The sequence below is a fragment of the Chionomys nivalis genome, chromosome 5 (assembly GCF_950005125.1).
Source record: "Chionomys nivalis chromosome 5, mChiNiv1.1, whole genome shotgun sequence".
In the NCBI taxonomy this organism is placed as follows: domain Eukaryota; kingdom Metazoa; phylum Chordata; class Mammalia; order Rodentia; family Cricetidae; genus Chionomys; species Chionomys nivalis.
Window position 1 is genome coordinate 30431403 of NC_080090.1, and position 137557 is coordinate 30568959.

General features: G+C 45.8%; 3 protein-coding genes across 6 annotated transcripts; 2 read left to right on the forward strand and 1 right to left on the reverse strand.

Annotated features, from left to right (window-relative positions):
- Positions 1 to 4634: 4634 nt before the first annotated feature.
- Tmem254 (transmembrane protein 254) lies at positions 4635 to 9310 on the forward strand. Of its 3 annotated transcripts, none has more exons than XM_057769906.1 (4): positions 4635 to 4913; positions 6626 to 6729; positions 6929 to 6988; positions 7759 to 8864. In XM_057769906.1, the coding sequence occupies exons 1-4, from the start codon at positions 4827 to 4829 to the stop codon at positions 7877 to 7879; spliced, it is 372 nt and encodes a 123-aa protein (XP_057625889.1). In that variant the 5' UTR covers positions 4635 to 4826; the 3' UTR covers positions 7880 to 8864. The 3 variants fall into 3 exon arrangements, with proteins under 3 accessions (XP_057625889.1, XP_057625890.1, XP_057625888.1); XM_057769905.1 differs by lacking the exon at positions 4635 to 4913 and adding an exon at positions 4990 to 5166 and having other exon boundaries at positions 7759 to 9310; XM_057769907.1 differs by lacking the exon at positions 7759 to 8864 and having other exon boundaries at positions 6929 to 6992.
- A 21781-nt stretch (positions 9311 to 31091) lies between these two features.
- Positions 31092 to 49633, forward strand: Plac9 (placenta associated 9). The gene is made up of 4 exons (XM_057770479.1): positions 31092 to 31252; positions 45821 to 45918; positions 48283 to 48406; positions 48764 to 49633. The coding sequence occupies exons 1-4, from the start codon at positions 31198 to 31200 to the stop codon at positions 48772 to 48774; spliced, it is 288 nt and encodes a 95-aa protein (XP_057626462.1). The 5' UTR covers positions 31092 to 31197; the 3' UTR covers positions 48775 to 49633.
- Positions 49634 to 50341: 708 nt separating this feature from the next.
- Positions 50342 to 94002, reverse strand: Anxa11 (annexin A11). 2 transcript variants are annotated; one of them, XM_057770315.1, is made up of 15 exons: positions 93856 to 94002; positions 66979 to 67041; positions 65871 to 65986; positions 63276 to 63662; positions 62115 to 62202; positions 61828 to 61922; positions 61235 to 61348; positions 59470 to 59560; positions 59017 to 59096; positions 58816 to 58872; positions 57103 to 57196; positions 53908 to 54003; positions 52944 to 53002; positions 52439 to 52561; positions 50342 to 51094 (listed from the first exon to the last, which is right to left on the reverse strand). In XM_057770315.1, the coding sequence occupies exons 2-15, from the start codon at positions 67031 to 67033 to the stop codon at positions 51035 to 51037; spliced, it is 1515 nt and encodes a 504-aa protein (XP_057626298.1). In that variant the 5' UTR covers positions 67034 to 67041; positions 93856 to 94002; the 3' UTR covers positions 50342 to 51034. The 2 variants fall into 2 exon arrangements, with proteins under 2 accessions (XP_057626298.1, XP_057626299.1); XM_057770316.1 differs by lacking the exon at positions 93856 to 94002 and adding an exon at positions 75857 to 75876.
- Between the last annotated feature and the right edge of the window lie 43555 nt (positions 94003 to 137557).

Here is a 137557-nt window from a genome sequence, read left to right on the forward strand (position 1 = left end):
AAAGAACCCACCAAATCTTCACTCAAAACAAGGCTCCACCCTTGACCCAGCCCTATTCTCCACCCAGGACCACCAGTCTGCCTTTTCAAACACACCTTGTGTTCCTTAGACACACACCGAAAGGAATCTTCATATTTAATCCCTGTGTTATCTTTATAATGTTGGCATTGTTTTATTCCCACCTAGACTCGAAGGCAGTGAGGGTAGATCTCCTAGACCAGAGTGAGCTGAGGACCTTAAAGCTCAAGCTTACCACATTCCACTGATGTAGTACACGCAAGTGAAAGCTACATGAGAACCAAAGTCTGTCTAGTTCACAGTGTCCATGACATTCAATAAATGAGGGACTAATGAATACTGAGAATATAGGCAATAGAAGGCCCATGGTGACATTGAAAAGGACATTATAAGACTCTTGTAGGGTTTTTTGTTTGGTTGGTTTGGTTTTGGTTTTTCAAGACAGGGTTTCTTTGTAGCTTTGGAGCCTGTCCTGGGTCGACCAGGGGGGGCCTCGAACTCACAGAGATCCTCCTGCCTCTGCTTCCCAAGTGCTGGGATTAAAGGCGTGCACCACCACCGCCCAGCTGACTCTTGTGTTCTATAAGCATTGAATTGTTTGGTTTCTGAGTATCTCTTGTAGCCCAGGTTAGCCTCAACTCCCGCCCCCCACCCCATCCCACGTAGCCGAAGATGACCTTAAATTCCTGATGCTCCTGCTGACTCCTCCCATCTTAACCTTTAGTTCTAATCAAGAATGGGGGAAATGGACACTTATAATTCCAAACTACTCAAAAAGCTGAGGCTCGAACTCTACCTCCAGAGCTCTGGAACTAAAGACATGTGCCACCACCACCGATCAGAAATAATGTTTTTAACTGAGCAAGTTAATGGCAAGAGTCGCAGAGGAGCAGGGTTAAGCTGGAGCTCCGAGTTTCCGGCTTGACTTCAGGGTGGACCATGTTCGGTAGCCCTAATGAAGCTGGGGTTAAAGGAACACACCAGTGGACAGATCATGACGTCCTGGGCAGCCCCGCTCAAGAGCTGTGGCTGTAGTGGTCCTGTACTGTCTGCTTAGGGACCTCAACCATTGCTCTGGGAGCGGTACCATGCTCACTGGGATAGATGGGGGTGGGATGATGCTAGAGATGCGCTGATGGAGACCAAAATGATGCTTCTCCAGAAAGCTGGCTCATCTTTATTCCCAGGTTGCTACCTGCTTCCGGCAGCCTCCTCCTGTGAGAGCGCACGCTGGACTCTCACGGCTTTTCCTCCAGTCTCCACAAACACTGTCGTTTAAAGCTCTGGCATGCCCCCACTGTGCCGGAGGAGGCCCGGGACACACTACCAATCTCCTAGATCATCTCCAAAAGCTTATAGGCAGAGAGAGAAGGGAAGACCCAAGCCAGACCTGGTGGAACACGCCTTTAATGCCAGCACGAAGGAAGCAAAGGCCAGGTAGATTTCTATGAGTTTAAGGTCAGCCTGGTCTACAGAGTGAGTTCCAGGACAGCCAGGGCTACACAGAGATATCAAGTCTCAAAAACATTATAAACGAGAAAGAGAGAGGTTCCAGCTGGCAGGCAGGCAAGGCAGTAAATGAAGAAGGAAAAAGAAGGGGAGAAAGAGGAAGCGGAGAAAGAAAGGCACCGTGAGGCTGAGGCAGTTGCTGACAAAGGCAGCTGAAGTCGAGGAGGGAGATGGTGCTGACAACAAGAAGTAGAACTCCACAAGAATACCTAGTCAGCCAGAGAGCAAAAGTCAACCGCACGCCTTTAATCCCAGCACTTGGGAGGCAGAGGCAGGCGGATCTCTGTGAGTTCGAGACCAGCCTGGTCTACAGAGATAGTTCCAGGACAGGAACCAAAACCACAGAGAAACCCTGTCTCGAAAAACCAAAAAAAAAAAAACCAAAAAAAAAAAAAAAAGTAGGGAGGGACTAGAGAAGTGGCTCAGGGGACAGAGTGCTCACCTACGTACACAGGGCCTAGGGCTCAAACCCAGCCCCAGCATAAACTGGCTGTGAGGGCACATACTGAGAATCCCAGCACTCAGGAAGCAGGAGCGGGAGGATCAGAAACTCAAGGTTATCTGAACTACTAGAGGATTGGGGGGCCAGACAGAAATAAATTATAAAGAAAAACAGATGGCTTGATCTAGCCGTCCCTACCCCCACCCAACTTCCCATCTTGGACGTGGGCCCCAGATGATTAATTCTCCCTTCTATCCAAAGCATGTTCCCACCCCAACCAACCAAAACACATTAGCTTGTAGTAAATGTGGAAAGCAATACGAGTAGCTTGCTTTTCTTTTTCTTTTGAACTGGAAAGTGTGTACATTATGCATGATTCAAACATCCAAACCTTGCATCAGGCAAGCCCTAGACACTGAGTCCCAGCCCCAGTCTTCTGGGCCTGTTTGATGAGTGTATGAAAAAATCTGGCCTACAACAAGGATCTTTTTTCTCTTTCTTTCTTTTTCTTTCTTTCTTTCTTTCTTTCTTTCTTTCTTTCTTTCTTTCTTTCTTTCTTTCTTTCTTTCTTTTGAAACAGTTTCACTGTATATCCCTGGCTATTCTGGAACTTTATGTAGGCCAGGTTGGCCTCAAACTCATAGAGACCCACCTGTCTCCTCCTCGCAAGTGCTGGGATTAAAGGTCTGTGCCATACGTGGCTAGCAAGGATTTTATCTGCTAAATTGTTCTACCCAAAAACAAGACGTAGGGCAAACCTATGCTTCTTCTAGCATTTGTTTTCTTCCCCAAAATTCAAAGTTCCAGACAGGTATGTTGCTGTTTGCTGTCATTTTCTCTCAGCATCCTGAGTTCCCACTTAGGGGTGACCTGTCCTGTCCCTTCTACCTCAAGCGGCTGCCAGGAAACCCCAGGAGCAGAAACTCTCTGTGCCTACTGTCTTATCATCTCTTCAGTTCCAGTCTGCCTCTCCTCTCTCTCACTCCATTATTTAGGTATCACTGGCAAAGACTGATGCTAAAAAAAAAAATCTGTTCCAAATTGCTCAATCTTTTTTAATGTTCCTAAGTCATCAAATGTGGTGACCAATGTCTCCATCCCTCTCCATTCCCTTCTTCTCCCCCACTCTCTGAGGCTAGGCTTTTGTGGATATCCACCAAGTTTTTCAACCTTTTGAAAAATACCCCACAGCCTGTGTTCAGTCCCACAACACAGCATTGTGTGATGCAAACTCTTCTGTTTTTGTTTTTGTTTCGAGACAGGGTTTCTCTGTAGCTTTGGAGCCTGTCCTAGAATTCACTTGGTAGACCAGGCTGGCCTCGAACTGGCAGAGATCCGCCTACCTCTGCCTCACGAGTGCTGGGATTAAAGGCGTGCACCAACACCTCCCGGCTTCTTTTTTTTTTTTTTAAAGAAGAATTATTTATTTCATGTGTATGAGTATTTTGCCTGCATGCATCTTTGTGTAACACATGGATGCCTGGTGGCCTGAGAAGCCAAATGAGGGTACCAGATCCTGTAAGACTGGAATTATATACAGTTGTGAGCTGTATTGTGGGTGCTAGGGTTTGAATCTGGGTCCTCTGAAAGAGCAGCCAATCTCTCAAGTCCCTTTAGGACTTTTCTTGATGTTACTTTCCTGCTCCCAGGACAGTCAGGGCTACACAGAGAAACCCTGTCTAGAAACAACAACAACAACAACAACAAAAAAAAACCCTCATTGCCCCTATTGTTTTATGTTATCATTATTTTTTTAACTAAAACAAAATTAAATGGGGCGGGCAAGATGGTTCATGAGTAAATGTATCTACTGCCAAACCTGGTTACATGGGTTCAAGCTCTGGAACCTTCATAGTGAAACGTAGAAAATCAACTCCTGCCGGGCGGTGGTGGTGCATGCCTTTAATCCCAGCACTTGGGAGGCAGAGGCAGGTGAATCTCTGTGAGTTCGAGACCAGCCTGGTCTACAAGAGCTAGTTCCAGGACAGGTTCCAAAGCCACAGAGAAACCCTGTCTCGAAAAACCGAAAAAAAAAAAAAGAAAGAAAGAAAAGAAAAGAAAATCAACTCCTACAAGTTGTCCTCTGACTTCCACATGTAAACTGACCTCCTACACACACACACACACACACACACAAGAGAAGAAAGAAAGAAAGAAAGAAACAAAGAAAGAAAGAAAGAAAGAAAGAAAGAAAGAAAGAAAGAAAGAAAGAAAGAAAGAAAGAAAGAAAACGGGTATACAATCAATGAGTTTAGCCGGGCGATGGTGACGCACGCCTTTAATCCCAGCACTTGGGAGGCAGAGGCAGGCGGATCTCTGTGAGTTCGAGACCAGCCTGGTCTAAAAAAAAAAAAAAAAAAAATCAATGAGTTTTATTGTCTTGTGATGGTAAAAGTTTACCTTAAATGGGTCTACACGTGGTGAAATATGCCCTTAATCCCAGCAACACACACAGCTGAAAAACTGGCAAAATTAGAGATTTGGCAGAATTACTTTTTTCTAAGATGTATTTTATTTGTATTGTGAACAGGCTAAGGAACCACTCTAAGCTTACTTGGTGTGTGTGTGGGGGGGATAGCCTGACACGGTCGGCCGCCCGCGGTGTATGGCCCCACCCATTAAACAAATGAGGAGGAGGCGCAATACTTCTAGTGGTGCACGCCTCACCCGACTGGATCGGAAACTAGACTCGCCATTCTGAGGGCGGCAAAACAGGAGCTACTCTAGCTGAAATAGGGAGGTGCCTCCTGCACCGGATTCCCGGGGTCACCCGCAACCGAAACCTTCTGGGTCTGGTGCACAGGAAGCCGTTCGCCTCGCCCGGTGTAAAAGACAGCCCAGCGGAGTCGCTACAGCGATGGGGACGGCGCCAGGTGCAGGCTACTTCCAAAGGGGCAGCCTGTTCTGGTTCACAGTCATCACCGTCTCCTTCACCTACTACACGGTAAAGCCGGCAAGCGGCACGCACGGGTGGCGCAGTCGCACTGGCGTGCCCGAGCTAAGCCTGGGAAACCGGCTCGCCCGGCTCTCCCTGCGTGGACGAGGGTGGGAAGCAAATCTTGCCCTACAACCCGGTGTTTAGGGTTCTCAAGATGGTGGTGGCGAAGTCGGAGGTCCGCAGGGACGCCGCTACATACTTTCGTGCAGCCAGACCCTGGCCCTCGTTGATCACCGTCCTGGGGCTGGGCTACTTCGCGGTGAGGTTTGGGACCTACGGGCGCCTCTCGCCCCCAGACCCCTGAGGGCGAAGTGCGCACGCGGTGGAGGGGGTGGTGGGGGGGGGGTTCTGCGCACGCGAACAGCGGTTGCCTAGGTTACTGGTGTACGCGGAAGTTCGGTGGGCACTGGGGATCTTGTAGTTGACGGTGTTCCGGTCCGGCGTCCTCTCCCTCCGTGTCATTGAGGTTTAACCAAGTTTTATCGTTTAGGGAAGGGTGAAGTGAAGTTAGTATATTTCTGTAGACCTAACAACTCAATATAAAATTCGAAGCAGAGTGTTTGAATAGTTTGAACTGCTTGGAAAATGATGATAAACTTAATGGATGGGTAGGGTTTAATTAGTAAGAAGGAAAGGAGAGAATATAACTGAATGTGGAAGACAGTTGCATAGATGAAGAATAACTTTTGTCCAGTTGAGAAAGATTTTTTTTAAAAAATAACGAGAAAGATGATGAAAAATTGGGCTCAAATGGTATAATTATGAAGAAATGCTATTTAAATATTCCAGGAGACCCTGTCGTGTCCACAGTGTTGTTGGTGTCTAGTGTGACCCCCCCCGTCCTAATTTCACCATATGCAGAGGCGTGAATTGAAAAATTTCAAAGATATATTTTTGTTCTGAGGTCCCCGTCTAGCGGATATAGAAGGGAGGAAGCCTTTGCTAGTTCAAACAGATATTGCAGTTACAATATAAGCTTCATCTGGACTTTGTGGAATAACACCCACAGAGAGGTAAAGGTGTTCTTGACAGAAATGTACAGGACTATAATATAATATATAATATATTGTAATCGTAATAGTCTTTGCAAATGTTGGCATGTAATAACAGAAACTACACGGCAGAGGCTGAGAAGATGGTAATTCAGCTACAGAACCCTTATGCAAATAAGCAGTTGCAGTTCAAACTTCAGTTTTAGGGGTCCAGAAGGTGAAAGAACAGTTTTAAATTAAAATGGGAGATAGAGCTGCTCCGGCTGTAACTTCTGCAGCCTAGCCAAGGCATGCGAATTCTTTAACAAATAGCTAATGACATCCATAAAATAACATTTTACTGTCGTCCATTAAGAAAAGCACATGCCTTTAATCCCAGCACTCTTGGGAGGCAGAGGCAGGCGGATCTCTGTGAGTTCGAGGCCAGCCTGGTCTACAAGAGCTAGTTCCAGGAAAGGCTCCAAAAACTACAGAGAAACCCTGGCTCGAAAAACAGACAAACAAAAAGAATAGCAGTCACCCTGGACACTGATTCTGATAAGCAATTTTCTTCAGCATAAATCTCACACTTAAGTTGTTATTCAGGAATAAAAGTTGGTGCTGGAGGACTGGATGATTTGTTCGTGTTCTTTGGTCTGTAGTTGTTTTTGTAGAATCATTGTTCCACAGCTGCTGTTAGATATAATCATTTACTGGACATGCTCTGTGTCTGTGGTTCTCTTTCAGTGGGTTGTCTTCTGGCCTCAGAGTGTCCCTTATCAGAGCCTTGGACCCCTGGGTCCCTTTACAAAGTACTTGGTGGACCACCATCACACCCTCCTAAGAAATGGGTAAGGAAACAGAGGTTAGGAACACTCACTGCGGCTCCAGGCTCTCTGAGTACCTGGAAGGCCTACAGTTACCTTTAGGTAGCTAACAGAGATGCTAGTTTGTGTTGAGATGCCTTTCTTTTTAAAGTTTCTGTGTTAGAGTTAATTAGTAAATTACTATAACCTTACACTAAAAGACGGCTTTTTGTTGTTGTTTCAGGTATTGGCTTACTTGTCTGATTCATGTGGGAGAGTCCATATATGCCATGGTGTTGTGCAAGTAAGTCTTTGTCATAGGGACTTCTCACTTTCATCTTGGTATTTGATGTAAGTCATGAGCAGCCATATCTAAATAATTTATACACTTTGAGGCTGAGAGCCTGCAGCCTGAATCCCTATACCTAATACTGAGCCTGGAACAGAAGTACTCAGTAAATGTTTGATGAATGGATGTAGTTTGCTTGCATTGACCAATTAATTATTTAGTTGGGTTCCCCCCCCCCTTTTTTTTTGTTTTTCAAGACGGAGTTTCTCTGTATAGCTTTGGAGCCTGTCCTGGAACTCACTCTATAGACCAGGCTGGCCTCGAACTCACAGAGATCCACCTGCCTCTGCCCCCTGCGTGCTGGAATTAAAGGCAGAGGCTACCATCACCTGGCAATTATTTAGTTATTTAACAAAAATTGTGTCTAACCAACTAGAGCAGTTAATACTCTGTTTTATAATTTGCAAAAGAACTGAGTTATTGATCTGGGCTGTTGGTTTTTAATCCAGTTTCAAAACAGAATCACATGAGGAGCTGTTTTGAAATATGCACGCCTGGTTTCCAGATCCAGAGATGGTGTGCTCTGATAGACCTTGCTTCGACACAAGTATATGTAACTTTCCTAAAACTCCTCAGATAATTCTGTGTTTGATGTAAATTAAACGCCCCCCAAACCATATCCTCGTCTACTGCACTTCAGAATTGTAAACAGAACTAAAAGTAGAACACAATAATTTCCTGGCACCAACATTAAAATTCTCTTGTTTAAATTTCCTCCTTTCCAGGCATAAAGGAATCACAGACGGCCAGGCCCAGCTCCTCTGGTTCCTACAGACTTTCTTCTTTGGCATAGCTTCTCTTTCCATCCTGATCGCTTACCGACCAAAGCAAAAAAAACACAATTGAAGGAGCTAGCCGAGTTTCTTTTCCACTTCTTTAAGCCCTCCTTTCTGTGGGTCCTGCTTTCTGGGATGACCTCTTTGCCTTCTAGGCAGGGTCTGTCACAGAAACCTGTCTAAACTGTCAAAATTGCACTTATTTGGGGTGCTCTGACCAAACTTGGATAGACCATTTGTTGTTTAAGAAAGACCCTGCCATTCCAGCTCTGCAGATGACCTGCTTGGAGAAGGCCTTGGGCCTCTTTCCTGAGGTCCTTGGCCAAGGCACTTTCCTTTGGTGTCTTTTGGCTAAGACACAAACTGGATTATTTTTTTTATAGGTTCACCCTTGCCCTTCCTTCAGACTAATGCTCCCTCCCCTCCTCCCCACTGATACTATCCTCTTGTGTCTTTTGGCTAAGACACAAACTGGATTATTTTTTTTATAGGTTCACCCTTGCCCTTCCTTCAGACTAATGCTCCCTCCCCTCCCCACTGATAGCTTTCCACCCCCACCTTTCCCCCTGGTTTGGGACTAAGATAAAGTAAAACTTCCATATTACCAGTTCCACACGAAGCAGGATCTTATCCACACACACACACAGAGTCGCCACCCCACCCCGCACCCCGTTTCTATTTCTCCAGCTACAGAAAAAGATAAAAACAAAGCAAGTGCCTGGCATAGAAACTGGAGGGACCTGCTGAGCCCGAGTCGGGAACATTGGGGGTGTCCTCCCTGATGCTGTGTACCAGAGGAGGTGACTGTTAAGTTGGAAGCGTAGCCCCCAGCCCCCAGTCCTGAGAGCTGTATTGGTCTGGACTCCAAATCCCAGAGTATTTATGTGAGCTCCCAAAGGAGAAACACGTGGTCCTTTTTCTTTCCTCATTGACTCCCGGTTCCCCCTCAGGGCCACCTGAGAGTGCAGGAATCCCATTAAACCTGGATATTTCTTAATTTGGCTTGTTTTGATTTGGCTTGTGTTATGAGCTGGGGGACTTCAGTTCCAGGTTCTTTTCAAGTAATATCTATGAGGACTCTGTGCCCTTCTCCCCAGAGAGTGATGAGTGACCAGACCAAGCAAGAGAATTGTTTTTATAATTATTCTTTACTAGCAACTTCAATATCCAATGCATCAATGGGGTTTACAATCTTAATAGGCATGGGGGGTTGATAATGGGCAACACACAGGCAACTCAATATCACAATTATTAATCCTACTAAACCTAATACATAAAACCAATTCATAACCTTAATCTAACTTATCACTTATTCATAAAACACTTCTTAACCTTAATACAGATTATCCATTACTTATCTATAAAACACTTCTTAACCTTAATACAGATTATCCATTACTTATCTATAAAACACTTCTTAATCTTAATACAGATTATCCATTACTTATCTATAAAACACTTCTTAACCTTAACTTATCCATTAACATTTCCTAATCTTATCAATTATCCATAAAATATCTCTTAACATTTCACACACTAAACATATGTATTAACACGTCTATGCTCTTCTCTTAACATCTCATACACACATGAAATAACATCATACGACCTGGTATTCCCTGGCTTAAAAGGGGCTTTTTGAATTTCTTCAGGCTGGGCTCTTGTCCGCACTAGGGGCTGGGTAGCGTAGATCAACTCTTGACCCCGTAGTCTGCACTTGGGAGATAAGGTTCCGATGTCAGAATGTAGGGCCTTGGACTTGGCTTTTCTGGTGACCGAGTCTCGAGAGACAGGGCTTTTAGCTCTCTACTCTCGAAGACGAAGCTTTGATCTCGGAATGGCAAAGCGTTCTGAAAGGCAGAGTATCTTGTCTGTTCTTGGGAGACAGACCTTCAGTGTCCACTCTCAGGGAATGAGGCTTTGCATTCGGGATGAAAGGCGTTAAATGTGTTTTCGGGAGACGAAGCTCTGTACTCGGGAGACAGAGCATTAAATGTTTAGGCAAGGTGTTTAATATTTCTGCTTTACGGGAGGCAGGCTAGGAGGATCTCTCTTTCCACAGAGGCCTGATGCCAGAGCCATTGTGAGAAGTGAGATAACCGTCCTGCTTCAGCCTCCTCTTTTATTCCAATTCAAAACTGCCCCTCGTTTGATCCTTCCGATAACCAGGTGCCCTCGGTTATCAGTATCAACTGACCACAGAGGGTGGGGGTCCCTCTTGTGTGGCAAGATTACTTCGTTACCAAGGTTGCTGGGTGCAGCCTCCCCCATCTGGCAGGGCCAGATGGGTGTGGCAGCCTTCAAGCGGGCAAATGTTCTCTTAATATTTCACCTTAGTAATTTTCCACACCACACACAAGAAGAAATGCTTTTACATTACACCAAATTACATTCATTCTTTTTTTTTTTTTTTTTTTTTTTTTTTTTTGGTTTTTCGAGACAGGGTTTCTCTGTGGCTTTGGAGCCTGTCCTGGAACTAGCTCTGTAGACCAGGCTGGTCTCGAACTCACAGAGATCCGCCTGCCTCTGCCTCCCGAGTGCTGGGATTAAAGGCGTGCGCCACCATCGCCCCACCATCGCCCGGCTACATTCATTCTTATTCTATAAATTTCCTGTTCTATCTACACTACAGATTACCCTTTTTTTATTCATTCAGAGGAATCTGTTTCCATGCTCATTACAACTTGATTGGGAATTTGCATCGGCATAGAGCTCGCGTTAGGAAAAATTCCTAACAGTGACCCTACCCAGCTTATGGTTGGGTTACTGAAAGACCCCCAGAGTAGGGAGACTTTCACTCAAGTCTTGGGATAGCACGACCCCCCCAAGAATTCATGAGAGACTGTCCTTGCTGCAATCACACGAGGTTTATTGACAGGAACCGGCACACTGGGGCCGAGACTCATTTCCCACCAGGGGTAGAGGAGTTCAACCCCAAGTAGCCGGGAGAAGGGGTATTTAGGGGAAGAAAACACAACCCAAAGGGGGTAGGGAGGGCATCATTGGAAAATTCTGAAAATACCAGTGATAATCACAAGAGGGTAACTCCCTGTTTCTCAAGATTGTTCTCAAGATTATAATCTAACTTTATGGTCAGCTAGTTCCTGGAACAGAGTCACTGAACCGGCTAACCTAGATTTTTGGTTCTTCTCTCCCTGCTAGATTTTTGGCTCTACTCTTCCTGGTCCTTCAGTGCTTAGGGCATTGAATGCTAATGCTAATGACACTGCCGGGTTGCTCCTTCACTTCAAGCTACTTATCTTTCCTTTCCCCTTGGTACTCAGCTCCAGCCCTACTCCATCAATGGTAACCCTTCAGGGGGCAGACGGAAACTACAAACCCATCTCACTGTGCTCCATGCGTAACTTTCTCCATGTGAAACCTGTTGAGCCCGTTTAGTGCACTCGGCCACAGAAGAGCCTAAGACTGCTCCTATCAGCAGCACCCCTCTGTGTGGGTCCTCCCTGGGAAACCTGGTTCCTCTCATACATTCCTGCTCAGTCATCTGTCCAGCTCTGGCTTAGTCTCATCATCACTCCAGTCTGGTGATACTCACCTAGGGATTATCCAACCTGCTACTTCCGCTTCCCCATTCACTGTGTATGCCTGATTAGTGCTAACTGTGTGTAGCTGACTAGTGCTAACTATGCATAGCTGAATAGTGCTAACTGGTTGGGAAGAATCACTAACTATTCTGTCCCCTAACCCTGGCAGGATGACACTGTCAACTCTAGGAGTCTTTACAGCTCTTTCCCCAGAAGACTCAACTATTCTCAGAGCAATTCCTCCTTTCCCTTCAATGACATGGTGAGGCAATTTGTTTATGTTGGCAAACATTTACAAGAAACACCTCAGAACAGGAAAGCCCCCAAGTGAAGACTCACCCTGAAAGGTTGTAGACTCTTGCAAATGCATCTCAGCCTTATGTTTTGGAATCAAGTATTGCATTTAGGTAAAAGAGATTTGTAACCAAGTTGGTTTGGGTTGCATACTGTTATCAACACTTCATTTTGCTTCCTTTTCCTGAAGAGCACTTTTCCAGAACACTAGTCAGACTCTGGAATTAATTTGATTTCTAAAGTTTTGTGTTCAACTCTGTGCCTTCACCAAGAAAGGAATCCTCTCTCAGCAGAGCAGGGCTTGGTGTGTCCATGGCAGCTATATCTCAGCATCAGGAGGTCAGGATCCGATCTGGTGGATAGAGTCTACACAAAGCTTCCCCCACACACACCCCTTCACCATTCTGGGGTCAGGGATTTGATAGGGTCTTTATAGTTGGCCTGGTATTCATTATGTAGCCCAAACTCGATTTGAACTCACAACAGTCTTCCTACCTCATTCTCCAGAGTGCATGCCATATCCAGCTATATGTCTCAAGGAAACCATTATCCCTGAAGAAACTAAGTGAATTCCTACCAAGATGAAACCCACAGAAACAGGAACCATAGTGCCTTTTGTAATGGTCTGTCCTGTCCTTTTAAGAGATAAGCATGCCCACTCCTCCCCACCTTCCCCCAGGCAAGCGATCTTCCTTCTGCCTGTCTCTTAAAGGAACAGGACAGACCATTACACCTTTAATTAAAGGTAGTGCCACACCTTAAATCTCAGCACTTGGGATCTCAACACTTGCAGGTGGATCTCTGTGAGTTCCAGGACAACTAGAACTATGTAATAGACCCTATCTAAAAACAAAACAAAACAAAAAACCTCAAGACAAGAAGAAACAGTAGGAGCAAGAAAATGCACAGGTTTCCAAAACTAAGGCAGAGCAATTTGAATTCCTCTCCACCTCCCTACACTGAGGATTTCTAGAACTGGAGGCAGAATGCTAGTAACCAGTGTAGACTGACACATGAAAAACCCAAGCTGAGAACTTTACAAAATACTTTATAGTCACATCCCTCAAGTTGCTGTAGGACATAATAGTTGTCAGGGTGGCCCTTTTAGTAGTAGCAATAGCATCTAATAAGATGCTATTCACAGATCCATCTAACAAATGCTCCTGCTACCAACGCAAGAACCCTGGTTTCCACATCACCATGCTGACTCCACACAGTTTTGGAAGTACACTGCGCTCAGCCAGTATCGCTACAAACAGCCACTGCCTCTGCAGTCTTTACGCTTGCATCTGAGTTCTTTTTTGTTTCTTCTGAATGTGCTATTGGTGTTCAGAGAGTTTTAAGTTGGTTTAATAATTGCAACTGCCTTTTAGGTTTACTCTTCCCTGGCCTTCTTTTCTCTGTAGTGCATCCTTGATATACATGATGCTGATAATGCCTCAAAGGCAAAACTATACCATAAGTGTGCTTGGAGAAGTCTAGCTTCCCTCCTACCCATCTCAGTTTATTCCCACCCACCACTTAGTTAAGGAGTAAATAAAAATGTACATAGCAGACAATCCCTAATGTAATGGAAAAGGCAAAAAGGAATGCCACCTTTTATGGACAGAAGCTCTGTCATAAAATACCCCACGTGGTGTTATAGGTAACCATCCCTAGAATAAAGAGCCCCATACGATGTTTGTAGAAACAACTGGTCAAAGTACTGAGAATAAATGACAGCGGAATGCCTGACCTTGAATAGAACATGTCTGTGACCCCCTTCAAGGCTCAAGAAAAAATAAGGAAAAGGGTACAGATAGAATGGAAGGGCCATGGATATCAGGGCAACCTGGTTTTGACATCTGCTACCCCATTGGTTGTCAGGATTTAGTCAGCTGATCTGGCTGGCTAGGACAGTGTCATCTTCCTTGTAGCTCCCTGTGTGTTCGTCTCTAAGCTGTACTCTTGGTGGAGACCTTTTTGGAATAGAGGAGGATCAGTGTGGGATTTGAATGAGAATGGCTACCATAGGCTCATAAATTTGTTGGTATTTTTATTGTTTTTATTGAGCTATACATTTTCTCCACTTCCTCCTCTCTCCGTTTCTACCCTCTCTCATGACCCCCACACTCCCAATTTACTCAGGAGATTTTGTCTTTTTCACCTTCATATGTAGATTTGTGTATGTCTCTCTTAGAGTCTTTATTGTCTAGTTTCTCTGGGGTTGTGGCCTGTAGGCTGGTTTTTCTTTGCTTTATGTCTAAAAACCACTTATGAGTGGATATGTATTATATTTGTTTTTCTGGGTGTGGGTTACCCCACTCAGTGTTTTTTTCTAGATCCATCCATTTGCCTGTAAATTTCAAGATGTCATTATATTTTACCATTGTGTAAATGTACCACATTTTCTTTATCCATTCTTCGGTTGAGGGGCATCTAGGTTGTTTCCAGGTTCTTGCCATTACAAATAATGCTGCTATGAACATAGCTGAGCACATGTCCTTGTGGTATGATTGAGCATCTTTTGGGTATAGACCCTACAGCAGTATTGCTGGGTCTTGAGGTAAGGCTCATAAATGTGGATGCTTAGCTCCTAGTTGGTAGAACTATTAGGGAAGGATTAGGAAGTGTGGCCTTATTGGAGGAGGTGTGTTGGAAGGGGTTAGCTTTGAGGTTTAACAAATCCAGGCCATTATCTGTTTATGTTCTCCCCCCCCCTTACCTTCTATGCCTCTTTTTGTTTTCTCAGTATATACGCTCTCAGCTTCTACTCCATGCTCCCTACCTCATGATTTTGTATTCCAGCCTTCTGGAACAGTGAGTCCCCAAATTAAATACTTTCTTCTATAAGCTGCCTTGGTCATGGTGTCTCTTCACAGTAATAGGCAAGAAGCTAAGTAGCCATGGTCCCCTGCTAGAATCTCCAAACAAGCTGTCAAGGATGGAACAGCTGGAGGATGGGGAGGAGCGCTGTGAACCTTTATTCTTTATTGTCTAGTCTCTTCTGGATACAACATTGCAGCTGTGGATTTATTGCAGCTACAGTGACCTACTCAAGATTGGTATTCATTGCAGCTACAGTGACCTACTCAAGATTGGTCCCATCACCCATCACTATTTCATCATGCACATGGGGGGGCCAAATGATGCCCCTCTCCCCCAATGAAGGAACTGTGGGAAGTTAATGGATACTGGTAGAGGGAGCATCATGCTCTTCAGTGGGATAGTCACTGACAAGACACATATTCTGGTAATTAACCCCCATTGATGCTCATTCAAGCCATCATTATTACACTCAGTGGGTCTCCCACCCATCCACAAATACAAAGACTTGAAAACAGGAGATTTTAGAATGATGGTGGAAGATACAAAATAATCCCATACTAGTTCAGAATGATGTATAATAAAGGGTTGTTTATTTAGGGAAGACTCAGGTCACTGTCCTAGATCACAGTCCTCTGCACAAACAGGGAAGAGAGTCTAGTAGCTGGAAGCAAGAGAGAGAGAGCGTGCGCGTGTGCTCACACACACACACACACACGCTTTACAGCTACATTTATAATGTAAGAGACTATGCCCAAGTGGGATGGTATCTTAAAGGCTATTGGCTAAAGGAGCTGGAAGAGCTCCATAGCATTAGAAGACAGTTTTCAGTGAGAGGAGGAGGAGGAAGGCTAATGAAAGGTTGAACACAACCAAAATCCATTAGGTTCATGTATGAAATTGTCAATTATTTTACCAATATTTTTACTGATTCTTTGATAATTTTATACAATGTATCTTGAACTCTTTCCCTTCTCCCAATTCTTTCTATAACCACCACCTTCACCCTCCCATTCTTTTCTACTCAACTTTGAATTTTTTAATCCTCTAACTCCCATCAACCCCATTATTTTTGCCCAGCTTGTCTTGGCCTGCCCCAATGTGTGGTTGACCTGCCAGGGGTCACCCAGTAAAGGAAACTGCCTTTCCCTCTCCCCAAAACTATCAAATGCCAACAGCTCCCTCGGCCACTGGTAGGATTTTGTGCCCACATCCTGTGCTGAGATTCTGCCCGGCTTGAGTTTGTGCAGGTCTCGTGCATGCTGTGACAGTCACTGTGCGTTCACGTGTGCAAATGCCCTTCCATAACCAGGAAAGAGTCTCCTTGCTGCTTCCCACCACCTCTGCCTCTGGCAATCTCGTCCACCCCACCCCGCTCTAGAAGATCCCTGAGCCTGTGTGGAAGGGCATATGATATGAACATCCAGTTTAGAGCTCAGCACTCCATAGTCTCTTATTTGATCTATGGTGACCAGGGGTCTCGAAGAATATTTTTAGATAGTTTTGTTTTTGTTTTTGTTTTTGTTTTTGTTTTTGAGATATGGTTTCTCTGTGTAGCCTTGGCTATTCTGGAAATAACCTCTGAAGACCAGGCTGTAGACTGGCCTTGAACTCACAGAGATCCACCTGCCTCTGCCTCCCTGAGTGCTGAGATTTAAAGGCATGCACCACCACCATCCAGCTGTTTTTTGTTTTTTGAGACAGGGTTTCTCTGTGTAACCCTGACTGTCCTGGAACGTTCTCTATAGACCAGGTGGGCCTCGAATTACAGAAATCCACCTGCCTCTGCCTCCCAAGTGCTGGGACCAAAAGTGTGTGCCACCATTGCCCAGCTCTAAGATTATTTTAAAAGAACCATATCTTCAAGAACTGCTTCAACTCCTGAGACTTCGTTACCGGTTCATTGAGCTGGTATTATTTACCCCAGGACAATCATGGTTCATTTCCTTTCCCTTTGATGCTACTGGGAATGAAATGAGTCAATCAAGAAGAAGCAGAGCTCCCCAAAAGGGAAGACAAATGCATGAATCCGTTCTTTCCAAGGAAAAAGTGACAACGGTAACAGTAACCTTCTGAGAGTCAGGGATGAACAGAACACTGCTTTCTTTCATTTTTCACGTTAGCATGCAAAGCAATGGCTTTCGTACACAGGTGTCTATACAGCAAGGCCCTGCTCAGTCTTTTATTTATTTGTTTGTTTGTTTATTTATTTATTTATTTTTGAGACAGGGTTTCTCTGTAGCTTTGGAGCCTGTCTTGGAACCTGGTCTGCAGACCAGGCTGGCTTCGAACTCACAGAGATTCCCCCTGCCTCTGCCACACTTCCCGAGTGCTGGGATAAAGGTGTGCATGCACCGCCACCACCAGCACCCTGCTCAGTCTTTGATTGCTGCCTTTGTTTGCTCTTGAGAGCACAAGCCGTGAGCAGGGGTTTGCTCCTTTGAGTGACAGCTCTGTTCAGCTCATCTCCACTTAACAGCCGTGTCTCCCTAGGAAGCATTACATCATCTCTTTGAGTCTTCTCTTGCTTGTTTTTCCTTTTATCCCCATTCTTTGCTGTCCTCAGTCCTAGGCAACAATTCCTATGTGTTAGATATGCATGTCATATAAACATACATTATTATTGTGTGTTATTTTTTATTTAAATAAGGAGTAATGTATTTGTAATGGAAAGGCCCTATTGCATTGCCACATGTCAGCTGCCATTTAACACTGGCATCTCAGAAAGCACTCTAAGTACCTGTCTGGTTTTCATTTAATACTTGACAGTTTGCCAAGAAGACCTAAGCTGTTCACATCCCATGCTGCTCCCTTAGAGAGGGAACAATCTATCTTGAAGACAGTACAAGAGGCAACTGATAGCCACTTGTGAAGGGCAAGTAAGGAAAAAAAAAAGCCATTGCTGGGCATGGTAGTGCACTTGGAGACAGAGGCAGGTGGAATTCTGAGTTCAAGGCCAGCGTGGTCTACAAAGTGAGTTCCAGGACAGCTGGAGCTACATAGAGAAACCCTGTCTTGAAGAAAAAAAAAAAAAGGGAAGAAAGGAAGAAATGCTGAACTGAGCTGGCTAACAGAGTTCATTGTAGACACCTCCAAATTCTATTTTGATCAGTTTAGCTAGGATGGATTTAAAGTACACAGTATAGAGGTTGGTGAAATGGCTCAGCATGTAAAGGTGCTTACCACCAAGCCTAATGGCCTGAGTTTGATCCCAGCACACACACACACACACATACACACACACACACACACACACACCATGGCACATGCACCTCTCAACTTTTCCCCAAGCTGCCTGTCAGGAGTGTGGAATGAACCACTCAAAGTCATGTTCTCAGCAGTGTGCCTCATGCCCCAAATATTTTGCAAAAGTTTTCCAGGAATAATACATTCAGAGAGAATGGTCCCTGTCGTTAGCTGCCTTAAATCCTACATCCTGTCCATGTTACTGGCGCCTGCCTTTGTGCTGTATCCATAGCAATGCACAAATAATATAAGCCCTCTGCAGACCTGGGGTTTCTTAACCAGCCCAGGGTGATTGCAACAGCATTTAGGAAGCTTTAACGTCTGCACAGCCAGGGTTCCCAGGCTTATGGTCAGAGTATTAGCCTGTTTCCTAGGAAACTGAAATAAATACATCATGAAGTTTCAGTGATTGATGTGTCACAACTGTTACCCTGGCACCTTGTCAGTTTTGTAGTGAGACATCCCTCCCCAGAGGAGGTCCTTAGGCAGTATCATCACGTCCTTGGAATCAGCAGGATCCCACAGAGTGGCTTCCATGTTAATAAAATCAAACGATCACTCACTGCATCCAGGTATTGTGCTAATAGCCATGCTTGCCTCTTGTGCAACCCCCTGCACACCCAGATCCCCGATGTCCTTATATTTTCAACAAGCTACCTTGGCAGATGCTTTGCAAATATTAGCCAAGAAATATTGCTGCTAGCCCAGTTTTTGCAACTTAGAAAACTCCAGCATTAGTTACAAGAGGTTCATGAAATCATGTTACACGGTGAGTTCTGATGAGCCGGGTAATTTGACACCCTTTCTCAAGAAATCAGAAGCAAGGAAGACAGTGGGAGCTGAATGAATAAGTAGCTTTTTTACAATCAGGACTAGCAAATGAGGAAATGAAGGATCACACCTAGACGCCCATGGCTCCAAAGTCTGTAATGTGTTCAGGACTAATTGCCAGGCACAAAACTAAGTGTAGCACAGTTTTTCCCCAATAGCCGTACATTCACAGTGAAAAGCATTTCCTCTGAAATTCATATCTGAAATAGACTCCACTATTGAGTTCCTTTTATGGAAATGATTCCATTTCTTTGAACAAAGGACCACTTGAGATGCCTCTTTGAAGTGACATCCAGTAGGGAAGTACCAATTTGAGTATTGAGTGACCACTGCATGGTGTCCCTGTGACCTTGTAAATGAATGATTCCGATGTTGCTCCTGATTTTTTACCTTAGGAAGAAGGGCTAGGTCAGATATGCAGGGTGACTAGGCTGATGAGATTCCCAAGCACCAGTCCAAGTTCACTTTAGTAACTCTGAGGACTCCTGGGGTGAAAGGGAGATGGCCAGGCCTCTCCCCTGCATATCCATGTAATGTTCTGAACCTCCAGTCCTCACTGTGACGGGAATAACCCCTAGCAATTCAGCTGTAACTAGCCACCAGGTGCCTTCTGCTGTGAAAGTATCCATACTTGAAGGGACAGAAGAGTCACTGCACATTGGCCTCCAGGGACTGTCAACCAAAGATTGAGCCATCCTCAATCTGGGTCAAAGTGCACATCAAGAGTCCACTTGGCAGGCCAGGGGTAGCTGGCTGGCTGCGGGGAAATGACTCAGCGTGAAGATCATGTATGAGGACCCAAGTTTGGCTACCAGCACTCAAATCAGGTGTCTTGCAACCACCTTAACTCCAGCCCTGGGGAGATTCATTGCCTCAGGCTTCTGTGGACATTTACTATACATATTGCTCTCACATGTGTGCTCTCTCTCTCTCTCTCTCTCTCTCTCTCTCTCTCTCTCTCTCTCTCTCTCTCTCTGTGTGTGTGTGTGTGAAAGAGAGAGAGAGAGGTACACATAATTAAAAGTGATAAAAACCTTTTTTTTTTTTTTTTTAAAGAAAACTCACTGGGCCCCAAGTGAAACAATTGTTGAAGTATGGGCAGTGCACATGGGTCCTTGGCTATCTGGCTTCTTCTGTAGCCATGGGGCACAGCAACTATAACATAGACACATTTTTTTTTTGAGACAGGGTTTCTCTGTGTAACAGCCCTGGCTATACTGGAACTCACTTTGTAGACCAGATTGGCCTCACACTCACAGAAATTCACCTGCTTCTGCCTCCTAAGTGCTAGGATTAAAGGTGTGTGCCACCACCTCCCAGCATTTTACAGATCTCTTAAGCACAATAATTTAAACATAAAGCATAACTTTAGCCCTCACATGGTAACCCTAACTAGTACACACTCTAAACACTAAAAACAGGAAAAGACATTTTTGCAGATGACAATAATAGTTATTTACTACATTTGAAAGCAAAATGAAACTTTTGTGTTTGTTTTTGTTTTCAAGAAAGGGTTTCTCTGTGTAACAGCCCCAGCTGTCCTGGAACTTGCTCTGTAGACCAGGCTGCCCTCAAACTCACTGAGCTTCACCTGCCTCTGCCTCCCAAGTGCTAGATTAAAGGCGTGTGCCTCTATCACCTGGTGCAAAATGAAATTTTTAGGTGATTAATGATTTACTTGAAGGTAGCAACAGTCAATGAACTGAAACAAAAGCATCTCTGCAAGATTATGGGATTAATTCTGACCTCAAAGCCTTTGAAATCAGTATTATATATAAAAAAAAAGGTCAGTTTGTGCCAGGTGGTGGCAGTGGTGGCACAGGCCTTTAATCCCAGGACTTAGGAGGCAGAAGCAAGCAAACATCTAAGTTCCAGGCCGGTCTGATCTACAAAGCAAGTTCCAGGATAACCAGGAACGCATAGAAAAACCCTGTCTTAAAAAACCAAATAAATAAAGTTTTATTTGTTTTGGTTTATAGTATTTGAGCTTGGAATAGTTTAAATATTAAAATTTTAATTTTTACATTGTGCTATTCTTTTCATTTAGGAAGGCTTATGCAGTTTGTTTACAATGTAGAATATATAATGTACTTAAACTGTTCAAGCTCCCACTGACATCAGACCGAATATGGATCATCTATTGATATAAGCAACATTGTACATGAAAAGACAAGCAAGGAAACTTGGAAGAATAGCGTGTTGTTCAATTTCTATGAGATATAAAGTCAAAAAAAACTAGTTCATACTATCAAATGGGAATGGTGGGTGGTGAGAAAAATGGTGGCTTCTTGGATACTGTTGTTGGTCTGTCCTTTGGTCTGGGTACTGTTTACATGGGTGTCTTCATCTCCTAAAATGTATGCACACTGTAGTTCCAAACTTAAAAAAAAAAAAAAAAAATGACCTCCTGACTCCAAGCCTCTTGTCGTTTTAACTCAGCTGTAGCCAACACATCTTCATCAGAATAGAAAAAGTCTAGCCTCTAACTAAGCCACCTCTCTCCTCTAGAGCTACACATTGTAAACATTTGAGGCTACCCTTCCAGGTTTGTGACTCTTCACCCAACCCTAGGGAGGAAGAAGAAGAGAGGCTGGCCTGCTCAGGGCTCCACTGTCCACTAGGGAAGGTATTACAGAACTATTGAACGCTAACATCACCTAGTGACCATTCAGATGCTGCCTTACAGGGATTGCCAGCCACATAAGGCAGAGAATTAAATGTTCCTGATTGGAGGTCCTCTTGTTTGTAATGTATTAGCTCTCATCTCATGCATTGGTAAAAGATTTTTATTTTCTTTTTGAGAGTTTTGCCATACAGCCCAGGATGACCACAGATTTGTGGTCCTTTGGCTTCTGCTTCTGGGAGCTGGTGAGGCAGGCGAGCATAGGAAACAGTTCAGTACTCTTGGACACCAATCAAGATGACCCTCCAACGTATACCAAGAGCCAGGCTCTTAAAAACAGGTGTTTGTGTATAATCATCCTACTTCATAGTTTCAAGTCAGTAGAAAGCATGGACTTAAAATTAAGTAAAAGCTTTAAAAAATTCTTAGAAACCTGGAAAAGCCTGGTGTGGTATTGCCACGGACCGGCTCAGGGGAGCCACTCAGACCGTGGGAGAAGCAGGGTCTTGGTAACAGGAAGGCACAAGTTCGGCGAATGACAGACACAACACACAAGAGAGTGGTTGGAATCCGCTGCGATTTTACTGAATTCATGTTTTCATTATATAGTATTCAAACAAAGAACAAATCAGAAGGTCATGTGTCATTGGTTGGCACAGTATGAAAGCTTCTTTTAGTCACATCAGCAATATTTAAGAAAAGTATATTATCAGGGACAGGTGTTAGACATAAACCATCCTTAGAAGAGGAAATCTTGTCCTTGGGAATGTAAACCTCAGGCAAGTGGTTTCATCTTATAAATAGAAAGTTTCTGTCTCATTATCACTATCATGGCCCTTCCTCTTCCCAACCCTTAATTTCATCTAGTGACCAAATATACCTAATCAGTTCTCTGTAGCTGTTGAAATATACTTTTTTGTACCTTCTTATGCAGCAGACACTATGGGGATTGGGATCTAGAAAGCCTATCCATAAAGTTCAAAGTATAATATAACAGTCTTTGTCCACCAACGTTAACCCATCCATTCCCTTGCTCATCATACATCCCGTGTATGACAAGGGTTCTGCTGTAGTCTTATACATTCTCATACTGTGATTCCCGATCCCAGAGCTGTTCCTGAAGAGAATGATCCTTGTCTTATAGATATAAAGACTATCATTATTATAAAAGAGATTGTGCAAAGCTCATATCCCGTATAGCCAGCTACTTAAGAAACCTGTTTATGCCTCAGTGGTGGCTAATACCGGGCCATCTGCCATTGACCTCCAGGAAGCCTAGTCCCATAGGACACGTAGCTCCCATCCGGCATAATGATATATGTCATGTCACACAGACGACACTGGAGTTGGTGTGGCAGGTATGGTAACATCTATAGCCCCAGCTGTAAGGAAGGCTGAGACAGAGTGTTCTCTTGAGACCAAAAGCGTGTGTGTGTGTGTGTATGTGTGTGTGTGTGATTCTTGCAGACAAGAATCACTTTGAACTCTTCCAGTGTGCAGAGATTAGAGGCACATGCCACTGTCCCAGTGAGTCTAGTATTTTAAGGCCAGCTTGGATGGCACAGTAAGTCCTCATCTCAAACAAAACAATTTAGATGAGGGAGTTTGCACTGGCTATAAATGACAAATACCTACAGTCCCAGGACTGAGGCAGTGGAGGCCTGAGGATCAAGGTTATACTGGTTTCAGAGCAAGCCCAAGGCTAGCCTGGGCTGAAAGAGATCCTATTCTCAAAACAAAATCAAACAAAAAGCAAAGGTTGTGGAAGAGAAATGATAAATACTTGCTTAGGTCACCTTGATTTGAACGTTCCACAAAGTCTGTGCACATACTGATGCCTGTAAAATATGACAGTTATGTGTTGACTTTGTGTGCAGAGTACATAAAACTATGTACTCTTTTTGCCAGAAGAAAAAGAATGAGATTTTGTTGTGACTATGTTGCTGTCGCTGCTCAGTTAAACCCTGCCAGGCCTCCACTGTTATCAGTTTTCCTTGAATGTCCTGAAGATCTGACATTGCTCACACCTTTCTACCCTGAGGAAAGTTGGAATCAGCAAGGCCCTGACCGAAGAGCTTTAGGTTCAGAAAAACTTGGGAGAGCAATTCAGAGACGGGCAGAGGAATTCTACTGTGTTGCCCAGGCTGGCCTTGAACTGCCAACCCTCCCATCTCTTCCTCTAAAGGGCTGAGAATACAGGTAAGTGCCCACACCCTGCTTTACCTGAGATGTTTTTATGACTCCATTTTCTAGTGTAAGACTTTAAGACAATTCTGAAGCCATTTTGACAATTCTGAATCCTCTCAGCCTCTGTGCCATAGTGCTTCCCCTCCTCCCCTGGGAACCAAGGACCTAACAGCTACACTCGCACGTACTCAGTTCCTGAACAATTACCCATATACGTATGTTTTGGTTCGGTCCCCTGGGAAACGGGGTCAAAATGACCTCTTACCTCATCTGATCTGGCAACAGCTCTCCAGTCAATTATTGGTAATAGCCCTTTCGAATAAGCCAATCAGAATAGTCAAAGAACAACCCCCCTTGCTTCTGTGGCCCCTTTAAAAGTAGCCTGTGCCATCTATTCGGGGTACCTCGGCTTCCCGAATGCTGGGGGACCCTGTCATGACAGAATTCATAAAATCCTCATGCTTTTGCATCGGCTGTGGTGTATGAAGTGGTCTCTGGGGGCGACTCCTCCTCGGTGTTTGGACGCTAGAGTCCAACACTTTAGTGTGGGCTAAAGATGGGGGTGGGGGTGCTGCCTAAGGCTACAACACCAGTAAAGATAGTCAGGATTTGAACCAACTCCATAACCAGCAGAAACTAACTCAGATTCTTCAAAGGGTCATCCACACATTGTCTGCAGACAGCTAACATTTTTATGGTGACATAAATGAGATCATCTCTCCAGAGGGTGCTGCAGAGAACATTCCCTAAGGGTTAGGGGTGGGGGATGCCAGCTGCCACCAGTCTCTACAGGGGATCCTAGAACATCTGGGAAAAGCCATGTTTGTGATGTTAACTGAACTCAGCACTGTGAAGGCACTGTGTGGAGCACCCCGTGTGTGGAGCACCCCATGTGTGAACATCCCTTGAGAGCACCCCAGAGCTGAGCTGGCAGGTAACACACCACTGTTAGCATTCATCTCTTCCCTCACCTCTGCATTTCTGTCTCCCTGCACTAAGGAGATTGCCTCCTCTTCCTATACCTCCTCCCTCCCAGGAGTGTTTGGGACAGAGGAACACCTGGGCTGTAGCTCAATAAGTAGAGTGCTTGCTTAGCATTTACAAAGTCCTGGATTCAGTACCCAACACCTCATAGACCAGGCACGGTAGAGCACATCTGTAATTCCAGAACTGAAGGCAGAAGGATCAGAAGTTCAAGGTCATTCTCAGCTACATAGTGAGTTCAAGGCTAGCCGGGGCTACACGAGACCGTGTCTCAAAATAAAATAAATAACTATTTTTAAAAGCACTGAATGTCAACATTCCAAGTCTTCTACCTCCTTTTCTTACCCCAGTGGAGACGCCCGTACCAAACTAGTGACACATTTTCTGACTGTTGATTCTGTGAGCCTTGGACCATCAACTGCCCTCCTTTTGTGCACAGAAAAGCTGGCCTTTTTCAATGCTTCAAGGGGGGCTTTCCTAGTTCAGGCTTCCCTGTGGCTTTGGAAATCTTTGTTTGGTGCCAAAAACAGAGGACAAGAAGGCGTTGTGCATTCAACCCCCCCACACCCCAGCCACTGAGGCTTTTCCACTTGGACAGACCCTCTTGTCCAATCTCTATGCCCAGAAGTCTAGCCAACCTCTATTTCCTGCTTCCCTTGGCTCCGTGCCTTTGGCCACGAGCAAGAAGAACAAGTCCCTGCCAGATTCCCTGACATGTGTCCCCCAGCAGCCCCTAGGCTGAGGAATTCCTAAAATAGACTGTAGCATGCATGCATGGCCTGAAGCAACACTGGAGCAAACTGCTTGGGTCCCTAGAATGGCATACCTTGGCCACCTCCTATTCAACTGTATGTGGGTTTCTGTGCAACCTGGCAGGGAATAGGAACTTTCCGGGATGGCGTAGCTCTTCTGGAAAGAGCACTTCCCTCTGTGGGTGGCCTTGAGACCCAGACTGCACAGGGCCCACCACTGCCAGACACCAAATAACCCCACTTGCTTGTTGCCTCCTACACATCCCTGGCTGCTGCAGTCTTTCCTGGGGCCTGAGAGTTCAGAGGACGAAGCAGGCTGCACAAATATGCTCTGCCTCCAACATGCGATCACTTAATCCCTTTGTATCTAAAACATAATCGCTAATTGCCTCACTGGTGCTAAGAGCAGTGCAGCCTCAGCTGAGCTCCGTGCTCAAAGAAGACAGTGAGAAAATGACAGAGTAACAGCAAACAATGGCACTTACTGCCACCACCCAGCCTGCTTGCCCGTGTGCTCCGCTGCCTGGCAGCAGCCTGGCATATCCCACTAGCTCTATCCGTTGATGCCCACCTCCATTTTCAACGTCAGTGCTCATTTCTGGAGAATGCTGAAGGTGGACCTTGGAGAATAGGTGTGTACTGCCACCCTGTTAGTGTTCCTTCGTGTGTTTCGGCTGGCTTCTGTAGGTGAGCACATAAATTTCTTTCCAAACACTGCAGTTCTGCCAATGTATGGAGTGATTCATGTCCTTCTAGTTCTGGTGGATTTTTTAGGGAAACAAGCCAATCTTCTACCACTAGCAATATTTTGTCTCTTTCACCTCTTCTTGGGGAGCTGGGGAGGTGGCTCAGTGGTTAAGAGCACTGGGTGCTCTTCTAGAAGTCCTGAGTTCAATTCTTAGCAACCACATGGTGGCTCACAACCATCTGTAATGAGATCTGATGTCCTCTTCTGGCATGCAGGCATACATGCAGGCAGAACACTATACACATAAGTAAGTAAATATTTTAAAAAAGAAAAGAAAGGAAGGAAGGAAGGAAGGAAGGAAGGAAGGAAGGAAGGAAGGAAGGAAGGACTTGCTGCTCTTGCGAGGACCTAGGATCAGTTCCTAGCATCCATATCTAGTTCCAGGGCATCTGATACCCTCTTCTGTTCTGCATGGGCACTGCACGTACAAATCCCTGCACCACATCAGGCAACTGCAACCGCCTGTAACCCCAGCTCCAGCGGATCCGGCAGGTCTGCCCCTGGAGGAAACTGCAGTCATGTGCATATACCCACACACAGACACACAGCTAAAAATAACTTCAAAAGTTAAAAAACATTTTAGCTGGGCGGTAATGGTGCACGCCTTTAATCCCAGCACTTGGGAGGCAGAGGCCGGCAAGTCTCAGTGAGTTCCAGGTCGGCCTGGGCTATGTAGACAGATCCTGTCTCAAAAAAATCAAAAACAAACAACAAAAATCTTTCCTCTCCAACATAGCATGCCTATGGAATGTGTGCATAACACACATACACAAATACACACACACACTGCAGATGGGCTGGGAGTTCAAGGCTTCCCTAGATCTTTGGCGCCATTGCTGCCCCTATCTTGTGAGACTCCAACAGGAGAAGGAAGCAAGAAGGAAAATGTATCCTGCATTTCCTTGTATCCTGCATTTCCTTTTTTTTGTTTGTTTGTTTGTTTGTTTTTTAGGTTTTTTGTTTTTTTGTTTTTCGAGACAGGGTTTCTCTGTGGTTTTGGAGCCTGTCCTGGAACTAGCTCTTGTAGACCAGGCTGGTTTCGAACTCACAATCCGCCTGCCTCTGCCTCCCAAGTGCTGAGATTAAAGGCGTGTGCCACCACCACCCGGCTGCATTTCCAACTACAGAAAAGTACCCCGGAAGCAAATGAATATAAAACAACTGGAAAGAGTGCGCCCTCTAGTGGAGCATGGAAAAAACACTCTTCCTTGCTAGCTAGCCTGGACCGCTGGTAAATAAACATTAAAATATTGATTGGCAAATTCCCCTTCAGCATCTGCTACTGAAGTTGGATATTGATCAAGCATGTGTCATCGGCTGGAGAGGTGACTTGATGGACAAGAGCACCTGCTGCTCTCCCAGAGGGCTTGAGCTCTATTCTCAGCACCCACGTGAGGTGGCTCACAACTAACCCCAGCTTGGCGAGGCGAGGAATCCAATTCCCTCTTCTGACTTCTGCCATCAACCTCACACACGCAGCATACACTCACAACACACACACACTCATACATATACATTGTGTGTGTGTGTGTGTGTGTGTGTGTGTATTCTTTTCACTTTTGGGGGTGGGGGGGATTTAAGAAACAGGGTTTCTCCTGACTGTCCAGGTTGGCTTCAAATTCACAGAGATCCACCTGCCTTTGCTTCCCAAGTGCTGGGATTAAAGGCGTGCGTCATGACCGTTTGGCTATATTTTTAAAACTAGTATTTCATAATGTGGAAAACCCGTGACTACACGTCTATTAGTAAAGGAACTAGATAAACAGTGGCACCCACTGGGATCGCTTGCGATGCTTTCCTTTTCATTTTATTGGTTTATTTTTAATGAGTTCAGTTTTATTTTCTGCGTACAGGTGTTTTGCCTGCATGTATATGTGTGCACACTGTCCCTGGAAGCCAGAAGAAGGTACCCCCTAGGACTGGAGTTGCAGACTGTCGTAAGCTGCCATGTGTGCTGGGAATGCAGACCATCTGGAAGAGCAAACAACACATGTGCCTAATCACCGATCCATCTCTTTTTGCTGCTCTCAGAAGGAATTAAATGGCTGTTATTTTGTTCATTTCTATGAACTTTCTCAACCTTCCAAGATCTAATGATATGACAGAGGTAAATATAAATGTAAAAGCAAAATATCCCTTTCATCCCATGTCTAACTATATATTGAATAAGTACAGAATTTGTGGATGAAGAGGAAGAGGCCACCAAGTTGAGGGGACTGGGCAACAGGTAGGAGCAGCTAGTTACAGAGTGCTTTCAATGTTTTTACATTATATATTTCACTACTTTAGGGTTTTTTGTTTTCTTGTTTTTTTCTTTGTTCCTTCTTTTTTTCTTTTCTTTTCTTTCTTTCTTTCTTTTTTTCTTTTTTTAATTTCAAGACAGGCTTTCTCTGTGTATCTATGGTCTCTGGCTGTCCTGGAACTTGCTTTGTAGACCAAGTCGGCTTCAAATTCACAGAGAATTTGAAGATCCACCTGCCTCTGCCTCCCTAAGTCCTGGGATTAAAGGCATGTACTACCACTGCCCGGCATTACTTTGCTTTTTAATTAATTCTTTTGAGACTAGATTTTATTATGTAGCCCTAGCTGTCTTGGAACTTGCTATGTAGACTAGGCTCACATCAAACTCACAGAAATCCTCCTGCCTCTGCCTTCTGAGTGCCGGCATTAAGGGTGGTGCGTCATCACACTCACCAAATTAATTGATTTTTTAATTTAATTATTTTAATTTCTGTGTGTGTGAGTGTGTGTGTGAGTGAGTGTGTGTGTGTGAGTGAGTGTGTGTGTGTGAGTGTGTGTGAGTGTGTATGTGTACATACCACACACTGCTTATGAAGGTCAGGGTCTTCCCCAGTGTGGATACAAACCTAGGTGAGCAGGCATCTTTACCCACTGAGTTGTTACATGGGCCCATACTTTGTAATTTAACAATGATGAAGTACCTAATTCATGTTATTTATTTGTTTATTTAGAGTATGGATCTCACTATGTAATTCAGTTTAACCTTGACCAACTACCCTCCTGCCTAAGTCATCTAAGCTCTGGATTACAGACATGTGTCACCATGCCAGGCTTTGTGTTTTCTTATCTTAAATTCAAAAAATTAGGTGGCCCAGTGGCTCTAAGATGAAAAAAAAAAATCCTTATGGGTTTAGGTTTTTTTGTTTTACAATTTCATGCCCGTCTAAGCTAGCTCATCTGGGCATTCTAATCCTAGAGGGGGGCAAGTAAGGTAAGAATTAGATCCAAGTCTTGATGGCAGACCTGACAACTCCTAGTGTGTCCTGGAGTGGGGAGATGAGCAGGAAGAGCTCCTGATGAACACAGGGACTGTGATGTGTAGCAGCTACATGGCTGATTCAGCACGTGAGGGCGCAGTGACCGAGAGAGAGAGAGGGCTCAGCAGTTGAGAGCACTCACTGCGCTTGCAGAGTGCCCAGGTTTGGTCTCTAGCACCCATATCAGGGGGCTCACAACTGCCTGTAACTCCAGCTCTAGGGCATCTAACACCCTCGTTGGGCCTCTGTATTCATCTGTACACACCCACATGGAGACACAAACATACTTTGACAGCCATAACCCTCAGACGCTCTCTTGACTCTCAATGGGTGAAGTCATTCTCCTGCAAAGGTGCAACCTGCAGCTAGGAGCTCTGTGCTTGGACCCTGCAGATTTTTTTTTTTTTTTTTGGTTTTTTACAGAGATCCGCCTGCCTCTGCCTCCCGAGTGCTGGGATTAAAGGCGTGCGCCACCATCGCCTGGTTGATTTTTTTTTTTAATATTTATTTATTATTTATACAATATTCTGTCTGTGTGTATGCCTGCAGGCCAGAAGAGGGCGCCAGACCTCTTTACAGATGGTTGTGAGCCACCATGTGGTTGCTGGGAATTGAACTCAGGACCTTTGGAAGAGCAGGCAATGCTCTTAACCTCTGAGCCATCTCTCCAGCCCCCTGCAGATTTTTTAGAATCAGTGTTCTCGCTTTATGGTTTTGTTGTCGTTTGGTTTTGCACTTGTTGGATGGGTGTGTTCCACAAGTGAAGCATCAACCATTCATGTTCTAAACTGTAGGAGGTTTGAGATGGTTTCAAGCTCACTGAAAACAAACAAACAAAAAAAACCCACCCAGCTCTTGATTGAAGACACATACCCTCCCTTCCTCCATCCTACCCTTCCCACAGGGGCTTGTTCAGCATAGAAACAGAGCTAAGGGTAGTGGTAGTTATCTAAAACATTGGTTGCAGGAAGAGGCAGGAAAGCTAAATTTGAAGCCTGATTCCACACCGCCCAACCATGTGGCCATCAGCAAGTTTCTTGCCCTCTCTGAATGTCAGGGTTTTTTAATCTTCGGAATGGCTATATGGTAACAGGTCCCTAGTGAGGTTATACTGAAGATGAGTGATGGTGTGGCTGAAGAGGACACCAGGGTTTAGCTCCAGTTTATACCGTCTCTGACGTAGACAGTTTAGATGTCTCTGGCTCTGGCTGTGCTCTCCCTTATATCTACAATAAACTTTCTCCTCCACCTTACCTAGGAGCAGTCATGTCCTTCCTTTTTATTTCTTTTATTTTTTTCTCCATTCACCAAATACTACCTAGTGCACGGTTAACATATTTGCTAACTGCTGTGGCTTCAGTTCTATTTCATCTCTGGGACATCCCTTGCTTTTAAACTGCATTGCAAGTTGTAACTTGTAAGTGATAAAGGTGTGAAATAACTCTCTAGATTTGTAAATTCCCCCAGACGAGTTCACCTCCTGCTGGTTTCGTCGCTTACTGGGCAATAGGCCAGGCGCCCTCACCGGCACAGACAGGTCGATACCCCGGGTCTGAGCAGTTGTTTGGACACCTTGTAGCATCTCATTCCTTTACTCTTTAGTCTCTTTAGTAAGGAGTTAAATGGTCTTTATCAGTGAGTTTCTGTGGACGGCAGCGCTAGGTGTTCAGTTTCCTCTGTCGAATACCCTGAACCTTCATTTTCCGGTTCAGAGATAGTGCTTCAGATCTTGCGCGATCCTGGGAGGGACACAGAGGAAAATCCTCATCTCTGGCCTCAGTCTGGTTGTCTGTGGAACAGGCTTATAAAGAGTAGTGGCCCCAGAAGCAGCCTCCTCCCTCACTTCTCTGTGGGGGTCCAAGGCTGGAGGTGGGGTCAGGGGCTAGAAGGTCTGCCCCGGAGGAGAGGTGGCCTTGGGATGGGATCCAGGGCTGGGCCTTCTCCGCGGGGCTTCTGGAGGGGGCGGGTTCTTTGGAGCCAGAAACCCGGAGCCGCCCAGGAATTTTGGCTGGGACTGCATTTCCTTGGGCCGGGCGGGCGTGATCTCGGGGAGGCGGCTACAGACACACAAGCTGTGCTCCGTTGGCTCCTCATCATGCAGCCGCTACTCTGCGCCCTGGCTGGGCTCGCTCTGCTTGGCGTCGAGGCAGGTGAGTGGGATCAGGGACCCAGGGACACCCCAGGACGGCGAGGTAGGAATGAGAGAGGAACCGGAGACAGAGATACCGGGAGAAGGGGAGGGAAGGAAAGGTGATGGTGACAGAAAATAGAAACACTATACAGAAAAGGGAAGAGATTTAGTAGAAAGGTGAGTAAGAGAGGGGGAACTGAGAGCGGAAGAGGCTTTGAGAATAACGCGTCTGGACGAGGAGAGCTAGAGCAGGGAGTTTGAGAAAAACACAAACAAGAAGGAAAGAAATGGGAATGCAGGAAGAAACGGGGAAAGAAAGATTGGGGGAAATGTGACAACCGGATGCCTAGGAGAGCGCGGGCAGCCTGGGCGGAGGTCCGGTTGCAGGGTGTGGCTGCCCTCGGGTCAGAGCATCCAGGGAAAGACCTCAAAGGGCGTCGTGAAGGAAGAGGAGTCAAAAGGGTCAGTCATCCAAGTAGGGTCAGCACCACCATTGAGGAGACAAATGGAATAAAGGTACCGTCTCACCACCTTCCAGGAGGCTGGAGGGGTCTATAGTGAGGTGAGGGGGCCATCTTCCGGTTTCCCAGAATGATCCAAGGGCTATGGCTCATCTAGTCGTCTAGGCACGGAGTGAGCTCGGGCCTTATAGTGCCAAGGCAGACCCAGCACCAAACCTCAGGCCTCTGCCTCTCTTGGGTTCTTGTTCCAGTCAGGCAGAAATGCCTGGCACTAGGAGTGAAGCTCTGACTTTTTTCGACGCCCACGCAGAGAAGGGAGACTAACTCCCTTCCATAGGAAGTAATTCCTATGGGGCGAATCGCTTTACATGTCAGGGCATGGCTTCCGGGAGTGTAAGAAAGACCGTGCCCACCAGGGAACAAACACTAGTTCTCTCAGATCATCAACCCCTCTAGCCTCAGTTTCCCCATCTGTTAAGGAGTGACTGGCGTTCTGTGTAACTCAGAGTCTGCTCACAAGGCACAAGCTCCTTTCTCCTCCCCTCTCTTAGACTCTCCTGTCAGCTCTGCATGGGTGGCAAAGATGGGGAACAGGGCTTAGCTGGTGCCTCCCAGAGAAAGGAGCTTTCCCTGCTATGAATCGCTTCTCCTGCCCCTTTGAGCCACGACCGTTTTAAACATTGCCTTCCTTTCTGATATGCATGTTCATTGCAACAGATTAAGAAGAAAGGATAGATGTACCAATGGAGTTTCCCAAGTTTTCACTTCTAACCTCTCAATCTTCAGATACGATCCCAGCACTTAACTTTCTGAAGATATTTCCAATACTTTCCTTGTACATACTGTGGGGTACAGTTTTTCCATGACTTTTGACTATGAAAATGATTTGGATACAAAAAAAAAATAGAGTTTAAAATGACAGCACACATAAAAATGGATTACTAAAATGTAATTATACTATAAGTATTAATTAAGTAACCTCACCTCTGCTGTCATCCGTGGGTTATTTTAAAGGAAAGTCCAAGCACTGCGTTTATTTTTTAAGTTTATGTGTTTGACAATTTCATGCATGTGATGAATTTTGTCGTTCTACACCCCTCCCCCAGTCCGTTCCCTTCACTGAAACTTTCTTCTGGGCAAGTCCCTCCGCCACTGGTGTGTTTTCTTTTTTATGAGCTTAGTTAGTTCCTCTTTTTAAAATATTTACTTTTTATGTGTGCACGCCTAAGATTATGTACGTGCACCACATCTGTGTGGAACTCAGAGAGGGCACTGGATCCCCGGGAACTCGAGTTACAGATGATTGTGAGCCACCACATGGGTGCTGGGGAATAAACTCAGGTACTCTGCCAGAACAGTAAGCACTAGTTAGTTAGTTAGTTAGTTAGTTAGCTAGCTAGTTAGTTTTTCTTCAAGACAGGCTTTCTCTGTGAAACAGTCCCGGCTATCCTGGCACTTGTTCTGTAGACCAGACTGGCCTAGAACTCACAGAAATCCACCTGTTTCTGCCTCCCAAGGCATTGCTGGGATTGCGTGCACCACCACCACCACCAGGCCAACAGTAAGTACTCTTTTTTTGCTGTTTTGTTTATGTTTTCTTCCCCCTGTCTGCACGACCAGCCTTCCCCCTGCGCTGAACCAGAGCAAGGGTGGAACCTCCTGACAGGGTTGTTTTTTTTTTTTTTTTTTTTTTTGAGTTATACATTTTTCCCACTCCCCTTCCTTCCTCCTCTCTTCCCTTCCACTCTTTCCCCAACTCCCAATTTACTCAGAAGATCTTATCTTTTTCTCCTTCCTAGGTGGATTCATGTATATGTCTCTCTTAGGGTACTCTTTGTTGTCTAGATTTTCTGGAGTTGTGGACTATAGACTGGTTAGCTTTTCCTTTATGTCTAATATCTGCTTTATGAGTGAATACATACAGTATTTTTCTTTCTGGGTCTGGGTTAACTCACTCACTATGTTTTTTTTTCTCATTTTGTCTATTTACCTACAAGTTTCAAGATGTCATTATTTGTTACTACTGAGTAGTACTCCATTGTGCAAATGTACCACATTTTCCTTATCCATTCTTCGATTGAGGGGCATCTAGGTTATTTCCAGGTTCTGGCTATTACGAATAATGTTGCTATGAACATAGTTGAGTACATGTCCTTGTAGCATGATTGAGCATCCTTTAGGCATATACCCAAAAGTGATATTGCTGGGTCTTGAGGTAGATTGATTACTAGTTTTCTGAGAAACTGTCATACTGATTTCCAAAGTGGCTGTACAAGTTTACACTCCCACCAGCAATGGAGGCGTGTTCCCCTTACTCCACATCCTCTCCATCATAGACTGTCATCAGTGTTTTTGATATTACCTGTTCTGATAGGTATAAGATAGTATCTCAGAGTTGTTTTGATTTGCCTTTCTCTGATGTCTAAAGAAACTGAGCATTTCCTTAAGTGTCTTTCAGTCATTTGAGATTCCTCTGTTGAAAGTTCTCTGTTTAGGTCTATACCCCATTTTTTATTGGATTATTTGTTCTTTTGATGTCTAGTTTCTTGAGTTCTTTTTATATTTTGGAGACAAGTCCTCTGTCAGATGTGGGATTGGTGAAGATCTTTTCCCATTCTGTAGGCTGTTGTTTTGTTTTATGCTTTACAAAAGCTTCTCGGTTTCAGGAAGTCCCACTTATTAATTGTTTCTCTCAGTGTCTGTACTACTGGAGTTATATTTAGGAAGTAGTCTCCTGTGTCAATGCATTCAAGGCTACTTCTCACTTTCTCTTCTATAAGGTTCAATGTGGTTGGTTTTATGTTGAGGTGGTTGATCCATTTGAACTTAAATTTTCTGCATGGTGATAGATATGTATCTATTTGCATTCTTCTACATGTTGACATCCAGTTATTCCAGCACCATTTATCGAAGATGCTTTCTTTTTTTTTTCATTGTATAGTTTTAGCTTCTTTGTCAAAAATCAGGTATTCATAGGTGTGTGGATTAATTTCAGGGTCCTCAATTCGATTCCATTGGTCCAAAATGGGACTGGGTTGGCTCCTAGGACTGGATTTGCTCCTGGCTTCTGCTCCAGCTGGAGCTTGTCTCCTGAAGTGGAGTTTCTTTCCTCAGGGCAACTTTGGCCTAGGTTACCTGCTTTGACCTATATCTGTAAATCCTGGTCTGGATTCCATCCTGCAGAAGTCCCTGGGTTGGAGTTGGACTTGGAATGGTTTCTGGTTCTGGTCTACTGCCTCAGAGATCCCAGGCTTGGGAGTGCCCGGACCCGCAGAAGACCTACTTACTTCCTCAGAGGTCCCAGACTCACGCTCGGACCCACAGAGGTTCCAGGTTGCTGTCTATTCCCTTTGATGTCCCAGACCAATGCCCCAACCCAACACATCTTTATTATTTTAATTGGATGTCTTTAATTCCTGCTGAGGATAGACTTCTTTTCTTCAAAGACATTTATGATTCTTGTAAACTATTTAAGGCTTTCTCAATTGTCGTGTTGGGATTTTCTCATATTCTGTTTACATATTGAGGGAAGTAAAATGGTTTGTGTTATTATAACGATCTTTAATTAAGTAATTTGTTTATTATTGTACCTGTGGGGTTGCAAGCCACAGTGCAAGTGAGGAAGTCCAAGGACAACTTTGTGGAGTTGGTTCTCTCTTTCCACCTTTATGAGGGTTCTGAAGATAGAATTCAGGTCTCCAGGCTTGTGCTGTTATGTAAGTCATGTTACCAGCCCCCTTTATGGAGACCTTTTCAGAGGCCAACTTCGGCTCAGTTCCTGTTCGCACACTGTCCACTGTCACAAGAATTCTCAGTGTCTTTCTTCCATTTATTTACCTAATTTCTCTCTCTCTCTCTCTCTCTCTCTCTCTCTCTCTCTCTCTCTCTCTCTCTCTCTCTCTCTCTGAGACAGGGTTTTCTGTGTAGCCTTAACCTGTTCTGGAACTTGCTCTGTAGACCAGGCTGGTCTCGAATTCACAGAGATCCACCTGCTTATGACTTCCCAGTATGGAATTAAAGGCGTGTGACTCCACTGCCTGGATCTTTTATTTTTTTATAATTAAAAATATTATATATATATATATATATATGTACCTGTGTGAGTTTATGTGGACCATGTACAGGCAAGTGTCCTCAGATGCCACAGGACATAGTATCTCCTAGAACTGGAGTTTCAGGCTATTGCTGGGTCTTATCCTACAGAAGGGCAATAAATTGCTGAGCCTTCTATTCATCCTTGTGTGTTGTGGGAGCTGCGGGCTGCATTCCTGCCACCCAGCTCCCTGCCGCCTGGCTAGCTTATGCCCCAAAATAACAACACACAAACTGTATTCTTTTAAACACTGCCTGGCCCATTATATCTAGCCTCTTCTAGGCTAATTCTCACGTATTAATTTAGCCCATTTCTTTTTTTTTTTTTTGTTTTGTTTTGTTTTGTTTTTAATTTAGCCCATTTCTAATAATCTGCGTAGCATCAGTCTTACCGGGAAAGATTCAGCATGTCTGACCTGGCGGCTGGCTGCATCGCGTCTGCCCCAGAGAGGAGAAGAAATGGCATCTGAGCTCACTTCCTCTTCTTCCCAGCATTATGTTCTGTTTACTCCACCCACCTATGTTCTAACCTATGAGAGCCAAGCAGTTTCTTTATTAATTAACCAATGACCTTCCTCCATCACCTGTGTCTCTTCTTTTATTTTTTTTTTAAATTTTATTTGATGAATACAGGTGTTTTGCCTGAATGTATGTCTGTGCACACAAATGTCTGGCACCCACAGAGGCTAGAATCTGGAGTCACAGATAGTTGTGAGCCACCATGTAGGTGCTAGGTATTGAACCCAGGTCTTCTGGAAGAAAAGTCAGTGCTCTTAACTGTTGAGCCATCTCTTCAGTCCCCTGTATCTCCTCTTGTAAGCAAGTATAATGACCTACACCTTTGGATCATAGCATTTCTTACTACAAAAAAAAAAAGAAAAATACAGTGGGGACCAAGCAAACATGGGAGAACAGAGACAGAAAGCCACCCTGAGCCTCATACCTTTGTAGGTTCCCCCATTTTATAGATGGTATAAGAAAACATGACCATCACTTCATAATAAGAGTGCTGGGCAGAGGAGGCTGGAGTGTAGCTGAGTTGGTAGAGTGCTTGCCTAACATCCATGAAACCCCTGGTTCAATCCCCAGCACCCATGCAGCAGTTCCAGGGGATTTGATGCCTTCTTCTCACCTCCAAGGGCACCAGGAATGCATGTGATGCACAGACTAACACACAAGCAAGGCACCCATACACATTACAAAAAAATAATTAAAAAAAAAAAGAGCACTGGGGACTCAGAGTAGCAACATCAAGGTAGATTATTTTTTGACCTTGCAAAGTTAGGTGTCAACCTACAGAAAAGATGAAAATGGCTGGCCCACCAGTTTGGCACAAAATTGTGTATCTTATATTCCTAATCACATTTCCCTGCCCCATGAATTCCTCATCAGCTAAGTTCTTTAGGGAAGTACAATATTCCTGGTGTCTAGTATCACTACCTCTCCAGATTCCCCAATCTATTTGTTCAGGATTCAAAACCTTATCTGATGTTCAAAGATGAACCTGAAATTCAAGATGCTCTCCCTTCTGATATAGGGGCTCAGTCACATAGCCTATTCTGTAACTTTTCAACCCTAAGATAAACTAAAAAGCTCCCAAGAAGCAGGCACTAGCTGTGAGCTAAGGGAGACAAGGACCTGTGCATGTGTGCGTGCGTGGATGCCTGTGAGCATGGAGTCTAAGGGAGAGACAGACCGGGAGATAGAGAGAGACTCACTATGATGCCCTGGCTTGTCTGGAACCCACTATGTAGACTAGCATAGCCTTGAACTCATAGAGATCAGCATGCCTCTGCCTCTTGAGTGCTAGAATTGAAGGTGTATGCTACCATCACTGAATTCTAAATGCTGTGGAAATTAAACATAATTATTTATTTCTTACAAGGGGAGACAGTGGGGAGCCCCAGTGTAGAACTTCCTTTACACAGTCACACCACCAACAGGGACAGACAGTGTCAGATGATTGGATTTCAATCCCATCACCACCACCTTTCCACCATGGAATCTTTCGTATGTCACTTAAACTTTTGATTTTGTAAAGTAATAATAATAATAATTTGGGGTTTTGCTTTGTTTTTAAGACAAATACTTGCTGTGTAGCCCAGGCTGGTCTCACACTTGCAATTCTCTTGCCTCAGACTCTCAGGTGTTGGGATTATAGGAACACCCCAAACTCCATGTAGAAAAACAGAACAAAACAAAAAAGACTTATTTTTTTTAAGGTGGCGGAGTATATATAATTCAGCACACGGAAGGCTGAGGTGCCAGAGGATTAAGAAACAAAAAAAAAGAGTGACTTTATTTAATACCAAATGGTCAGCCCTGACAACATACATAAAAGTAACATTATATAGACTGAACAGGTTACATTTAGGGATATATAGTATATGCACATATGCATAGAATAAAAATTAATGGGGAAAGGCCATGAATTTAAAATAGAGCAAAGAGGGGTATATGAGAGGGTTTGGAGGAAGTAAAGGGGAGGGGAAATGTAATTATATTATACCCTGAAAACTAAAAGAGGAAAAAAACTAGAATTAAATGCCATATCCATATATACATTCAGCAAAAAGCTTGGCATGATAAAGGACCACCAAGCAATAGCAACTTAGAAGACAGAGTATAGTTATGTCCGTTCTAAGAATAGCAAAAGCCAGGATCCAACAAATGGAATTGGTACACAGCAGATGATCCAGTCAGGTCAGGGCTGCCCCAGCATCCTTGTTGGAGAAGCCCCTCTAGAACATGGTACCTTCTGACTTTCTGCATAGATTTAGCCCTAGAGAGATGTCCTTCTATCCTAGAACCTGATCCAAGTGATCTTGACTAAGTTCTAGACTCCACACGAGGCAGAGCAAGGGGCTCCCTGACAAACGTGCTCCACCATCCTGAGCCTATATTTGTTCGTCTGGTCAATGCTTTCTGCTATTGTGATAAACACTGTGGCCAAAAGGGGTTTGGAGAGGAGTTTATTTCATCTTACAGTTCATTAAGGGAAGCCAGAGCAGGAATTCAAGGCAGGAACCTAGAGGCAGGAGCTGAAGCAGAGGCTGTGAAGAAACACTGCTTACTGGTTTGTTCTCCGTGACTTGCTCAGCCTGCTTTCTTATAGAACCTGGGACCACCTGCACAGGGGTAGGTGGGATTTGGAGAGGGTTAGTTTATTATAATTAGTAGTTTAAAAACATATGGGGTAGCTAGACAGAATCTGGGCTCATGTCTAGCCTCAGGAATAGAGCTGCCTCAGAGCCTGCCCTTCAGCCAGTCTGGTTTTGAATGGACACAGGAGAGAGAGATAGTCAGGAGGTAGTGATTGATTGACAGGGGCTCTTCATAGGCTGCAGCTTTACTTGCATCCCAAGGAAAACACTAACTGAGCCCCAAAGAGAAAGCATGGGAAGAACACAGATACGTTTCCCAGTGTCCCAGGAGTCTCAAATCCATTTCTGGAAAAAGACTCCAAACAAAAGAGGGAGATAGAGCATGCCTCTCCCTAAACAAAAACAAAACAAAAAGTATCTTGAAATCTAGCCCTTTCTTAAAGGGCTTAGGGATCGTTGGCCCTTTTCAGCCAGAGCAGTTCCATGCAGACTTCTTCATACAATCCTTTTAAAATATCATCCACTTCTTTTTAATAATCATAATCTACCAATGGTTTTGAATGCATCACAAATATTTATACATGTACTGGATGTGGTAAAGTTTATTATCCTATTATACTGAATGTGGTCAAATATCATTAACCCCAAGTGGCCAGTGTTGCTGGTAAAAATAGAATATGGCTATGATGGTAAGTGTGGATACTTTCTCACTGCATGAGTCCTGGGTGCCATGGAAGGGCCATGACTAGGTGGGGCTATATAGAAGACCAAACTGGAGGCCAAGCCTCTTTAGTTAGTTCAGCCAGTCCAGCACCTCTCCTGGTCTCTGGGCTCCCCTCATCACAGGATGCTGCTTCACCCATGGTCACCATCCAGGGTACAAACAAGGCTTTAATCAGAGCCAGGCTAAAGAAAACAACCCTATACCCTATACCCTATACCCTAGGAAATCCATTTCCAACTAACAGAGTAGGGAGGGCAGAGGAAGGGGGCGCCCAAGGCCCAAGGAGGAAGGGACCTTGGCTCAAGGTCCAGTGAGTTAACAGCGCTCTGGCCTTTCTGTGGATGAACTTCCTGACAAGGAGAGAGAGACAGAGAGAGAGAGAGAGAGAGAGAGAGAGAGAGAGAGAGAGAGAGAGAGAGAGAGACCGAGTTTTGCCTTGCCTAAGTTTTTTTTTCACCAAAGAAGACTCCCCTCCCTCTGCTTACTCAACCTAAGTTGGTCCTCTGAGGCCTCAGGCAAATTCTGAAATTTGACAGGCTCCAGCCTATTTCTGGGACACAGAGCCTCAATCCAACCCCAGCCAGCATGGTAGAGGAGACTGCAGAGGCCAGAAAGTTAATGGCTGAGGGTGTAGGCTGAGAAGGATCTTCATGGTGCTTCCAAGCAGAGCTATATTGAGGCTCTCTTCAGTGAGGGAGCTCTTTGTGCAGGACAGTTTTTAGGGTTGTGCTCCAAGTTTTCTGTCAGACTAGTCTCCAGGAGGCCTGGATGAGCTCAGATCACAGCTCCATCCAGATGTGAGGGATTAGAGCGGAGGGGAGCAACCTCACCCCAGCCTCTTCCCCTGAGGGATTCTGAAGCCAAGTTAGACTTCATCACAGCTCTGGAGAACAGTGTCTGAGGCCAGTAGAGAAGCAGATGCTTGCTGCTCAAGACACCGACAGGCACAGCCTTCACTGGGTAAAGGATCTCAGCAAGCGCAAGTAACCTGGCTGGAGGCCCCTAGCAGAGCATACAGAGACAGTGTCTATGCAGACTCCCACCAGAACAGGCTCATCTTCCCAGAACAGCCCACCCTCGAGTAAGAAGAGCCCTCCCTGCCTTTTCTAACTGACTCTCTCCAGGCTGAGCCCCTGGCTTCAGCTGAAACAAAACGTGGAGTCCCTTCACTAAGGCTAGTCTGGACCTCTTCTGTCTCTCAAAGGCCATCTCAGATCACGGAGCGCAGCCTTCCAGAAGGGAGGTCTGGACTGAGGATCTCTTCCTCGTCCCCGCCATTGTATATCTGTCCATTCAGCCCATCATGGCTTCTGTTTTTATCTAACAATCCCACCAGGCAACTGAGTTATAGTATAAAAACCTCAAGGGGCAGGGAACATGGCTCAGCAGCTAAGAGTGTGTATCACCTGTCTGGAAGACCTGAATTCAGTCCCCAGCACCCATGTTAGGTGGCTGACAACTGCCTGTCACTTCAGCTCCAGAGTATCTGATGCCCGCTTCTGGCTTCTGTGGGTATTTGAACTCACATGCACATACCCAGCACACAGACGCAGCCACATACATGTAATTTAAGTGTCTGGGTCAGAGGGATGGTTCAGCAGTTAAAAGCACTTTCTGCTCTTACAGATGACCTGAGTTCAATTTCTAGCTCCCACAAGGAGGCCCACAACTGTCTTGTCCGAAGCCCCAGGATCAGAGGATCTGATGCCCTGTTCTGACCTTCTCAGACACTGCATGCATATACTGCACTTATGAACATCACATAAACTAAAAATGAGCTAAATAAGCAAATAAAGCTATATACATAAAAGTAGAGGGATAGCCGAATGGACTCCCAGGACCTTTGCTGTGAATGCCCCTTCATGCTTCTTGCTGTCCCTCCACCAGGCCTGGGTGATTTTGAAGTAAGTCTAAGGCTAACATTTTAGCAGGGAATATTCTAATATGGATCTCTCAAAGACCCATTGCTTTTTTTAAAAAAAAAATTATTTGTTATGTATAATATGCTCTCAAAGATCCATTTCTTTTTTTAAAAAAATTATTTGTTATGTATAATATGCCAGAAGAGGGCACCGGATCTCATTATAGATAGCTGTTAGCCACTATGTGGGTGTTGAGAATTGAACTCCAATCCTCTGGAAGAACAGCCAGTGCTCTTAACCTCTGAGCCATCTCTCCAGCCCCCAAAGATCCATTTCTACAAACATAGCCAGCACACCACTTATCCTAGCTGCTTTCCTGTTTGGTGTAGGAGGTCCTTCTGTTTATGTGTTGCTTTTGAAGTCGACTTGGGTGCCTGCCCTATGGAACATCACTGAATACTATTGGCAGACAAAGAGGAAGGCTTGCCGCACGACTCAATTAACTGCACCATCTTTCCGCGAAGCCATTCAATGGACTTTATTTTGGTTGTTCAATTATTCCACTTAATACCCTCTGGCACATTTTCAGATCCAGAGCTCAAAGAAAATACTGACGAGATGATGGGACCCTCAAATGTGTTACCGGTCTTTTCAAATTCTTCAGCTGCTCAGGCTGATGGGCTGTTGGGACCTCAGTTTATCTTCCCCAGTAATGTTTACCTGTAAATACTCTTTTTTTTCTATGCAGAGGAAGCCTGGCCTGTATTTCCCACTGCCTTGTTTTCTACCTGTTTTTCTTCCAGCTTCCTGTCAGAGGGAGCCATTGTTTCAGGACAACTAGTCTGATTCCTGGCTTCTAAGTCACTTTCACCTATAGGCAGAATGCCCTTATCTCCAGAGAAGGTTGCTCTTGTACCAGCTGTTCTAAAGCCTGCAGCTTTTCTTCTGTTGGAGGCCACTGTTTAACCCATATTGGTTTCTCAGGTAACCATTTTAAAGGCAGGGCCTTTAGAACCTCTGAAGGTTTGTCAATTGTTTTGTGTTTTTGTACAGCCTGAATGGCTGGGGAAGATATCTTCTAATATCTTCCCCAGAAACATAAGTTTTGGGGGCTGCAGGAATGTTAATCTGGGTATTCTATTGCTGCAATAGGTCATGATCCCACAAATTCACTGTACTATTAGCTACATATGGCCTTAGCTTCCTCTCTGTCCTTTTGGCCCTCTGCATTAGATCCATCTCATGCTTTGTTTTACTTGAGATAGGGTTCCAATTTCTAGGAACTGAACATCTACCTCTTGAAGAGGCCAATTTGGATGCCAAGATTTGGGGGTAGTGATACTATATCCGCATCCATGTCTAGTAAGCCTTCAATAAAAATGCCATTTATATACACTCTTAGCTTTGGTCTTTGATCATTTATAGAAGTCTGCCAGAATATATGTTTCCTATGTTTTACAGGAGTGTTTGGTTTATCCTCCACATCTATTCCTTCATCTAGACCAGTATGAGATTTTACAATAGGCACTGGATTTTTAAATTTTTCTGGTAAGATACATTCTCCACAGTAATTGGGAATGATTGAACCACGTTCATCATGGGGGTCTGCAAGAGGCCCCTCAAGGAGTTTCCCGATGGTGTTGGGTTGTCTTGTCTGTCTTTTGTTGACCTAGATTCATTGGTCCAATGTTGACCTTGCCGTAACGCCTACATATACCTGAAGGCTGAGTCCTCCTATTTTTGCCATTTCCAGAGGAGACATTATTCCTAGGAATTCCTTGTCTACAATCCCTTTTCAGATGTCCTATTCTAACATAATTAAAACATTTGGTATTTTAATGTCTCCTTATACCATTGGAAGTTGCTTCTTCTACCCAAGCTTTAGTACTATAGTCAAGTGTCTCAACATACATTGTATGCAAGAGTCATTCATCCATTGGTGCTGATCTGACCTTTAAAGACCCAAGGATCTTTTTGCATTCTAAGTTGGCATTCTCAAAAAAAAAATTAATTAGTAAAGGTCTAGCTTCTGTGTCTGTTACCCCTATTTGTACAGCCTTAGTTAATCTTTGGAAAACATCACTAAAGGGTTCTCTCTGACCCTGATTAACCCTAATATATGATCTCTTTTCCGGTTTCTGAATCCTGTCCCAAGCATTTAAAGCTGCTGTGTTACATACAGACAAGGTGTGTTCATCGTAAAGGGCCTGATCCTGAGCATCAGAGTAAAGTCCTTTGTCCAGAATTTGATCTTGGGAAATCTCAAGTCCTTTTGCTTTTCTCTGTTGCTCTAAAATCGAATCAAGTCTTGTGGCATTGCTTTGTTGCTTGGAGCCCACATTTGACTATTTCCCTAATGAAGGATGAATGTATTTCATAAGATACAATTGCATGTTTAATTTCCTTTACATCAGTCATACATATGGGCCCCCATGTATATTCTTTGGCTACTGTAGGGTATTTGGTGTCAGATGCTCTTTCTGATGATATCACCAGAAAAGCAGGTAAAACTCTGGGGAAGCTATCCCGGAGTTTGGTACGTACTGATGAGGCTAAATTTTCTTTGTATATACCTTTTGTCCCTGGTCATTCCAAGGCAGAACACTGTATACACAATAAATAAATAAATCTTTTTTTTAAAAGAAATGATACAGTCTTTACAGACTGATAGTGTCCAACTAAAAGGGACATTCAGGACACTGGAGAAGGATACAACCGATTTGACAAATAAAACCCAGCCAATGACAGAGGGTACTGAGACATTGTCTGAGAGGATTTGTACTGTTGAGTGTATTAAGCAGACTCTCTTGAAGGGTTATGATAGATTGACTGATAGAATGTCTCTCCAGGAAGGTAATATGCATGCTATAAAAATTATGTCCAAGGATGAGACATTATCTTCACTGGACAGACTTCACACCTTGGAATCCTCATTGAGGGCATTAAAACAGAACACTGGACAGGAAATCCAAACTCTACAAAAGGTGCCAGTAAAAAGATTTGAAAAGATTGAGGAAGTTATTGAATTTAATGACCAGGGACAAAAGGTACATACAAAGACAAAATTTTGCCTCATCAGTACGTACCAAACTCCAGGATAGCTTACCCAGAGTTTTACCTGCTTTTCTGGTGATATAATCAGAAAGAGCATCTGACACCAATTGTAATCATTAGCTCGATTTGGGAAATAACCAGGCTAACTAAAAGATAAACAATTATATTTTTATTTATTATAAGGGGGAAAACTCAAGAAACAGGAACGAGAAGTCCAAGCTCAGCTGCGACGCGAGGGAACCACAGAAAGAACACCTGGGCCGTGCACACATTTTTCTCTGGGTCCCAGAAAGCCACACCCTAACTTGATCCCACCTCTTGAAGATAATTGGTTAACAAAGCTTCCCCATCAGAGGTACATAGGCAGCAGTGTGTCAGGATATATGTTTGCCCCCAACTTGATGAAGGCAGAATTGTAGGCTCTGCCTTTATAAACACTTAACATAATTTGGCACCATACTCAGGGAATACCTGGTAGGGACCTGGTCAGTGTCCATCATCCTGGTCAGTATTTAATAAAGCTTACTTCAAATTTGTCTCAAAAATTGTGGTAGTGGTTGCCAGGTGAGATTAACAGCCATCACAGTAGTTTAGACATCTGATCCTCTCTCACTAGCAGTGTGGCTTTGGGCATGACCTCTCACCCCTCTGTGCATTAGTTTCCTGGAGTACAAAATGAGGCTCATGTCAGGACCCCCTCAGCATGCCTCATGGTTTACAGCAGCTCAGACTGACTGGTTCCCAGTGCCGAGGCCACTCAGTCTCCTCCCTGAATTCTACCTGATACTGTCTGACTTATTCCTTCAAACATGGATTCCTGTCCTCACTACCTTCCTCTAAAGTTGCATCCCTCCACATTCTCTAGATCTGAAATTCAAAGCACTCCCTCCAAATATTCATGGAGACTCATGGAGGCCTTGGGTCCATGCACTACCCTTGGTTTTGATCCCAAGACCCTGTGCTGGTCGAATCTCCCACCCACCTGGTTCTTTGCAGGCATTCCAGTTCCCTGGATGGTTTGTCCAAGGAAGATTTACATCTCTCCATGTCTTTGCAAGCAGCCAAACCTTCCCTGTCTTGACTTTACCCAGCCTAAACACTGCCTACTTGATGGCGCCCTCCTGGTTCTGGAGACAGTAGTTAGGGTGGTGGGTCATCTTCGTCCTCCCTCTGCATGTCTTTGTGTCTGATTTCAGCACCGACGTCACTCAAGCCTGGTGTTGTACAGGACTCTCTAGTGCCACAAGGAAACCAATGGCCCCATAGTGACAAGGCTTGTTTTCTCTACAGCTGCTGAGTCCCCTGGTTCCTCCAGAGAAGATCTAGCCTGGAGCCCAGGCTGTGACAGACATGTGGCTATCCAAGGCCGTTTAGACATCATGGAAGAGGTAATGAGGGCATGGGAGGAAGGGATTGTGAACTTCATGGCCATCTGCCAGGCTTTGTGCAGTACGATTGTCAGGAAACGCAGGCCAGTGCCTGTTTCTCAGCCGCTCTAACTAGGATGTTCGGCTGAGCCATGTGTTATACACCCTACCTCTCAGGAAGGATCGCTTACACTCAGCCTGAGATTTTTTCCAAGTTGGAGAAGGTAAGTTCCACCATCAAATTTTGTGGAATAGCCATGAACCATAACTTGGGGTTCATAAATTTATGTGGGGGGATTCCTGGAAACTCTTTAAATTCTTTCCTGTAGTCAGAGGCATACTCATTTTTTTCCCTAGCCGCTCAGACTAGAAATAAACACACAGAAGCTATATTAATTGCAATACTGTTTGGCCAATACTTTTAGCATATTTATAGCTATTTCTTATATCCTAAACTAACCCATCTCCATTAATCTGTGCATCACCACGAGGTTGTAGCCTACCGGCAAAGTTTTGGCAGGCCTCAGCAGAAGCATCTGTCTCCTGTAGCAGCTACATGGCTTTTCACTGATTCCACCTACTTTCTCCTCTATCTCTGCTTGGAATTCCTGCCTTACTCTAGTCTGCTAAGCCACTGGCCGAAACAGCTTTATTCATTAACCAATAAAAGCAACACTTATACAGGACTTCCCATACTACTTTCCTTTTGTCATGTGTGTCCCAGGGATTTAACTTACATTGTTAGAGTTTGTGGCAGGTGCCTTGACCTGCTGAATCACATTGCCTCCCTTTTTGAAAATTATTATTATTAACTTTATTTGGTGACACAGGGTCTTACCACATAGCCATGGCTGGTTTAGAACTCACTATTAAACCAGTCGTCCTGCCTCTGCTGTTGAGGCACGGACCCACACACCCTGCTTCAGCGTGTCCCTATACGCCCTGGTCTTGTCAGGATGGCAGCAATCACTGGGCCTGATGGTAGACTGTTACTTAGTGAGTTAATAAGTACATATTACTAGGATATTGAAATTTTCTTTTTGGGGGGATAGCTCAGGCTGTACAGCACCTGCCATGTAAGTATGAGGACCCAGGTTTCATCCCCAGGACCCACAAAAAAAAAAGTGAGACATAGTGGCATGCCGGCACCGGAGGGAGAGGAAGAGACTGGAGGGTCTCTGGGGCTTGCTAGCCAGTCAACCTAATCATTGCCAGTAAGAGCTCCTGCCTCCAGGCCAAGGTGAGGCCTGTGCGGTGGCTCACCAGGTGCTGGCCATCAAGCCTGATGACCCAAGGCCTCTCCCCCCCCCCCTTTTTTTTTGTTTGGAGACAGGGTTTCTCTGTGTAGCTTTGGCTGTCCTGGGACTGGTACTAGCTCTTTAGACCAGGCTGGCTTCCAACTCAGAGATCTTCCTGTCACTATTGCCTCGCCTAATCCCCAGAATTTTCAAAATGGAGAGAGAACAGACCTCTACGCACTCCTATAGTGACACACACACACACTGCACCGCTCCTAAGACTGACATTTGGCATTTCTGCTCGCTCTCTCTCTCTCTCTCTCTCTCTCTCTCTCTCTCTCTCTCTCTCTCTCTCTCTCTCTCACACACACACACACACACTCACACTGCACCGCTAAGACTGACATTTGGCATTTCTGCTCCCTTACTCCCATAATGATAAAACAATTATTGGAGAGACAAACCATACTCTGTACCCCAAGCTGGCCTGGAACTTGTGGTGATCCTCCTGTTTCAGTCTACTGACTTTTGACCTTACAAACATCAACCACCAAAATAATATGTAGTTTTTAACCTTTGAATGCTATTGTAATGTACTTGATATTCTGTTCTGAAGTCGGGCAGTGATGGTGCAGGCCTTCAATCCAGCACTCGGGAGGCAGAGGCAAGTGGATCTCTATGAGTTCGAGACCAGCCTGGTCTACAGAGCCAAGGCTATACAGAGAAACTGTCTCCGGGGTGGAGGGAAAGAACTTTTATTAGGTTGCCAGCAGGACCTGCAGCAACATACATCCTTTTAAGCAATCCCTAGGAAAACTTGAAAATCCCAATCCTGTCTTGTAATGAGGGGCCACGAGGGGGCAGTGTGAGAAAAGGAATGTGCACTATTGCTGCCAAGTCCCAAACAAAGAAAAAGGTGTTCAGGAGTTCCCTTTGCATGCCAGGGCAGGGGATCCTTCAGAGGCTGAAGGGGGCAGCCTGTGTGGTGTTGACTGGGTGAGGGCCAGGATTCCCCAGTACCCAGTTCCCTCTCCACTGCATTACGCTGGGACCTGGGGCACCGTGGAATTTCTTCAGGATATCACTAAGCTAAGCTAAAGGAGGCCCAAACCCCTGTGCTTGACTTTGCCCTGTCCTCCCACTGCAGACAGTGGAGAAGACAGCGGAGCACCTGGAGGCAGAAGTGACGGGCCTGCTGGGCCTGCTGGAGGAACTGGCTTCGAATCTACCCCCAGGGCCCTTCAGCCCAGAACCGGACCTGCTAGGAGGTGGTGAGTGGCTCAGATGGCAGAGGGACACCTGCTGGGTCTGTCCTCCAGGGCCACTGGCAGCTCCATCACACTGGTGGAGCCAGAACTCAGGGGATGCTGTGCACCCCCAGGGACAGGATGGGTAGCACACCATCAGTCTTCACGTATTCTGGGTTGTGCTCCCCTGTCTATTGTCACCCTGGGCCCTGGCATCCTACTGATGCTCTGAGCAGCCCCCAGATTCTTTCTTGAGTCCTGTGTTTCGGTATTGTCATCCCAAGGAACTGGGAAGCTTGGAGGGAGGAAGTTGTTGGGCACGGCAAGGATACCCCTTCAGCATCCTCTGCTGCTCACTCAGGGCACCCCCTTTTCTTGCAGATCACTTCTGACCATCAGGGGTAGTGGAACCTGGCAGCTGAAGAACCAAGTCAGGCTTCTTGCCTTCCTGCCCCACCTCTGTGTGAAATAAATGCCTACTACTCGGGGCCCATGACTGCTAACAGTGACCTCTGTAACCAAAGTCCCAACTCCTGTCATACACCCTGAGCCCCACATGCTGTTCTGGCCCACGGACCTGGATAACCAACTGATTCACACCAAGTGAGGCAGCTGAGGCCCAGGATGGTAACAGGACACAGAAGGCCCTTTATGTAGCATTGCTATTCAAACTGTGGCCACAAAACATCAGTAGTGCCACCCAGAAATACACGATCATCTGGGTCCCATCCAGCCATCCCCCATATCAGAATCTGTTTTCATGTGATCCCCCACTCTGCCCTCCTGGTGGTGACAGGTTGTGTGCCCATTAAGAATCCTGTTCCCTGACTGGGAATCCAAACATACTTCCAGCCTCTTTTTTTAGAAAAAAAATTCTATGTCAGTAAACAAAGTTCACATTACATAGAATTCACCTTTTGCAGGGGGAAGAGGGGATGCACCATGCAAACTAAGCTGGGACCACAGGTGTGCACCCAGCAAAACTTACCCTTGTCACCTGCACCAATTCTGTGCTTCCGAGTGTGCTCACTGGGTGACAAAGTCATCACCAGTAATTCCAGGTCATTTTCAGCACCCCAGAACTCACTTCCCCTTCCACCTCTCCCCACTCCCAGCACACTAGAAACCTTTTACCTTCCTGGACTTGCCTCCTGTGGGCAGCTTCTGCGAGAGGAATCAGATTTTCACTGGATATTGCTGAATGTGTCAGTCCTTTGCGTGGCTAAATAATGCTCCATTGTATCACCCATCTGTTCATGGGTCTTTGGGGTGTGTGCACATTCGGGCAATTAATGCAGTACACAACCCTGGTGCTTAGCTCACTTTGTCATTCTTCCTCCCACTGTGGGGGAGAAGCGAGGATTGGTACCCCAGCAGCTGCCACTCAGCTGAGGCTTCTCTGGAGTTCTAGCCAGGGCCCAGGAGTCTTTCTGGAGCGTCATTATCCTAAGCTTTCTAACACAGGGAGTGAGGAGAGACCTCCAGTCAGCAAGCGAAAACTCCATGCTCCTGGATATGACAAAGAATCCCAGAAATGATCTCTGCTAGTTCCCTTCTCTGAACACCAACGAGCAGAGAACTTGCAGGGTTGGAGCCAAGTGCCCTTCTGACTGGCGTTTCCAAGGCAACATGAGGCTGGGGCACCTCCCTGGGTTGCTCCTGTCCTCATCACTAGACCACCCCAGGGCCTAGGTGACCAGCCATCCTTTCCACCTCACTTAGGGAACTCTACCACCTCCATCTGGCTTGGGCATCTGTGCCTTGTCACTACCTGGCCCGGTGTGGATCTGGAGAGCATCTTTTGCAAGTCCTACAAACACAATCCCTGCCAGTAGCTTATACTTGGGGTTTCCACAGTGTATGTTTCTAGTTCAACACATCCATTTTCACTAGCTAACAAGGCCGGAATCTCTGAGTCATAAAGCGGAAGAAAACAAGCTGGCACCAGAAGAGTTATTTCCAGAATGTTCCAGAGCTGGCTGACTTTAATTTGGAAACAGCTTTTGGCTACAGACATTCAGGTTTAAGGCACAGTACAAACTACAAGGGTCCCAGTCACCCGCAGGGGACTGGCTTTATTCTCGCACGGTTTTGCATGGAAGATGGAACAAATGATTTCTTGGCCTTTTTCTTAAAAAAAAAAAAAAAAGGAGTGAATTTGGCAAAAACAAAACTCATGACACATTCTTACCAAACACAGTAGTACCTTTACAAGACCTCCCTTTCCCAGCAAGGACGGGATGTCCACCCGCTGACCACTCCTCAGAAACATGTATATAGTAAACACACTCATATGCATCTGCCTGGCAAAGATGGTTTAAAAAAAGTTTACCAATAAAAATACAAAATCACATGTCTACAACAAAGCCACAGTGATGAGGAATGACTGCAGGAGCCAGGAGAGCAAAAACATCTATTCTGAACAGCAAAAAGCTGTGAGGGCCAGGGAGATGGCTGCCTGAGAACTCTGGCCCAGCTGGGCCCTTTCGGCACAGTATGTGGATGAGGTGGGACCAGAAGGAAAAGAACGTGGTTCTAGGGGAGAAATGGTGTGTCTGGGGATACTGGATAGAATATGAAAAACTGAAGGACACTCTGTGGGCCTTTCCCTGCCAATGCCAGCAGGAGGCAGAGGAGAGCCACTGTCACTGCTCAGTCATTTCCACCACAGATCTTCAGCAGAATCTTCCTATAGTCCCCAGAAGTGTCTCCCTGGTGGCAGAAACAAGAGTGAAAGTTAAGGAAGGCAAAACCACCAGAAAGGCCCCAAGTGTCCTCGCTTGCTCGAACAAGTTATATCCAGTGATCCCCACATTCTATGTAAAATGAAAGCCAAAAGCCAGGCATGATGGCTTATGTTTGTAGTCCCTGCACCGGGTAGGTGGAGACAGGCAGATCCCTCAGGTCCCAGTGAGACCCTCAAAACAAACAAACAAACACCCCCAGCATTTATGTAGCTCCCGAGAAATGATGCTCAGTGCTGACCCCACCTCCACATGTATGTATGTGTGCGCACACACGTGCATATCCACAGTATCACTCACCTATTACCGAAGCCAAATAAACACCCAGAGCATTTTCATCGGCCTAAGGACCACCACCCAGCTCCCCAGCACGCTCTTTCCCTAGAGCAGCCACACTGGGCTCTACTGGAAAGCAATGCCGTGTCCTTGGGGACACCATCTGTGTGAACACCCATGGTGACACCACTACTGTCACACGCAATCTCTGCCCAATACCACTGTGCCTTCTCCACCGGTGTTGTTGCTCAGGCTTAGCTAATTTCAGACCACTTTCTGCCACCCTAAGCTCTCTGAAGGCAAGGTCTGTGGCTTCTTTAGCTGTCACAGCCTACTAGTACCCTGGCCACAATCTGACAGTAATGACAAGTTCTCTCCTACCACAGCCTCAATCCCACAGCACAGGGATGGAGATCAGCAAGCCCAACGATATCAAATGCCAAGTCTGAAATCAGGCATTCAAGTGACTTAGTGTTTGTCACCCAGCTCAGGCACACGGTGTTTCCTCCAGCATTTGTGGAGACTGCCACCATCACACCTGTGGAGGAACTATTATCCTTAGAGATGCTGGTTCATTGCTTGGGTGGTGTGCAGACAATGTCCAGGTTCACGAGGTTAACCAAGTTAGAACAGCCAGGATCAGACACCCAGGCTGACCCAAGGGCTGAGCTACCTATGTGGTCTCCACTGTAAAGTGAATGGGGAAAAAGCTACATGCAGCAAACAAGAGCTGAGCTTCACAGATATGAGCTCTCCTTGGTGGACCAAACCTTCACAGAGTGGTAGGGATTCTGAAGGTTAGGGACAGGAAGAAGTAAGGCATGAGATTTCTCTATGCCACTGGCAGACACGCCTGTCTGGTTATTAAGAACTGAGGTCCTAGAGGGTGGGAACGTGGGGTCACAGGGTTGTGATATGCCCTTTCCTCAGGATCCTGTGATCTGTCTGGAGGTGACTGGATGAAGAAGCCCAGTAGGCCAAACATAGGGGGAAGGGAAGGAGACAGGGAGGGCCTTGTTGACCCCCGGGCCCGTACCGTGATATCGTGGTACAGTGACTTGCCATACATCCGTTTATACTCTGCTCGGATATCCAGGAGGTCAATCTCGCTTCGAGACACCATGATGCGAATCAGAGTCCGGTCTTTTGTCCCTGCTCCCTGAAGAGCCACGGAGATAAGAGTGCGCAGTGGGGCTTCCCACCTTCCCACCTCCCGAGAGCCACGGAGATAAGAGTGTGCAGTGGGGCTTCCCACCTTCCCACCTCCCGAGAGCCACGGAGATAAGAGTACGCAGTGGCGCTTCCCACCTTCCCACCTTCCGAGAGCCACGGAGATAAGAGTACGCAGTGGGGCTTCCCACCTTCCCACCTCCCGAGAGCCACGGAGGTAAGAGTACGCAGTGGGGCTTCCCACCTTCCCACCTTCCGAGGCCCCAGTCCCTCCCACGAATCTTCTACACTCAGCCCCCTGTGAACCCCTTAGACCCAGAATACGCTAAGATGTCTTTGATCAGGGCCCCCTAGACACAAGCGCTACATACCCGCATAGCCTTGTTGAGTCTTTCAGCAAAGAAGGCGGGGGTGTTCTTCAGGCATTTCACTACAAAAGGAACACAGCATGAGGTTTGCAGGACCCAGGAGGGCACACACTGGACATCAAACCTGGCACAACCTACCTACTTCTCTTTCCTGCCGGCTCTGATCCCGTGAATATGGCTCCATACGAACTAGGACCATCAACCTAACCCCTTTCTTGGCATCACTGGGCAAAAACCACCGGGACTGGGCAGAGGGTGGGGGCTTAATGATGAAAAGAGGCACCAACTTCATGGGTGCCTAGGCATGAGGGGTCAAACAGAAAGACCCTCATGGAAAAAAGGAAGGTTAAGGGGATGTGGTGTTTTTCTCAGACCATGCAGGGAAATGAGGATCTATTGCCTGTTCTAGTCAGAAAGAGCCAAGAAAAACATACTAAAAGAAATGGGCAAACTGATGTCTCCTGGCGAGTATAAAGAGAGGTGGCGAGGGCTGATGGGCAAGAACCCAACTCCACATTAGGGGGAGGCTCCCAGAGCCTCCAAGATCTGCTGTAGAGGGCACAGTGCTGTGAGAGGCACTCCCCATGCTGGAAGCTCGGCCAGCATTCCCTAGAACGGGCCCTGTTTTGCTGTTGCAAGTAAAAAAAAAATCTTTCCATGTGTTTCTATCACAGACAGCTGACAATTGCCTGCACGGACATATTTTTGGAGGAAACTTGGCAGGATATGAGTCACCTTCCTCCAGGAGAGCAGTTGGACACTAATGCCCACACTGTAGCTCCGTGCTGCAGCACTGAAAACCAGAGGCCTCTGTCCCAGAGGCCGGGGACTCATGGATTCCCACCAGACAGATGGTTCGGATTAGCGAGCTCAGATTCTGTGGTTCTCTCACTACACCACCTTCCACCACAGGACACTGAGCACCCAGTGGGTGGGCGGGCAGGCAAACGAAGCTCCAGACACCTACCCACAGCCAGCATGCCCTGCTCCAGGTCCCCAGACATCTCCCGGCAGATGCTCTTCTCAATGTCTCGGCCCGTCATCCTCTGATACTCGTTGAAAACTAGGAGGAAAGTAGAAGGAACGTGTCATATTCTGAATCATGTTCTCTCAAATTTCCATGTTGCAGTCCTGACCCTCAGCACCCCTGGATAAACGCCACGATGGCAGGACCTGAGCCTAGCTAATCGGTGGCATCCACAAACAGGTCAGGTGTGTGTGTGGACCAACAAATCTCGGTCTGAGACGGCTTGACTTAGGGCCTCTGCCTTTTATTTTTCACACACAACCACGGTTCTCTCCAAGTCCCACTAAGTACTACGGACTTTGTAACCAACAAGGATCTGTGGTAGAGGACTCCACTCTCTTGTATGTCAATGTGTTTTGAGTCTATTTAAGTCACACAGGGCCGACCCACGCCTTTCACTACACTGCCATAATAAATGCATTTCTGTTTTTTGTGTGTGATGGGGTCACATCATATAAACCCTCTGGCTTTAAGGGACCCCCGTCTCAGCCTCTCAGGTAGCTAGGACTACACATGTCACTACCTAGTGTATTTCTTGACTGATGATATTTACACATGGACAGCATGTCATCACAAACTATGAACATCTATGTAGGAGGAGACCATGTGGGGACACAGGAACAAGAGACTCACCCAGAGAGAGAAGGCTCAGAAGAAAACAATTCTGACAAGCTTACTGGCATCCAAAACTCTAAGAAAACACATTCTCGTTGCTTAGGCCCAGCCCAGTACTGTCGCACGAGAAGTCCTGCCTCTTTCACCTCTGCCCTGGGTCTGCTCTAGTGCAGCTCACAGGAAGCCACACCCTCTGCCTTAAGTTTTATGTTATCAGGGCAGTCAGTCTGCTTACCCATCTTGACACCCTCTGTTCTCTTCCGCAAATCTCCACATTCCCAGCCTGCTCTACCCCACTGTGAGCCATGACCCACTCAGACACAACCAACCCACATTGTTCTGTCATGTTGAAAACCCTTCATTATAAACCCAAGAGCTGTTGAGTGCCACAGAACAAGCTGCTGACTCCTACAAGAAGAAGCAAGGCTAGGGCCCACTGACGGATACTAGAGAGTCAGGTTTAAGAATGTAGCCTCTGAGAAGCTACCCGTGCTCCAGTAGAGGGCACTACATCAATGGACAGAACAATGTACTGGTGACACTAAGTGGTATAGATGAGAGAGAGAGAGAGAAAGACAGAGAGAGAGACAGAGAGAGAGACAGAGAGAGACAGAGACAGAGAGAGACAGACAGAGACAGGGAGACAGAGAATAACATAGCTGGGTGTGGTGGCACATGCCTTTAATTCCAATTCTCAGAAAGTAGAGCAAGCAGATCAGAGTTTGAGGCCAGCCTGGTCTACACAGCCAGTTTGAGGCCAGCCTGGTCTACATAGCCAGTTTCAGGCCAGCCTGGGCTACCTAGAGACGCTGTTTCAAAAACCAAAACAAACAAAAGAGAGCACATAAACTTGGGAAGAAAAGGTAGAGCATAGACAGGGGAGGGGATAGAGGTCAACTTGATCAAAGCATATTACATGCATATATGAAATTCTCAAACAATAAAAAAGACAACGAATACATGTTGATTGAGTACATCTGTGTTCATCCACACTCCATTACAGCATGCCCTGAACTGGGCAACACCTTTAATTCCAGCACCCGGGAGGCAGAAGCAGGCAGATGGATCTCTATAGATGTGAGGAGAGCCTGGTCTACAGAGCGAGTTCCAGGATAGGCTCCAAAGCTATACAGAGAAACCCTGTCTTTAAAAAAAGCATGCCCTGGGACAGGGTTCAAGCCCAAACTTAACAAACTCACTCACTGGCCTCATGCCAACCCTGAGACTGAGGGAATACCTCTCCTGTCCTGTGTGTCCGGGTAAGAGGCCCTAGGACACAAGCTGCAGTGCTACGATCCTTACCTCACCCCTCCCCTGCAGCTCCTACAACCTTCACAAGCTGTCCTATACTCTGATGATCCTTTACCTGTCTGCCGGCAGGGCCTCTCTCTAGTCTTCCTCCCAAGAAGATCTTGTCATAATCCCAAGGCCTCAAATACTTAAGCCCTCACAACCCCCAACCTTCCAAGCCCAAGACCTCTTCTGACATCTGGGCTCATCAGCTCATCAGACCTTTCTGATGTCCTTTGTTCTGGACGTCTATTCCGCCCACAGCTCCTAATCTCAGCTGAGGGCCACTGCCTTCCCACTTGTTCAGCTGATGGAATCCCTGTCCTCCTAGGTCACCTGACTCCAACACACCATGTCCAGCTTGCCCACAAGCAGGCTGGACTCTAGTCCCTTCGACCTCAACTCTCTATCCAGGCTACTACCATCTCCTGCTCAACTGTGAATCCTTCACCCTCTTTTCTTCACACCTGATGCCCAAGGTCACCTAGGGAATCTGGCAGCATGTTGTCATCTGCAAGCTGAGGGCCCCCCTGTGACTCCTGGCCTTCCCAGGATGAACCCCTAACTCCCTAAACTGTCAGCAGAGCTGTCCACCACCTGATCCCACCTCCTGCTACCATCATTCTATCTGCTACAGATACATGAAGCCCCTTGGGTCATGCTGGAAAATCTTTGCACCTATCTTGCTCAGGACTTTGAATCTCACAGTCTTATACCAGAGAGGACTGCTTCAGCCCCTCCCTGAACTCTATCCCTTCACCTTCTACCTGGTTCCAGTCCGTTCTTTTTCTGTTCCAGGCTGTACTGAATACTTGTCTCCTGACATGAAGCTGAACCCATGAAAACAGACTATACCTGATAGACAGAAACCCACTCTTACATATTCAATAAGTAAACGTCACCCAGCAGTGCTGGAATGTTTTTTCTCTTTGTTTTGTGTTTATTTGTTGCTATTGGGGGGAAAGGCACATGCCCTGTGTGTGAAGGCCAGAGGACAACTGTCCTTCTGCCTGCTGGACCACTGCTTTCCCCACGCTGACATTCCTCATTTCAGTGCATGGCAACCCACTTCCTCATCTTTTCCTTTGTCCTACAAGCAAAGTTTGCAGGAAATGTTCTCAGTGTCTTTTAGTGAAAGTCCATGCAGAGACACTAGCCAAATATTCTGTAGGCTTTTTCTCCATGTACTGTCCTGTCTGCTCTCCCCTGGCTGACCCAGCGCTGTCCTACCTGCCACCAGGTGCGCCCGGCTCCGCGAGCACAGAATCGCGTTGAACTTGGACTCGTCTGTTCCTAGGCGGTTCTCCCCAGCGGCATACAACTCCTGGATAGGGAGGAAGATGCATGTATACAGCAAGTAGGTTCCAGGCTCAGATCACCTAGGCAGCATTTAGCTCTGCAGAGCCCATGGCAGGGCAGGGCCCTGGAGTGGGAGCACAGGTCTTCTGAACCTGCAAGCTGCGCTTGCTACAGACCCAGACTCGGCCATCCACATCCTCTCAGCTGCCCATGCAGAGCACAGAGGATTATGAGACCAGAGCCCAGTGCCACAAAGGAGGGAAGAGAAGCCTGGACTCAAGTCCTAGCTCGGAAGCAGCTTGCTAGACACGGTTCTGGCTCCTGAGCCTCGATCTTCTCATACAGAAAATATAAGGATTAGATCTGACTTGAGATCATGACTCTGAAGCCCAAGGGGTCTTATGGAGAAAAAGATGAGTAGGAAAACTAGAAGGGACCCTAGCCAGCTCCTCAGAGCAGCACTTCTTAGCAACAGGAAGGAGCGCAGGTCCTTGGCTGACAGACCGACGTCTCAGGAGAAGCCAGTTGCCAGATTTCTATGTGACATTCATTTCCCAATCACGAAAAGCCGCTTCCCCCTCTTTAAGAAATACACGGAATGATGATAACTATCACCCTTAAAAAACAATTACGAGCCATGCCTTTATTACCAGCACTCGAGAGCAGAGGCAGGCGGATCTCTGTGAGCTCGAGGCCAGCCTGGTCTACAGAGTGAGTTCTAGGATAGCCAGAGGTACACAGAGAACCCATCTCAGAAAAAAACAAAACCAAAAACAAACAAACAAACAAACAAAAAACTAAACAAAACCAGTCCCCGGAATGAAGATAGCTCAGCAGTGAACCCAACACCTTCTTCTGACCCCACACCCCAGGCACCAGGCATACATATGATTCACAGACATGCATGTAGGCAAGACATTCATCAACATAAAAATAAATCTTTAAAAAAAAAAAAAAAACAGATGTGGGGCTTCCCCAGCCCTTTCTCCATGGCTCATTACATGTATCATGTTTGTTGAATTGGGCATCAGAGCATTTTAAAACCTATGAAGGTTTGAACCACAAATATTTGCCAATCAGCAAGCAACCTTGCCCCAGACAGTCATGAAGTTAAGGGCACTGATGCCCCAGGACACTGTCAGGTTGAGATCTGAGCAGGTCAAGAGGGAGAAGAGAGGGCAGAAGCCAGCCTTTCCCAGAAGGCTGGGGGAGGTCCGGCCACCTGCTAAGAAGGCAGAACAGACTGAACTGCCCAGCAGGTAGGAGTTCAGATGTGCCTCTTCCGTCTTCAACTCATAAAGCAATAATGACGAAGTTTAAGGATTCAGGGCTAAGGTGACAGCTCATTTCTAAGTCCGCAAACTCAGAAGCTGGATAGACAGGCACCTTCACACACCTAACAGTACCTGCATGGGAAAGTACCCTAGTGCGCAAGTTCCACACCCCTGTGATCTCGGCAGCATTTATTACCCCTGGGAAACCCAGAGGGCTGGGGGCCTGTTCAAGCATCTGAGCCCCTCAGAAACACGGAACCGACCAGTGTCTACCGCTCTTCCCATCACGTGCACCTAACCACAAAGCAGGAAGTGTGGCCCAACTCTGGTTTAGAGCCCACAGTGGCACCTTGTTGGCCACCATACGTACCTGGACGTCTCTCTGCACAAGGGACATGTCCACGTTTGTGCTCTCATCACGGTTTCCCTGAAAGGAAGGAAGCTGTAACGTCAAGCCACTTTTTGGAAGCTCACACCCCTCCCTCTCATTCATCTGCCAGTGCTTTGATGCACCCCTCTTCCTCTCCCACCTTCCAATTTCCTCTCCAACATCCCGTTGTGAGGAAGGTACCTGAGAGAGAGAGATGAGGAGCCGCTGGAAGTGTCCTGATGTGTCACTTCGAATGGCCTCCTCCAGAGTCTTTTTAAATTCTGAAAGACACACACCAGGCCTGCTACCTCTAAAGATATAGTTAACATGGGGAGGGGGATTGGCATGACAAGGGTCCATGGGTCTCAATCAGACTGGAGGTGACAGGTGTCCCATCGAACCTTCTAGGATCATATAAGTTTATGACTCCAGGCTGTTCTGACCTCTGGTCAGGCCTGGCCCAAAGTCCACAAGATTTTCCCCGCCCTTCCCAACCACAGGCACCTGCCCTGTATGTAAACAGCATGCAGGGCTAGGCTTTGGATCAAAGCCCAGAGTTGGGCGTGACAGGAAATAGGGGATAAAGAGGCCAAGGACACTGAGGCCTCGGAAGCAAAACCATCTGTAAGGAGCAGAGGCCAGGGAGCTTCCAACCTGTTTTGTAGGCTCTGTTTAGTTCCTGGATGTGTTCATTACTTCGGGAAGCGAGGATTTCAATCAGGCAGGCCTCATCAGTACCAGCTCCCTATGGTAGCAAGAGAATAAAATAGACCTCTTGCTGGTGACTGGGCCCTCACTAGCTTCCAGAAAGACATCAGCAACACACATACCCCACTCATGCCTGAGAAGCCAGCTTCCCTTCCAGCCCTAGACAATGAGATAAGGACACAGTAAGCACCACATGTGGGGTCATCCCCATGCACCAGGAAACTGAATGAGAAAAGGGGAAGTATACAGTGACTATCCCACGCCACACCCAGCTGAGTCAGGCTGAGGTGCACATCAAAGTGTTTCTGCCAAGTTCTGGCCCTGAGTGAGATAGTGAACAGAAGCACAGTCCAAAAGTAAGATTATAACGGATACGAAAAAGCTAGAGTCCCGAGTGAACTGTCTGGAGACATCTAGGAAAATAAGCCAGAAGGGACAAAAGGAATGGCTGTGCCCAGGACAGCAGGAAGGTAGAAAACAGGATGGAGGCCTGGCTTTTGTATCAGCCTGAATCTTAGCTCTGCAGCTCACTGTGTAACCTCGAACAAGTTTCTTGTCTATAAAGGGAGTGTTTGTGTGCCTACCTCCCAAGGAGTCCTTAGTGGGACTGAGTGGGCTAATTTGTGGAGAACATCTAGCTGACGTGGTGTTTTATGATACCACGGCTGGCATGCTACTAACTTACAAAGGATGGGTACCTTATCCAAATCTTCCTGTATGTCCTGAAAGAATATCCACTGTCTCCTCTCACGATGCTCAGGGGCACAACAGCTATTCAGCACACCTGTGATGTTCTAGCATTCTGCCAACTTCTCCTAAAACTGGAGGTGGGTTCTGAACACTCTCAGGCCAAGGCCATTGTCACCCTGTCTGTCCTTAGCACCCTCTAGTCTACAACAGGCGTTGGATTTCAGGCGGTCTTCTCTCCCTTCCAGACCACATACAAAGCTCTCAACCTCTAGTGGAGGTGGAATCTGTTGTACTCAGCATGCCGGCATCTCAGTGAGTAGCTCCATCAGGGTGCTGAGTAGAGACCCACCTCTACTCACAGGACACACAGCCAGGTGGCTGTAGAGCCCACACAGGACCTGCCCCATGGTCAAAATCTACTAGACCTAGGAAGACAGACAGTCAAGTTAAGCTGCAGGAAAAGGCCCCGTGAGGAATTTGGGTTCTTCTAGAGTTGGATGTCTGGGAAGGGGCAGATGTGGGGACAGACATCTCTGATACAGCACAGGACAGACCCAGCAGCCAGGAGAGTGAGGTGGTGCTCAGAAAGCAGTGGAGACAAAGGCAAAAGTCTCTGTCTGTGTCCTAGTTCCAGCCCTACCTCTCCCACCCCTAACTGGAAGGTGTTCTTCTCTGTTGCTCTGGCTCCTCAGACACGCTGTGATTTGCCAGCAAGGGTTCTACTGAGTGAGAAGGATCAACAACAGCCTTAAGCCCCTCTGTCATCTGTGTCCTCCACAACCCCAGCCTGGTCCTCTCCTGAGATGGAGACAGATAGGCCCTGTGAGGAATAACATGTTACCTGCCTCTCTAAAAAGCTACTATGCGCTCCTTCTAAATCTCATGGGCTGTAGCCAGGAATGCCCAGAAGTCAGGGTAGGCAGCACCTAGTGAGTAGGTAACACATCACCCAGTCCTCTCACGCCCGAACCGTGGCTATGCACACACATGACAGCAGGCACCCACAAGCACAAGGACACACCTTGATGGCTTCCTTTATCTCACAGACATCAAACAGGACCGGGGTCTTCATCAGGGCCAGGATAGTCTTCTCAAAGTTTCCTGACAGCTCTGATTTTAGGTCTTTGATTAAATCCTGATTGGACAAACAAACAAAATACACAGATGCAAAACACTGCAGCAGACGATGGGGCTGACAGTATCAGTCCAGCCATGGGAAGAAGCCTGAGCAAGAGCACTGACATGTTCCATATTAATGTACCTTACCTAAGACTCAAAACCCAGGGAGCTCAAAATGCAACCCTCTTAAGCCTTTTCCATCAAAGCCCTTCCATTAACTAAACCTCCTGGGTCCCCTGCAAGCAGAGGAGGGAAAATGGAGGCTGGGTAGGGGGAAAAAATGACCTACCTACAGACTTGATTAGGCAAAGCCAAAGCTAGACCCCGAAACAATCTTAACTAAGCCTGTTCCATCCTGGAGATCTAGTCCTATGAGGTCCCAGTTCCGGAAAAGCGGAGTAAGTGGGCCTATAGCTATGCTGGTTGTAGGCCCTGGAGCTGGGCTTAGGAGAACCAGGCCTCAGTGGTCTTCCTGCATTCCCCTCTGCTCCTCACCTTGCCATAGGCTGTCTTGAAGGACAAGAGGATCTGCTGCCGCTGCCTGTTAGAACGGCTCCCTAAGCAATCGATGATGGCTTGTTCATCCGTTCCTAAGGCAGAGGAAGGAGCAGGCATGCTGTGGGTTAAGAGGATGCTCTACAGTGTGGCCATGGGCTCTCCAGTCATTCTCCTGGACATCTAAGACAGCTCTTCTTTCATCTCCATGGCCAGGCTTGCCTACCCCTCCCACACAGTGAACTGCCCAGGGATCTGCCTGCCTTTGCCTCAGTCTAGTCTCTTACCAAAGCCCTTCATGGCCTTCCGAAGGACCTCAGCATCTCGCAAGGGGTCAAATCCAGAAGCATCTGTGATGGTGCCTCGGTTTCCATACTACTCAAACAAATAACCACAGGTAAGATGACCCACCCATGCCACCCTAAGGTGCAAGACTCTTCCACCTCCTCCTATGCCCCAGATAATGCCCCGTTCTCTAAGAGCTGAGGTACCTAAAGGAAACTCAAAGTCAAAAAAAAGTACTAGACATAAATACCCCAAGGCTCATGTGTCGATGGTGCTGTTTAGAAACCAGTTACTGTTAGAAGTGGTTACTGGGAAGACAGTAGGTCACTAGGGGTAGAACAGGTCCTTGAAGGGGATATTGAGGCCCGTGCCCCTTTCATTCCTTGCTTCCCGTCTGCTAGGAGGTATAGACAGCTTTGATTCTTACAATGATGTTCTTCCCACCACAGGCCCTCAGTGACAAGGACCAAGCAGCCAAAGTCAACCTTCCTCCTTTTAAGGTGTGTTTCCTTCAGGTATTTATACACAGGCTTACTGTTGCCTAGTGAGTGATCTTTTTAGTGGCCAGTATGTGCTGGTCATCAAGGCAGTAAGGACGTATGCTCAGAGAAGAGATAAGGGAGCGAGAGTGGGTACCAGTGCAGAGGGAAAGAGTGGGCAGTAGTACGAGGGGAGGAACGGAAGGAAGGAGAGGTAATGGACCCTCTGTCTCAAAGTAGTAAGCCAGCACACACCACTAGCCCCGTGTTTGGCTGGTTTGGTTATGTAACCATGACAATGAATTCTAGGCATCGCAAACATGCACTGATCTCCAGAATGAGCCTAGATAAACCCTAGCAGAACTGCTAATCTTCCCTACTCAGAGAGGGTTCTGAGAATCCTTTACATTTGTCTAGGGGACCCCATAATGGGCCTGTTGGGCATGAGGCCATGAGACTGAAGGCCTTAGGAGTCATCTCACACGAGGAGCAACCGCCAGGGCAGTGCTTCCTGACCTTAAGGAGTATGCCCTGGGGTGGGAGCACAAGAGAAATCAGCATGCTTTTGCTAAAACAGTATGCTGTAACTAGAGGTCTGAGCTTCTCCCTTGTTACTTCAATCCCCCAAGGCCTTACTGGCTGGACCAGAGTCCATCCTTTGAACTCAGTTTGGACAGTACTCACCTGGACTGGAGGAACAGCAGGGGTAACAGTACCAGATCCTGAGTATCCTGGATAACTTGGCACTGGCTGCTGCCCAGGGGGTGGCATTGGTGACTGTCCAGGATAGGTCATTGGAGGCTGTCCAGGATAGGCCCCTGGGGTTTGCTGCCCAGGGGGTGGCATGGGTTGGCCTGGCACAGGGGCCCCTGGGTATGATGGATATGAGGGCATCCCAGCAGGTGGGTTTCCCCCTGGGGGTGGGTACATTCCATAAGGAGGGACAGGCTGCTGGGCAGGAGGGGGCTGCCCAAAGCCACCAGGGGGGACTGGAGGATAGCCACTTCCAGGAGCTCCAGGATACAGGTTTGGCATGTTGGCGCCTCCAAATGTCCCAGACATGTTGCTTGCCTGCCAAGTACACAAAGTAGAGCCTGAGACTCATAGGCCCAGAAAGGTCAGTACCCTGCCTCTCTACCCTTATGGAGTTTACCAACGGCTCTAGGTAAGGAGCCCCCTACCAGAACCGCCCCTCCCACAGCACTATGCAATGAATGCAGGCACCATTCTGCTGGCTCAGTCCTATCCCCACCCCAATGGGACAAGAAAGGCAGTCCCACCATGGATGATGGGTACACTTGCTCAGTGAGCAGAGCAACTGGACTCTGACATGGATCACTCTGTATGTAAATCAGACTCTCCAACCCTTCTGGAAATGGAAACATGGAAGATGAGGCTGCTTCTTTCAACTAAGACTAATTGGGCAGAGCCAACCACTCAAGGAATCAGAAAGTAGAGGGGCCCCTTCTGTAGGCATGGGGTGGCCCCATCACATGAGTCTGCTAATAGTCAATTGAGGTAGGTGGGGCTTGGGCAGGTTTGCATGTGCCCAGAACAAAAGACTGAATCTTCACCTCAGCCTCTGATGCCCAATGCAGAACGGGTCCCACCATCTTCATCCCTCACTTCCCTTTGTCAACCACAAAGACCTATTCTTCACTGTCCCCAAGCTCATCAGGCCCATGGCCATCTCAAGGACTGGCTGTTCCTAGACATTCACATAGCATATTTCTCTACCATGTCAGATCTTGGTTCAAAGTCCCTTTTCATCTCGCACTTTAAGGTCTTCAGTCTACACTGCCCCACCAGCACCTCTGACCATATCCTAACCCCTCCTCTCTGTACTAGGGATTAAATCTATGGTTTCATGCATTATAGGCAAATGCTCTACCACTAACCATTATATCCCTATCTCTTTTTACTTCTTATTTTGAGACAAAGACTCGCTATGTTGCCTAGGCTGGCCTTGAACTCACCCTGTAGCCCAAATGAGCCATGAACTTGAGATCCTCCTACTTTAGCCTTCCAAGAAGCTAAGATCATAGGTCCATGCCATCAGGGCCATGTTTCTATTTCCTATCTTCCTTCCTCTTTTCTCCCCTTCTCTTACCCACCCTCTCTGTTCTCCCTTTTGATTCTTCTCTTTTGAGGCAGGGTTTTTCTATGTTGCCCAGGCTGGGCTGGAACTTTTAGTCCTCATGAATTTACTTACAGAATGCTAAGTGCATGCCACAATGCTCAGGAATACCTGTCACTTTCCAATATCGCCATCTGGTTACGTAAGTTATTTTCTGTCTCCTTTCCAGAGATGCTAAGCATGTGTACAGATACACATGGAGGTCAAGGTTATATGCTGTTTACCTTGTTAGAGACAGAATCTATCACTGGCCCTGGGATCACCATGTAGGCTAGTCTGGCTAGTCAGCAAGTCCAGTGGCTCTGCCTGTCTCCACCTCCCTAGCACTAGGATTACAAGGACTACCACACCTGGCTTTTTTCAGGAATTGAACTCTGGGCCTAAGGCTGATAAAAAAAGCACTTGACTGCCTGGGCTATCTCCCAGCCCAGAGATTTTGTTTGCTGTATTTGGGTGTCTACTAGTTGCACTGTTCCCATTAAGGGCACATTTGTTTTCTGATTATAAGATGCACTCTTCTAGGACTAGAGAGATGGTGCAGAGATTAAGAGTGCTGGCTGCTCTCCCAGAGGTCCTGAGTTCAATTCCCAGCAACTACATGGAGGCTTATAACCATCTATAGCAAGAACCGGTACCCTCTTGTGGCATGCAAACATACAGGCAGACAGAATATTGTATTTACAATAAATAAATCTTTAAAAAACATACACTCTTCTAAAAGCAAAACAACAAATAAAAACAAGTACAGCCTGACCTACCTGCGACATGACCGCCAAGTCCCAACCGAAACAGAATCTGTAAGTTTAACACCCCCATACCTCTCCACAACCACCCTCTCTTCCCTCCAGGATTTGTGCTCAGCTCATGAGACATTCTCAAGAAATTTCCCTGCAGGTACCAGCCTTACCCAACCTCCCAGAACCAAAGAGACCTGAGAAGATCATCAGCTTAAAGAATCTCTACCCCACATATAGATGGAAAATTGACGCCTGGAGAGGGGCGGTAAGTAGATGACCCTCATATTCTAAGTTTCTGCACAGCACTCTGTGCTCACATAGACAGGCATGAGGTATCTCTGGAGCCTTGATCTCTACAGCCCTGCAGCCACCAGCCCAGGGTACCTTGGCAGGGGCCTGACTCACCATGCCTGAGAGGTAGTCCTGGTTGAACTGCCCTGCATAGTTGGCCACGTTATCCAGTCCGATGGGGGGCATGCTGGGAGGAGGAGGATAGGCAGCACCTCCCCAGGGACCGCCACCTGAAAGCAGCACGAGACTCATCAGCTCACATGCCTGGCCCAAAGAAAGGGCAGAAAGGGCTGCAGAGGAACATGCTGCGGTAGTCAAGCAGGGATTCATGCCAATGTTATAAATACCCAGAAAGACTGGAGCAAGAGGGTCAGGGGAAGGAGAGGAACTTTCCCTTATTCCAGGGAAAAAGGCAGGTTCAGCTCTCTGTGGGGATCCAGATAAGCTTTGTCCTCTCAAACCCAGCACCACGGGGTGAGAGAACAGATACAGCCTTGGGCTCTGTGCTGAGCATGTGACAGCAGGGAGCTCCACGAATGCTAAGGATTCTCAGACTGTCAGAGGACACGGACACCATAAAAGACAGTAGCAAGGAGCTGGCTGGCTGTGCCTCCTGGGCAAGGCGCTCAACCACTCTCATTCATATTCGCAGACAACTGGAGAGGATGACAAGCGGGGATGTCAGGCTGCTGAGGTAAGGGCTGAGCCAGAAATGTGGTCTCACCCAGGGCAGCCCAAGTCTCACCCAGGGCTTTCTAACCCTGGGAGCATGCCATCACAACAGCAGAATTTCTGCTGGAGAAGGGACGGTTTCAGAAGGAGATAAGCCCCTGCGGCCGCCCTACATGGGTAGTCTCACCTATCACCAAGGCTCTCGGTAGCTACAGGGAGGGACAGTGAAGCAACCCTTGGTATTGGCCTCAGCAGAAGAGAATCCAAAACCATACTCCTTGAAACAGGATAGGTGGCTAGAAGCAGTACTTTGGTGGGCACTCCTACAGGCTGTCAGTACAGCCAGGGGAGGAAAAGAACCTTGAAGCTACTTTGCAAAGGAAAAAGAATCTCAGAGTGTGGCAGACCTTTCTCAGCTATTAAAGCCCTCCCAGAACCAGCCAAATCCAGACCTCTTCAGCCCCTGTCCTAATGAATGGGTGAGCCCTCTGGGGCCTAAGAGAACCAGACTCCATCTTTTTGCACAAAGGATCCACCCAGGTCCTCTTACCTGGAGCAGCTGGAGGATAACCACCTGCAGGTGGAGGGTAGCCTGGGTAGCTCATGGTTAAACCTGGAAAAGAAGGGAAAGTGTATTCAGATTACAATGAGCATGCTCCTCACCAGGCCTGCTGGGATCTGCTTCTTGGAACACAACCCCCTGCCAGGCCCCTACAGGAGGGATTAACTCCCCCATACACCAGTGCAATCCAGTCCACACTTCTCTGCTGGACCTCCAGTTAGGTCAGGCCCACCACAAGGATACAGGGGGGTACAATCTCACAAGCCAGCTAGGTTCCTTGACAGCTGCTCCCCAAGGCCTGGTCTGCTCTTATAATCATATTCTAGATAGAGCATTGCCTCAGGCTCCATGTCTTCCTGTCTCATCTTTCTTGTCCTTATCACTGTCCTTCTCAAAGCAGGGGAGGACCCCATTTTTCTGCACCCCATCTACAACTCTCAAGCTTGCCACAGCAAACACCCCACTTCCCAGCCCCAGGATCAGACCCAAACCACAAGTATAAAGCAGCTGCTGCACAGTCTGCAAATGGCTAATCGATGCCTCTCCTGGGCATTCCATTCTTTAACAAAAACAACACGGTTATATAGGAGTCATCATTCAGAACCAAGAGATATGCTCAGGAAGGCCTGTCTGCTACAGAGCAGTGAATCAGGGCAAGTATCGAAGCCCAAAGAGAGTTACATGGAGATGAGGCAGTAAGAGAAGCAGATGGGACACCTGCTCCCACAGTCCTCTGTACACAGGTCTTCAGCATCGCCCCATGTCAATTAAAATGCCCAGGAGGAACAGAGATCAGTACAGACCCATAACCTGCCTGCTCTTGCCACACAACAGCTGCTGCTGCAATAAGCTCAAAGGTTCAGGGCAAGGTCACGTGAGGAAATTCACGGCCTCGACAGTCATGTCCACAGGTTCTAGGAGAGCCACTGTTCTCATACATTGGCATCTGAATTATGCCAAGGGATTGTAACATACCATAGGTTCCGCCATCAGTTTCTATTCTAAGTTCCCAGGTGATGGTATTGGATCTGAGATCCCCACCTTAATAACTGTCTAGAGACTGTTCACTTAAAATAGTCTAGTTACCCATCATGTCTACCTTGAAGAACTGAGTATGTTGTCCCCAGGACGTTACAGAATTTCTCTAGGGTACCACTAGCCCCCACAAAGTGGACCTGGCTTTCAGGCCACTTACTTTGGTCACTGAGTCCAGAGGGGACAGTAGACAATACAATAGGAAATGAGGTGATACCTTCATGGCCATGGATGGAACTAGAACTGGTAGCCTGTCCTTTACACAGCTTTGTCTTTCTAAACTCCTATGCATGTGTGGTTCCTAGCATGTATGTGGGGCCACTCGCAACTGCCTCCAGCTGCACCTTTTGACCTCCATGGACACCTGTACAGAAATATGCACACATGTGCATGTACACACGTACACACACAGAAATCTTTTCCATTTTTTAAAATTATCTTTATTGTTTTTATTGTATGAATGTTTTGATGTCTGTTTTGCCATGTGTGTGCCTAGTCCCTGTGGAGATCAGAGAAGGGTATTAGATCCTCTAGAATAGGGTTATATAGGCAGCTATGAGTCACTGTGTGGGTATTGGAAATGGAACTCAGGTCCTCTACAAGAGCAGCTAGTGCTCCTAACCACTGAGCGATCTCTCCAGCATACAATCTTTTTCATTTTTAAAGTAGAAACATGCAAACCAAGAGGTGTGGGTACACATATGCACAGACCTCCCTTGGCACTGTACACAAGGCACCGAGGAATGCTAGTTGCCTCTGAAAGAAAAACAGGCTGGAGGTGAAGCTCACTTTCCATGGGCAGACCCTATACATTCATGGTTGCCTAATAAAAGCAACTTGAAGAAAAGGTTCAATTCAGACAGGCATTTATGTCTAACCACACACGAAGCTACCCCCTGGTGGCTCTTTCAAAATAAAAATAACGCACACAGGGTTCATTCAGCTCAGACATCCAGGACATGGGAGGACAGCCCTCCCCTCCTGGAAGAGCTGTTGGGGAGTTTCCTGGGAGGAGTGGCAAGTGTCGCCTGGAAAGAAGCCTCCCCTCAAGGCCCATTCTATCTACGGTTAATTCCACTGCAGAACTCAGTCCTGCCATGACCCTGGCCCCTTCCCTCCCACAAAACCCTGCTTCCAGTGTTTCCTTCTCCAAAGATTCATTTTTCACCTGGAACTGTTAGAGCATGCTCCTTCTTCTCTTTCCCTCTGAGGCTTGTCAGGACTTAAAACCACGGACTAGTTCAGAGATCACAGGACAGGATTGCTCTCTGCAATTGGAGTTTCCTGCTCACTGGATGGGAACATGTGGGTGTTCTGGATGATCGAGCCATCAGGGATTCCTACGAAATTTCTCTTGTGAGTCTGCCCGTCACAATCTCTGGCTGTGGTGACTCACAGTGACCATCTTAATTCTCTCTCTCAGCTGTTTCATAACCACTGATCTGCTGTACATGGCATCATGTTCCTCTAAGTAAGTGATAAAAATGGGCCAACGGCAGAGACAATCTTGAACTATCATACTGAATTTTCTGCTGATATCTGTTGCTACCACTAGGCCCACATCCCCACCATGTTCAAATGCCAGCTACTATGCTGTTATGACTTGAATCTGAAATGTCCCCTCCATGCTCAGAATTTGAATACCTGTTCTCAAGATAATGTGATATTTCAGAAGGCTGTAGAAACCAGGAGGTAGAGCTGCTGAAGGAAGTAGGCCAATAGGGACAGTCTTTGGGTTAACTAGCTCCATGCAATTTCCTGTCCTGCTTTCTTGACTTCCTAGTCTACAGTGATGTGAAGAACCCCTGCATCCCACATCAATATCGCCATGCCTTCTCCACCATGACAGCCTAAACATTCTCTCTCCTAAATTTTCTCTCAGATATTGTACTCACTCCAGTGAGTAATTAACACACGTGTGTAACACCCTGCAGCTCACCCACCTACTAATTCCCAGGCAGGAGTCACCTGCTCGGAGGCGAGACCCTCGGGCTCTAGTGAGCTCCCAAGGGAACTCAGCATCTAGGGACCGTACCACCCTTCTCAGCTCTAGCTCTCCATGATAAACCGGAACGCGGTGAGCTACCTGCTACCTTCCATCTGACCAAGGTCTTTCTTCTACTGTATCCTTCAACAGAGAAGAAGACTGCATGGGTGAGAGATACTTCCCATGGCTGAAGTGATTTGGACAGCCAGACATGTCCCGTCCCACATGCCTACATCTGACCATGGCACTCAAACATGGGACACCTCCTGCCTTCTGCGAAAGACAGACACCTGGCTCTGATTCTAATAACCCTGCCTACAGAGAACGTGTAGCCTCTGGTTCTGACTCTCTTAGGGACATTACAGCAAAAACATCACCCTTCTTTCCTCACTGGGACTATGTAAATACGGCTGGGTAGATTCATCCAGCTGCAGCCCTCTCCAGCTTAAACACATGTGTCTTAGCTAGAGTTTCTACTGCTGTGATAAACACCATGATGAGTAACTCAGGAGGTTTATTTTGGCTTACACTTCCCTATCACTATTCATCATCAAAGGAAATCAGGATAGGAACGCATACAGGACAGGAACCTAGAGGCAAGGGTTGATGCAGAGGCCATGGATGGGTGCTGCTTACTGGCTTGCTATCCATGGCTTGCTCAGCCTGCTTTCTTGCAGAACCCAGGACCACCAGTGCAGGGATGGCCCCACCCACAATGGGCTAGGCCCTCACCCATCAGTCACTAATCAAGAAAACGCCCCTCAGGCTTGCCTACAACCCAACCTTATTGAGGCATTTTCTCAACTGAGGCTCCTCTCTGGTGACTCCAGCTTGTGTCAAGTAGACATAAAACTAACCAGCACAATGTGTTTCCAAAACAGATCTTTGTGGAACACATTAAAACTTAGACTGCTGGGCCCCCACTGAGTGCAGGACTGCTCCTTCACACATGAGCACCCCAGGGGGAACCTGGATCCTGGGAAGCAGCAACCCTTAGAACCAAGTCAATAAAGAAACTGGGGGAGCCGGGCGGTGGTGGCGCACGCCTTTAATCCCAGAACTTGGAAGGCAGAGGCAGGCGGATCTCTGTGAGTTCAAGACCAGCCTGGTATACAAGAGCAAGTTCCAGGACAGGCTCCAAAACCACAGAGAAACCCTGTCTCGAAAAAGCAAAAAAAAAGAAAAAGAAAAAACTGGGGGGAGGGCTTCTTTGGGACTGTGAAAGGGCTTATTCCCTAAAGTCATGAATACTCACACCAGTGGACCCTTAAATTTCAAGGGTCCCCACCACATAGGCAGAAATCTAGAGACAGGACAAAAGGGAAAGTCTTCCAGAACAGAGCTCCTCTCCCCAGACTCAGTCTCTGCCCCACCACAATGCAGAGCCTGTGCTTTCCACGCTAACAGGAAGAGGTGGATACAGGCCTCCAGCCTGCAGTGAAGCTATTCCCACCCTCCAGTGTCCAGCCTGGTTTCTAGGGACACTGAAAAGGAGTGGTAGTGGTTAAAGCGCCGGTCCAGAAGTAGCCTCTCCTCATGTAGAACAGAAACCACCCCTGGCTGATGCTCACAGGCAGAGTCTGGAGAAGTACTCCAGGACCTGACAGCCCTTGGCACTCAGAAGCAGACAAGTCAGGCCTGATGTTTCCAGGCGAAGGTCTGCCACTGTACTTTCTCAGGCTGTTGGCTGAAGGGTCGCTTGCTCTCACACAACACAAATACACAGTTTAAACCACACAGCTCTGACCATCTTTGCTGACTTTTTTTTCCTACATAAAAGGAAGAAAGCCAGACATGGTGATACACCCTGTAATCTCAACTGCTCAGGAGGTTGAGGCAGGAGGATGAATCCCTTATGGACAAGGATTTAAGGCCAGCCTGGGCAAGCAAACTAACACGAGCCTGTTTCAGATAAAGAAGGAAAAAAAAACACCCTACAGAATGACTGAATGAATTCCTAAAAGATACATCTGATCAAGGGACTTACAAAAATATAGCAAAAGACCTCAGAAGGCAGCTCACCAAAGGGTATGCAGAGATGACAGTACATGGGAAGGCCCTCAATGTGCACCTGTACATGGAAACAGCAAACTGCACAGCTATTAGAATGGCCAGGTCAGAACAGTGACCCACCAAACACGGGGGTATGGACAACAGCTTCCACATTGCTGTGGGGAATGCTAAATGGTACAACAACTTCGAAAGAGATCTTAGCAGTTTCTTACAAAACTAAACATTTTATGAAACCAGCAACCGCCATGATCTTGGTATTGGTCCATGTGAGATGAAAAATTACAGTCTTTTGTCACTGTAACACAATGTCTGAGTTAAACAACTCAGAAGGAAGAAAGGTTCACTTGACATGCTGTTTCAGGAGATCCAGTGAGAAAGAGCGATGGGGACAGGAGAAAAAGAGAAAGGGGTTAGATTTCCTATACACCTTTCAAGGGTGCCCCACCAATGTATATCCCACCTACCTCCTGTGCACTGGGGGAGGTTGTGTCTCAGAGCTAAATGCAGCAGTGTTACTCCCGACTACCCACCCTCACAGGAACCAAAATGTGGTTCAGCAGATGAATGGATAAACGCCAGTCGCACATCTAGAGAACTGAGTATTACTGACATCAAAACAGCAATGAGCCGGGCTGGGACTGCAGCTCAGCTGGCAGAGTGCTTGCTTCTGTGACACTAGCACTGTATAAACTGGGTGTGCCGGTGCCTGCTTGTAATCCTACACCGGGAGAAGTGGGGATGCTGCAGGAGGACGATCATGAGTTTACGGCCAGCCTAGGCTAAACAGGAAGAAACGGTTTCAAAAAAACCAAAATTGCATAAATTTTATTTCAATATACTGGCGGTGGTGGCGCACACCTTTAATCCCAGTTCGAGGCCAGCCCAGTCTACAAGAACCAGTTCCAGGACAGACTCCAAAGCTACAGAGAAACCCTGTCTCGAAAAACCAAAAAAAAAAAAAAAAAAAAAAAAAAAGAATACAAACAGGTTCTATCCCCTCCCCTAACAGTAACCACCAAGCATTCTAACATACAACCTAAGACATACGCAATACATGTGTACATATATTTACAAAGCATCTGAATACATAGATGAAAATATATACACACATGTATTTGATTCACATATACAAATGATTTACAAATGTTTGAAAATAAGTAAACGTTCAGGTGGTATAGTGGCACATGTCCTAAATCCCAGCACACAGGAAGCAGAGGCAGGGGATCTCAGAGTTAGAGGCCACTCTGGTCTACAGAATGAGTTCCAGGACAGCCAGAGTTACAGAGACAAACCCTGTCTTGAACAAAACCACACACATACCAAAAGAAAACAGGTAAAATATTTTCTTTCTTTCATATTCTCTCTCTCTCTCTTTCACACACACACACACACACACACACACACACACACACACGATCTTGCTATGTAGCCCAGACTGACCTCAAAACACTTTTTTCCCTTTCTTTTTTAAATTTTATTACATATTTAATTTTTATTATTTATTCATGCATGTGTGTGTGCGCACGCATAAACCCTGGCGCTCATCTGTCCCAGATTACTAGACAGAGGTGGATACTTATCTAGCTCCCACTGCCCTTGGTTTTGTCACTAGGGCACGTCACATCACTAGGGAGCCAGGATATGGCTCCAGGTGGCTTTGTCATTGATAACCTGCGTTAAGAGCTTTCTTCCAACAGACAGGAGAGACAGCACAAGGAACAGGTTTTGAACTGGAGTCAGAGGTTCCTGGATCTTTCAATGTCTCAGAACTTCCTTCCCTCTGTTGAACCCAGTTTTCAGGTCAAGGCTGTTGGCTGTGAGGGAAGAGGGAACCCCACATGACTAATCCCTCCCATCACACACTCAGAGTCAGCAGAGCCGGCCTAGCACACCATGTAAACAACCCAAATCCAAGGAATGACTCATAAGATGGAGGCACTAATGATCAATGATTGACAGGGCGAGTTTATATAAGCAGAATAGGGCTGTAAACCTTCAACTATCGGCTTCATCAAAACACTGCTTCAAGGTCAATCTTAATTCATCTGGACCAGGGATTCTTAACCTGTGGGTCACAACCCTTTTGGATCAATTTGTAACAATGAAAATACATCCTGCATATCAGATATTAATATTACAATTCATAATAGCAGCAAAATTACAGTTATGAAGTAGCAAAGAAAATGATTTTATGGTTGAGGTCACCATACATGAGGAATCTGTATTAAAGGGCCACAGCATTAGGAAGGTTGACAACTGCTGATCTAGACCCTATCCACTCCATTTGTTTCTTTAAGAAAACTCCAGACATTGTAAACTATTTCCTGTGTAATTTTTAAGTGCTATCAACTTTAAATATATGATATCTCTCTCTCTCTCTCCACTCGCTCACTATAAAACTACCTGTTAACCCTGGGTTCCTACGCCAAACACAGAACTTGGGTGCTGGATCATCTTATGGAAAGTGGGATCACGTGAAGGCACCTGTCTAGGAAGGGGACCAGAGACCCAGACCAAGCAGCCCAAGTAAAACTTAAGAAACAGATACACAGGGCTGGAAGGATGGCTCAAGTAGTGAAGAACACTGGGACAGAATTCAGATTCCAACATCACAACTATCTATAATTCCCACTCCAGGGGCAGATCCAACACCTGCCTTACCCAAACACATACCCTTAGGGACTCTGGGCACTTGAACATACATGTGTACACACACACACACACATGCACACACACAGGGTGGGGGAGTCATACATATTCTCCCACACTAAAATGGAGTTGTGTTTGTGAGTACAGTGTACAGGTCTTTGCTTCTTTGCCACCACCTCCCATGATCAGTTACACCCCGGGTCTGAAACGGGGTCTACCAGGACTCTCTAGGGAGCATGGTCAAAGGTGTTTGGTGGGAAGCATCACCTCAGCTCCCTAACACCCCTTTATTAAAAAAGTCTAGATTGTTTGCCTGGGGGCTTCACCCCAGCTCCTGGCATAAGCTCCCTCGCCTTGTAGTTGCCTCAGTCCAAACTCCACTTCTGAGAAAGCCTGACAAACGGTGACCCCTCCCCAGGGAAGGTCAAGACCACTCCCACAGGCTATTTAAACTGCCCCCCAGAGAATGAACACGTGGCCTCCGGGTTTCATGTGGTCTCCCCTTCTCCCTCTCTTTCCCTCTCCATGTTTTCCCAGGGCCACCCGGGAGCACTCCATTAAACATGGGCATCTTTTAATTTGGTCTGATTCTGTCTGACTGGGATTATTTGCATCAGCGGAGAGGCTTGTCTAAGAGAAAATCCCTAACCAAAGGGACTAGCTGGTCATCATGGACCGATGACAATATTTGAGCCCCCCAAGGTCTCTCTAGCCCAGGGAAAGCCCCTTGAGCTTGAGATGCTTCTGCATACCAAACCTTGCAGTGCCCAGTTACTGCCTCTGTGCCATGCAATCCTTCTAACAACTTAAGAGGGACGGGACCATGGGAATCTCTGCTTGACCCCACATTCAGCAGGAGCTAAGCTGAGCAGACTGAGATCAACTCCCTTAGTACTGGTGTCTCCAATGACCACAGAACACCAAACTTCTATATGCACCTATTTATCAGCTGACCCATAGGGAGGACTGACCAGCTTTCAGGGTCACAGAGCCTTAGGACACCACTGCTCAATCAAAGGAGTACAGGAAAGGGCATTCCAAAGCCTGAGACAAGGCCATCATCATCCTCCAAAAATGTCCCAGATACAGTACCCAGCCCCATGTCTCAGAACTGCCTATGGCAAGAGCTGGTCCAATGTGACTGAGATTACCAGCCATGAATGCAGTACTCTGATGGATTACCTGGTTGAGATCAATCCAACTGCAGGCACTTGAAATTAGACACTCCTTTCTATGACAGAGTAAAAACAGGAAGACAACACCAAGCAGACAACTGTTCCACCTGTAGAGGAATGGGCCACAAAGAACATGGACAGCCACCAGGGCCAGAGACAACAAGCAAACAGATCACCCCCAGTTAAGGCACAACTCTGTGTACACCTTGAGTGTCCCTCCATGACAGCTATAACACTAGACTAAGCCTCCGTTCACTCCTACTTCATACAGAAAGCCCCATTCCTCTCTGTCCAAACAGCCAAAAAGCCCCGTTCCGCATTCTTGGCAGCCATGGCAGCTCCTTGCCTGAGGGTGCCAGCAGCCCAAGATCCCACCTAAAGTGGTCAGCTTTTGATCATACTTGGCCACAAACCCAGCTTGGGGTGGACACATCATCACCACCTTGCCTACAGGCTATATAACCTCCCCGTTTTAGTTGGGCACATGACTTCTCCAGCCTGATCTCTGGGGCTGGAGAGCTCACCCAGGAGTGGCTTTGCTCACTGTTCTTTTATTTTTTTCAATTCTGTCTGATCTGGCTTACTGCATCAGTAGAGAAACCTATTATCATGTTATAGAAAACCTATTAGCTCCTAAAAAGAAAAGAAAAGAGGGGCTGGAGAGATGGCTCAGAGGTTAAGAGCACTGGCTGCTCTTCCAGAGGTCCTGAGTTCAATTCCCAGCAACCACATGGTGGCTCACAACCATCTGTACTGAGATCTGCCACCCTGCTCTGGCGTGTGGGCATACATCGAGGCAGAATGTTGTATACATAATAAATAAATAAATCTTTAAAAAAAGAAAAGAAAAACCCAAAAAACTAAACAAAGAACTACCATAGGACCCAACAAACACAAGCAAGACCTTGCACAGTTATTAAAGGACGCACTCTCATCTAGCTAGCACCGTTATCCACAAGTCTAGGTGCAAAGGTGGGGACCACTCAAGTGTCACAGATGAACAGATAAAGAAAATGTGCCACTCACTCTGAAAGGACATCCTGGCGCATGCTACAACACGGATAAACTTAAACCCAGCACGTTAAGTGAAATAAGTCAGTCACAGAAAGATAAATATTGCCTGATTCCACTCAAAAGACAGGATATTGTTGTCCACAGGTGCTGGGGCAAGAGGGAAATGGGATGCTCTGTTAAATGGGGAGTGTTATCTTGGGCAATGAGAAACTTGGGTAGTGGTTGCACACAAAGTGAATATTCCATGCTACTGAACTACACAGCTAACCTTAGTAAAAACAGTCAATTTCATGTCGGGTATAGTACCACAAATGCACGCTGGAGTCTGTGGTAATCTGCAAGAGCAGGAATAGCATAATCTATCCAGTAGCCACCTCTCCCTTCCCCTAGACCCCTTCCTGTCTGAGGTCTACGACCAGCCCATACAGTCTGGCCAGCGTCTTTGACAGAAGCATCAACCCCCTAAGACCACAACAAATCATTACAACAAACCACCAGGTGCTTACTGTTCCCTCCTGTCTGGAAGAAGGAGCCCAGATAAGGCTTGCTCACTTGTATTATAGGTCAACACAGTCACCATAGCCACAGTGAGTCACCATAATAAGAGCTGGGGTAGGTTCTCTGGGGCCAGGCAACACACCCAGTCAGCAATGCAAACTTTGGGGGAGGGGAATGCTAAGGACCTGATTTATGCATGTAGGTAACAGAGCACGCGATCCAGCTGGTAAGCCATTATGGCCCTAAGAGGTGACTCAGTTTACTCCTACCCACCACACCTCTTCTTTCCAGTTATGGATGGAGAAACTGACAACCAAGGAAGGGAAGTGGCATGCCACCATGACACAGCAAGGGACCCAACCCAGAACTTCTTGCTTCCATGACAAGTGCTATGATGCAAAGGGTGTGGCATGAGCACAGGTTCAGGGCTCCTGAGGGACCCACTTCACCTGGATGCTTCCTTTTACCAAAGACTCTGAAGGAGTACGAGTTCTAGCTGGGCTCCACACCTGAGGCAAGCGTAGATGAGGTGGAGAAGACAGATCAGCACTACCAAAGATGATTTCACACAAGGGCAAAGAGGTGGTCTAACAGAGCCCAAGGACTGCTTACGTAAGTAGACAACAAAAGATCACAGGACATCTGAACAATATCTCCAATAAGAGCAGGAGAGACCAAAACAAGAGGCAGCTCAGAGGGGAGCGAGCCATGGAGAAGTAAAGGGAGAGAGTACAATTAGTATGGTCAGAGACACAGAGAAACATCTACCCATAACACAAAACCAAAGAAAACTCTGTACACACGGAACAGTAAGAAAGCAATAAGGTGTGTTCAGAAACTGAACACAGAAGAGATTAAAGTCTCAAAATTCAATAGATCAGTAGCAAATACATGTGTGTATAAAGGGAATGAAAAACAAACAAACCACGACATTTAACAGAAAGGTTAGAAAAGCAAGTCTGGAGAAATTCAGAGATAAAGAGCATCAGAAAGCTGGCTGTAGTGAGCCACGCTTGTAATCCCAGCTCTCAGCATCAGAGGCAGGGGTTTCTGGAGGCCAAAGGCCTAGGTACATAGTGACTCTGAGGTGAGATCTTATCCTGAAAATAAGCAAGCAAGCAAACAACAGGAGCCAGGGAGAGGTTTTAGTCAATAAAGTGCTTTCTGCAAAAGCATTAAGACCAGAACTTAATGCCCAGAACTAACATTAACTGGCTAGGCACAGTGGCATATATATGCTTAGAATTCTAATGTTGGGGAGGTGGAGGCAAGTGGCTCCCTGGAGATTGCTAGTCAGCCAGCCAGCCAGGTGAGCCTAGATAGAGAACACCAGATTTCACCGAGAGATCCTGAGCAACACCTGAGGCTGACTTCTGGCCTCCACATACATGTGCATGTACTCACACACACACATGAAAGCATTAACAACCACAAACAGGTATAAAAAGATGTAGGAATATCAGGATCTGAACAGTGTTTCTCAATTTGTGAGCCATGACCCCTGGGTCACATATTAGACATCCTGCATGCCAGATATTTACATTACGACTCATAACAACAGCAAAAGTAGAGGTACGGAATAGCACTACGCTGGCCTGGCCTGTCATCTGGCAGGATGCACCCAGTCTGTACACAGGTACAAAAGGTCCTTTCAGAGACAAGTCCCACCTACTCCTGCTCACTTCCTTTCTGCCATTTCTTTGAGGAGGCAGTGTTCTGTCCCTCTCTGTCTTCTTTCTCTTCCCCTTTCTCTCTGTCTGTCTCTCTCCTGTTCTCTTGTTCCTCCCCCATTCCCGTTATCGCAACTCCACACTTAAACTCACCCACCAAGGCCCCAACTTGCAGCGTATTCATAAAAGCAACAAAAATAATTTTGTGGTTGGGGGTCATCACAACAAAGGAACTATATTAAAGAGTTGCAACATTGGAAATGTTGAAAAACAGTGATCTAAAATGAGTCCCAAGGGGGAGGGCAGGAAAAGCTGAGGCAAGAAAATTATCAGTTATAGCACAAGAACTCTGTGAGGGTTGGGGATGGCTCAGTGGGTAAGGATGCTGGCTGTACAAGCATGGACACCCAAGTTCAAATCCCCAACCTCCATGTAGAAAGCTGGCCATGGTACGTATATGCCTGTAAGCCCAGTGCTGGGAGGCAGGGTGGAGACAAGGGGATCCCTGGAACCCAGTGGCTACCAGTCTAGCTCCAAATTCAGTCAATGATGGAACAGAACACTCTAGAGTTCTCTTCTGGCTTCTGTGCGCGCACACACAGGCAAACACGTTTATACACCACACACACACACACACACACACACCGGCACACACACAAATAAAAATAACATCTATGATGATGATGATGATGATATAGGAACACTGACTAGCACCCGAAGAGCTACTTTAAGTCGGAAGGACCATCTAGTGGCAATCCAATGTCTGAAAAGAAACCATCAGCAAAGCTTATCAACCTGACATAAGAACTCAGAGGCAGAGAAATAATACTATAAGCTTTCAGAAAAAGAAAGGAGCTGAGGTTCTTCGGGGGAAAATGGAATAACATTGGGCTCCTCAACCACTACTGGGAACTATAAGGCAATAGCTTCGTGTGGGGTGTCCTTCTGTATGTGTGTTGCTTTTATTGGTTAATGAATAAAGCTGCTTTGGCCTTTGGCAGGGCAGAATATGGCCAGGCTAGAAGAGATACAGAGAGAGAATAGGTGGAATCAAAGAGATGCCATGTAGCTGCCAAAGACGACAGATGTCAGAACCTAACCGGTAGGCTGCAGCCTTGTGATGATACATAGATTAATAGAAATGGGTTCATTTAAGCTAGGAATACACCTAAGCTATTAACCAAAGAGTGTTGTAATTAATGTGGTTTCTGTGTGACTATTCAGGTCTGGGCAGCCAGAAAACAAACAAGCAGCTTCTGATTGCAAAGTGGTGCCCAACGTTACGGATCCACATAAGACCTAAAAAAGCTTAAGAAAAGAAGGGGAGGCAGCCTCTGATTACAGTAGCCCCTCTTCAACCTCACAATGGATAATAAAACTTGCCCACTACCAACTGCTGCAGATGTTTCCAAAGGACTCAAAAATGAAAAGCACCCACATCCCACTTACTTTTACTAGGAATTTCTAAATTCTGACAAAATGAGAAGGTAAATAAAGAAATTTTTTTAAAAAAAAGCCCACAGTGCAAGGGAAATATAACACAGAAAACTTAAAAAAAGAAGACCCAAGGCCGGGCGGTGGTGGCGCACGCCTTTAATCCCAGCACTTGGGAGGCAGAGGCAGGTGGATCTCTGTGAGTTCGAGGCCAGCCTGGTCTAGAAGAGCTAGTTCCAGGACAGGAACCAAAAAACTACAAAGAAACCCTGTCTCGAAAATTAAAAAAAAAAAAAAAAAGAAAAGAAAACCCAAGATGATAGCTGAGTGACAGATCTGGGGTCAACTTGTCCTGCTCAGAACAACTGTTGTGCAAAAACTCAAGCCCAAGGGGAAGGGTGACTGACTGCAGGAACAGGAAGCTTGGTAGCCCTGCATGTGTAACCACACAAGTTGCTAGGACAGCAGTGAGCAATACATTCTATAGTCATAATAATGCAATTAACACTGATATACGTATTGATTCCTTATCTATCCAAGCAGCACGTCAGCAAGATAAATCAACGAACAGAACTATATAAGCCCATCATTTAAATAAAGACATTTGTTAGGAAAAAGTTACCTACACAGAAGTAGACAAAGGGGAGGGTGTGTCGGGAGACAGCGGGTTTCATTTTAAGCCCTTCAGATCTATATAGTTGACTTTTCTCATTCTGTAAACTGCATGTTTTATAATGCGGCAGTAAGTGCTACATCTGAAGGGGACCCTGACACCTAACTCAAAAATGGACTATTCCAGCACAATTGCGGTACCGTATTCAACAATTCTCTGAAAAACAAAACCTTTTTAGCTAAAAGCTGAAACACCATTTTCCTCAGTGTTGTGCCCTTGCACCTGTCCCTGGCTTTTTGTTTTGTTTCTTTGTTTCTCACCACCTGTGGGCACAGGCAGAAGTCTGGCGGCACACAAGACTTACAGGATTTTAAGGGCCCTCTTAAGGAAAGGAAACCAAACACCTTCCTTCATGCCCACACTATCAAGCGGTATGGCTTCTACAGTCCTCCCAGAGCCCAGTAGAGCAGAGATGGAAGGGAGGATGGGAGGGATTGGTGATAATCTGATTCTGCCCCCTGCACTGAAAGAAGGCCCATTAGACTCCCCACGACAGGGGGCTGAACACACAGGCAATCCTGCCTTCTCCCGTGGGGGGCAGGGAGAGCCTGAGAGGATGGGAGGTAGACCTAGGGCTACACAAGGATGTGAGGAGACCCACTTCTCTCTAGTGGATGCAAGCAGATCCAGACTCTCTGGGGTTTCTGGAACCCACCTATCCAGTCAACTGGTGCTTCATGAAGGTTTTGTAGCCACCTTCAAGAAGATTCTATAGCTCAAAGTTGCTTCCTTGGGGAAACAGAAGGGATGCAAAGAGGATCTGTGACTTAAATATTTTTAGAAATGGAACAAGAAGGCTGGGCCCTCTGCTAATCCATGTTTAGCCTCTCAGAGGCTCTCTCTCCTCTGAAAGGCACCTCCACACTTTCTTGCAGCAGCGAGGGACAGAGGCTGAAATCAAGGTCTACAGGCTGCAGGGGCCCTGATCCAATACGACTGTCACATACTCGTTGTCCATTATCCGATGCACAGGAGCTTTAGTGCCTTCACACCCAGAAGACACGCGTGTTCGACTTTTCTGTAGTGCAGCAGCCAGCCATGCTGTCAGAAATGGAAAGGAAGTCCCTGGAGAACATACAGATCAATCGGGTATAAGATTCTCTGTCAGGCTGTACTAGGCCTGACACTGGGCCACTAATAAACAGCAAAAAGTCAGGCAGTCCAAAGAACCTCCAAGGTACATATGTGATGCAAGAAGTCAGGAAACCTATCTCTCACTCAACCAAGCTTAGCAATTTCCATCTTAGACAACTGGTCAGTTGTTCCTATGGTTAGCCACCCTGCTGCCTCCTAGGCTTCCCTGGGGCCACAAGGGGTCCCCACCTCTTTCAGGAAGCTATCTTGACCTTCCCACTCACAATGATGGCACTTTCTGGAACGCAGTCTAACATGTTCTAGTACCCCCTTTCTTCTAGTTCCTAGGATGAGCATGTGCACTTCCTCACTAAACAGCTCACTAACCTTCTCAGCAATCTCATGGGTGTGTACCATACTGCCACCCCCATTTAACACACCAGGGAACGGGGCTCTGAGGTCAAGGGCCAGTGCCAGGATCACTTCTCCTGGCCTCCCGGGGAGATGATGGCTCCTGTAGGCTGTTGGCCTCTTCGCTGCTTCCCACCACTGCCCAGCAGAGTTGGCATTGGGATCCTTCAACATAGCTGCATCCCGCCAGGACCACAAGTACCTGACTCATCTCTCCTCACTCTGGCTGGCACCCATCCTGACAGCCTGTCAGTAGGCAGGACGCTGGGAATCTGAGGGGCAACCAGTACCCTTCTAGAAGAATCCCTTCTCTTTTCCATCCCAAACAGGATTTGAGAAGATATAGGAACACCCTAGGTCTTCCACGTCTATAGAATCCCACACCCTGGGATCAGAGGGCACTAACCTCACCTATGTGGGTCATGGGTGCCATTAAGTGACTGATACAAGCCAGAGAGCCCTGCGGCAGCATTCACCAACCCTGACTGCATTTTCTCAGGCACTACACAAAAAGCCCACAGAAGGTGGAGGCAGGCATTCAGCTCCCCACCCACACAGAAGGTATTAAAAATAGCAGAGCTGACATCAATCATTCTTTGGGCTGTGTAGCAGACGCTGCCATCCAAGACTGTCTCCTGGGCTTCGTTCTGGGCAAAGTTGGCAGGAGAGTAGTCATAGCAATCACTAGGGCCTCACCACGGGGTTGAGCCTGAGCAAGCAAATCTGAAAGAACCTTCTTAGAAATAAAAAGCCAGTCCTCGGTGGCATTTGGATTGCTCCAGGATTCTGAACCACTGGCATTATTTCAGTCAATGGCTTAAAAGCCCAGGGAGCACGAGAGACCTGTCTGAGTTCTCAGGGCTGGCTGGGGACAACAGGACAAGGTCTCTTGCCGTCTTGTCCAATGCATTTCCTCCCAAGATGCCAGCTGTACACTCTGGGCTCTCAATCCCACTCTCCCAGACTGGAGGTCAAGTTGGGAGACATGAAGGTTAACCTGAGAAAAGCAAAGTGAGAAAGTGATGGTGATCTCCTAACAACTGGCACATTAACTGAGTCAGGCACAAGGTAGCATTTATTCCAGGGATCTGAGTGGCGACAGAGAAACTGGGGCGGGCTGCCACAAACCTCATCTCTCATGAATGTGAGGAGCCCCAGCAAACATCAGCCTTAGTTCAGCGAGGGCATTCAGGGCTGTTACCACAAGAGTATAGATCCCAGCGTGTTAACAGGCCTGACCTCTGGGAGGAGGCTGAAGACTCTCAAGCATCAATAAGGAAGCAAAGACCTGCCAGCATGTTCCCCCACCCAAATGACAGAACTGCCCCGCTGTATGCCCTGCTGGCTTCTGGCTACTACGATACACAGCGAGGTTCCCATTCCCTAACCTGTACAGTGCCAGCTCAGTCAATGGCAGGAGGGTAAACGTATTAGTTTCAAATTAGGGAGAGAAGTGGGTGGTGTTCCCAAACCTTCTGACTGTCATCTGTCAACCATCTGCCCTGTCTTGCTTTAGGAACAAAAGACTCTCTATAACCTGGCACACAGAAACCCCAAGAACCATGTTCCCAGTCACTCCACCAGCTCAGCAGTACCTGTCAGAGAGTATTAGAATAGGCTGACCTGGTCAATGCAGGTAAAGAAAGCACAGAGACGTCAGTACCCAAGTGTGACCCTGGGGCTAGACACATGAGCACATCCTGGGCACCTGCCAGAATTAAAACACTCAGATATGTATGCACACACAGAGACGCAGTACATGCCCCGGTCAGCCCCGGGGTCTAGAACTGTGTTTTGTAAGTCTTACACACGCACACGCTTGAAAACCACAGCCCTAGAAGATGCTTGAAGCAACATAATGTTGGGAGGCTGGTACCTGGACTACCACTTAGGAAAGTTTCTGATGTCAGAAGAGAGGGAGAGAGGTAAGCCCTCTGTGATAAACGAGTAAGCCAGAATCCTAACAGCGGGGATGGAGAAGGGGAAATCAACCAAAGTAGCAAGAAATAAGAAGAAAAGAAAACAACCGCCAAGTGTGATAAAGCAACAAGGATAACACAGAATAAAATGACAGACAGCCACAACAGCAAGAATGTGAATTCCTCTATCAAAGATAGGTGCCATGGCCTCCTGCCACCCCCTTTCTCTCCAAGACCAGACATGTGCTGATTATAAGAAAAACAAATTCTTAAACATAAATGGTTTGAAATTCAGAGCAAGACAAAGACATAAAAACTAAGCAAAAATGAGAACAGGAAATATTAATATTAAAAATATGTTGATGGTTGATACATTTCAACAGATAAAGTACTTTGCTATGCAAACATGAGGGCCTAAGTTCAAATCCTTAGAACCCACATAAGACGCCAGGTGTGGTGGCACATGCACCTGGATATGGAGATAACGGGCTTGCTGAGTGCTCAAGTTCCAGAGGCAGTGTGAGACCCTATCTCAAAACATAAGGTACAGAGGACAATGCCTGATACCAACATTCAAATGCCCATGTGTGCACAGCAAGTATATGTCACACACATCAAACATACCTGCACACAAGCATGCACATATGCTCAAGAAATTTTAAGGACTTTTTCCATAATCCTAGACCACAAACTAAGGACTTTTCCAGCTGTCTTTGTAGTTGTATGTCTTGTCTGAAAACACTGGCCTTAGAAAATTTCTAAGATCAGTTTTAGGGCAAGTAAACCAGGACACTCTAGTCCAGTCCACTGAGACAGAAAAAAGCAGAGTGACTACAAGACAGAATCTTCTGCCATTTGGCCCTCTATAATTTTGTGTATTACTACACTGTCATTTCCCTTGAAGGACATGGAAAGTTCAATCTTGTTGCCTCACATGAGGAAGGAAATGTGGTCGGTCAAGCTGAACTGGCCATACATCCCTGGACACATAGGAAGGGGGCCCAACTGCAAGGGGGGTAGGGCAAGAGGTCCTGCCCCCGTGATGGTATGGTCAGTTCTGCTATGGTTCTGCATGGTTCATCCGCTTAAGGCCCACCTGGTGGAAGCCTGACCCTCTGTGTAATGGCACTGAGCTGAAAAGTGACAAAACCTTTAAGAGGTGAACTGGACGGGATGTGGAAACCGGCTATTGTAGCACCAGCGGCCTCATCCTTTCTTACTTCCCCTTCCTACTCTGTCATTCTATGATGCAGCACAAGCTGCCAGAACACTGGGCTTCATTTGTCATTGGTTTATCAATTTTCTGTATTTGTTATCCACTTTCAGATGTTCTACTGTAGCATCAGAACACGGACTAAGACTTCCAGGTCCCTTCCCTAAAGTTTACAGGTGAGCCTCGTTTTATCCACGCTTCCTAAAGGCCTGGCTGTGTTGAGGACAAGGTCCACTGGGCCACTGACAGGAGAGGGCACTCGTAGTACCGGCAGGTTGAGAATCAAGACACAGCTACCAACTGGACAGAAAGCACAAGAGTATAGCTAGAAGTCTGCCCGGGACATTGCCTCTAAATGCCTGAGCCTTGCTGTTTTGTAAAGTGTGTTTTATTGTCGGGTGGTAGTGGTGGCACACACCTTTAATGCCAACACTCAGGAGGCAGAAGCAGGCAGATCTCTGTGAAGTTCGAAGCCAGCCTGGTCTACAGTACAAGTTCCAGGACAGGCTCCAAAGTTACACAGAGAAACCCTGTCTCAGAAAGAAAAAATGTGTTTTACTAATTTTAGGGCTGTAAGGAAAGAGATTACCCCTACCTCTTGGTTATTTCTTTTCCTAAACATAAATAATATGACCCCGAACATCAAAGACCACACAGTACGATCCATGAAGCAGGCCTGAAACACCTGTCAACTCCAAACATGATAAATTACAGTGAAAATTATTTTGGTCTGTTTTTTTGTTTTGTTTTGTTTTGTTTTAAGATAAGGACTCAATATGTAATCTAGACTGACCTTAAATATATGGTCCAGGTCAGTCTTGAACTCATCAACCTCCTGCCTCAATCTCTCAAATACTGGGATTACTGGCCCATGCCACCACAATCAGTTGTACAGTGAGAATTTCCAATATACCTCTTAGTGATAAGAAAAAGTCAAGTTGAATTTGTAGGTACACTTTAACATAAGGTAGTCAACCACAGAGGATTTAATGCAGTCTGAGGTGTTTGCTTGCTCACTAATCACAGCCCACTAAAACCAGGACCAATCAATCACACAACTCACTAAAGCCAGGACCCAATCACAACCCACTAAAGCCAGGACCCAATCACAGTCCACTAAACCCAGGACCCAATCACAGCCCACTAAAACCAGGACCCAAATATGAAGCAGTCAGTCTCTCCATGACACTACATTGTAAACGGAGAAGGAGCTTTTCTGTCCTGATCACCTGGTCTCAAATAAACACACAAAAGCTTATATTAATCACAAAATACTTGACCTATAGCTCAGGCTTATTACTAACTAGCTCTTACAATTTAAACTAACCCATTTCTATTCATCTATATTTTGTCACATGGCTTGTGGCTTTACTTGTCCCCTAGCATTTTGTTTCTCTGGCAACTGGCTCCTCTCTCTCTCTCTCTCTCTCTCTCTCTCTCTCTCTCTCCCTGACTCCACCCTTCTTCCTCCCTTTATTAGACTTTTAGTCAAACTTACTAAAGGCAAAATCAGATTTATTATTAACCAATGAGAGCAATACATATTCATAGCATACAGAAGGATTATCGCACAGCACTACATGATCAACTTGGAAATTCAGGACTGTTTTTCTAGATAATTCCCAGATCATAGCAGATTTACAGAGACCAAAGGACAATGAAAGGTGGGCACTTTGTATGTGTGGTGGTTTAAATGAAAATAATACCCATAGGGAGTGGCATTATTAGGAGGTGTGGCCTTGATGGAGGAAGTGTGTCACTGGGGGTGGACTTTTAGATTTCAGATGTTCAAGTCAGGCACTGTGTCTCTCTCTTCCTGCTGTCTGCTGTCCAGATGTAGAATTCTCAGGTACCCTTCTAAGCACCACATCTTCCCAAGTTCGTTACCATGATGATAATGAACTAAGCCTATGAACTGTAAGTCAGCCCCAATTAAATGTTTTCCTTTATAAGAGTTGGGAGGATAAAAAAGGAAACCAAACAAGCAAACAACAATAACAAAAAAGAGTTGTGGTTGTGGTGTCTCTTCACAGCAATAGAAACCCTAATTAAGAAAGTATGGAAATCAATCTGCTAGCATTATACCCAAAGGGTAGTGTTGAGCATGATGGGCTTTTCAATGACAAGAGAACAAAATAAACTAAAGAAGGAATGGATAAAAGTTGAAATGGCTCTTGAACAGAAAAATATAATAAACATATAATTAAAATTCTCTTGAAAGTAGCTAAAATCCCATTTCTTGATTGAGAGAACTTAAGTATATTCTGGAGCATTCAAAGTAGACAGTTTCTTTGCCCCAACTCTGCCTCAAGTCAATAAAAACAGGAAGAAAATTCATTGTGCACTAAAGAGGAAAAGACTGAATAAATTATGGTAATTCTGAACTGAGAACATTCCACAGCTGCTGACCTACAGCAACAGTAACCCAGACACTGTCACAATAACCAAGTCATACACAGAAGCTGCAGGATGAGGTACAGGGACTGAGGCCATCCACAGTCCACTCAGGAGCAACACGGGTGAGCTGAGGAAACAGGACCCCTCGCTCTCCCATCCTTTCACACAGTGGCTCTCATGAGGCTCTGCACACATCTGCTCCAGCTGTTCCTTCCCGTCACTGGCCATTGCAGCAATGCCGCCAGTGACCCCTCAAGTTTACCGAAGCAAGACAACCCTGGTTCCTGTGACTAGCTCCTCTACTGCTCATTTTCCTTTACTCAGTTATTCCAGGGAGTTCTTGAACATCACCATGCCCTTGGCTTCAAATATAAATATAACCTAGACAAAATTGCCCAGGTTATATTGTCTCTAGCCTAGACACTTCCCCCAACTCCTAGAATCTCAAAACAACTGAAATGCAACATGAAAGAAATAGAAGTTAATGACCTTTCCAAACTGGGTTCTCATCTGGGATATCCGGGGGCAAATCTAGTGTTGTAGTAGGCTTGGAGGCCCCTGAAGATGGCTATCAGGGCTCTGTGGAAGCCCATTAAAGGAAAGCATTCTTCCAGATAAAAGATGGATTCTACCTCTGGCCCTGGGCAAACAGATGACATTTTAATCTGCTCCAAAGATTAGATCACTAAATGCTATAGTGGGCCTGTCAATCACCTGGCCAAGACACCATGCCTCAGGAATGCTAATTCACCTAAGTCATGATTAGGAGGTGGGAGGAATTCCCTTAGTGGAGGGTACTTATCCCCTGTGCAGTCACCCACAGAGCTTCCCTCAGGGAGCCCTGTAATCTTCCACCTTTCTGCATTCTCAGAAAAGCACAACTTTCTCCCTTTTTCCTCTCCTTTTCTCTCAGATACTGGCCAAAGCCTGGCATGCTCTTCCAGATTCTCTGAGCTTTCTCACCCTTTTTCTCTAAAGCCTCCCTCCCCTCCTGCCATGCGGCTGCTTGTCTGCCATGAGGCAATTTGCTGACCCGTTACTGAACCTGTCTGCTTTCTTAAAAGCATGACTTCTCTCTTCCTCATCTCCATCCCTTCCTCCTAGCAACTACTGAGATTTAGTTTTCCTGATCTGTTGTTTTTCTTTCCAACTCTTAATAAGGATGTCCTTGAGCACCCTTCCAAGTCCCTTCCTAAATTCTTTTATTAACGAACTGGCTGGACAAGCAGTGGGCACTCGGTAGATTTCAACAGAAACATGCCTTGTCACCTAATTCCTAAAAATAACTGTGCCCTTTGTGGTGGACGCAGCAAGCTCTCGTCCCTTAATGCTAGCCCTGCCCCCCTTACACATCCCTTTCCCCCCAAAATGTTTCCCACACCAGGCTTCTTGTGCCTGCTTGCCTGATCTCCCTGTGAAGAGTTTCCAGTTTCTTCTCTACGCCCACCCTGAATTGTCATCCCTCTGTCTTGCAAGCTAGTCTCCGCCGGTAGGCTCAGGTCCCTGAGCCCCTCAAATGTCTTCTTTGCTGCCAAGACAGTGGGACCTTCAAGAGCACAATCTCAAAACAACTACCACTAATGATCAAAGAGCCAGCCTTGACTGCGGCATGCTTCACTTTCAGCTTCCTGGTTCCTCGGTGACATGGTGGCAAGCCCACAATATCAACAAGATCCTCACCGCTCTCGCTGATCTCCAAACCCTTCCACAAACATCTTGTCATCTGACTGTTGGAGGCAACCATTCGTCAGCCAGAAAACTGGGACCATGTGGTTAGCCGGCAGATAAGAACTGCCCTCCAATCTTCTAATTCTTTTTTATTACCTTACACGCGTGGGTGCTATGCCTGCATCTATGTATGTTCACACTAACATGACTGGTGCCCGCCAAAGTGGGAAGAGGACATCAGATTCCCTAGATGTTATAGATGGCTGTGAGTGGCCATGTGGGTGCTGGAAATCAAACCTGGGACCTGGTTTGAATAGAGAACAGTCCCCATAGGCTCACATTTGAATAGCTGTCTTCCAGTTGGCGGTTGTTTAGAAGGATTAGGTGTGGCCCTGCTGGAGGACATATGTCACAAGGGGCAGGCTCTGAGGGTTCAAAAGACTGACATCATTCCGAGTTAGTTCTCTCCGCCTCCTACTTGTAGCTCAGAAGACTGAGATGTGAGCAGTAAGCTGATTCTGCTGATGTTTGACTTTGCTGTACCATCATGATTCTAACCCTCAGAAAGCATAAACGATTTTTTATAAATCACCTTAATCGTGGTTTTTCTTCCCAGCAATAGAAAAGTAACTAATATCTGTTTTTTTTTAAGTGATTTACTTATTTTTATCTTATGTACACTGGTGTTTTGCCTGCACTCGTGTCTGTATGAGGGTGTCAAATCCCCATGAGCTGGACTACAGACAGTGGTGAGCTGCCATGTGGATCCTTTGGAAGAGCAGTCAGTGTTCTTAACTGCTGAGCCATCTCTCCACCCCCCTAATACCTACTCTCAACCACTGAACCAACTCTCCAGTCCCTGTCCCCTAATTGTTCAGCTGTCCTCACCCTATTCTTTCTCACATCAGTGTTGGCAGGATCATCAGAAGCTGACCACTCCACTGTACAGCCAGTCTTCTCCTCATGACCCTGGGACCTTTATTTCATGAGTTACATCAACATGCCTGATGTGGGCTAATTGGTTTTAGAGGTTAATAGAAGGTTTCATTCCAAAGCTCAACAACTCTTCTTACAAAGGCCAACTCCCGCCAGGGAAACCTAGATCTCCCGGATCTTCAGAGCTGTCCTATCTGAGCACTACTCAAATTCCCGATGGTCTGGAGGGACAGTGGGTTCGTGAAGAAAGAATCACGGAAACTGGAATATGTTCCCTCGACTGTGTCTTCAAAGCACAGCCACCCCAGACTCTCCCATGCTCATGGGACCAAGTGCCAGGAACTGCTTTGGACTCAAGAGGGAGAAAAACAGCTAGGAAGGGAAGAAGGGAAAGCCTCAGGCCTTCCGGGAACAAGCATGCAATCCCACTCAGCCTGGGTTTCTCTTCTGTCTTCGGGGAGAGTTCCCTCTCCCTGTCATCCCAAACTACCTTCCTGGGTCACAACACCCAAGAAATCACTGATCAATCAAACCCTTTGAAGCAACTGAACTGAGATGGCCCTTTCTCTTTTCCCTGTCATGGCTACAAAAAGAGCTCAAACAGCTGACTTGCTTGTTTTTGTTTTAAACATATATTTCAATTTTATCTGTTTGTGTGCCTGTGTGTGCACAGGTATAGGTAAGCCATAATTTACAGGAGTCAGTTCCCCCTTTCTACTATGTGAAAACACAAGATCAAACTCAAATTGGAAGGTTTAGCAGCAGATGCCTTAGCCACGGTCTCATGTAACCCAGACTACACCAAATTCACTATACATCCCCCAGGAGAATGCTCAGTGGTAATTACATTTCCTAATTTTGTGTGCATGTGTGCACTGGGGTAGGGGAGTGCACACCAGCTTTCCACTTATGGAATCATCTCTCTAGCCCCAAATTCATTCTGTATCTGAAACTGGCTCTTAATTCCTGATCTTCCCGCCGCGATCTCCTGAGTTCTGGGATTACAGGTGTAAATCTCCACACCCAGGTCTTTCAGCCTCTCTTCACCCCCTCAGTCTGGATGCATTCCTCCTTCACTTCCCCCAATTCTCTGCCCATGCTACAGTTCCAATACTCAGGCCACAAAGACATTACTTTCTTGCCTGCCTCTTACCCAGCTGAAATTTCCTGAACGTTTCAAAGGGAAGGCTCATCACAGGCACTTTGAAAGACCAAGAGATAATCCAAAAATAGTCTCTGTGCTCCAAAGACTGAGCACAGGGACAAGACACCTGGTCATAAATCCCTTGAATCCAACGACAGAGTGAAGGAAAGAACCCATGTCTTGCCCCTCCTACTGGGAAGCAGAAGCCATTGGAATGGCACGTGAATAAGAAATGGGCAAAAGAGAAGAAAGATGGCAAGGCAATGTGGGCCAAGACAGGGCAGTTCAAGCTGGCTGCACCTCTGCTCTTGCTGTCAATGGTTGCATTTGATCACTAACATGCCAGACCTTGCCTAATGTGTGCTATGCCTAACCTGAGCACCATTCAACTGGGATGCACCAGTTGCGACCTATTCTAATGGTCAGTACCTGAGCATTGTAGAACTGTTAAAAAAAAAAAATTAACGTGCTGGGCAGTGGTGGCACACGTCTTTAATCCCAGCACTCAAGAGGCAGAGGCAGGTAGATCTCTGAGTTCCAGGTCAGCCTGGTCTCCAGAGCAAGTTCCAGGATAGGCTTCAAAGCTACACAGAGAAACCCTGTCTCAAAAGACCAAAACAAATAATAATCAATAATAATATAAATAAAAAATTTTAAAACATTAACTTGCTGGGCAAGGTAGCACACACACTTAAGCTCAGCACTCAAGAGGCAAGAGGCAAGATCTGAGTTTGAAACCAGCCAAGGCTACATAGGGAGACCTTGTTTCTAAAAGCAAAAAAAAAAATCAACAACAAAAAATTAACTGGTTGAATCCTCACAATAAGTCAATGACATATGAATTATAATTATCCTTATTTTCTGGATGAGGAAATCAAGGTGCAGAGATTAATGACGGATGGGGAGGGATGGAAGAATCCAAAATGGGTACCCCTGTGTTAGAGCCACGGACTGCCCTCCGCTCACCTGACCTGGTTAGAGAATACTAAGCATAGGCAAGCACCGAGGGAACGGCCCTGTTGTTAATCCTCCTGGAATTCTCAACAACACTGAAGCAAGGAAATAACGCACAATGAGAGCAAGCTGACGGTGAGCAAGGCAGTTGGCTCTGCCCTACGAGGCTCCAGGCTTGTCCAACCTTTTGACAGTGACACACTGTCATCTTGTAAGTTTACACCTGAGAAAAGGTTAATCCGGTTACAAAAAAATATATATATTAATTTTGGTAAGGGCTTTTTTTCGTAACTTTCTTTCCTCACTATGTAGCCCCAGGGCACGCCTGCACGAAAGTCCCTATTGTGCCAGAGGGCAGGGCAAGGCAGCAGGGAGCAGCTAGTGGAGGCCTATGAAGGAAGTAGACGACTCAGGCTGACAATCGAGGTTCGGTCCGAGAAACACAACCTCCACAGACGCCCACTGACTATCGGGCAGGGATTGAAATCCCCAGAAAGAATGTGCCTAGCTTGAATTTAGCTATCCCTCCCCCACATCTGTTTGCTACCTAGTTACGCCTGAGCCCACGGGAAGTGGAGAAACCAACCCCAAGAGTTCCTCGGGACTCTGGAACGGGGGCGCAAGCGGGGCGCAGGGATTCTAGCTGGATAAACGATAAGGAAGGCAGGCAACATAGCACCTGGCACGACCCCTCATTCTCCGGACCGCTTGAAAACCTGCCTTATATAAACCTCGGGTGGCAGGTCCAGGAACCCGCGCTCTGCAGTTCCGGAGCAAAGTTCCCAAAGACAGCCTTCTCAGCCGGCTAGGCTCGGCTAAAGCTTCTCCCGGAAGCACACCGAGCTGAGGAGACCGCAACCACCCTCAAGCCCGCTGAGGTCCCCAGGCTCACCTGCCCTGACTCTGCCCAACTCCGGACCCTGGCCTCGGGCGATCCTCGCACCCCGCGCCGAGCGCGAACACTCAGCACGCGCAAGCAGCCAGCCGGGATCCTCACTCACCTGTCACCGGGGACCTGGACGCTGAGTTCTACTTGGAGCTCCTTCCCACTGTCGCTTTTCCTTTTCTGGATACCGACCCGCGACCGACTACGTACCACTGGAGGAGCCCGTGGGGCGGAAAACTCTACGGGTGCGGTCGCCTTAAGCGCGCCGGGGCGGAGCCACGTGGGAGAGGAGGGACCTCTCTGGAGGGGCGGGGTACGCGGGACCACGCCCACAGGTGAAGTCGGCCGGTCTGCGCTCCTGCTGGGCTCAGTAGGAAGCCCAGCGCCTTCTCGCTGTGCAGAGGCGCTCTAGATCCATAGAGAGTGGGACATTCATCCGGCTGTATGTTTTTAGACATCTGACAGTGAAGAAAACTTTAAAAGGTCACACCACGTGTACTGTAGGAGAAACTTCATAATGGAAAACATTACTAACTGCCTCAGCCGGGAGATCAGGGCCAACATCAACAGTGATTTTCTGTATGATGTCTTCCTCTCAATGACACATGATTCAGTGTAATCGTGCAAAAACGTCAGACAAGCTCCACTTGAGGAATTCACGACTGTCCAAAACTGTCAAGGTCATCAAAACAAGGGAAGCCTGAGAAGCTGTTCCATCAAGATATGAAAGCTAAACAATGTGACATCTTGAATGGGATCCTGGGGGGGGGTGGGGGTATTTTAGGTTAAAAAAAAAGACATTTGAACATTTTAATAACAATACATCAGTATTGGTTCATTCATTATAGCAAAAACACTAGTATGTTAACGACAGGAGAAAACCATATTTATGTAATGGAGGAAGGTCATTCGTTAAAAAATAAAGAAACTGCTTGGCCCTCATAGGTTAGAACATAGGTGGGTGGAGTAAACAGAACAGAATGCTGGGAGGAAGAGGAAGTGAGCTCAGACTCTGCCTCTCTGGGGCAGATGCAGGGCAGCTCCTCTCAGAGCCAGATGTGATGAAGCTCCGACCCAGGATGGACGTAGGCTAGAATCTTCCCGGTAAGCGCACCTTGGGGTGCTACACACATTATTAGAAATGGGCTAGTCCAGGTGCGAGAGTCAGCCGAGAAGAGGCTAGATATAATGGGCCAAGCAGTGTTTAAAAGAATACAGTTTGTATGTTGTTATTTCGGGGCATAAGCTAGCTAGGCGACCAGGAACTGGGGCGGCAGGAACACAGCCCGCAGCTCCCACTACAGAATGGCGCCCTACGTGGTAGGAGCAATTTCTTGGGTCTGCTTTGCTTGCTAGAGGCAAGCAAGTACTCTCATCTAAGAGAGGCTTCCCAACTCAGCTTTAGCTGCAAACCTTGCAGCTCTTTTAAGAGGTCCTGCCACGAAACACTTAAACGGTGTTGATGAAAAGCTGAATGAATGCTTTTCAGTTTTCAGCCGTAGCAGGAAAAAAGTTGTGCTGTTTTAAAATGCTGGCTTTCTGGTCCGTCCTGCCAGGGCAAACTCTGACTGTTTGAGGCAGGAGGGCCGACTACAGAGAGAGGACTTGAGTGTTGTCTGTGGATATAGTGTTGCAGCTTGCTTGCTGGCAGGGACCTTGAAATGCTATAGAGTTGTGGCAATAAAGATGGCTACAGCCGATACCTCCACCATGAGGCTGGAAAGCTAAGGAATGGGCTGAATCCAGCCGTCAAAGCCACGGCTTTAATCCTAACTATATTGCTTGGTAAATTAAAGACTCATATGGTCAGAAAAACAGAGAGAGATACAGTAAAGAGAGCGTCAAAAACAAAGAAAACTTCTAAATGATTTACAGTGTGTTTAAAAATATATGCAAGCTAAAAGTTAAAGTTCTTAAAAGTAAAAAAAAAAACAAAAATAAGGAAGTAGTTGGGTATGGTAGTACACACCTTTAATCCCAACACTTGGGAGGCAGAGGGAGATTGACCTCTGTGACTTTAAGGTGTGGTAGCACACGCCTTTAATCCCAGTGCCTAAAAGGCAGAGACAAACAGATCTCTGTGAGTTCAAGGTGTAGTAGCATACACCTTTAATCCCAATGCCTGGGAGGCAGAGACAGGTGGATCTCTGAGAGGTCAAGGACAGCCTGGTCTACAGAGTTATTCCAGGTCAAAGATACAGAGAACCTGTCTCAAAAAGCAAAAAATAAAAGTAAAAATAAACAAAATAGAGGTTAAAATAAAGTGCACAAAGATGGAAAATACACAGAGAATTTTGATACTGTATGCTATTATGCTCTGTTTGAATTGTTTGAATGCTGAGGAAAGAGCAACAGCTGCTAAAAGATATTTGTTTATAAATGCTGCTGAACTAATCCAACATAGATATTTTGAAAATACCTTGACTTCAGAATTTGGATCTAAGGACATGATACTTTGGAAAAGAGATTCTTCTTTTGTTTTCACAGACGATGACACCCTGCGGATTGCTTCCATCCCAATATGGTATGATGGACCACGCCCTCCTGAAGGTTTCCTGTGAACACCTTCAAAAAAATCGGGGACTGGAGAGATGGCTCAGCGGTTAAGAGCATTGCCTGCTCTGCATAAGGGCCTGAGTTCAATTCCCAGCAACCACATGGTGGCTCACAGCCATCTGTAATGAGGTCTGGTGCCCTCTTCTGGCCTTCAGGCATACACAGACACAGAATATTGTATACATAATAAATAAATAAATATTTAAAAAAAAATCACTTCACTCAACTGCTGACTGAGATGAATCTAGCACACAGGTTATACCATGAAAGACCTAAATAACAGCACCCCCATAGAACAGGAAGCAGTTTGGAGAGAAAAATCTGCGCCCATGTTCCCAAATATTGTTTATAAATGTTCTTTTACATTTAAAGGGGGATATGATATAGATATGAATAATTTGCATCGGTATGGATTTGACTTTATTAATATAAATTTAAGGTCAATTTTGTTATATGTATATGTATTTCTGATCTTGATTAAGGTATTGTGATTGTGTAGTTCACTTAAAAATGTAATGTATATAGGCTGTTAATAGATAATCATAATAGTCAAGTTTGTAGTCATGTTAGGATTTTCTAGATGTACATAGATATATTTTCGATAGGCATTCGTCATATCTTTCAAAGATTATAGAATATGGCATTTTAAATACTTTAATAACTTAGGGTTTTTCTGACAATGAGACACGTCTGCTCCTGGCAGCACCAATCTACTTCAAGAAGAAGATGGGCATCGAAGAGGCACCTTATGGAGTTTGATAGCCATTTGGGCAAGAAACTGCTCTTGCCTGGACTGCTGCATAAACTGGACACAAAGAACCCACAGAAAGAGGACTGCTGAACTTGCCTAAAGGTGAGATGATCTTTCGGGGTTCCTGATTCATGAAAGAGTCTGCGAGATATTCTGCAGGACACAGCAGATAGTGACTGAACTGCCTTTGAAATTTCCTGCTTCATGGAAATGTCTCTGGATACTATGGGCCTGTAGGCCAAAAATGGATGCCCCAACGGTACAGAGGAACTTTGGGTGACTGTCCAGGCAGCGATATGTCTCTGTCATTTCTAGAGTTTTAGAAGTTGCTCGTTTCTTGTTTACTTAGGTAGTATTATATCCTTCTGGAGTTTTTGGTGGAGTTGAAGAATAGAGAGATAGATAGTTATAGTTTTCCTTAGTTATGATAAAGATAAAATAGATATAAATATTGTAACTGTAATTCTTGCTTGATAACTGTTTTGTTATATGTAATTTTGCTATGTTAAAGTTAAAGCTTTCCCTCTTTTTTTTTGTTTAAACAGAAAAAGGGGAAATGATGGAGGAAGGTCATTGGTTAAGAAATAAAGAAACTGCTTGGCCCTCATAGGTTAGAACATAGGTGGGTGGAGTAAACATAACAGAATGCTGGGAGGAAGAGGAAGTGAGCTCAGACTCAATAGCTCTCCTCTCTGGGGCAAATGCAGGGCAGCTCCTCTCAGAGCCAGATGTGATGAAGCTCCGACCCAGGATGGACGTAGGCTAGAATCTTCCCGGTAAGCGCACCTTGGGGTGCTACACACATTATTAGAAATGGGCTAGTCCAGGTGCGAGAGTCAGCCGAGAAGAGGCTAGATATAATGGGCCAAGCAGTGTTTAAAAGAATACAGTTTGTGTGTTGTTATTTCGGGGCATAAGCTAGCCAGGCGACCAGGAGCTGGGGTGGCAGGAACACAGCCCTCAGCTCCCACTACATTTATGGTAATTCCATGTCTTATCTTCCTAATCTTTTCTATAAATCTAAAAGCATTCTAGAAGTAGTGTTTTGGGGTTATTTTTGTTTTTTGTTTGTTTGTTATTAGAGAAAGGTCGTAGTAAAAACATGATTGTGTAATATATTTAAATGCTAAAAATTGAGAGTCCTCTTTTTTATTTATCCCCATCTCACATTTAGGCACCTCCTTCCAATTGTCTGTCCAGCACTGTCTATGTGTGCATTGCTTAGTATGCTTAAGTAAACGTGTTGTTTATAAAACCGGATTGCAATATTTTTTTTTCCCTCTCTGTATCTTGTGGAGTCTTCAGTGGGCGCCCCTGGATCAGTCAGGGTCTTCCTAAGGACTATACAGTATTCTCCCTTCTTTGAGAGTGCCTACTTTTGACTTGCAAATACGTCATTAGTCATTCGTCATTCGTATTTCTGGAGCCCAATGAACAGTAAGAGCAAGAAGGAGCCCTAGTAGTGGGCAGGTGCTCAGCTGCAAAGAGGGGTGGGACCTCCTGGCTACTGCCACACAGATAGGTCAGTCAGCTCTCTGGGGCTGTCATCACTGTGTATGGCCACGCTAACACACACACACACACACACACACACACATGCACGCGCACATACACACCTGCAGGCACAGCTCCTTCCAGATTGGATAGCTTCCTTCGGACAGGAATGGGTGGGCAAGTGGGAAACTCAGGCCAAAGGCTCCATAGAAAGCTCCTCTTGAACAAAAGAGGAGAAGAGGGGCAACAAGACCAGAAACTGCTCTCTTATATTTATGGGGACCTTGGACTCATGTGAAGTTCGTCACCAAACCAACTCAGTACTGTGGAGAGATTAGAATTCTGTAGATTCAAAGGCAAATTACTTTATCATTGGTTAGTTTTAGCCTTCCAGAACCCCCACTCTTTATGTGAACTAGCATCTCATGATAATAAACAAAAACCTCTTAAAAGCTATTCATTTAGAATTAACATCTTGTGGCAATAAATAAAAACATTAGAAGCTATTAACTTAGCTTCCACAGATCCAAGAACTAAGAATGTCATCAGATAGCATTTGGGGCTATGACTTGTTAATCCCAAAGATTTGAAGAGAAAGACCACCAACCAAAATCATCACGGCCAAATTAATTAAAACCAGCTTCTTTTTTTTTTTAAAATGTGTACAGAGGTGTTAGGAATAATCATAAGATGAGCCTCTCCAAAGCAAATAATTCCAATCAGACCAAATTAGACCAAATAAAAGATGCCCATGTTTACTGCAGCGCTCCCTGGTGGCTGAGCATGGGGGGGAACCATGCAAAACCCGAAGACCACGTGTTCCTTTTTTGGGCAGCAGCCTAAAGAACCTGTGGGAGTGGTCCTGACCCTCCCTGGGGAGGGGTCAGTGCTTGGCCGGACTTTCCCAGAGGTGAGTTTGGAACAAGGCAACTCCCAGGGGGAGGGAGCTTCCAAAGATGGTTGCTGAGTATTACAAGGGGCTTTGTCCCCCAAGGCAGGGTTCAAGAGGTCAGCCTTGGACTTAGAAAAGATAAGGACTTTTATAGCATAGGGGTAGAAGGTTTTCAAATGAGGGGTTTGGCAGGCAAATAGGTGAGGTTACAGGAGCAGAACTAAGTATAAGAAGTTGGTCACAACAACTTCCTGAAACAAAAACATGATTGTAAGGTGGTCATAACGTAATCATAACTATTATGCCCAAATCCACAAAGTCTCCGCAAAAGTCAACAAGGAGACTGAGTCCCGTATGTAAAAGCAAAGAGCCTTTATTTTAATCAAGTTTACAAACTCAGTCTCTCCACATGTCCAACATATTGGAATAAAAGGAGAGCCCTGAGCTCAGTTAGAATTGGGTTTTTATAGTAGTAAAGGTGGGGGTGAGAGAGCCAGGGCTATTACACAGAGAAACCCTGTCAAAAAAAAAAAAAAAAAAGAAAAAAAAAAGAAAAGAAAGAAAGAAAGAAATGAGAAGACAAAAAGGGAGAGATGAGTAGTATAGTTTGTCTTTACTATAAGATGGCTTTCAAGTCTACAATGGAGGCAGGCTGACTTATCACTGCCTCTCTGGCATACCCACCAAAGTATTTTAAATTTGCCTGGTTTGACTTTCCTGGTTCTGTAAAGCCATAAAAACTTCATGAAACTGCTTTCCTATATTTCCAGCCTCACCTTTTACTTTTCAGCAAATCTGCTGGATCCCTGGCTCAGAGTCAATGAGGTGCTAGGGGTTAAGCAGGCACTACAGAGGGTTTACAGAGTCCCAGCCCAAAGGGTAGTAGCAGGAGTCACCCAGAGAACCCTGGATGGGTGATAAGGTGTGAAACTTGTACTTTAATCTCAATATGACATTTACTAGTGATGCTACCTTAATCAGTGTTCCATTGCTGTAAAAAGACGCCATGCCCACAGCAACTCTTACGAAGGAAAATATTGAATGGGGGCTGATTTACTGTTTCTGAGGTTTAGTTCATTATCATCCTGGTGGGAAGCATGGCAGTGCACAGGCAGACACTGTGCTGGAGAAGGAGCTTGAGAGGTCTACGGCTGCATCCACAGGCAGCAGGAAGAGAGAAAACACCTCTGGGCCTGGATTGGGCATTTGAAACCCCAAATCCCACCCCCAGTGACACACTTCCTCCAAGAAGACCACACCTCCTAACTCTATGCCCTAAGCATTCAAATATAAGACTGTGGGGTCTATTCTTATTCAAAACACCTCAGATGCATGCTGCCAGTTTGTTTTTCTTGCCTATAGTCTTCCAAAGGATGACTCAACTTCACTGTGCTCAGGAATGACACAGACACAAGAGAAAGTAAAATGTCTTACAAAGAAAGGTCCCTGTATAGAGCTCTGGAATAACATGGTATTATCCATGTTTTTTTTATATCAAGCTATTCAATACATAATGGTTGAGTACAACTGAGGTGATTGTCCCAGGGCTTGGGGGCTCAGGGCACAGGTATCATTGAAAGATCCTGCAAGAATGCTGGGGGTGGGGGAGTCACTTGGATTTAATTGATACCCAGAGTACAACTTATTTAAACAAACAAAACAAAAAAGAAGAATTTGGGCCAGAGAGATAGTTCAGTAGTTAACTCTAGCTAGACATGGTAACTCAGGCTTTAATCCCAGCACTAGAGAGGCAGAACTAAATGGATTTTTGTGAGTCCAAGGTCAGACTGGTATGCATAATTAGTTTTAAGTCTGTCAGATCCATATAGTGAGACCCTGTTAATTCCTGTAACTCCAACTCCAGGGTGATTCAATGCCTCTGGCCTCTGTAAACATCTGCGCACATGTGTGTGGGTGCGTGCACACACACACACACACACACATTAAAAGTAAAAATAATTCTTTTATATTTTTGATTATTTAAAATAATTTATAAATTTAAAAATACTTTGTTCGTATTCTTTCCCTCCTCCAAGTCTTCCCAGATTCTCTCTTCCTCCCTACGGACCCAACTCTAAGTTCTTTCTCAAAAATAACCCAAAAATCCAATACAACAACCAAATCCCCAAAAACTAGAAAACAAAATACATCACCCCCTCAAAAAAAAACCCTGTAACCAAATAAAAGCACACACACACGTTCCTATAAGAAAAATAAGGCACAGCTGATGTACCCTTTAATCCAAGCACTTGGGAGGCAAAAACAGATTGATCTTTGTGAGTCTGAGGCAGCCTGGTCTACATAGTGAGTTCCAGGACAGCCAGGGCTGCTACACAAGAAACCTTATCTCAGCAAAACAAAAAAAGAGGCTGGAGAGTTGGCTCAGGAGTTAAGATCACTTGTTGCTCTTGCAGAGGACCTGGGTTCAATTCCCAGTATCCACATGACGGTTAACAACCATCTGTATCACCAATCATGGGGGATCGAATGCCCTCTTCTAGCCACCAAGGGTACTGCATGTATGTGGTTCATAGACATACATGCAGGTAAAACAACCATATACATAAAATAAAAAAAAATTAAAAGAAAAGAAAAACAAGAGGTGGGAGGGAGGCAAAGAAGCAGAAAGACTGGATCTCAACAGGCTGAGTGAGACCGCTTTATTGGGATAGCGAAGGGCCTCAACCTTTCTGCAAGATGAAGTTTGAACATGTGTAGAGGCGCTAGGGGACATGTACACACACACACACACACACACACACACACACACACACGTAGCGAACAGGAAACTATAGCTATTCTTTTTTTTTTAAATATTTATTTATTTATTATGTATACAATATTCTGTCTGTGTGTATGCCCGAAGGCCAGAAGAGAGCACCAGACCCCATTACAGATGGTTGTGAGCCATCATGTGGTTGCTGGGAATTGAACTCAGGACCTTTGAAAGAGCAGACAGTGCTCTTAACCTCTGAGCCATCTCTCCAGCCCCACTATAGCTATTCTTATTCTTTTGTGGTCTGACTAGAAGCAGGGTGGGTTGTTTTTGATACCTGGGCACACATATTGCTTCTGCCAGTGGAATGAAATGGTCAGGTTGGGGCTAAGTCATTCTTTACGGCTAGGGGCTGTTGCCCACCACATCCTGACTCAGTTCTCATGACCCGAGGCTGTCACCCAACAGTTCCTATGGCTGTGTATGTTGGCTCATGGCTGCTATTCCAGCACTCTGGAAGTTGAAGCAAACAAACTTGGAGGCTGTCTAGACTACATAGCAATTTTCAGCGGAGGGGAGGGGAATTCTTACATTCTTAGCACAGCTAAGTCTCGTGGAGAAACAAGCACATCATCAGTGCGGCTTGTGATAAAGATCTGCAAGGAGAAGCCCTTGCACCCGCACCCGCAAAAAAGCTAAACACAGAATCACAGCTGTTTCCACAGCACAGCTGGGGGCTGACAGAGACACTACTGAGGCTTATCGGGCCAGCCAACCTGACCAATCAGTGAGCTCCAGGCTCACTGAGAGGCGTTGTCTCTGATAACAAGGTAGAGAGTGGCCGGGCGGTGGTGGCGCACGCCTTTAATCCCAGCACTTGGGAGGCAGAGGCAGGCGGATCTCTGTGAGTTCGAGACCAGCCTGGTCTACAAGAGCTAGTTCCAGGACAGGCTCCAAAACCACAGAGAAACCCTGTCTTGAAAAAGCAAAAAAAAAAAAAAACAAACAAACAAAAAAAAAAACCCAAAAAGGAAGACTCCTGGTACTGACCTCTGACCTCTGCACAAATCACATGTATATATTACAGTGCATTAATTTTTAGTTATTTTAATCATGTTAATTTTTTTGAAATAGCTTTTTGCTCTGATTTCTGTTTTTATCTTGGTGGTTGCTTCTCTTAGGTTTACGCTGGTGTTCTGGTTTCTAGAGTTCAACATCAGGATGAAGTGTTTCCAAAGTCTTCAGCAGTTTTCTAGTAAATGTGTCTAATTATAGGGTATAATAATCCCCAAATCCGGCTTTAGTTGCATCCCAAGTTTAAACACTCAGTACTTTTGTCACCTCTCAGGTTTAAATAAATTCTTTGGGAGGGCATTGTTGGGATTTTATCCTTAATACTTACTTTAGAAACACATTTTCAATTTTTATTTACAAATTTATGAGGTTTTTTTTTTTTTAAGAAATCAAACTTTTTTATTGATTTCTCCCTTTAGTGTTTGGAGATAAGAAAATCCATTCCTTTTAGAAGGACACCTTTCTTGGTGTCCTCATTTTTGGCTGTCCCAGTTTTTGTGAGCGTGGCTTCACAGTACATGCAAAAGTTCACTTGTAAATTTTCCTGCGAATTTGTCAGGCAGGCTATTTCGGCCTTTAATCGAATTTTTCCTTTTGTCTCCTGTTCAGTCTACTGATTTCCAAGAAGGTAGATTCGTATTTCCCACTTTTACTGCTATCCAACAGCAGTGTTCATGTGGTTTACATTCTTTCTTCTCTCAGTATTGCTTTCAGTTTATTTCTTGGAAATAATATCAGTTTTCACAAGGTTTCAAAAATTCATTTGAATATCAACTTTAGGTAATGCATTTAATCAGTTCATGTTGATAATGATGCACAAAAATATTTGGATTCGTTTTTTTCCTTCTATGCAAGAGATAGCATATGTTCACCTAGAACTTATTGTAGTCTTGTGAATTAATGCGCGCTGGAATTCTTCCATCTTGACTGAGAGACAGCTGTTGCCCTAAAACCTTCAAAGTTCTCTGTTTCCTCCATTCCCCTCAGAGGCTTCCCCTGGCAGAGGAAGACCCCTCCAGGACCCTTTGCAAGACCATGTGGTTTCCAGAGCATCAAACTCAAGTAATAAGGCTTAGTAGTAAGCAACTTTATTCTCTGAGCCATCTCATTGGCCCTAAAAATATAACTTTGTTTTGTTTTTGTTTTTTTGGGACAGGGCTTCTCTTTGTAACCTTGGCTGTTCTGGAACTCACTGTGTAGATCAGGCTGGTCTCAAACTCACAGAAATCCACCTGCCTCTATTTACTGAGTGCTGGGATTAAAGGCGTGTGCCACCATCACCCGGTATAATTGTTAACGTTAGAATTCACATATTTGAAAGAAGAGTCAATTATCAATGTCTTTATGAAGAAGGTTAAAACAATTATGTGATGTGTAGAAACAGGGTTGCATTTGTCTAGTGTGAATAGCTGCTGAAGATATCAGTATCTGAAAGTTTATTAATATTTTACTTTAATTAGTGTTAATGGCTATTTAACACGCTGTGCTATTTAGGACTTCCCTGATTGTCTATATTTAACGTATCATTACATTTATCTTTATGTGGCGTGTGAATTAGCATGTGGGTGCATTCATGTGGAGGTCAGAAAGCTACTAGTTTTCTCCTTCTACCATTTGAGTCCCAGGGATCAAATTCAGGTCATTAGGTTTGGTAGCAAGTACCCTCACCTACTGAACCATCTCACTGGCCCAACTGTCTGTTCTTTCAAAGTTTATATTAAGTGTTTATTTATTGTAAGTGTAGAAACTGATGACATGACCACTCCGTGGTATGGCTAAGGGGAAGGTTTTCAGTTATAAGAGCGGGGCAAAACAGGTGTCTGACCCAACAAAGGACCATTAATCAAAAACACCTTTATTCGGGGACAAAGGAAAGAGCACGTGCAAGGCCCGAGTCAGTCCCACAAATGTCTCAAGGACAAATTCTGCAACCTTCCCCCTTCTGAGCTATGTCTGGACTTGCCCAAACTTTCTCAAGTATGTGCAAAAATATTAATTCTGAACCTCAGCCAATTGAAAGTGTACTAGCATCACTGCTACTTGCTTGACCAACCATGCCTGAGAAGACCTAACTCTTCCTGAAATCGCCCTAGCTGTGCTTAAAAGAAGCTTGCATGTGCTCCGCCATTTTGTACAGATGTTCAACCCCTGGTAATAAACACTCTTTGTTCTCACATACTATTTGAGTCTGGGATCTTCCTTCAGCATTTTCTTGAACCCTTACAAGACACTGAACAAGAAAACATTAATGTCCCTTGATATTATAGCTGATGCATAAAACTGTATAGAAATAATCCCAACATTAACAGCTATCATTAAAATTTTCATGTTAAAAGCCACAATGATGCCCTATGCTTATAGTCCCAACAACTAAGAGGGTGAGGATCAAGAGTTTGAGGCCACCATGAGCTACATAGAGATCCTTTTTAAAACATAAAAAAAAATGGATGCATTTTCAATTAAAATAGCTAAGGTTTGCAGGATGTGGTAGCGCAATCTGTAATCCCAGCAGTGGAGAAGATAGTTTGAGGTTAACCTGTGCTACATTTTGAGGCTAACCTGGACTATATAATGAGACCCTGTCTCAAAAACAAAAAGGTGTGGGGGGGATCTGGGGATAAAGTTCAATAAGCGAACACTGACTTAGCATGTATAAGGCTCTGGGTTCGATCCCCAGTACTGGAAGAAAGGAAGGAAGGAGAGAAGGAAGGAGGAAGCGAGGAAAGGAGACAAACCATGGACCATCCATAGAAAACTGAAGCATCTTTCTATTAGAATGTGGAGCTATGAGGCCTCGATGACCCATTCATCATACGTTGAAGGACTCTCAAAGTTCCTCCGGCAGGAAAGCTCAGCTCTGCCTGTGAGAGCACCCTTGACCTTGCAGTTACGTGCTCTTCCTGATGCTTGAGTTTTCATAAGAGTGTGTCTGAGTGCAGCCCCAACTCAGCTTATTTTTAAAGTATGACTCATCCCTTAATTGGCAGTGGAAAGTGCCACTCCAAATAGAGTCTCAGTCTCACAGCCATGCTGCGCCTTTGAAAGGCTGAGCACAAAAAAGTTCTCTGTGGACGAGTGCCTTCGGAGCACTTCCCGTGTCCAGGCTTGTGTTCTCAAACACATGATGAGTTTAGTACAACAACCTAACTGCGTACCTGCCTGCCTCAAATTGAGTCCTCGAGGAATTACTTCAACACTTTTGCGCTTTGATTGGCAGCCTTCAACCCACATAGAGGAGCACTAAACAGAAATGTGGTTTTTGAATTTGAGTCCCCTCTCTATTTAAGGGGTGCTTCTGAGGATGAGGACCCTCTACAAGACTCCAGAAGAAGATGTTCTTTGGTCTCAGCAGATGGAGCAGGCAGCCTCCAAATACTCAGCACCCTGCAATGGATCCTATTTCTCTCTCTCTTCCCATCAGCTGCTGAGAGCTAATTGAAAATGATGGGAGACCATAGACACAGGACTAACCATTCAGGTCTGGACAGTTCAGGGGTACAGGACAGGGGCGTGTGTCATTGGTAAGACATTCTAGAGCTGTGGTTCTCAACCTTCCTAATGCTGTGGTCCTTTAATACTGTGGCCCTTTAATACAGCTCTCCATGTTATGGTGACCCCCAACCATAAAATTATTTTCATTGCTTCTTCATAACTGTAATTTTGCTACTGTTATGAATTTTGATGTAAATTTCTGATATGCAGGATGTATGACATGCAATCCCTAAAGGAGGTTGACCCACAAGTCAAGAACCACGCTTTTGTCTTCTTCCCTTGGCCCCCTCTCCCTTGCCCCTCTCTCTTGGTTTTCTTCTTCCACACTCTCTGTCTTCTTCTCTCACCTGCTACCTCCTCTCACGACCAGTCTGTTGCCTGTGTTCTATCTTCTACTTTCTCTCCCTGCTCTGGATTCATCCAGATACCTCTGGCTGTACTTTTTCTCATATCTACAACAAAAACCTTTTCCTCAACCACACATTGGAGGAATCATGTCCTCAGCATAGACAGAGATAAGAACACCAAAGTCCCTGGCCTTGAGCGGCTTTGGTGGTTATTGAGTGTCTGGGACCCTAGTCTCTCAAGCTAGCACAACAGGAATTGAAAAAGACCCCGTGTCTCTTAAAGACACCCTGATACTCCTGCATCATGACTATCCCAGGAGAGAAGGCAACTAGAGCTCTGGTAGCAAGCAGAACCATACCTGGGGTGAGCCCCTGTGTCTCTCTCTCCAGCCTGCAGCAGCCGCGTTCTGCTCACAACTACTGTTCACTGCGCAACTAGTCAAGGAGTCAAGTTCCATTCCATTGCATCACATTCACATTGTACCTGGGACTAGACAAGGGGGTTCTTAATATTTGTGATCTACAGGTTTTGTTTTGTTTTTTCCCCAGTCGGGGTCTAATAAAGACAAGCAATATCATAGAAAGTCTTACTTACATCTATGTATTTTGTGTGATTGTGCATGTAGGCAAGCGTAGTTTGTGTGTGGAGGTCAGACTATAACTTTCAGACGTTGAGTCTTCTAGTATGTGAAGCTCAGAATTGAACTCAGATCGTCAGGGTTGGCATCAAGGGCCTTTACCTGCTGAGCCATTTCGGTGGCACCAGGAATGGTTAAATTCTGACAAAAGCCTAAACACATTCTGTAAAAAGTACCCTATAAAACTGCCCTCCTACACCTGAAAAGGATAGTCCCAGTAAAGAGAGCTTTAAGATGGAAGCTCCTTCCTAGGCCAGAAGGCCAGACTGTTGAGGCTGAAGCACCCACATGCCAGAGAAATGTGCTGGAATACCTGGGCTAGCACTGGTCTGCAGTCACTGGCCAAGATGGAAATAAACATTCAGTGCACACTTGAGCCATGATCACAGGGCAGGGGCATGGTCACGTGGAAAGAGTCAGGTCTCTGGTAAGAACAAGAGGCATGGCGCACACAGTGGCTAGATGCTGGCAGTAGTCAGAGATGCCTGAAGAAACTAGTGATTCCTTCAAATGTTCATCGATGATTTAAGGAGATGGGAACTAAGCCTCCATCTTACATATACCATAGGAGAGGGCCCAAAAGCCGGGTGTTTAATTAAGCTGTCCCGTCCCCAGCCACATCACTTTGAAGGAGAGAAAAGACCTCTCAAGTGCCACTCCTGGAAAGACTCTCCCTTCTATCTCAGCACTCCATCTTCTAGGTTTTTTCTTTTTTAACTATTTATTTGATTTCTGTATTTAGTGTGTGTGTGTGTGTGTGTGAGAAAGAGAGAGAGAGAGAGAGAGAGAGAGAGAGAGAGAGAGAGAGAGAGAGAGAGCAGGTGAGTCTGGGTGCTCCTGGAGTCCAACAAAGGGTCCCATATCCCATGGGGCTGAAGTTACAGGAGGTTGGGAGCCATCCATTGTGCCTGCTGGGAACCGAACTTGGGGTCCTCTGCAAGAGCAGCAGGTGCTCCAAACTGCCCAGTCATCTCTCCAGCCTACTTCATCATCATCATTAGGACCTTTTTCCCTGTTTGTATCTGCCACTCAAGCAAGTCTCCACTCTTTTCTTAGCTTCTATTTTTCTTCATAGTCCCTAAACTCAACAAGGTACAATAGAGCCCTCCTACTTGTTAGTCTTCCGAAGTGTCAGAGGTAGAAGTTATCAGGTCCAACGGAAGCTCCACTTCCCTCAGATCCCATAAGGCAGAAAGAACAAATGGCCATCTATGGTGCAAATGGCAAACCAAAGCAGAGGGCCTCCAGGCTCCTCTGTACCTGTTTCACCTTTCAAAGACATCGCTAGCTAGATTCCTAGTTCTTCTCACCTCCTTCCCTACCCTAAACTCCCTCCAGTTCGGGAACTCCCTCAACCCAAACTACTCCTTCTCATTATAACCTTGTTATTTCAGCTATGCTCCCCCTTGCCTCCTCTTCCTCTTCTTTGTCTTCATACTCTGTCTTCCTCCTTCCCTCTCTCTTTCTGACTCTTTGACCCTCCTCTCACTCTGTCATTCTCCAGTACTCTTCCTCTATGCCTCCCCTCCCGCCTTCTCTTCTAACCAGGTCCAATCTACTATCCATAGTTAATCTACTTCTCTCTCTGCTCTGGATTCTTCCAGATGCCTCTAGCTATTATCTCCCTCATTATCTTTAAAAAAAAAAAAAAAAACAAAAAACCTTCCCATCAACCATGTCATCAGTTTATACATCTGGTGCCAAAACCAGGAGAGGCATCAACAGACTCCTTTCCAAGGGACTGGGCCTCTCCTGAACAAACCAAGCTGCCGATTGACTCTCCTCGGGTTTGGCTCATTTGTATCTGCTGGCTTCTGCCACTCACTATATTCAACTCCAGATTTAGACTCTGCCTCTTAAGTCGTTTCTTCCTTCCACCTGCTATGCATCTTTACTGAGACTCAGGTCGTCTCTCGGTCTCTCTGGCTCCTGGAGTCTGCTACACCCCATGGACGTCCATCCTGGGGTCCTGTTTCTCTCCTGGTACTTGGCCAGGTGTCACCTTGAAGCCACCTGCTCTGGCTCCTGGAGTCTACTATTGCTACAAAAGGTGCACAGGTACACCAGGCGGTTTTTCTATCGTCTTCCTGAGAACCGGTCACATGGAAAGACATATCCCTCCTTTGTGATTTGGGACATTTCTCTCTCACAAGTCTCTCAACTGGCTTGGGGATGCCCTGGATTAAAATTTTTGCTACAAGGACACTTAGTCTTCTCTCTCCCATCCTTGCTCTCCTTCCCCATATACTCTCAGCTTCCTGGAGTTTATTTGAATCCTTGTTCTCATGGAATTCCTGTTTGCAACTCTTTCCCCTAAGCTCCCTAGGAGCTGCCTGTTCTGACACCAATACTTGCTTCCAATATCTTAGTGACTGAGGGGCTGCTAAGATAGTAGAATAATCCCTCTGCCAGAGTTCCTGTCAGTGACACTTTTTCCTTAACGTGTCCTACCGCGTCTTCTTTCCTGGGTACCCTGTCTCTCAGGTGGCTACTGTCTCGACAGCTATGGGCTTTTCCCATTCAGAGTACCCCTCATCTGCCTCTACTAATCTATTCCTCTTCAGACTCAAAGACTGTGTGACTGTTATGTCTTCCAGCAAATGGTTTTGGTCTCAGGACAGCTCAATTGGTGACCAAAGACGACACACTTAATTTCCAGATTCTCACAGTGCTGAAACTATCTTGGGTAAACTGTCTTTATCCACATAGGCCAGTCATAAATTCATTGGTAGTGTAGACTAGCCATAAATTCCTATGCAGTGTGTCACTGACCTCAGGTCATGAGATCTGCCTGACCACTTAACTACCATCTTTCTGTTTTGCAAACAACACTTGCTTGGTACAACTATCCACAGCTCCTCCATTTCTTTCTTTCCTTCTTTCTTTCTTTCTTTCTTTCTTTCTTTCTTTCTTTCTTTCTTTCTTTCTTTCTTTCTTTCTTCTTTTGCTTTTTTGTTGTTGTTTTGTTTTGGTTTTTTTTAGACAGGTTTTCTCTGTGCAGTGTTGGATGAATGGGAACTAGCTCCATAAACCAGGTTGGCCCTGACTTCACAGAGATCTGCCTGCTTCTGCCTCCTGAGTGCTGGGATTAAAGGTGTCTCTATCACCACCTGCCCTGCTTTTCTGTATGATGTAATTGTGGATTTTTTTCCCCCGTTTAAAACTTGAACAAATTGAAGGTTGGGGATGCTTCCCACTAATCTGTCCAGAACTACCCCACCTGGAGTGAATAAGGGCTCCATTTAATTTGACTTATTCAGACCTCTTGGGTGTTTTTTTCCTTCTCCCCATAACAGAAAGGTTTGTCTTTTGTTATTCACTATGCTTCTGCTATCAACAAGGAGACATGTGGTAAAGAAACAAATAACAAACAGAAGATCTTCAGTGACCTCTACTCTTGTACCCAGACTTCCCTGCAGATTGACCTTACTACTATCTCCAGGCCTCACTGCCTTCTCTCAAAACTACTTATCCAACTGTCTTAGTTGGGGTTTCTGTTGCTACTAAGGAACACCATGACCAAAAAGCAAGTTGGAGAGGAAAGGGTTTATTTGGCTTACACTTCCACATCACTGTTCATCATCGAAGGAAGTCAGAAGAGGAACCTGGAGGCAGGAGCTGATACAGAGACCATGAAGAGGTGCCACTTACTGGGGCGCTTCCCCTGGTTTGCTCAGTTTGCTTTCTTATAGAACCCAGGACCACCAGTCCAGGGATGGTAAAACCCACCATGGGCTGGGCTCGCCCACATCCATCACTAATTAAGAAGATGCCTTACAACTGGATCTCATGGAGGCATTTCCTCCCCTGGGAACTTACTGTCTAGTGGGTTCAGTGAAAGACACAGGAAGCATTCCACATAGCTCTGGGCACAAAGTATGTGACTGTGCTGCCCCTTACATCCCTACCTAGGAAATGTGCAGTCTGCTGCTCCTTGGAGCCTTGTTACCCTTTTCTAGGCTCTTCTTGAGTATCCTCAGTGAGGCAGTTTGTATCTTCTTTAGCTTTTAGGTTACTTGCTACACATATGTGGTGATTGGAATGAGAATGGCTCCCATAAGGTCGCATACTTGAGTATTTGGTTTCGAGGCTGGAGAGATGGCTCAGTGGTTAAGAGCACTGACTGCTCTTCTAGAGGACCCAGGTTCAATTCCAAGCACCCACAACTGTCTGTAATTCCAAGATCTGACACTCTCACACAAACATTTAATGCAGGCAAAACACCAATGCACATTAAATAAAAATAATAAATTGGATGTTTGGTTCCTATTTGGTGGACTATTTAGGAAGGACTAGGAGGTGTGGCCTTGTTGCAGAATGGGGTGGGGCCATTGGGGGTGGGCTTTGAGGTTTCAAAAGCCCATACCAGGCCCAATTACTCTTTCTCTGCCTGCCACCTGTTGCCTGCAGATCAGGATGTAAAACTCCCAAGGCAGAGCCTGTCTGTTTCCTGCCATGATGATCACGGACTAACCCTCTGAAACTGCAAGCAAACCTCCAATAAAATACTTTCTTTTATAAATATTGGCCTGGTCATGGTGTCTCTTCACAGTAATAGAACAGTAGCTAAGAGAATATAGGAACTGAAAATTCTTCGAGGCAAAGCCAAAAGTGCACTACATATCTTTTTTTGTTGTTGCTGTTTATTTGTTTATTTTCCAAGACAGGGTTTCTCTGTGTATCCCTGGATGTCCTGGAACTCACAGAGATCCACCTGCCCTGCCTCCGGAAAGGCATGTGCCACTGTGCTCGGATTAGAAAGTACACTACAGTTCAATCAGAAAACCTGACCTTGCTCTGTGAACTTGAGCGTGTCTTTGCCTTCTTGTTGTTGAGCCTCAGGGTCATAAACTGCAGTGAAACTCAAGATGGAGTTTCTGCTCCCTGCATCACAGAGCTGCTGTGAGACTCCACGTTTACTAATGTAACTGGCTTGTCAGGAATGAAGATGCTCTGAAGAGACCCGTGTAACTCTTAGTCTAGCAACCATACCACTGAAACAGGGAACCCCAAACAAACGGCAGGAATCTCATACTTATCTCAGAAAGGGCTTACAGTTCCTCAGTTCACATGACGGAATGACATTGGATCCTGACCGATGATTCGTCAAAGGTGGCCTGGACCACACCTTGGTCAGAATGCCTTGTCCTGCAATCTCTTGCCTGGAAGATAGCCTGAGGCAGGGTTGCTGTTGGATTGCTTGGTCCCTCTTCTTTTGATGTCTCATTGCATAAGTCTTTTTCTGCTTTCCTCTATTAAGTTGGTTCTTCTAAAAAACTTTATTATTTTGTGTAACACACACACACACACACACACACACTGCTGTCCGACAGCGGATCTTCTTGGGACTGGAGATACAGGAGGTTATTGAATTGCCTGATATAGGTACTGGGATCAAACTCCATTCCTCTGAAAGAGAAGTGCACTTTATTTTTTAAACAGCTCAGGCATCTTGCCACCCCCTATTTGGGCTCTTTTTATTGGTTTATTAAGGACAGGCGGCAAAACCTGGCTTGGTGCACAGGCTGACCCCCGATTTCTGTAACACTAAGGCTTGCCGTCTAAAACTGGGGCTCCTTCACATGCTTAGTGTTTTCAGCAGAGGCGGAGTCGAGGCTCCAGAAGCTGCAGTGTTCCTTGACACGACTTCTCTCCTGCCAAAGTCTGCGATGGGGGAGGAGTTGGGAGCCAGGAAAGCTAGATGCTGCCCTCTGCTGATCGCTTTCCGTGTAGCGGCCATCTACGTAGCTCAACTTCTTGTTTAAACTTAGGCAATTTCTCCATTTGTCCCAGTGACGCTTGTTTGTTTTGTATGAGACAGGATTTCTCTGTGTATCTTTGGCTGTCCTGGAACTAGCTCTGTAGACCAGTCTGGCCTCGAACTCACAGAGATCCGCCTACCTTTGCCTACTGAGTCCTGGAATCAAATGCATGCAGCACCACTGCCCATCAAAGCGGGGTCTTTGTGTTTTTTTTCTAAACAAATTTACCAACATGTTTTCGTTAATTAGTTCATTTGTTAGTATTTTGAATTTATTGTAAAAATGTGTTTGTTTTTGGTCTGTTTTATTGGTTTATTGGCCTATCATTTTGTCTTTCCTATTAATGCTGTTTCGTTTTGGCATCTACTCAGGATTCTAAACAACATGCTTTCCCTGCTCTGAACTACAAGGATTAAGAATCCCTCTACCCCACCCATCCACAAGTTAGAGAATATCAATATATTCTCCCATTGTATTGGTCCCCAATATTTTTCCAGATCTACATTTTGTGGGAACTCTCAAAATGTCACTCACTGCTAAATCAAAAGTTTACAATAATTATTTCCCTCATTATGCATGCCTGAGACACTTCCTAAGAGTACTTTTTATTCGTTTTGTTTGTTTGTTTTGTTTTTTAAGACAGGGTTTCTTTGTGTAGCAGTCCTGGCTGTCTTGGAACTAGTTCTTGTAGACTAGGCTCTCAAACTCACGGAGATCTGCCTTCCTCTGCCTCCCAAGTGCTGGGATTAAAGGTGTGCACCACCACTCCTGGCCATTTATTGTAATTTTTTTTACATACTTAGCAACTTAAAGAAAATACTTATTTTTGTTTTTGTGTATGGGTGTTTTGCCTGCTTGTATGTCTGTGCAATACATGTATACAGGGCCTAAGGAGGCAGAAGAGGCAGGAGATCCTTGGGATTGGAGTTGGGCAGTTGTGAGCTGCCTGTGAGTGCTGGGAACCAAATCTGGTCCTCAGTGAGAGCAGCCAGTGCTTTTCAGTGCTGAGTCATCTCTCCAGTCCCGTATTTAGTGGGTTTATCTCCAAATAGGGTTTTATACCTCCAAATTGGGAACATACTGATTTTCCTCCCAGGCGCGACTTCTTGATTGCCTTGGAACTTGCTGTGTAGATCCGACTGCCTCTGCCTCTGGAAGTGCTGAGATGAAACGTGTGTGCTACCGTGCCTGGCCTCAGCATACCCCTAGCTACTCCAGTCCTTGGGACAGCTATTGACAGGTGCTGCTCTTGTCTTAAATCTTCACTTGTCAGTGAACAAGGCAAGTTCTTCTTCCCTTAGACATTTGTACTGAGTCTCTGAGTAGGAGGGCAGAGCTGTGTTCCAGGACAGCTGGAGTGCAGCTGAGTTATTTTAACCTTGAGTTTTCCAGGCCAACACCACTTGGCAGTCTCAGGACTTATCTCATCTCACAGCCCTTCTTCCCCATCTGCCTCACTGACAGCAGACTCCATGCAAGAATGGCACTGGTACATGCAATGTGTATGCATTCACGTATGTGTGTGTGCATGGGGGGGGGTATTTCTTACTTATTTCCAGTAACTATACTTCTTCTTAGCACAAAACTGGGTTCTTAGAAGTTCCTCTGCCCCTGCATTTGTATATTCTTTTTCATGATTGTACCCTAACAGTCAACAATACAAAACTGAGCTTCAAAAACAATCCCAGGGCTGGGAGATGGCTCAGGGGGTACAAAAACACTTGTTGCACAAACATGAGGACCAGAGTTTATGGCCCCATCACCTACATTAAAGTCAGGCATAGGGAGCTTCTGGGGGATCAGTGGTTAGCCAGATTACCCAAAATGGCTACTGCAGGCTCAGAGCACAGATCCTGTTTCAAGACAATAAGGTGGAGGGACTGGAACAGTGACCCAGAAGTTAAGGGCACTGACTGTTTATCTAGAGGACTAGGGTTTGATTCCTAGCACCCACATGGTGGCTCACAACTATCTATAAGACTAGTTCCAGGGTGTCTGATGCCTTCTTCTGGCCTCATTGGGCACCTGCACTCTCTCACACAAGACATAGATACATGATTAATAAATAAATAAATCTAACCTTTAATTCAAGCATGTAAGAGAAAGAAGCAGGTGGAACTCTGAGTTCAAGGTCGTCCTGGCCTAAGTAGAAAGTTACAGAACAGCCAGGATTTCATAGATACCCTGTCTCAGAGAAAAAAAAGGAAAGGGCTGGAAAGAAAGGACAGAAGAGATGTCTCAGTGGCTAGGATCATTGGCCACTCTCTGAGGGGACCCCGGTTTAATTCTCAGCACCCACATGGTAGCTCGTAACCATCTGTAATTCTAGTCTAGCCTTTGTGGGCACTGCACACACGCAAGTTCACAGACATACATGCAGGCAAACACTCATGCACATAACTAACTTTTAAAAAGAAAATAAGGTAGAGAGTGATGGAGATAAATGTTAGAGCATCAACTTCTGGCCTACACAGGCACAGGCATGGCTGCACACACACACACACACACACACACACACACACCTCTAGCAGCTGGGGAAGTAGCTCAGAAGGCAAAGTACTTGCTTTTTCAACATGAGGATCTGAGTTCAGTCTCCAAAACCCAGTGAAATGCTAGGCATGGTGGGAGCACACTTGTAATTCCAGTGCTTCAGAGACAGAAACAGGAGGATTCCTGGGGCTTGCCGGCCAGCCAGACTAACCTACTTGGTAATTTTCAGGCAAGGGAGAGGCACGGTCTCAAACAAATAAACAAAAAAAATTAAGGTGGTCAATGCTTAAGGGATAACACTTGAGGTTGTTTTCTGTTCTATACACACACACACACATACACACCAACACATACACACACATAGGATATGAGAAAAACTAGCAAATCACACAATATACAAAGGACATTATGATAATCAACACTGATCATCAACCTTACAAGATCTAAAATTGCCTAGGACACAACACTCTGGGTGTAAGGAAACTTCTAGATTGGGTTCATTGAAGTGTGAAGATCCACTCTGAACATGGATGAGACCGTTTCATGGATTGGAGTCCTGGATTGGATGAAAAGGTCAGGAGGTCAAATCCAGACAAGTAATAGCATCCATCCTCTTCTGTTTCCTAACTGGGCATACAGTGTGGCTCTCATTTCACATTCCTGTCACCCTGCCTTCCCTCACAAGGACAGACTGGGAGCCTCAAACTGTGAGACAAAATAAACCCTCCCTCCCTTCCATTGCCTTTGTCGGGTGCTTTATTACAAGAAGAAAAGTAACAATACACTTATAATGTGGTCCATCTTTGTTACAGCAACTTACCTGTGTCTCCACTTACACAGTGCTTGTGTCTCCTGATTGGATGAATGAATAGTGGTACCCACTGCTGTCCTGTTGACATACTGATGGGGCACTGGTTCTAGTTTTTCCAGAGGTTTACAAGGACTACCTCACCCTAAACAAACTACTCTGGGAAATGGATTATGTGGGAGGATTTTAAAAGTTTTAGGTGGAAAGGGGATGGAGAAATGGCTCAGCTATTAACAGGACTGGCTGTGCTTGCAGAGCATGGGGTTTATGTCATCTGCAAGGCCAGTTCCAGGAATCTGGCATCTTCTTCTGGCCTCCATTGGACAATGCATGCATGGGGTGTACAGACATACCTGCAGGCCAAACACCACACACGTTAAAAATAACTGTAGGCAGGACTGCACAACACTCATCGGGGTTTCAAAGCCTTTCTTTTGTTTGTTCACTTTGTTATTACTATTTATTATTATTATTATTATTAATTATTATTGTTTTTGAAACAGGGTTTCTTTGTGTATCTCTGGCTGTCCTGGAACTCACTCTGTAGACCAGGCTGATCTCGAACTCACAGAGATCCACCTGTCTCTGCCTCCCTGAGTGTTGGGATTAAAGGCGTGCACCACGATCACTTGGCTTGATTGTTATTTTAAGGCCTCTGTTGAAACGATGTCTTTTCTGCTTTATGTTTTTGTTGCTGTTATTAAGGATTTGGGGGGGGTATGCATGAACCTATAATACACTTAAATCTTTTAGAAGCAGAAAACACTCCAAACCCACTGTTTCTTCATTGAATGTAACAGGAAGGGGTCTTGATTGCTATGCAGGATGGATGGGAACAAAGATTCCTTAATTCTTAGGAAATTCTACTGTCCTTCCTTCTCCCTCACCAAGAGCAGAGGACAAAGCTGCTGTCAGGAAGGGACTTCGTAGAAGACTCACCCGACTGTGGCATGGGGCCACAGAGGCAGGTCTGGAGAGCTCGGTCAGATTTGGCAGGCTGGGACTTTACTGTATTTGAATGTGTGTGCTATCTGGGCATGGTGGCTGGAATCAATGATGTGTGTTTGTGCTGTGTTGTGTGTTTATGTGTGATGTGTATGTTTTACATGTTTATGTGTGTTTGAGCATGTTCTAGGTTATGGTGGACTATATATGTGGGTGTGCAATGAGTCTCTGTAGTATGCAGTGTGTGTGTGTGTGTGTGTGTGTGATTCAAGATGACTCATGTCTGTGTGTGCCTAGGAATCTTTCTAAGTCATGAGAGGGTGTTCTAGTGTGAGCAGGTGAGTCTGTGTAGGATAGTGTGAACTCTGTGTGTGTGTGTGTGTGGTGTACAGATCCGGGAATGAGGGAGATAAAAAGGACATCCACGCCTCTAGTCATACTTGTGGCTCAAGCTCCTCCATGAAGCACGTACCATATTTCCCAGTTGAGGCAAATAAGAATCCATGAGCCCTCCCTTGGGTTGTTTTTATTTCTGGCTGAGACTGTTTCAATCTACCAAACAAGGCATCTTTGACTGTAGAAGAAGGTCAAGGAGTTGGTTTGGAACTGAACTTTACAGTGCCCAGTCCCTAGCATTCAGGTGGTGAATTGCACAGAAGGCCACCGGCTTCTGAATGGTTGGTGAGTGGAGGAAGAATACAGACTTAGAGGTCACCCAGGCAGTGTTTCCATCTTGGCTTTGACGAACATTTGCTCTGTCTTCCTGTGTAAGTCAAGTTTCCTCCTTTGTCTTTTGGCTTGTCAGGTTCTCATTTGTCAAATGGGACACAAGTTAGTTAAGAATAGAACAAAATAAGTTCCTCCTGTCACAGGCATTCAGGACACAGGAGTGAATAAAAGAACATGTGAGCACATGTGTGTAATACACACACACACACACACCCCTCTGGTGTAGGAGTGTGATAGGAACCACAAAGGACAGTTAGATGCCAGTCCCTTGGGAGACAGTCTTGGGATCTGCGGGCCAGAGAAAGCTGAGAAAGCTCATACATGGGGCTCTGCTTATACCAACAGGCTCCCGTCTCAGGGCCAGGCCTTGCTCTACCATGCTAGACAGAAGCTGTCCTGGGAGGCCCAATCAGCCAAGAGAGCATGGAGCTGGCAGAAAGCCACAAATCAAAGCTGGCCCAAGGTTTTTTGGCTAAGTGGCAAGCAGCAGGAGAGGCCCACCGCCCAAAAGTCCCATGGAACCCCAGGTAATTGAGACCCCAGGTTTCACAACAACTTGAGTTGAGTGACCGTAACTTCTGGATTCTTCCCAGACCCCTGCCTGGGCCAGTACTGCTGCCTCTGATGGTATTGTTGGGGCAGGGACAGAGGAAAGTCGGGCATGGGCTGGGAGGGGAAGTCAACAGCTGTTCCTGGGCTGAGGGCCTGGGAAATTTGAGCCCAGCCACAGACTGCCTCAGGCAAGACAAAGCCGACTGCTGAGTGCTAGCCCAGTCTCCCCAGCAGTCCCAGTTAGCTCAGCAGCCTTCCCTGAGCCCTGGACATCTGCAGGCTGCAGGCTGCTTCCCTATCTTCCAGATCCATGGGGTGAAAGTGGCAGTGACAGCTGTGTCCCAGAGCCTACCCCCAGAGACTAGAATGGCATTGGAGCAGTCTGGCCTCCTTCCAGAAAGGCCTTCCCTTTCCTCTTGCTTCTGTGCCTGAAGGAGTTAGGATTGGAAGAAAGGAAGAGGAAGGACACTTGCGTAGCCCACCAGGTACAAGAGCACCTCGGGCATTTTACCTCCTCCTTAAAGCTCTCTCAAGGCCATTGTTATTTGTTGCCTTAATTTAGAAGACAGGATCAGAGAAGTTAAGGAATTTTCTCAGAGTAACCCAGTGGAAGTGTGGAGATCAAAATCCAGGTTAAAACCAGTCTATGCCTGCATCTTGACGCCCATCTGGAATACAAAGAACCAGAAGGAGGTAGCAGGTTGTTCCTTAGCTGACTGAGAGCTTCTGGAGACCCTGACTGCATCAGCCCGCCTGATCTCTGTCCTCACACCAGGATGGGCTCTCCACCACGGCCCTGGCTACTTCATCCTTTGGGGTGATGAGCAAGGGTGGGGTCAGTTCTGTTTCTTGTCCGCAGAGTTCACTCTCCTTCACCTTTACCTGCAGGGCCTGCTCTACTGTGTTGCCCAGGCGTGGCACGAAGGGGGGTCATTCTCCAAAGTGCCGCAGCTGGTGATGGGCAGGGATAACTCTCCTGCTCTTATGATCTCAAGGCCAGCTCTCCCATCTGCCTCGGCTGTGTGTGTGGGAAGCCTTGTTCTTCCTTTTTTATTTTAAGATTTATTTATTATGTATACAGTGTTCTACTTGTATGCAGAAGAGGGCACCAGATCTCTTTTCAAACGGTTGTGAATTACCATAATGCTTGCTGGGACTTGAACTCAGGACCTCTGGAAGAGCAGTCAGTGCTCCTAACCACTGAGCCATCTCTCAGCCCCACCTTGTTCTTTCTTAATAGCAGTTGTTATGTGCAGGTTATTTACCAGCTCTTTGTTCTTATCTCTTTTCCATAATGTGGAAGTGAGACCCCAATAGATTGCTGTGGGGATTAAATGAGGTGCTGTGCACTTGCCGTGCCCGACGCCTGGCAAGCCCTCTCCAAGCTCGTTGTTCTTGTTCTCATTCCTACCTCAGATCCTATGACCTGCCCCTCCCAGAATCCTTGGCAGCATCCCATTCCTCAGCCTCTCACATCCCTAAGACATTAGTCAGCAGCCAGACATCTGCGTGCTGGCCAGGGACACTAATTTTTCTGCACTATTGCCCCATGCGCTGATAAGACTGGGCCCTTCTCAATGCAACAGCCTTTCATGGCTTATCCACCCCAGCCCCACATGTTCCTCTCCTCCCTGTTCCAGACAGCTGCAAAGCAGCTACCTTGGCTAGCTTGCCTTCCATTCTTCCCTGACAGTAATTGATCCAATTCATACCCCTGTGTTTTGGGCATTTAAATGGAGCCCTTCTGTAAGAACTTGTCTGCAGTCAACCGCTATATTTGTGGCAGATTCCGATGGAAGGTCTCCCCTCCCAACCCTAGCCACCATGTCACTACTATTTGCTTCTTGTCACTCAGCAGACTTTTCTGCTTGCAAATGTGGACGGTATCCCTGGGCTCTTCGCTTTCTGACCTGTAGACTTGAATAAGACCATTTTAGAGACATCAAGGGCTGTGGTATGGTGGAACAAAATGGGGACCACGGAAGCACAGAGGAAGGGCAGAACTTAACAAAGATTTTAGAGAAGGCAGGTTGAGCCAAACTTGCTTGCTTACCTCCCTGCCAGCAGAGGACTTCCCCAGTCGCTGCAGATCAGAGAGCTTAGTCTGCAGTACCGGCTTTGAACAGTAGGGGAGGACCAGTGACTGTGCTGGGGCCACTCAGATGGGCAGACCCAGGGTTCAACCCCCTCTTAGGTCCATTTGAGCCACAGGGAACATCAGGGTTCTGGGCTCTCAGCTCAGTTCTCCCCACCTTCAAGGAGGCTCCTGTTCAAAAAGGCTGCCGAACAGCAGCTTCCGCTTCTCCTCCCCGGAACTGTCTCATCTGCCCGCCTTATCTCCCAGGGCGCAACTTCTAGGGCTCTTGCAAAGAAATCTGCATATGTATCACTCAGAGCTTGTGTGTCTTCTGACAGGATAGCCTGACAACCTCAGAATCAAGGCTGTCCATGATCTCAGCTCTTGCCACGACTCCACCCCCTCTCTTATATACATGGCAGAAAAATAGGTGATTTCTAGCAATCTCTGGCTTGCATCAGGGTTAAAGGCTCTGTAGTAAAGAAGCCTGAATCAGACAGTTCTGACGCTTGCCAAATTATTTGACAAGCAAGGCTATTTCCTCTTGTTAACACCTTACACCTTGCTCGACAGAGACTCAGCTCATGCCCCCCATCATTAGCTCCAGCACTGCTCAGCTCCCTCAGGAAGACATCCCAGATCTCAGCAGTACACCTAACGTGTGTCTTCTTGGGCCTTCAGCTTCAGACAGCTCTCCCCTACACTTCACTTTTGGTGACTTTGGGCAGCTTTTGATGTTCCAGGTCCAGCCATCTCAGTTAAGGGGCCAGCTCTCTCTTCTCCCTTTGCTCTTGTGTGCAGCAAAAGCCCCAGTCCCCCAAAGAGACCCTCCAGGGAATAAAAGGACTTGACTCATTCTACCTACCAAGAGTTTAGTCCACTGGTTCCATCCCCAGTAGGTGGGCCTTCTCTCCCACTCCCCACCTCCAGTTCATCTTATTCATCAATTCTGTCTATGGCAGAACACAGGCTGGCTGGCCAGCCACTGCCCTGGGACATCTCCAGAGCAGCAGAGTGAACACTAGGGACTCAGAGGGAACTGAAAACTTCTGTCCCTAAAGTCAGGGTCACCTGGAGTTCCATCTACCATCAGCTAGCACAGTGGTTTCAACAGCTGGATGTGTCCTTTGAAAGATCATGTGTCAGAAATTCAACCCTCAGTCACATGGTCATGATGTTTGGAGATGGGACATTTAGCAAGTAATTAGGATTAGATGAGATAATGAGGGTGAGGTCTCAGGATGGCATTCAAGTTTATATCAAGAAGAAGAATGCTGAAGCCAGCATGAGGGCTGCCTCACGATGCCCTCTGCCGTCTTGGAGCTCATCACAAAGCCCCCTCCAGATTCCAGTACTGTGCTCGGGACTCCCTGGCCTCCAAAACTGCTAGCCAAATAAATGCTTAGACTTCATAAATTAACTGTTCAGTGTTCCATTATAGTAACAGAAAACAGACCAAATCAGCCTGCAAACTCATTGTACACGTGGCCCGTATGAAGTACACACTAAGGCGCCTAACTTTTTATTTTAAATTTTTAAAAAATTTCACTTTTATCATTATTATTACTATTATTGTATGTGTGTATATAATGTGTATGCATGTGTATGATGTATGTGGATGAGTGTGTGATATGTGTGTAGATTAGTGTGTGCTGCGTGTGTGAGTGAGTGTGAGCATGCTTGTGGAAGTCAGAGAATGACTTCCAGGCGTTGGTTCTCTCCTTCCACTGTGGGATCTAAGGATCCAGTTCAGGGGCTGTCTTGTATAGCAAGCACCTTTATCCAGTGCCTCTTTTCTCTGGTCCACTCACTACCACCCGCTTGTTAGAAAAGCCATTTGCCTTTCTCCCGCCACCTCCCTCTTTTTTATTGGAGGAAAGGAATCCCGAGATTGAGATCTTGAAGAGGTTTGTAACAAATGATGTTCTTCTCTCTGCCTGTTCAAAGAAGCAACCGAGATGCTAGTCTGCATTACCTACCCAGTGCTCTGGTAGCCGGTACTATTTGACCGTCTTACTGTATTGCTAAGACTTCTATTCCTCTCCATTTTCAGCCCAGAGCGTAAGAAAGCCACCAACAAATTCTGGTGGGAAAACAAGGCCAACGCTCAGATGAAAGAGAAGTTTCTAGTCTTCCCCCAGGATTACGCTCGGTAAGTCACCTGGTATAAGAGATAAAGCAGCAAAGTGAACACTCCAGGTGTTTGCCAGGCCCCAAAACTGCTTCACAGTGGAAAGTTACAAAGGAGCATCTGTATCCAAACTGAGAGTGGATTCTTGAGAGCGCAAAGCCAGCCTGGGCTATAGAATGAGACCCTATCTCTAAACCAGAACAAATTCGGGAAGTTTAGAGTCAACTCTGTTTGTGCACACTCATAGTTCCAAGACCCAGCTGAACCAGGAGGGTCTCAAATTCCAGGACAGTCCAAGCTGCGTGTCTCAACACACCCAAAATAAGTAAATGTACTGGGAAGTCCAGCAGGGATTTCATTGTTGTCTAATGTTTTCATAGCACTTTTGCTTAGTATGTCTCCCCCACCCCCACCCCCGCCAAGTTCTGTACTGAATGTGCGCACACAGAAGATGTGGTGCCTGGGTGTAGCGCTTTAGGCCTGTGGTCCCTGCTGTGTGGAGGACTGAGACAAGAGGATGGCTGGCTAGACGAGGACATCTGGTCTCTGGAACTGTACTCACAGAGGGTTGTAAGCTGCTGTGTGTTTCTTTAAACCTGGGTCTCTGAAGAGCAGCTAGTGCTTTGAACCTCTGAGCCATCTCTCCAGCCTCCTGCATAGGAGTGTTGGCTAGTGAATGAAGGTATACAGAAGCTTATTGAGGGTGATGATGAGTTCTTCCTTCCTTCCTTCCTTCCTTCCTTCCTTCCTTCCTTCCTTCCTTCCTTTCTTTCTTTCCTTTTTCTTTTAGGAGACAGGGTTTCTTTATGCAGTCTTGGAACTCACTATGGAAATCAGGCTGGCCTTGAACTCAGAGATCTGTCAAGTGCTGGGACTAAAGGCTTGTGTCACCACCTTTGACTTACTCTTCTAAGAAAACAAAAAAAAAAAAGGAAGCTGTAAAAGAGCAGATTATAGGTGCACATCTATAATCCCCACCAAGAAGGCTAAGACAAGAGGATTGCCCAGCCTTGCTTGTTTGGAGACAGGATCTCACTATATAATCCATGCTGTCCTCAAATTTAAGATCTTCTTGCCTCTACTTTCTCAGTGGTAGTATTAGTTAAAAAATATTTTCATGTGTAGGAGTGTCTGGCCTGAATTGTATGTATGCATGCTATGAACATGCAATGCCTGCAGATGTCAGAAGGTGATGTTAGATGCCCTAGAACTGGAATCACACAGTGGTGAGGTACCACATTGGTATTAAAAAACAAATCCAGGCCTCTCCAAGAGCATTAAGTCCTCTTCACCGCCGAGCCATCTCTCCAATCCTTATTTTTAATAATGTTGAGGGAGGGGAGGGAGAGCATTGAATTCAGGTGTCCTTGGAGGCCAGAGGAGATGGTTTCCTGGAGTTGTGGTTATAGGCAGTTGTGAGCAACCCCACATGTGTGTGTGCTGGAAACTGAACTTGGGTTGTACGGAAGAATGGCATATGCTCTTAACTTTCCAGCCCATCTCTCCAAGCTAGTAGTGGGATTCTTTTTTTTTTAAAAAGGAGTTCGTGGCCAGCCTGGTCTACAAGAGCTAGTTCCAGGACAGGCTCCAAAGCTACAGAGAAACCCTGTCTCAAAAAATCCTAAATAAATAAATAGGCTGTGCAATGGTGGCACACACCTTTATGCCCAGCACTCAGGAGGCAGAGGCAGGCAGATCTACAAGTTTGAGGCTAGCCTGGTCTACAGAGGGAATTCCAGGACAGTCAAGGCTACACAGAGAAAGCCTGTCTCAAAAAACTTATTATTTTGTGTTTGTATGTGTGTGTGTATGTCTATGTCTGTTGGGTCTGCTGCACAGGGAGGCCAGTATCAAATCCCTCTGAGTCTGGAGTTACAGATGGTTGCCAGCTGCCTAACATGGATGCTGAGAATTAAGTAGTGTTGCCTTAAAGTTTGCTGTCTCTAGATTTGAGTATTGTACCTCATGGTTTCCTTATCTGGTATCTTATTTTCACCATAGGATACATCTGGCATTGGTAACATCCACTCAGGTAAGTTTCTGAGCAATGTTTCTATATCTGCAAGATAATTTTGGGTGTTTTGTTTTGATTTTTGTTTGTTACTGGGTCTCAATTTGTAGCCATGACTGGGGATGGCCTGGAACTCAAGACATCCGTCTGTCTCTGCCTCCTTAGTGCTGGGGTTGAAGTTGTGTATCACTATGCCCAGCTATTGTGAAACAGGTTAATCCTTGAGCTCCTGACACAGTTTTTTCTTTAAAGATTTAATGATATATACAGTGTTCTGCCTGCACGTGTCCCTCCAGGCCAGAAGAGGGCACCAGATCTCATTACAGATAGTTGTGAGCCACCATGTGGTTGCTAGGAATTGAACTCAGGACCTCTGGAAGAGCAATAGGTGCCCAGAGCTCTTAATCTCTGAGCCACCTCTCCAGTGCCAGTGGGGAGAAGGCACAGAGAAGAAGAAAATTTTAGGTTTCAGAGATGTTTAAATAAAGGAAACAAGTGAGTGTTAAGTACTGCACAGCGGAAAGTCATTAGTATGGAAAGAGTTACCTTATTTAAATAAAAATGAAAATAATATTTTTTCATCTTTTTAAATTCATTTTTACATACCAACTATAGTTTCCCCTCCCTCCTCTCCTACTTCCCCTCCCCACTGAAAATAAAAAATTTTATTTAAAATATTTTTGTTCCTTTTTTATTTTGATTTTTTTTTTAAAGAAAGAGAGATAGAACATGAAGTTGGAGGTGAGTAGGAAGGAGAGGGAGGAGCTGGGAAGAGCTGGGAGGAATGGGAGGAGCTGGGGGGAGATGGGAGGAGCTGGGAGGAGCTGGGAGGAGCTGGGAGGAATGGGAGGAGCTGGGAGGAGCTGGGAGGAATGGGAGGAGCTGGGAGGAATGGGAGGAGCTGGGAGGAATGGGAAAAAGCAGCAAAAATATAGTACTATGAAAAACATTTTTAAATAAAAAAGAAAATAATAATTTTAAGTGTAATGTACTTGGCATTTAATCAGTTGTTTTTGATATAACTGAGTTTTGAAACACCTTTGGGAGATAAAGAATTAATCTGATGGCAAATTTAAGCATTGAGCAGATACAGCTGTGATGAAAACAGACAGAAATGTCCCCAGGAAAATGTAGTTCTGAAATGTAGAAACTTCAGGGACTTATATCATCCTTAAAAAACTAGATAAGACAACATGGGAGAAATTATAAACTACAAGAAAAATGATAAAGGAAGCTTAATTATAGCATTTGTATTAATCACATAATAAAGTATATCTACATAATCATAAGAATGTAATATTGCTATTAATTTTTGTGTGTGACCAAGTCTTGCTATGTAGTCCAGGCTGACCTTGAACTTGAGACCCTGCTGCTTTAGCGTCCCAAGTACTGTGATTGCAAGTGTGCACCACCATGCCTAACTGTTATCTGTTTTTAGAAGCAACATATAGACAAGCGTAGATGCTTAGTTTTCTTAGCAATGATTAAAGAATCAAATGTAAATGCTAACGATCTTAATAATATAACAATTAAGTGTAGAGCTAATGGAACATCCATGCATAAAAGTGTGGTTATAATGCTATATTATATAACTTTTAACTATAACTATAATAAAATATATAATTATATAAATAAATATTATATAACTGCAGTAGACTAATTTATTAGACAAAAATAATTAAATACAAAAAAAACTAAGAAAAGTTTGGGGTGGAGAAATGGCTTAGTGGTTAAGAGCACTTGTTGTGCAATTATGAGGACTTGAGGACTAGGGTTGGGTTCAGCACCTATGTCAGAAGTTGGACTTCCTGTGAATACCTGCAATCCCAGCTCCAGAGAACACCAGAGGATTGCTGGAGCTTGTTGGTCTCCTGCCTAACCAAAACCCAAGCCCCAGGTTCAAAAGAGACCCTGCCTCAAATTAATAGGCAAAGAGTGATAAAGGAAGACGATCATGTTTTCTTCTGGCATTTTTACTTGCATGCATGGGCATGTACACACTTGTACAAATGCACACATGCACATGCACAAACAATATCAATAAATAAATCTTAAAAATAAAAAAAAAGAAAAGGCAAAAGAATTAATAGCCTAATTCTCATTAGGGGTTTTTGAGATACTGATAAGAGATAAAAATTTTTAAAAAGAAGATAGAAATAAAAGTATATTGTCAAGATGTCCAAATACAGCTGAGAGTGGGGCTATAGCTACATCAGTGACGGGGCATGTGTTGGTGCACGTGATTGAGCAAGTGAGGGAGCAGAGAGGAGAAGGGAAGGCATTTATAAGAGGTAAATTCTCACTTTTGTTTCCTGAAACTGGTAAACCAAGGACTGGGTCCGGAGGGGTTGACAACTTGGTGGTAAAGTGCTTATAGGCATGAGGACTTGAGCAAGGATCTTCCTCAACATAGAAACCAGTCATGGTGATATGTGTCTGTGAGCCCAGCACGGGATCAGGAGACAGGTTGATCTCAGAAGCTATTAGCCAACCAGTATGTCTGAAACGGCCAACTCCATGATCAGTGAGAGACCCTGCCTCAAAAAATAAGGTGTAGAAACAATTGAGGAAGATGCCCAGATGTCAACCTTTGTCTACCACGTGCTCACACACGGATAAGTAGACCTGAACTCCACCCCCTGTTGAACCAAATTTATGAGCATCTTATTTAGATTTATAGGGACTAACTGCCCAAATAAGCAAAAACACAAATGATCAAGATAATTTACACAAGAGAAGTGAAATCAAGGGGAGTGAGGTTTACTCAAGAAACAAGTTCATCAACATGAAAATGTATAACATTCCTTGGTTTAAGAAAATACAATGAGGGAGGGGGACTAGAGAGATGGCTCAGCAATTCAGAGTTTCCTACTCTTCCAGAGGACCTGAATTTGATTCCCTATACATATAACTCCATCTCCAGGGTATCTAACACCCTCTTCTGGCCTTCTTGAGCACCTTTGATGGAGGAAGGTCATTGGTTAATAAAGAAACTGCTTGGCCTGATAGGTTAGAACATAGGTGGGTGGAGTAAACAGAACAAAATGCTGGGAGGAAGAGGAAGTGAGGCAGATGCCATGCCTCTCCTCTTCAGGGCAGACGCAATGAAGCAAGCCGCCAGGTCAGACATGCTGAATCTTTCCGGGTAAGACTGGTGCTACACAGATTACTAAATATGGGTTAGGCAAGATAAGTCACCACCTCGTGGTGCTACACACATTAATAGAAATGGGCCAAGCAGTGTTTATATGAATACAGTTTGTGTGTTGTTATTTCAGGTATAAAGCTAGCCGGTGGCCAGGAGCTGGGTGGCAGAACACAGTCTGTAGCTCCTAGTACACACCTTCATCCACGTGCATGCACACATGCACTCACATGCGCACACATACACACACACACAAATAAATAAATAAATAAATAAATAAATAAATACAAAAAATTTGAGGAAAACACAAAGTAGGAACTGGGGGAAATGATCACACAGTAAGTGGAGTACTTGCTGTGCAAACAGTCATAAGGACCAGAATCAGGGTCTCCAGTGCCCACTTAAATGCCAGGCAGATGTGGCAGCCTGCCTTTAATCTCCGTGCTCAGGAAGCAGAGGAGGCATTTCCAGAACAAGCTGTCTAGCTTGACTAGCTGAATTAGCTTGCTCTGATGAGACAAGTCAGACATCCTGACTCAACATATAAAGGTGGAAATTGACTCTGGAAGAGACTAACGTGTCAAACTTTGGCCTCTGCACACCTTAAACACATACACAAACAAAAAAGAAAATACAAACTAATGCACTGTTTTCATGGAGTTTGGTTTTTGTTTTTAGATTTAATAATGATTATCAATCCATTCCTATCAAATCCATGAAGAGACTGAGATTAGGAGACTGAGGTCACAAAACTTGGGGTAGGAAGGGCAACCCTAAGAGCCCTTCTCCCCTCCTGTGACTTCCCATCACTCAGGCCTCTCTGCCTGGTGACTGTTATTTGCTCTGCCCAGTGGGTTCTTCACAACTCCTTTCCCTGGTGCGTGCCATCAATTTTTTATGACGAAGTCTGGAGTCAAGTCCTCCATGACTATGTCTCTTCCACAGTATCATTGACATTTGGTTGTCTGTTTATCCATCTGTCTTTCCATCTTACTGTCCCATTTGTCAGACTGAACTCCTCAAAGAGAAGTCTGCATGTGGCTACCCGAGCACGGCCAGCAGGTATTTGGCAGTATATTAAGGGTGAATGGGTAGAGTGTGTACACTTCAGAGGAGACTAAACTGCTGGTTGGTGGCCTGAGGACCAAATCCTGGCCACAGGCCTGACAGCTGAGGAAGAGGATGCTTCACCAGATCCAAATTCATCCCTAAGGGACTCTCCCAACCCTGGCCCATGTACTCTGCCACCCTCAGTTTTCTTCCTCTTCCCAAAACTTATCTGTCTACACATCTCAGCACTCCCCAAGTCAAACTCAAGAGCCAAGTGAAGCCTCCCATCTGGGTTGAATTAAATCACTGAAAGACTTATGTCCTGGAGTCAGCAGGACTGGAGGAAGACTTTCAGAAAGAAACCTGACCTTTCTCCTCAGAGAACTAACTCAAAGAAAAACAATGAGCTAGTGAACGCCATCCAAAGGGGTAGGGAATGTGGGCAGTGAATGACGGAAGAGGTCTTTGCTGACTGCGAAGGTTCTGAGTCCTGGGGCCTCTTTTCTTACCTGGGTAGATGGATGGAGAGTGGTTCAGTTTTGTGGTGGGGACTGAGGCAAATGAGAGGCAGTGTGTGCACAACTGAATGGACAATTATTTTACAACAACAAACCCAGCTACTTACTCTGTGCCCTGCCCCCAACCCTGCAGGAGGCAACCATTCTCAATCCCTTTTAAAACAATTATTTTGGATTTCTTTTCTCCATATCTCCATTGCAATGACTTGTTCTCATTAATGTTTCTGAAGTTTCCATTTTAAGCCTTCCCAATTGACTTTTTTTTTTTTTTAGCCATGTGAGATGAAGGGCTGGGGTCTCATCTACATCCTCCATCCTTATCCTCCATCTGTCTCTCTGTCTCTCACACACACACACGTTTCCTATGCTTGCCCCCCATTACGACTGTTCTAACGCAGCAGAGTTGCTTTTAGGATTTATATCTATTATAATTATGTAAACAGTATCTGTTGCTTAGACATAAGCTTCACCACAGTCACCTTTTTCTGCTGGAATTAGTAATTATGATTTTGTTCAATTGGGTTTTGGATTGTTTAGTGAGGTTTGTTGTCTTCCCCCCATACACACACATTGTGTAATCCGTCCTCTTTCGGTGGGGTGGCGTCTGGGAAGCCAGCCCTCTGCTCTGTGGTCTCTCTCCTCCTTCTAGCTGGCAGCTGTCCTGATCTCTGCACAGTCAGCCTCAGGGATCCTCTTTCGTTTTCATCCCCCTTCTCTCTTGTGTTTGAACTCCTGCTTTCTAGACCCCAACTCTTTCTTTTTCCCAGTTTATGGCCTCATTCTTAGTGGGACATATCTCTTACTAATGTTGTTGTTTTTTTTTTTTTTAAAAAGTCAATGAAGTAAATATCTAAAGATTATTATTTTTCCACCCTCAAACTTGATTGATGGCTTGGCTGAGCACGGAGTAAAAGTCTACACAACTAGAATGCTTGGGAATGATTTCCTTTAAAACCCTGCACCCAGTACTTTCTCTAGTGCTGGCGCTATGCTGCTGGCTGCTTCTGCTTCTAGCCAGGGCCATATTTCCAAAATCTTTAGCACTTCTTTTTCGATGACCTGGGAACACACAACATTTGGGTATAGGAGATGCTCTTGAGTTATTTTGGGGTGATTTTTCTTTCTGTTGTTCTCTCTGATCTTTGGTTTCTGCAGCTATGGTTATCTAAATGTTGGACCCTGAGCAGACATCCATCTGCCTTAGCTTTTTCATCCTGATTTCCATAGCTACATTTTTTATTTGATTTCATCTCTCCTACTTTTCCTTCCTTCCTTCCTTCCTTCCCTCCCTCCCTCCCTCCCTCCCTCCTTCCTTCCTTCCTTCCTTCCTCTTTCTTTCTTTAAAGCTATGCGTGGTGGCTCAAGCCTGTCCAGTCGTCAGGAGACTTAAGCAGGAAGATCCTCATGTATTTTGTGTTAGCCAGGGCAACACTGAAACACTCATAACAGGGACTAAAACAATGGTTCAGTCAGTATTTAGGATTCCTCTATGCTTCTACATAGTTTGATAGCCCAGTTCTTTTTAACTTATGGCAAAAACATTTTCACTGTCTGGATGCACCACAGTTTATCTAGTCACCTGTCAAAGGACATCTCGGCTGCCTCCAGCAGGGAGCAGTCATGAATAAAGTAGCTACACATACTTGTGTGTAGGTTTTTGTATTATCATAATTTTCTATTTTAATTTAGTGAGAAATGGTGGGAGTATCTTCCCAAGTGTCACGGTACTCTGTTGCCAGCAGGGAGTGAGGGCTACTGTCCCCACCTATGTTCAGCAGCATTTGGTGCAGTGGTGTTTGGGGTTTTTGCCATTCTAGGAGAGTCATGGTAGTGAGTCATTGTGAGCACCTCTCTATTTGCTTGTTTCCTGTTTGTTTTCTAATAGTTTGGTCTCCCGGATCTGTGGAAATATGTCCCAGCAGATACCACAGATGTTCAAAATCTGAGATAGCGCCAAGATGCCTGGCTCCCATCACACTCACTGACCTGGGGGAAAGTTGAATTTTTATTCGATCGGTATGAGAAGAACAAGAATTCACAGTCAGCCCACATGGTTTAACGGTATACTATAATGTAAGTTATTCCAAATTTTTGAACCATGTATTATAGAATGTTCTATTTACTGTTTGGAGGGTGGCTGACCAAAGATAACAAACTTCCGAAAACAAGATGAAGGATCAAGGGGAAGTGCTGTCTGTCTTTCTTTTGGACATCTTTCATCAGAGCAGTAGAAAGCCTAACAAAGACAAATGAGGACCAGGCCATGGAGTATTGCTATGACAGAACTGACCACGTGTTTGGGGGAAAATCATGGAAGAACTTTGGAACTTTGTCTTACAAAAGCCACTGAGGGCTCAAAGCTTGGTAAACTATTGAGGAAACTTGCAGGGTGAGGTTGAGAGCAATGCAGAAGATGGAAGGCAGGCTTATACCAAGGCTTCCTCCCAAGTGTTGGGATTACAGGCATGTAGTAGGAGGCCGCTTGTTCCCAGCTGCCCAGACCCAAAATAACCACACAGAAAGTTTATTAATTAAATCATTGCTTGGTCCATTAGCTCTAGCTCCTTATTGGTTAACTTATATCTTAATTTAATCCATTTAGTAATCTGTGTATTGCCACGTGACTGTGGCTTACCGGCAAAGTTTCGGCATTTGTCTCTGTGGCTCCATGGATTCTCACTTCTATGCAGGAGAGGCCAGTTGCATAGTGTGTCTTAACAATAAACCAATGCGGGGCTGGAGAGATGGCTCATTGGTTAAGAGCATTGCCTGCTCTTCCAAAGGTCCTGAGTTCAATTCCCAGCAACCACATGGTGGCTCACAACCATCTGTAATAAGGTCTGGTACCCTCTTCTGGCATGTAGGCATACACACAGATAGACTATTGTATACATAACAAATAAATAAATAAATATTTTTTTAAAAACAATAAACCAATGCCAAGGAGCCAACACTAATCCCTTCCCAGAAAGTACCCCATGATGTGACCATGCCCTATGACTTAAAGGTTCCACACTCCCTCAGTGCCACTGAGGCTAAGCTTCAAGCATGTGAATCCTTCGGAGGGGCCGGTCACGGCATCCTAACCCTAGCTGACAGACAGGATATTAGTGAAGTCATGTCATCTTTGACCCCAGGTATATAAGAATACTCTGTGTCTACAAGTACCCAACCCCTTGTCCCTGCCAGGTTCAAGGTCCAAACTTTTGCCCAAGCTTAGGGTTTTGTTGGCCGAGACCTATGGAGCGAGCAAGGCTCAGCATTCTGAGCTGGAGGTCTCCGTGCATGGTATTATCTGGCTGTGGTTCAGCCTAGGGAATGGGTGCAAATGGGGAGGTAGGAAGGGTGATATACACAGCGGGAGCATCATGAATGGATTTGTGAGTGTTTCTCAGTGAGAGCATCCTAAGTCCTTGGTTTTCATCCCGAGCACACACACAGATACGCACCACACACACACACACACACACACACACACCACATACACACACATGCAAAAAAAAATCAAAACCAACCAACAAAAAGAGAATACATGAATGATCATGACACTCAACCTCCCGCTAGTCTCTGCTTGGCACACCACACGCATTTCCTAACAGTACCTGGTGGCCAGTCTTCTGGGGAAGTGAAGACTTTTTTTTTGGTGTGGGGCAGAGTCGAGTAGGTAATGATGAATCAGTCATTGAGCGGAGCCACCTCCCTCCCCACCCTTTCCAGCCTCTGCTCTTTTCTCTTGTGTTTTTCTCGCCACCATGACACTTTCCCCTGGAGGATGCCAGTCACATAGTACCCTCACCTAGAGCCTCATCTAGGTGACTGTCCTAGTGACATCTGCAGCCATAGTTCCCTTCCTGAGAACGTGCTGGTGGAGACAGTGTAGCTCAGCCGTCCCCGCATATACATCTCCTGCCCACCCCTCTTCCATTCATAGCTATCTGTTTGGAGTTTCCTGATGGTCCCTTGTCACATTTAGTTCAGTTACACATCTTCTCTTGCTTCATAGAACAGTTATGGATTTATTTGATAGCATTAAAATATCTTTGTTAGAATATTTTAGCAAAATTTGCATGAAGGAAAGACAGGTGTATGATTCAGGCTTGGAAGAACAAGGCACCTCTCCTTTTCAGGGCTACTGTCCTTCTTCCTCCTCCTCTTCCTCCTCTTCTTCTGCTTTCTTCTTCATTTTCTTCTCCTCCTCTTCTTTCTTCTCCAGCTCCCCTTTCTCTTACTATTCTTTCTCCTCCCTGACTACCTCTTTTTAAATATAAGATCTGTAGCCTAGGCTGACTTTGAACTCAGGACAATCTTTCTGCCTCTGGTTTGCATGTACTGGGATTACTGTTTTGAGCCACCATGTCTTGTTCCTGGGATTTAGACTTGAAGAACCCTGTGACCTGCCTTCAGCCAGAACCCTTTGTGGTTTCTTTGCTTATTGTTGTTTTTTAAGATACAGTTTCATTATGCAGACCAGACTTTCCTTCTCCTGAGTGCTGGCACTAAAACCAAGTGCCACCATTCCCAGCTTGGTGTTTTGCTTTAAAACAGCAACTCAGTATGTATCCCTTACTGGTTTAGAACCGGCTAGGCAGACCAGACTGGCCTTAGACTTGCAATAATCCTCCTTCCTGAGCCGCTTGAATGCTGAGATTTCCAACGGAAACACCGTTTGAACAAGCACAAGATTATCTTCTGTGGGGGAAAATGATTGTCAACTGCTCTTCAGAGCCAGTTGGGGCCTTTCAGCTGTAGATGCTTTTCTTGGGGATTGTTTAACCAGCTCTCTTCCTGTACTACCAGGCTGTTTTCTGTTGGGGTCAAGAACCTCCCAGTTGTCCTTTTTCCTCTCTGAAAAACATCCTAGGGGTTTTGTTCCCAAGGGAAGGACAGGATGAAAATCTGGCTCCTAGGGTGACTCCATAGGTATTTAACCAATTACCTAAACAGGTAATGTTCCCACTGTCCTCAAGCCCGTGCCAGTAAACTCCCAGCTCACAACGCGCACGCCTCCTCCTGGGATCACAGCTACCCACCATTTGCACATTAATCTTTTCTCTGGCTGCAAGGAGTCCATGGGAATGAATAAGCTTAGGAGTGTGGATTGTAGCCTGGGTCATAGCCCAGAGTCCACCACGCAGTTGCTGTGAGATGTCACACAAGCAACTTCACCCTGTTACATCTTGTAAAGTGGGAAGTGGCAGTCATAGTGCCTGCTTCATGGAGTTTGGGGACGATCAATGAGAAGGGTTCAGAGTAGTCTGTGCTCTGCTTAGGTTAGTTCTAGCCTTCCTGCCTCACTTCCCGGAACAGGCTTCCTCTGGGGTCCAGCTGCTTCCCACCCTGGCTCTGGAACTGCTATTGGCCAGTCGACAAGGATCTAGAGGACTAATGGGTGTCATCCTGGGAAGCACTGGCCAGTCTCCAGGTCGGCTGCAGTTTACCATGCAGAACCGATGGCCTCCATCACAGGGAGGAGCACCAGTTCCCACACGGCTGTGCTGATTTGGAGGGTGTGACCTCTAAGCCACCTCCTACACTGGCTCCCACAGGACCTCCAGTGCTTGGGGAGGCCGTGTGTTCTGTGGCATCCCTTGCTGAATCTAAGATGCTCCAATCTGGCCACAGGCACTCAAACCCCACACCCAACCCTGGCCCTGACCCCCCATACGCACATGGGAGGTGGCAAAGGAAGATAGTACAGAGAGAGAGAGGGGTCAAAGGTCTGGAGCATCCTCAGGTAAGTCTCATTCTACTGGGACAAGTTACTTTGACTCTCAGGGCCTCATCTCCCCTCTGGGAAAAACTGGGACAGAAAGTCAGCTGTGGGGTGCATTGGAAACCCGAGGCAGTCCTAGAGGGCTGCAGGGCTTCGCAGGGAAGGTGGCCCTTGGTGTTCCTCTGAAGCTGGAATCCACTGATTTTTCTAATCCTGAAACACAATATCATACTTGTAACTCCCCCATCATCTCACCTTCCCTCCAGGCCCTCTCCTCCTCTTTCTCTCTTTTAATTCTTTTTTTGAGAATTTTGTACACAAGTACATTGTATTTACATAATTTCTATTCTTCCTTCTCCCCTTCAACTCTTTTCATGACCCCTCATCCCTTCTCAAATTCATTAGCTCTTCTTCTACAATTACTACTGTTACACACGCATGCACGCATACACACACACATGCACAGACATACACGTATGTGTGTGTGTGTGTGTGTATACACAACCTACTGAATCCAGTTAGTGTTGTCAGATGTGCATGTACTTAGGAATGGGGAATCTATCAGAGGACTCGTTCCTGGAGAAAACTGGTTATCTCTCTCTCAGTAGCCACCGACTGCCTGTACTTCTTCATTTAAGTGTGGAGCCTTCCTAAATTTTCCCCATCCATGTTGGCAAATCAACTGGTATGGTCTTGTATGATCATCCCTACCATTTCTAGAAGATACTACCGCAAAGCAGTCATTCTGGTCTTCTGACTTTTATAGGCTTTCTGTCCCAAGAATCTGGTGTTAGGAGTTGTTCTATAGCTGTCCAAATTGGGCTGGGGCACTCCATGTCCACTTATTTTCTGCCTCCTGACCAAGTGTAGACCTCTGTCATAGCCTCCATCTGCTGCAAAAAAGAAACTGATGAAGGGTGAAAGCTACATTAGCTAAGGATATAAGGGTAAACATTTAGAGCACAGTTGGGACCTGTGCAGGAAAATGCCAATAGTCAGTTCTCCTCTTCCATAGAGCTCACAGCCTAAGCTGTTGCACAGAGTTCTCCTTTCAGACTCTTCAGTTTGCAGCAAGACCTCCAGAGAAGCAGAAAACAGAGATTCAGCTGGTGATTTTAAGCCTTGCCTTGCCCACAGTCTGATGTTACGACTAAGAGACAAGGAACAGCCCTTCCCTACCCCTTTCAGAGGCCCAGGTGTCTGGTGACGCCCAACTTGTAGCAGAGCAAAGGAAAGCTTTCAGGCAGGCATGAGAGCGTGAAACAGTTGAAGACGGGCAGCAGCCACACTGTGGGAAATTTGAATAGAGTCAGCTGGGAGAAGGGTGCTGTGCCTCCAAGTGGCTCCCCCTCAGCGTCCTCTCCCTCAAATATCCTGCACCCATGGGCACCATTGGACCCAGCCTCATAGAAGCTCTTCTCTTTTGTTCAAGCTGTTGTGACAGGGTTCTAGTGCTACCCCCCTGGGTATCTGCATCCTTAAACAGCCTGAGATGAAAAAGCCCATATCCACCCATAGAGGGTGCTGAAGAGACACTTCCTGTTGTGGCTCTCCCCACCCCCACCCCTTTTTTGAGACAGGGTTTCACTGTATAGCTCTGGCTGTCCTTGAATGCACTTTGTAGACCAGGCTGGCCTTGAACTCACAGAGATCCACCTGCCTCTGCCTCCCCAGTGCTGTGATTAAAGGCGTGCGCCACCACCGTCCAGATCTCAGCCTTCTTTGTACTTTGATATAGGATTCACATGCAGAAGAGTGGCCCCTTTAAAGTGTGTTGTTTCTTACTGTAGGCCTCAGTTGGGCAACCCTTAGTACTACTAAATTTCAGATCATTTGCAGCCCCAAATGAAGTTCCATGCCCATTAAGCAGTCAGTTGCCATTGTGCCAGAGCCCTCAGCCCTGTGTTCAGCAGATTGCTCTCCGGG

Excerpts from the sequence above, each read along its gene's own strand:
- Plac9 (XM_057770479.1), top strand. The coding sequence starts at position 31,198 with ATGCAGCCGCTACTCTGCGCCCTGGCTGGGCTCGCTCTGCTTGGCGTC. Across the intron at positions 31,253-45,820 it reads TCTGCTTGGCGTCGAGGCAG|CTGCTGAGTCCCCTGGTTCC; the intron begins GTGAGTGGGATC and ends TTTTCTCTACAG. Across the intron at positions 45,919-48,282 it reads GTTTAGACATCATGGAAGAG|ACAGTGGAGAAGACAGCGGA; the intron begins GTAATGAGGGCA and ends CTCCCACTGCAG.
- Anxa11 (XM_057770315.1), bottom strand. The coding sequence starts at position 67,033 with ATGAGCTACCCAGGCTACCCTCCACCTGCAGGTGGTTATCCTCCAGCT. Across the intron at positions 61,349-61,827 it reads TCAAGACAGCCTATGGCAAG|GATTTAATCAAAGACCTAAA; the intron begins GTGAGGAGCAGA and ends TTGTCCAATCAG. Across the intron at positions 53,003-53,907 it reads GCAGGGCATGCTGGCTGTGG|TGAAATGCCTGAAGAACACC; the intron begins GTAGGTGTCTGG and ends TTCCTTTTGTAG.
- Tmem254 (XM_057769905.1), top strand. The coding sequence starts at position 5,062 with ATGGTGGTGGCGAAGTCGGAGGTCCGCAGGGACGCCGCTACATACTTT. Across the intron at positions 5,167-6,625 it reads TGGGGCTGGGCTACTTCGCG|TGGGTTGTCTTCTGGCCTCA; the intron begins GTGAGGTTTGGG and ends GTTCTCTTTCAG. Across the intron at positions 6,989-7,758 it reads TATGCCATGGTGTTGTGCAA|GCATAAAGGAATCACAGACG; the intron begins GTAAGTCTTTGT and ends CCTCCTTTCCAG.